Source organism: Leptodactylus fuscus, chromosome 3, assembly GCF_031893055.1.
Source record: "Leptodactylus fuscus isolate aLepFus1 chromosome 3, aLepFus1.hap2, whole genome shotgun sequence".
Lineage (NCBI taxonomy): Eukaryota > Metazoa > Chordata > Amphibia > Anura > Leptodactylidae > Leptodactylus > Leptodactylus fuscus.
The window spans coordinates 92,863,701-92,991,547 of NC_134267.1; the positions used below are offsets into that span (position 1 = coordinate 92,863,701).

General features: G+C 41.4%; 2 protein-coding genes across 3 annotated transcripts; both read left to right on the forward strand.

Annotated features, from left to right (window-relative positions):
* The first annotated feature begins 1,199 nt into the window (after nt 1-1,199).
* LOC142197585 (uncharacterized) lies at nt 1,200-27,301 on the forward strand. Its single transcript, XM_075267986.1, has 7 exons — nt 1,200-1,377; nt 3,361-3,515; nt 6,991-7,153; nt 12,610-12,768; nt 15,704-15,871; nt 27,004-27,231; nt 27,267-27,301. The coding sequence occupies exons 1-6, from the start codon at nt 1,273-1,275 to the stop codon at nt 27,199-27,201; spliced, it is 948 nt and encodes a 315-aa protein (XP_075124087.1). The 5' UTR covers nt 1,200-1,272; the 3' UTR covers nt 27,202-27,231; nt 27,267-27,301.
* Nucleotides 27,302-38,518: 11,217 nt separating this feature from the next.
* On the forward strand, nt 38,519-109,571 carry TPD52L1 (TPD52 like 1). Of its 2 annotated transcripts, XM_075267989.1 has the most exons (8): nt 38,519-38,666; nt 75,970-76,085; nt 78,157-78,305; nt 96,820-96,921; nt 99,262-99,276; nt 101,108-101,146; nt 105,930-105,990; nt 109,186-109,570. In XM_075267989.1, exons 1-8 carry the CDS (start codon nt 38,645-38,647, stop codon nt 109,312-109,314), a joined length of 633 nt encoding a protein of 210 aa, XP_075124090.1. In that variant the 5' UTR covers nt 38,519-38,644; the 3' UTR covers nt 109,315-109,570. The 2 variants fall into 2 exon arrangements, with proteins under 2 accessions (XP_075124090.1, XP_075124091.1); XM_075267990.1 differs by lacking the exons at nt 99,262-99,276; nt 101,108-101,146 and having other exon boundaries at nt 109,186-109,571.
* Nucleotides 109,572-127,847: the final 18,276 nt, after the last annotated feature.

Below are 127,847 nucleotides of genomic sequence, written 5' to 3' on the forward strand. Positions count from 1 at the left end.
TGACCATGAGGTGTTTCATATTACTCAGGATCTTCGCTCTGAATTTGAGGGTCTGATACTGGAAGTGAAGCGCAAGGATGCTCATATACTCATGTTACAGCGAGATCAAGAATCTCTCAGAGGACAGATCAGAGATGCTGAAGGTCTTATTCTGTACATAAAGAGGTTGTCCACTCACAAAAGAGAATAATAAAAGTGCATATGGGTAAGATAGAAATATCTCCAAAAACTCAAAGTGAAAGAAGCCCAGGCTTTCAAGAAAACAACCTAATCTAATGTAATCTCAGCAAGCTTTGCCTTGTTACTATCCCAAGAAATGGCGAATAAAGCAGGCCTTAGTACCAAAATGTGATGTAAATGGATATGAGATTTCCCCATAGGAGCATTTCCAATTCTTTTTTGTTCAGTGGACAACCCCTTTAAGTGTTCTGTTATAGACTTTATTTTTCCATATGACATATAACATTCTACAAATATGTGTGAAATGATAAAACTTACAGATTACATTGTGGAACTGGCCTAAAAATACATAAAAAATCTGCAATGAAATCTTCACGTGTTAGATTTACATTTTTTTGTTGGTTATGGTGCAATATGTAGCTGTGAGTAGCACCAGGAAGTGTATTGCAATGAGTAAAATCCACATTGAAAATCCATTTCATATTCACAGTGGATAGCACATGCTGTAAACCTGAAAATCTACAAAAAAAAAAAAAAAAAATGGGTATAAATACTCTGCTCAAAAAAATAAAGGGAACACTCAAATGACACATCCTAGATCTTAATGAATGAAATATTCTCATTGAATACTTCGTTCTGTACAAAGTTGAATGTGATGACAACAAAATCACACAAAAATCATCAATGGAAATCAAATTTATTAACCAATGGAGGTCTGGATTTGGAGTCCCCTCCCAAAATCAAAGTGGAAAAACACACTACAGGCTGATCCAACTTTGATGTAATGTCCTTAAAACATGTCAAAATGATGCTCAGTAGTGTGTGTGACCTCCACGAGCCTGTATGACCTCTATACAATGCCTGGGCATGCTCCTGATGAGGTTGTGGATGGTCTCCTGAAGGATCTCTTCCCAGACCTGGACTACAATAGTAAATCTAGCCCAATGTTTTCTTACTGTTCCAAATGAGAGAGATCATAAATAACCTAGTTTTTCCTATTTAATTATTTAATATTTCCATACTAAAGAAAAGCAGCATCTGATTGAGGACATAGTTCAATTGAAGAAAGGGAAGGAGCTCACTGACAGACGGATGTCTCAGAAGGAGATGGAGATACTTCTCAACAAGCAAGAGTTAGAACGTGAGCTGGTCAATGTAGTCAACATAGACGAGAGAATAAATGCACTTCAGACACAGGTATGTGTCTTACCTAGAAGTAGCTGCAAATATGGAGCACATGTAGATCATCCACATGTATAGAAGCCTAATACAGCAAAAGACTAACTCTGCCAACTGATAAGAGGTAAAAAATATGCAAATCTATTCTCCAGGATGTAATTAGGAAAACAGTGCCTCTGTATGCTGCCCTCTAGAGGGCAGCCCCCTTAACATCATGCATGACTCAGTTAATAAGCCTACTGACATGATGCGGGGTTTATTGCCAAATTAGTATTTCTATTCCAAAAGGAACAGATTCCCAGCTATGGACAGCGCTGTTTCGGTCTTTTGGACCTCCTCAGCATAGCGCAGGGATACTAATTTGGCAGAGTGAGAGACTATAGAGAGGGCAGCATACAAAGACACTGTTCTCCTAATTACATCCTGGAGAATAGATTTGCATATTTTTTACCCAGAATCCCTAGCGGAGCAGGAATGACTTGTAAGTCTCTGTATGCCTATGTAGGCACACACTCTCCCTAATGTGTATGATTATCCCCTGACCATGGTCTATAGTCTCTCACTCTGCATGATGTTAAGGGGGCTGCCCTCTAGAGGGCGGCATACAGAGGCACTGTTCTCCTAATTACATCCTGGAGAATAGATTTGCATTTTCTTTACCCAGAATCCCTAGCGGAGCAGGAATGACTTGTAAGTCTCCGTACGCCTATGTAGGCACACACTCTCCCTAATGTGTATGATTATCCCCTGAACTGATATAAATCCCTACAGTATATCTAGGTGGGGTAGCACTGAACTGCTGTGATTTTGCTGTCATTCTTGCTCTCCTTTACTATTGGATATGGTTCTGTTTTAAAACTCCTAAAAACAAAAGGCCACATGCTATTTGTGGAAAACACGTCCCAAATGTGTGTGGTATTAAGCAGTCAAAATAATTTCCCTAAATAAAAAAAACACCAGTAAATATAATTTTTTGGGTAGATATTCTGTCTATTTTTCAAACCTTTCCCAAGTTTATGGAAATGATTTGTATTAATGGAAGCAGATAGGTCTATTTGGGACATTAAACTACACACAGGTCCTTATGGACTGTTGGGCTAATTCTCCTAAATAGCCTACTCCTAACACTGTCAGTGGATGTTATGAAACCTCATCGGACTCAGCTCTGGCGCTTCTGGTGCCTATATAGTTGTTTGCTGAAGTAAAGAACATATACCTTAGCTTAGTTGTTTGATGTAGTCCTCTAGCTTCAGTAAAAACTGCACAGGCACCAGTACAGAAGCCAGATGAGTACAAAGGTGGGTTGTTGTTTTTTTAATTAATTTAAAAAATTGTGGGCACCAGCAGGGTTAGGAGTAGGCTATTTGCAACACTAAACCAGTGGCCCATAAGGACCTGTTTAGTTTAGTGTCCTAAATAGCCCTGAGAGGTTCCCTATAAGTGTCAATCTAGGTTGATGCTTATCAGTATTATGGACATGTAATGTTTGCTAAATTATATTGTAACCACTTGTGTCCTTTAAAGGATGTTCCCATTTTAGAAAACTATGGTATATATACAAAATGACTGCTGCATCTATAAATGAACTCTTCAGCTCTCCATTTATGTCTGTGGGAGTTAGCCGAGCAGGCATGGTTGGACATTTTCTTTATTTCTTCATTCCTTTTCTGCCTGGATCCAGTGGCCACCTCCTGAGGCAGAGCGTGGAATGGGGTAAATACTGAAGATGCAGTTCACTATGGATATGCCATTTATGTCTAAAATGCAGGGATAGCATTAATCCCATAATAATCCCATTGTTGGATGAACAACTAAATGTATCTTTGAAAACCATAATACCGGCAGTCTTCTGACCTGTACATGCACAGAGTAGAAGCTGAATCATGCACTGTATTCTGTATGCTCATGGCTTTGTATTTTATTCCACATGAAGCAATGCACAGCATTCGACAATAATCTGTATGCTTTTGTCATGCCTGTCATTTCTCCTATTTTGAACAGGTAAAGCAAAGAATGGAGCAAAAGAAAGATATGGAAAACCAGCTGTCACAGAAGAGAATGGAGCTGCTGAAAGTGAATGCAGACAGGCATGAAATGGAGGAAAAACTGATCAAACACACAGCAGTGACTCAGAACCAGCTCACACATGATTTAAGGTACCCACATCTGTTCTAAAACATTCAACAGCTACATTGTATCTTGGGATATGAGGATAGTCTGTAGCAGCGATGGCTAGATAACTGCTCTGTATAAGCCACATGGGAAGAATATGTAATGACTAGCTAGTATCAGGAGACTGACGCAGAATTATGTAGCACCTAACCCAGCTTCACCGCTCCAAAAACAGCAATTGTAATCTCAATATGGTGTTTCGTATCTACCTTCAGACCTAGGCCTATTACTTGAGTAGGAGCGCGACTGCATAGTCCACTTGTTCACTAGTAGCTTTTGGCACCCTGAGGCTTCTAGAACAAATGATCACATCACATCCTGTGAATAGGTTAACAGTATGAACATTCAATATGAGGATAGGAACCTCTTTAATAAGAAAAATATGAGGCCCCCTGGGTGAACAGACTACCAGTGGACCTATATAAATGATATGGAGAGGTGCTACTATTGTGAAAACTTGCTATGGTGCAGAGTCGTTTTGAAGAGGGAGAACTGCCAACACCTTTATGTGACTCAGACAGCTGCTTCTCTGTCCTGGGTCAGACCAATTTAAAGAACATGACACGTATGCCTTAAAAACTACACAAGGCCCCTATATGGCTACCAAAATACTTGTTTAAGAAGATACATGTCCTTTTTTGCAACTTTGTGTGGCAGTGAAAATCTTCCAGGATCAAGCTAGATAAACTGCAACTACATAAACATAGTGGGAGCTGGCACTTCCACACACCTGGGTCTCTTACCTGGCATTGCAATTCCACCACTTTCAGGGGTGTGAGGAGAAGTTCTCTTTAGGCTCTAGTGTCCACCTCATTCCTGGGGGAGGAGTAAGGTATGGTGAGGATGCAAGCAACTCCTTGCACAATCTGCATCTATGGGAACTTCTTCAAGTAGAAGGGTTCCAACCGTGGGGACAAAAAAAGCATCAGAAGTCACAAGAGAGGAAGATAAATCTGACCATGACAAATTCCTGGGGATATGAGAGACATTAAAATAAAAATGCTTACAGAACACTTTGGGAGCTTTTTGCGGCCTACCAAGTCCAAGTGGGTACCTATCATAGAAACTTTGGATGGATAAATATGGGAAGAAGCTTTGGGATTACTGAGGTGCTGTCTACTAGTGTGCCTCTGCAATGCTCACAGCTTTTATTTTTTCTTCATATAGTCTGAGACCCCAAGAGTCTTGAAAAGGTTGGGGTTGAGGACCGATGATAAATGCCCCAGATGCACACAGGATGCAGTGGATATATTGCACATGTTTTGGTCCTGTTGATAGTCACAGGGCCTTTGAGTAGAAGTAGCAGACCTCGTACATAAAGTTTTTGAAATTCAATCACCTATGGAAGATGGAATGTGTTAGGACAATACCTGGGGAGGAAATCGAAAAACTGGCAGTAGTGAAAACTTGTTTCTAGTCTGTACAGCTATAGCAAAGCATTGGCTCATGTCTTCCATCGCTGGAATTGAGGAAATTATTTGCTTGTTAAAGAGGACCTTTCATCACCTCCATCAGCTCCTCAGACAGGCAAGAGATGCGGCTCGGAGCACCTCTGATTGAAATCGTGAGTCAAGCTCAATTGCCTCCTCCAGCCTGACACCACCCACTTGACTTTAGAGAGATTAGTCAGCATATCAGACACAAAAACTAACAGCAATAATTACTCTGGAAAGGTGAGGGCTAAGGAAAAAATTACAACTGCTCTGGAATCGGCAGAGCGCCACCTATTAAATGATAAAAAGAGCTTTTGTTGTTGGAGGTGGTGAAAAGTTCTCTTCAATCCCTTCTGTACTGGTTCAGGACCAGGCACATTTTACTTTTTTTTTTCGAACAAGCGGGATGGAGAATTATTTTTTGTTTGAGTTTTTTTTTTGGTGTCTCACAGGGCTTTATTTTTATGTTATTTTTATTTTTGCATGTTGTTTCTTTTATATCTGGGAAAATGTGTCTGTTTTTCACATATTTGATGTTTTTTTGTTTTGTCATGTGCGAGGTCAGAATGGGTGATGTGGTCATGGTATTTTAATTTTGTTTTGTTTTTTTTAGTTTTACATTGTGCCAACATAAGATTATAATAGACCTTTGGGGGGCATTTTAATAGTACTATCACATGACCACCAGGTCAGAGGAGAGCAGCACTATGGCAGCTGCCATATAGCTGAATTCATAGCGTTCATTGAGTGCAGTGTTCACAGCAGTTGGGAGCCAGTTGATACTATAGGATCTCCAGCGATAGTAATAGCTGGCTTCCCAATTCTGCAGCTGCTTGATATCGTGCTGCTGCTTAAGGGGGCATTCACACTACCTTCATTGTCCGACAGGTAGTGTCCGCTCCTAGTGTCCGTTCAAAATCTCACAAGGACATTAGGATCGGACACTAGCTGTGTCCGTGACACTTGTCATTCATTTAAATGGCGATCGGGTGCGTTCTTTTGCACTCCATGCCTGTCCTTCACTGTCCGCTTGTAAAGATGTCCGACTTTTCAAGCGGACAGAAAAACCCGACATGTAGTTTTTTTCTGTCCGATTGAAAAGTCGGACATCTTTACAAGCAGACAGTGAAGGACAGGCACGGAGTGCAAAAGAACGCACCCGATCGCCATTTAAATGAATGACAAGTGTCACGGACACAGCTAGTGTCCGCTCCTAATGTCCGTGTGAGATTTTGAATGGACACTAGGAGCGGATACTACCTGTCGGACACTGACGGTAGTGTGAACGCCCCCTAACACTGCAAGGACATATAGGTAACGGTGGACCTCCCAGACGTATGTAGTCTACAGGTGGTCTGGATTGGTTAACGTCTACTAATAAAAATTCATATATATGCTTGGCCTTTTTGCCAAGCCTAAATTTTTATGCACAGTTATGGACGGGAGCCTGTCAATCACTGACAAATAAGGAAAGATTTTAATGGATAAATGACAATCTTTACTGAAATTTTGCCCACAAACCCATATATCAATTTGCTCAGCTAGTTCTGCTCTATAACATGCCGTCTACTGAATAAATAGCATTTTTCTTTAGACAAGTTTTCCTGAGCTATAATTTTCAGTTTCTCGCACAAATGATTGTAAATTTGGCATGGCATGGGGGCATCTGAATAGTAAAAAGTGCTAAAAAGGACTTGCACAAAATTTTGTATAGTAACCATAATGAATTCCCCTTGTTGACATATAAGCTCAGTGCTTTTAAAGGAGATCTACTAGGAGAGATGTTTAAAGGGATATGTGTATATGCTGTTGTGACAGCATTTCCTTTCCTGATAGGATCATTTTTATAGGGTCATTGTTTGATCTAATTACCATTCCTATAATCAGTAGATATTCAACAGCCCCATGTGTTTCAAAAGTGGCATTACAGTATGTCTGCATGTAAATGAAAATGTTTGTGTGAAATCAAATTAGATATACGTAGAATAGGAGTATATGTAATCACTTACAAAATGTGGTTTTGCAGGAATGAAATAAGTTTCCTCCATCAGCAAATTCGAGAGAAAGATCTGCTCTCTGAACAGGACCGAGTCTTGAGACAAAAAATGATGAGAGACTGCGCAGAGCTGACAAATGAGAGCAATGAATTGCAAACTCAACTACTGGAACTTACCAAACAGCTGGATATAGTAAGAATGATTTTTCTAGAAATGTAGTCATATCTTAAAGGGAGTCTGTCACTGGAAGCCTTAACCCCGCAAATAGATAGGTTAAGGTGACCTGAATTGTACGGTGATTTCCCCTTGTAAATCAGCGCCTCTGTTCCCAAGATACAACTGTTTTTGTTCATATGCAAATGAGTTTTTTTGAGCAATGACGATGTTGCATTGTTCCAAAGAAGTAAGCGGCATCCTCGTCATTACTCCAAACAGATAATTTGCATGTTGATAAAAATGTGATATATTAGTAGTAGAGGCACCAATTCACAACACTTGATTTGGGTGATCCTAACCTATCTGTATTTAGGACTGGATTGATCTGTTGGATTCTGTTGATAGACACCCTTTAAAGGGAGTCGTATCATTGCTGCCCATCTACTTTAAACTGCTCCCATAGTGCTATAGATGCTGTTAGCAGAGTAAAAAGGAAACCTTTCTTATGTTTCAGAGCCCCAGGGAAGCAGAGAAAAAGCAATTTTATTCTTTATTGAAATGAGAATCTTGGAGCACAGGGGGAGTTACCTCTGTTACTGAGCACTGCTGCATCATCACTAAACATGCTCTACATCATCACTAAACACGCTCATCCTGCACATTCAGCTTGTCCCCCTGGACAGTGTGAGGATCAACTGACACAGGATCAACCCCCACTACTCAGGTGGATGAGCTGAATGCAGGAGGGGCTATTGTAAGACAATATACTGTTTCGAGGTCGGTATTGAACTTTATAATGTGTGAAGGGGCCACTGTGGGACATTTATACCTAGTGAAGGGGCCCATAATGGCCTCCATACAATATATGTTGGTCCAGAGTGTCCTCAACTGTATTGTATGGAGGCCATTATGGGACATTATACTTGGTGAAGATGACACTGTGGGACATTATACTGTGTTTAAATGGGGCATTATACTATGTGGGGGCCAGCAAAGGGAGTATTTTGCGTGTGAAGGCCAAGAAGGGAGACAAACTCAAAAATTTGCAATGGGGCCCAATCTTTCCTAATTACACCCCCTGCCCCCACTGTTTCTGGGCAATCAATGCTGTTAGTTCTGTGGTCTGGTAAGCTATTTAGGCTGTACGATCAGGCTAGAGCAGGCAAGTCATGTGATTCTGTGTTCTGAGACTGGTTGCCTCTATTTGGAGCTTACAGAGCTTAAATAGCACATCCGTCACCAAAATTAACTGCAATTTTTGCTTAGGAACTGTGAGAGATAGAGAAAATATTCCAACTGCTCTGGACTACGTTAAACTGCTAAGTGATTACCCGCTTTAAGATATTTCTAGCCTTGTGGTTTTTACAGGTTACTATGTGGCCAGTAATACTAGTAGCAGGCAAAGCAGTTAAGGGCTCGTTCACATCTGTGCTCGGGAGTCCGTTCTGCAGGTTTCCGTCTGCTGCACAAAACAGGGCAGGAGACGGAAACCTGCTGGACTCTTTCATACCCAGTCATTTGAATGGGTTTGAAAAGTGTCCGGCCGTGAGCGCCGGTGAGCGTTTTATGCTCTCCGCGGTGAAACTGTTTTTATTAAACCGGACACAGAGTCGGACATGCAGTACTCTGTGTCCAGTTTAAAAAAAAAAACAGTTTTGCCGCGGAGAGCATAAAACGCTCACCGGCGCTCACAGCCAGACTCAGCATGACAGGTTTCAGTCTTCTGCATGAAGAAAACGGAAACCTGAGATTTGAGTCCGGGTGCTAGTGTGAATCCAGTGTAATCAGTTAGTACTTCCACTTACTTAAATGGGTTATTCAGGGACTGTTTCTTCCTCCAGGGTTCTATTTGGATCAAACCTTAGGGTTCTGGGCTGGTTTTAACCATGATTGGAACCAACAACCGAGTCAGTCTGCCTCCTTCCCTATGTTTGCATGTATTTACCTGATCTATGGGGGTTGGCTTTCTTATTACAATAACTTAGGGGCTGGTTAGTCATTGAGTACATGTGACCCAGGGTTGGAACCAGCCTGAAAACCCGGGGTTCAACCTAAAGAGAACCTAGGAGTAGGTAAGTCTCCCTGGATAACCCCTTTAAGTGAAAGCAACAGCAGCTGGTACCCTGGGTGGCACCAATTTTAATGTGTTACTTGCTCCTAAATAAAAAGAAAATATGAAAGGTTTTCTAAGACATAAAATGTTTAGCCAAATTGCTCTCTTAAAAAAAGTGACATCCAGATAAGAATATTGACTAAAACACAACTTTTATGAGCAACTTGGTAAAGAAACCTTGAGTATTTTCTACTCTACTTACTCCACCTAAGTAAAGTAAGGGTTTTATGTGGCAAACTTTACTATTTTGTCATTAGTTCTATTTACTGATGTTTAAATGTTTTCATAAACCAATTGCACAAGAGAATATAAAAAACTTTTTTGTAAAGTTTCAAAGGAAAAAAGCTTCTTTCTTGCATTATCAGACTATTCTCCTGTCTCCTAAACTTTTCAATTCACTGCTCAAATCTGTCAAAACAAGTAGCAATGACAGGTTTCATGCGGAAACTGGTAAAGCTACCAGCTACCACCTACACATACAAGCAAATATATTTGCCAATTTTCACGCAGCTCCTTATGGAGGTCAATATGAGCCACACTTAAGTCCTTACCTAAAATAGGAATATCTATTATGTCATCAGTATTTATTTCATGTAGCTCAGGGACATTCCAATGGCAAGCCGTCCTTCTCCTGCCCCCATTGCTCTGGCACATAATTATTTAGGAGGGGCAGAGGCACATAGGTGTTCCTGGTTTTCGCTCTTTCTTGACACCCACTCACACTGACCTCACAAGTTGCCAAGCAACAGATGCAGGTTTAGAATATGAAATATTTTGATGTAACATTGGCTGACTCATGGCTTGCTTATCGTTCTTCTGCTCTCTGTTAAATGTGGAATTACAAGATTTTAGGATTTCATATGGTTTAATACCTGTGGGTCTAAATCGTGTACATGAACTAAATTTTCACATAAATTTAATTGCACTTTTTTTTTTATTTAATTGATTTCTGGTTAATGCAACCCTTATATAATAGACTTTATGCTGATATGTACATATCTGGTTTTTTCCTAGTAATATGCACAATATATAGAAAGCATACATTTTGTAGTAGGCATTGAAGGAGATGGATTAATAAACTTACCAATTTATCATTAAACTGTTGCCAATTACCATCCTTTGGCTACATTACATTTACATCTGCTTTAAAAAGCATTCTGCCTTATTTTGGCCCTTAAAATGACACCCGGATAACAACAGACCCCATTATGATTGTGGATGTAACTTAAACTTGCTAAGATACACTGTTGACCATAGCTACATGTTACTCATCTATTATAAATGAGGTAATTATCTAATTTGTCCACTGACATAGTAATAGGGGGTCTCCAATGACATGGCATTACATATATTACATACAATATGGAGAATATTTCTCTCATTGTCTAGAAATGGACACATAAAGCTGCTTTATTTTGTAAGTAGGAGTAGGCAGACTTTTTAAAACCATGTGTGACATATATATATATATATATATATATATATATATATATATATATACATATATACATACACACTCACCGGCCACTTTATTAGGTACACCAAGCTAGTAACGGGTTGGACCCCCTTTTGCCTTCAGAACTGCCTCAATTCTTCGTGGCATAGATTCAACAAGGTGCTGGAAGCATTCCTCAGAGATTTTGGTCCATATTGACATGATGGCATCACACAGTTGCCGCAGATTTGTCGGCTGCACATCCATGATGCGAATCTCCCGTTCCACCACATCCCAAAGATGCTCTATTGGATTGAGATCTGGTGACTGTGGAGGCCGTTGGAGTACAGTGAACTCATTGTCATGTTCAAGAAACCAGTCTGAGATGATTCCAGCTTTATGACATGGCGCATTATCCTGCTGAAAGTAGCCATCAGATGTTGGGTACATTGTGGTCATAAAGGGATGGACATGGTCAGCAACAATACCAGGTAGGCTTTGGCGTTGCAACGATGCTCAATTGGTACCAAGGGGCCCAAAGAGTGCCAAGAAAATATTCCCCACACCATGACACCACCACCACCAGCCTGAACCGTTGATACAAGGCAGGATGGATCCATGCTTTCATGTTGTTGACGCCAAATTCTGACCCTACCATCCGAATGTCGCAGCAGAAATCGAGACTCATCAGACCAGGCAACGTTTTTCCAATCTTCAATTGTCCAATTTCGATGAGCTTGTGCAAATTGTAGCCTCAGTTTCCTGTTCTTAGCTGAAAGGAGTGGCACCCGGTGTGGTCTTCTGCTGCTGTAACCCATCTGCCTCAAAGTTCGACGTACTGTGCGTTCAGAGATGCTCTTCTGGCTACCTTGGTTGTAACGGGTGGCTATTTGAGTCACTGTTGCCTTTCTATCAGCTCGAACCAGTCTGGCCATTCTCCTCTGACCTCTGACATCAACAACGCATTTCCGCCCACAGAACTGCCGCTCACTGGATGTTTTTTCTTTTTCGGACCATTCTCTGTAAACCCTAGAGATGGTTGTGCGTGAAAATCCCAGTAGATCAGCCGTTTCTGAAATACTCAGACCAGCCCTTCTGGCACCAACAACCATGCCACGTTCAAAGGCACTCAAATCACCTTTCTTCCCCATACTGATGCTCGGTTTGAACTGCAGGAGATTGTCTTGACCATGTCTACATGCCTAAATGCACTGAGTTGCCGCCATGTGATTGGCTGATTAGAAATTAAGTGTTAACGAGCAGTTGGACAGGTGTACCTAATAAAGTGGCCGGTGAGTGTGTATATGTATATATATATATATATATATATATATATATATATATATATATATTTTTTTTTTTTTTTTTTTTTTAAATCGGGCTGGGGGAGGTGAAACAGAAAAAGAAATACTCACTTGTCCCCGGTGCTCTGGTGTCAATGAGGTCCAATCCCAGTGGAAGTCTCCACTGCCAGCAAAGGCCAGTTAGCGACCACAGCAAAGGATACGGGACATCTGTGTCTGTGTCTCCAGAGATGGAAATCCAGTACTGACTGTGAATTACTGGGGGAGATTTATTAATCTTGTGCAAAACTTTTGTGGCCTATAAAATTCACAAGTCTAGGGTTTGCAATGTTTTAAATGCCAGTCAAGACAAAAAATTTTGCAAGCGACATTTTTACACCTTCCTCAACACTTTCTCAAAATAGGGTATGGCAAGGATGTGATGGGAGAGAGCATCGCCTACTTCCACATTTACCAAACTGGCGTAAATGATGCCTGGAATCCAGGCTATGAGCTTGTATAGATTTCAGTGCAGGTTCACAGTCCAGCAGAGAAAATACCTGATTTATGAGGAGGTGGACGTCTTCTCATAAATCAGACGCATCCTCTATTGAGTATAATTTGTATTGGTAAATTAAAAGATTAATCTTGATTATTTCAGGAGAAAGCACTTAAGAAGGACAGCTATACCCATAGTTCCTCTAGTTTCGCTCAACTTCTAAGTGTTAAGGACAAAGAAGATCAACTTACCAAGCAGATACAACTGCAACAAGCATTTCTTGAGAAGGAGAAGGAGCATTTTAAAGATTTGATCAAACAGGTAAGAGTAACATAATAATGATATTGTATGTGTCTACTATTACAATAGTTCTTTTACAGACAGTGGGTCATCCTTCCAAATATTTGCCTGTTGGGAGATATGCAAAGCACTTTTAATGGCTAGATCTCTTAAAACCTGCAAGTTCATTTAACTGTAAGGAAAACACCCCATAAACCTTCCTAATCTATTTTGACTTTTACATATCTATATTTACATCCCCTAAGGTGGTTGATCACACATACAATATACTGCAATCCTATAATACACTGCCTCTGCCTGCAAAGAGCAGAACTATGCTAGTGATAGGCTTGGGAGCTCCTGGCTGTTACAGTATTGGATTGCCATTCCTGATGACACTGGAGAGCAACAATCTCATCCAATATTTCATACCTTGGTCACAAAGATATCTAAAAGGTTAAATGTCTGTAATCACATATTCTCTAATCTCAGGCATTGCCACTGGGTCTCTGATGTGTAAAATAGCAGAGATCTGGCTGCCGTGATGCCTTCTCAGGTCCTGAGCAGGCACCATGTTTATTGACCCAACATCCACTGTACTATCGCAGCAGATGTTAATAAGGGATAAAACTTCAGTATCTGATTTCTAGGAAAGATTTCTCGTTACTAAACACAATGCAGTGGGTCAAGAGGGGGTACTTTGTAACATTGAAAAAACCACTATATCAGCTTAGAGAGACTTGTTAGCCATGTATGCCCCTCTAGTATGCTAATAAGTTGTTTGATGGAAAATTGTACCTTTTGCTCCTTGTCACTGAAGGGCAGGGTACTGGTTCGCTAGATGAGAGGCTATTGATTTGGGGGGTGTACCTCTCCAAAAACTCTAAAACAGTGTTCTGTGGATGGGCATCTTTTCATTTTTGGAAGAGCGTTTCTGATATGCTTATATACCAAGTCATAACAGATGGCTTCATGAAATCCAGGCATTGACTTACAGGAAGCTACTTTCCAATGGGTGGCGGTAGAGAGCAGTTTTTTCTTTTTACATCAAGAAAAACATATTTGCATACATTTTCCTGAAATGCAATGCAGTGCTTTTTTTAGGTCTCCTGAGACAACACTGTTGCTATAGTTTCCTATATATTTGTGTCAGAAGTTGTATAGTTGCGCTAAGCATTATTATATACAACATCTTACAAAAGTGATTACACCCCTCACATTTTTGTAATTAATTAATTATATATTTTCATGGGACAACACTGAAGATATGACACTTTGATACAATGTAAAATAGTCAGTATGCAGTTTATAGAACAATATACATTTGTTGTGACCTGAAAATCACTCAACACGCATCCATTAATGTCTCCTGGCAACAAAAGTGAGTACATCCCTAAGTGAAGATGGAGAAATTGTGCCCAACTAGCCAATTTCCCCCCCTGGTGTCATGTGACTCAATAATGTTACAAGGTCTCAGGTTTAAATGGGGGGCAACTATCTTAAATTTGGTGTTATCGCTCTCACACTCTCTCTCATATTGGCCACTGGAAGTTCAACATGGCATCTCATAGCAAAGAAATCTCTGAGGATCTGAATTTTTTTTTTCCTCTACATAAAGATGACTTATGTTATAAGAAGATAACCGAAACCCTAAAACTGAGTTGTAGCACGGTGGCCAAGACATTATAGTGGTTTAATAAGACTGTTTCAACTCTGAAAAGGTTTTATCATGGTTGACAAAAGAAGTTGGGTGGCCATGCTCAGCATTATATCAGGAGGTTGTTTTTGCAAAATAGAAGTATGAGTGCTGCCAGTATTGCTGCAGAGGTTAAAGGGGTGGGGGGACAGCCTGTCAATGCTTAGACCATACAATGCTGCACACTGCATCAAATTGGTCTGCATGGCTGTCATACTAGATGGAATCTTTTTCTAAAAATGATGAAAGCAAGCAAACTAAGGGCATTGATTACTGAAACTGCATTGCTATCACAAATTAAAGCCTTTCACTTCGATATATTGTGTGTGCGGCAGAATTATTTTTGCTCTCCTGTTGGGGTTGGAGAACCCTCTTTTTTCCTGCTCCACCACCTACCATTTTTGTTTAGAGTATGCAGTACCATTGTCTATTCTAGATTGTGGTCTGACAGACCAAGATAAACTTATTTGGTTCAGATGGTGTCAATTGTGTATAGCAGGAAACCAGGTGAGGAGTGCAAAAACAAGTGTGCCTTGCCTACAGTCAAATATGGTGGTGGGTGTATCATGGTTTGGGGCTGTATGAGTGCTTCTGGCTGTGGGGAGCTGCAGTTCATTGAGGGAGCCATGAGTGCCAACATGTACTGTGACCTATTGAAGGAGAGCATGATCCCCTTCCCTCGGAAACTGTGCCACAGCACAGTATTCCAACATAACAACAACTACAAACACACCTTCAAGACTACCACTATCTTGATCATGACTTAAACCCTATTGAGCATCCTCAAAGAGAAGGAGGAACATAAGGACTCTAACATCCACCAGCTCTGTGAAGTCATCTTGGAGGAGTGGAAGAGGATTCCAGTGATGACCTGTGACGCCCTGGTGAACTCCATGGCCAAGAGGCAGTGCTTGAAAATAATGGTCCCGAGGATGAAGTTAAAAAGTACAAAAATGTCCACACTTGCCTGTAAACAGGTTCTTTTATTAGTGAACAAATAACACCACGGGTTTCCCTGCAAGTCCCCTTTTATCAAGTGTACAAGTGGTTTGAGAAAGGGGGGTCTTTCCGCAATACGCTCACTGAGCTTCCAGTGCTCGTTCAAAAATGGCTGAGAGGATTAACAAACAAAAGGTATGTGTGGAATAGCCTTTCTAAAGGCTATGCAAATATATGCTTAGTTAAAAATGAGTTTTCCCAATGATAGAATCCCTTTAAGGGTGGTATGTATGTAGTATACAGTGCAGGTTGCTATTAATGTGCAGTATTCTGTTTTGCTAGAGTGACTTGATGCTTAATAGGAATGATCTTCAAGATTTAAGATCCACTACGTTAAGAAGCCAGATTGCTGAGCTACAAGCCATGTTAGTCAAGGAAGAGCAAATCAACACAGAATTGAAGAGAGACAAGACATTGCTGGTTGACCATATATCTTCCTTGCAAACCCAGGTAATGAACTTCCCTTCATGCCACTGTATTAGTCACTTATAACATTGTATGGTATTATTACAGGGGATCTCTGTACATGGATCCAACAGGTGAGCTAGGGCTGGTCAGTAAATGTCTACATGCATATGAGTGATGGAACAGACAGAACTTCTCATACTCCTATTCATGGTGTGGTTCTATTTGGAATGAGCGTAGTATCTTGTTTCAGCTTTAGACCTCATTTAGAGTGTGCTTAATGAATATGATTCACTGTTAAATAAGAATGAATATAATACTGATAACCTCGGTAATGATTTTAGTCAGCTTTGGAAATAGTCTTGTTAAAAAAAAACAAAACAAAGTAATTTATAGGGGTGGGTTTGGCTATAAAGCAAACCACACAATTGTGTGTGGCCTGGAGATCAGCGGTGCCCTCAGCAGTGGGTTGTGTTACCTATTGGATTATTCTAAAAGTATTGGATTCTACTTTAATTGCCCATTCCAGCTCCTTTTCAGGCCTGCTCCGTTCAGCCTCCTTGGGCCACCATTCACTATGTCCATTGTTCATTATCCAGATGTAGTGCGTGGTGGTCCTGCAGAGGAACTGGGATGGTTTTATAAATATTGGTGTCACCTGTTAGATTAATCCACTAGTAATGGCCTAATGTAAGGACCATAAAAGGACAGACAATGTATTGTGTGGAAGCCATAAAAGGGGGCATTGTACCATGTGGGGGGCCAGAAAAGAGAGCATTATACTGTGTGGGGGACATAAAAATAAGCAATATTCCGTGTGGGGACCATAAATGAAGGTAATGTACTGTGTGAGGGCCAGTAATGCAGGAAATATGCTGTGGGCGCGAATGAAGTGGGACCTATATATACTGTGTCGGGACCAATAAACGGATTATTTAACCTGCAAAATGGTGGGCAGTTCTGGTGAAGTTTGAGGGGAGGGGGGCTACAGATTTTGATTAGGGGTGTTTTCAGATATTATTTTGCTTGGGGCCTCTGAAATAAGCCCACACGTGGTACTTTAGTGTCTACCGTTCTTGCAGACCTATGTGCTTCCGTGGTAGAACACTACAACTGCAGATTTACTGTGTTACGTCTCTTCCCTACTTCTTGCTAATCTACCAAATGTATTTTAGGATGAAGTAGGGCACAAATGGAAGGGATTATGAATGTTTCAGCAGGCTACGGAGGCATTTAAGGTAGTCTGTAACCATGGAGACACATAGATCTGCAAAAAAGCTGAAGGAAAAAAATGGCAGGAATTTAAGGCCATTTGAAAAGTTGCTTCATAATTTATTAGAGAGGCATTGCGATACAAAAAATGGTTATAAAAGTTTATATACATAGCTTCTCTGGTATCTATGCAAGATTTAAAAAAAAAAAAAAAATTAGTATCTGCTATTTTGCAATTAAATATATTTCCACTAGATGGCAAAATGACTTTATTTGTATAAAAAAAATAATAATTAAATCGCAATCCATGCGCTATTTGTTGTGAAGTGATTTGCTGGTAACTGTATAATGAAAGAGTCTTCATCTCTGTAATTTTATGTATCTCTGTGTAGCAAGTTGTCAACATTTCAGCAATCTAATTAAAGGAAAGCAGAACTTTTTGATTCTTTTTCATGAATGACATCTTTTAACTTTGCAGTCGGTTTAGCTGTGACGTCAATGTACTGAAGTCTGTGATTTTCTAATAATGTAGAGTAGATAGACGCTGCTAGATTACCCATCATTGATGAGTCACATTGTGCTATGAAATGTAAGCTGTATATATAGACATGGAGTACGCAAACTGGAGGAATTTATGTAACTAAGACTACCTTTCACCACCTCCATCAATTACAGCTTTTTGCATTCTGGCCCAATTGGATTTTTTTTCTCTTGCCCTCCCATTTCCCAAGCCGTCAGTGCTGTTATTTTTTGTGTCTGAAATGATGATTAATGGCAAGTGGGTGGAGCCAGTCAGGAGCAGGCATGGGGCGTTATTGCCTCTGTCCAATCAGAACCAGACAGTGTCAGAGCTTAGACTTGCGCCCCTCTCCGGCTTCTGTCAGACCACACACACTTGAGATATGATAGTCTAGTTACCATATCAGGCATCAAAATAACAGCACTGATTGCTTGGGGAATGGTGGGGGATAGAGAAGTGTTATAACTACGCTGGAATCAGCAGAGCCATGCCTACTAAAGAATGAAAGGAGCTGAAGATGGCGGTGGTGGCAAAAGGTTCCCTTTAATAAATTAGGAACATCTCCACTTAGGAGATCAAGACTGATATACCAAAAAATGTAAGGGGGCATTCACACTAGCGTCGGTGTCCGATGCTAATGTCCGCACAAAATCTTGCACGGACATTAGCAGCGGACACTAACTGTGTCCGTTACATTTTGCATTGATTTAATGGTACATCATAGGCGTTCTTTTACTGTCCGTGTCTGTCCTTAAGTGTCCATTCACAAAGATGTCCGATTTTTCAAGCAGACAGCTAAATCCTACATGTAGGTTTTTGCTGTACGCTTGAAAAATCGGACATTTTTGTGAACGGACACTTATGGAATGAATTATGGAATTTTGTGAACGGACAGACATGGAATGTAAAAGAACGCACGTGATGTCCCATTAAATCAATGCAAAATGTAATGGACACAGCTAGTGTCCGATGCTAATGTCCGCACAAGATTTTGCGCGGACATTAGCATTGGACACTAGGTGTCGGAGACCGACGCTGGTGTGAATGTTCTCTAAGTTGTATTACAGTTTTAACCAGTCTTTGGAACATAAACCCAGTTTATATTGTTTGGCCAATAAAAGCATTTGTACATTGGTTTATGATTTTACAAACCGCCATGGTTGGCCATTTCCAGTTAAACTGGTGTGGGTATCTTTTTTTTTTTTTAAATGTAGATTGTGAGCCCCCCATAGAGCTCACAATGTACATTTTTCCCTATCAGTATGTCTTTTTTTGGAATATAGGATGGAAATCCATGCGAACACGGGGAGAACATACAAACTCCTTGCAGATGTTTTTTTGCTCTTGGTGGGATTTGAACACTAGGACTCCAGCGCTGCAAGACTGCAGTGCTAACCACTGAGCCACCGTGTGGCCCCGTGTGAGTATGTTTTGCTAGTAGACTTAGTTGGAGGGAAATAACTAGCTGATTCTCTAAAGTAGTAGAATTATTTATTCTTGTATTATGTTCATTGGGAAGAAGGGAAAAGTAAATCTCAAGTGAGCCATCGTTTTCTGCACCCTGTACAAAGGTTGAAAAATCAGAGCTTTGTTGGCAAGAAGAGAAACATTTTGGGTGAATGCACTTATAGGGGTTATCAGGCTTCTAACATTGATGGCCTAGCCGCAATACTCACTTGCCTTATAAAATTTAGCAGCAAATATAAGTACTGCAGACCTATTCCATAGACTTCAGTGTTAGCGGTATGTAAACATTCTCAAGAACCATATTAATGAGAGCAGAACTGTTGGACCCCCACGGATGTAATATGGATAGCCTATCCTAAAAATAGGCCATCAATTTTAGAAACCAGATAACCCCCTTAACCCCCACCTTTCACCACCGCCAACAAGTCCAGTTCTTCACATCATTTAATAGCTGCTGCTCCACTGATTCAGATACAGAAAAGTAATTCTAAGTGTGCTGGAATCAGTGAAGCGGCACCTATTAACAGATGCTAAGAACTTGAATTGGAGGAGGTGGTGAAAGGCCCTCTTTAAATATCATCATTATCATTTGAACAAACATAAAAAATTGCAGGGCACTCCACACACAGCACAAGGGCATGTGAAAACCCTACAGGGCAATACTAGCGTAAAAACACCTAACATGCTATATAATATAATATAGAGGTACTTAGTTATACAAATTTGATCAAATAGTATGGAAGCCCACCTGCCACGACAAGGCAACCTCATTTAGATGGGAACCTACACTAAACAGACATACCTCTCTTGGACCTGGACAGGTCTACAGTGTGAACACAGGGCAAACTACCATCTTATATTCAAGGTGTTATCCATCAATATTAGATCAGTAAGGGCTCGTTCACATCTGCGTTGTAGGGTCCTTATTGCAGGTTTCCGTTTCCTGCATAAAACAGATGCAGGAGACGGAAGCCTGCAGGAGACTTTCTCACCCATTCATTTGAATGGGTGAGAAAGCTGTCCGGCCGTGCGCGGCAGTGAGCGTTTTGCGTTCTCCGCCGCGAAACCGGGTTTTATAATCCGGACACAGAGTCGGACATGCAGTACTCTGTGTCCGGATAAAAAAATCCGGTTTCGCGGCGGAGAGCCTAAAACGCTCACCGCCGCGCACGGCCGGACCCGGTCTATGGTTTCCGTCTTCTGCCATGCAGAAGACGGAAACCATAGTACGGACACATTGAATGCAGGTGTGAACCCAGCGTTAGGGTCTAACACCCAGGAAACCCACAGATCAGCTGATCTAGGTGAGTGGCTTCAGGTAATGATTGCTTGCCAGGAGACATGCTGCTCACTCCTTAGGTATGGTCTGCTATTTACTATGTTCTTGGCTTCCTTTCCCAGTCTCTGGTGACTTGTGTCCTTGTGGTCTGCTATATTTCTTATCCTTTTTTATCCTAACCTTGTGATTCAGTCAGTCAGTTTTGACATTTGTTCGTATTTATGCTTCTGCTTTCCATATGTTTACAGAACATTGAAGGACAATTGATAAAACTTTCTGTAGATTATTGTCTGCAGCTTCCGCTGACAGTCTGCAGTAATGTCCGTGGAGATACTACTGTATAGTCAGACATCATTGTATATTTATTTTTTGGGGAACTGATTCTATTGTTTCCTGATGGAACTAGTATGCCAGCACACCATCACAGCCCATCTGTTATATGATAGGGATATATCTTACATTTTTCAGTATTGGCTATGTATCATGAATAATGTACTCACTACAATAAAGTATGAAGATAAGTAATACAAGGACTGAAATATCAGCATAGCATCAGACTGAAGGCTAGGATATATATGATTATGAGGTTCTGAGACTATGGAAAGACGCTATCCAGCTGGTACAGAACTGCCTTTCCAAGAAGATTGGAATATTAAAATGTTAATTCAGCCAGAAATGAAAACCTTCCAGTGTTCCCGAATCCTCCATGTAATAAATATGTTAGGTCTTTAGTTCTAAACACAACTGTTTGCTTTTCTTACCTATTCAGAGCCAGAAAGTTTTTTTTCATATTGAGTATCTTGATTATTATTATTGTTTATTATTGTTTATTTATATAGCACCATTAATTCCATGGTGCTTTACATTTGGGGGTTTACATACAATACACAAAATATACAGGTAGATATCATACTAAGGGGGCGTTCACACTACCGTCGGTGTCCGACATGTAGTGTCCGCTCCTAGTGTCCGCTCAAAATCTGTCACGGACACTAGGAGCGGACACTAGATGTGTCCGTGACACCTGTAATTCACTTTAATGGGCATCGGGTGCGTTCTTTTGCACTCCGTGCCCGTCCTTTCCTGTCCGCAAGAGAAGATGTCTGACTTCTCAAGCGGACAGAAAAACCCTGCATGCAGGGTTCTTCTGTCCGCTTGAGAAGTCGGACATCTTTACAAGCGGACAGTGAAGGACGGGCACGGAGTGCAAAAGAACGCACCCGATGCCCATTAAAGTGAATGACAGGTGTCACGGACACATCTAGTGTCCGCTCCTAGTGTCCGTGACAGATTTTGAGCGGACACTAGGAGCGGACACTACATGTCGGACACCGACGGTAGTGTGAACGCTCCCTAACAGTGACCGACTGGCACAGTGGGGTAGAGGGCCCTGCCCGCGAGGGCTTACAATCTAGATAGTCGGCCATGTCCCCGGGATTGCATTATTCTAGCGCTCTCCTTTGCTATCTATTCCAGTCACAGTGGAGGATATTTATTAAGAAAAACGCGCCAGAATTCTGGTGTAATTTGCATCGAAACCTTGTTTATTGTCTCAGCACAGGCACAGCTTACAGGGCTTGGTCCAGTCTCAATAGTCTCAGGCAGTCAAACAGTGTAGAGAAGAGTAGCATTCACCAAGTCTTATCTATGACTAAGATGTACTTAGGAACCTTTTTATATAATGTTAGGACTTTTCAAGATTCTGCTTAGAGCATTCTTTCAAATGTGATCCAGACTTGACCGAAAGATCCAGTATACCGTAAATTAATGTGTTTTCTCACATCAGTATTCTTCAGAAGGCTACAGGACATTTGAACATTACAGTAGCATAACATACATAGCTTTGGGGGTACAACAAATATAACAGTGAACTCATAAGATTTAGACGTTAACATAGGTGGCGTATTCATATTGGCAGGCCCAACACTATAGAGTATTAACTATTCTCACCAGGCTTCAACCCTCCTTCTCACAGAACCAAATAACTGTATCTGAACCTGCAGTGTCCTGGAGCAGCTTCATTTAGATGCAGTTACAATGGCACGTTTGATGCAGAATTTCCATCAAATCAACATGTCATCCCTTATTATACACCATCAGGTACATATCTTTCAGTTTTCTAGTCATAGAAAGTGTTATTTAATGTGAGACTATCAATGTATGTCATCAAGGAGGTTCTGCAACAGCTTGCTTATGTAGTACAAGGCACTTTAGCATAGCAATAGGGAGCATCACTGAAGGAAGTGTCCTTGCCATAGTGTAGTCATAGTAGAGGTGGTGAAAAATTAAGTGGAAGGGGGTGGCTGAGTAAATTGATATCCATGGAAATTAGATGTGCCTTTTGTTGGAGCTCAGTTAAAAATTCCGGTAATGCATTTTCATGTTTAGTGGATTAGTTTTGTCGTTCATTTCAATCCACATATTAAATATAAGAGAAACATTTTGTTCTCAAGTCACTTTATGTGCGTAGGGTTTATCAGTTACAGCATTGTCACCTACACTGTATGCATTTGACAAAGTTATTGGAGAGAACAGATTCTCTGCCAAGTTATAAAATTGACACTAATTAGAGATTGTGTTATCCGCTGTTTTTCCTACCCTAGGTGTTTTTCATGGAGCATCGCTTGTGGAGGAGATTGTTTCAGGCCTTGGTTTTGAGTCTGATTTATGAATTTATTGAGCTATGTATTGGTGTCAGAGACTATTTGACCTAGTTGACAGCTATGACTTGTAACGCTTTATACACTCTAGTCTATAGGACACTAAGGATTCATAAAGCACTGGAGAATTTCCGTTCCTTATTTCATAAGAATGATCAAGAAGTGCATTCAATGTTTTGACCATTACAATTGTGAATATGAAAAAAATACCGTTTATACTCGAGTATAAGTTGACCCTAAGCCGAGGCCCCTAATTTTACCATAAAAAAACTGGGAAAAACTAATTGACTTGAGGGGGGGATCCACCATTGCAGATAAAAAGTCTGGTCATGTACTTTGCAGCTTAGCAACTCCATGTGCCTCATATTAATAGCAGTTAACCCCATCATGTTCCTCACATTAACCCCCTGTGTGCCTCACATAAGAGTTACTAATATGTGGGACATATGGAGGGTAATAACTAGGTATCTTCAGAATTAAGGTCCTTTATGAGTACCCCCATGTGTCTCACATATTAGTAACCCTTATATGGGGCACACAGGGGATATGAGAGACATGATGGGGTTAACTGCTATTAAAGGGGCTCTATCATTGGGAAAAGTCATTTTTAACTAATCATATACGTGCATAGCCTTTAGAAGTGCTATTCCACACCTACCTTTAGTACAGTCCTATGAAAAAGTTTGGGCACCCCTATTAATCTTAATCATTTTTAGTTCTAAATATTTTGGTATTTGCAACAGCCATTTCAGTTTGATATATCTAATAACTGATGGACACAGTAATATTTCAGGATTGAAATGAGGTTTATTGTACTAACAGAAAATGCGCAATATGCATTAAACCAAAATTTGACCGGTGCAAAAGTATGGGCACCTCAACAGAAAAGTGACATTAATATTTAGTACATCCTCCTTTTGCAAAGATAACAGCCTTTAGTCGCTTCCTGTAGCTTTTAATCAGTTCCTGGATCCTGGATAAAGGTATTTTGGACAAACAATTCAAGTTCAGTTAAGTTAGATGGTCGCCGAGCATGGACAGCCCGCTTCAAATCATTCCACAGATGTTCAATGATATTCAGGTCTGGGGACTGGGATGGCCATTCCAGAACATTGTAATTGTTCCTCTGCATGAATGCCTGAGGATTTGGAGCGGTGTTTTGGATCATTGTCTTGCTGAAATATCCATCCCCGGCGTAACTTCAACTTCGTCACTGATTCTTGAACATTATTCTCAAGAATCTGCTGATACTGAGTGGAATCCATGCGACCCTCAACTTTAACAAGATTCCCGATGCCGGCATTGGCCACACAGCCCCAAAGCATGATGGAACCTCCACCAAATTTTACAGTGGGTAGCATGTGTTTTTCTTGGAATGCTGTTTCTTTTTGGACGCCATGCATAACGCCTTTTTTATAACCAAACAACTCAATTTTTGTTTCCAAAATGAAGCTGCCTTGTCCAAATGTGCTTTTTCATACCTCAGGCAACTCTATTTGTGGCGTACGTGCAGAAACGGCTTCTTTCTCATCACTCTCCCATACAGCTTCTATTTGTGCAAAGTGCGCTGTATAGTTGACCGATGCACAGTGACACCATCTGCAGCAAGATGATACTGCAGCTCTTTGGAGGTGGTCTGTGGATTGTCCTTGACTGTTCTCACCATTCTTCTTCTCTGCCTTTCTGATATTTTTCTTGGCCTGCCACTTCTGGGCTTAACAAGAACTGTCCCTGTGGTCTTCCATTTCCTTACTATGTTCCTCACAGTGGAAACTGACAGGTTAAATCTCTGAGACAACTTTTTGTATCCTTCCCCTGAACAACTATGTTGAACAATCTTTGTTTTCAGATCATTTGAGAGTTGTTTTAAGTAGCCCATGATGCCACTCTTCAGAGGAGATTCAAATAGGAGAACAACTTGCAATTGGCCACCTTAAATACCTTTTCTTATGATTGGATACATCTGGCTATGAAGTTCAAAGCTCACTGAGGTTACAAAACCAATTTTGTGCTTCAGTAAGTCAGTAAAAAGTAGTTAGGAGTATTCAAATCAATAAAATGATAAGGGTGCCCATACTTTTGCACAGGTCAAATTTTGGTTTAATGCATGTTGCACATTTTCTGTTAGTACAATAAACCTCATTTCACTCCTGAAATATTACTGTGTCCATCAGTTATTAGATATATCAAACTGAAATGGCTGCTGCAAACACCAAAATATTTAGAACTAAAAATGATTAAGATTAATAGGGGTGCCCAAACTTTTTCATAGGACTGTATATAGATTGCCTGAGGCTTCTGAATAAGTCCATTTTTATTCATATGCTAATGAGCCAATCACAGAGCAGTAGCACTAAAGGACTTTCCCTTTTATTTAATTTATTTATTTATTATTTTTTTTATTTTTTGTAGATTGTGAGCCCCACATAGAGCTCACAATGTACATTTTTCCCTATCAGTATGTCTTTGGAATATGGGATGGAAATCCATGCAAACACGGGGAGAACATACGAACTCCTTGCAGATGTTTTTTTGCCCTTGGTGGGATTTGAACACCAGGACTCCAGCGCTGCAAGGCTGCAGTGCTAACCACTGAGCCACCGTGTGGCCCCTCCTTTATTTAATTTATGCAGATCCTTCCAGTTTTCTGTGCTCCGTGGACCTCGACTCAAGTGTAAGCCGAGGGAGCTTTCTCAGCATGAAAAATGTGCTGAAAAAGTCGGCTTATACTCGAGTGTGTACTGTAAATTAAATCTTAAAGGGATTTTCCCATTTTCCTCACTCACCAGTTTGCCTGCTGTCTCTTGTTCTCACTTCCTGTATTATTTAACAAGCTGGACAGAACACTTTGACGGACCTCGCTAGATATAGACATTGCCTTTACCATGAGAAATTATTTGTTATAATTACTATAAATCAAATATAAATGCAGATCAAATAATACGCACATATGTATTTCATTACACAGGAGTGGAGAACACTTAAATTAGAGAATGGACTTGCAGTAAACTCCGTATTATCTTTGTGTTTACATATAGAGATAACTGACACTATTCAAGCCTTTATAAGCAAACTGAAATTAGCTGACCTAGAGCAGTGACAGAACTCAGACCCCTACCCCCCCAGAGAGCAACGCCTCATCCTCCCACCCCTGTGTTATCAAATATAGGACTTGGACCAAGGAAATGCTGTGTGAACAATGGAGGAATAATCTCGCATAGCAGGCACACAAAGCAACATCCATCTAGCTAAAGCAATGTATTTAGGAAAACTCTTGAATTTACATTACATAAGCTAGCAGTATAGATAGAATCATTGAGGTAGGAATAACGCTTTAAACTTAATAAAGTTTACTCTTGCCTTATTCTCTCCACTGCATACATCCATGAATAATCATGGTCTCTGATCAGATCATGTGTACACTTACAAAAGCTGGAGACAATGTCCAGTTAACCAGTTCTTTTCTGCTCTGACGATAATGAACTCATTAGATTAGACTCCAAATGGATGAAACCCTAAAGGTTTGGGGGGGTTTGTGATTTTTAGAATGTAGGCAATAAAGAGAATGTTTACAAGGTTGTTTGTCACATATTAGGACATGTTGACAAGAGGATTTTGAAGCAGATTTTAGGGAAAGTTTCTACCTCAAAATCTGCTGTAAAGAACACTCCTGATCTGTCTCCCTCAGTGATGAGCTCCTTTTTTTTTTTTTTGTATAAATAAATAGCCTGCTGAAAAAATAGGTGTTATGCCCGTTCTCTCCGCAGCTACTATAACAGAATCTTTACTAAAGCTGCAGTGCATGGCCTCACTATGACTTGCTCTATTGTATAAGGCTAATATGCAATGACACTCACACCAGAAAACCTAAAAGTCAGCCTCAGATTTCTGCCATGGATTCCAAAGGGACGATATTGGAGCAGATTTTTGAGGCAGAAGACTGCCTCAAAATGTGATCCAAAATTATGTATGAACATACTCTTACAGAATCCAGTTTGATTTTATATATTCTAATGATTTTTTTTTTCCTTATTTTAAGATCACTAAAAAGGAGGATGAACTGCTGCACATTTCTTTTAAAATCGAAGAACTGGACAAAAGCCTGGCAACTGTTCAGTCTCATCATTCTATGCAGCAGTCTCTGAAGTCTGTCAAGTGGAATGAGATCTCTGACCTGGCAAGGTCCATGAAGAGACTTTCCCAATCATTTCCTGTTCCACAATTATACAAGTATTGATGCACCTCCAGTTATAATTTTATTTGCAGAGTCAATTAATACTTATAATTGTATTCACAATTCAGGTCAATTATTATTTCTTCTTATACAATAAACTACATAAAGGAAAGATGAAAATGAATAATCAGCTATTACTATACTTACCCACATTGTAAAGGCTTTGTGACCTCTGTATTCACTCTTCTAGTATGGTTCCTACATTGTAACAGTTAGCGGCTACCATGTTGGCATATATAAGACCTCTTTCTCTGCACATGACATGACGGGTAAGCAGTGGAAGGGGTAAAGGACATTTAGAAAATACCGTGTCCCTGAAAATAAGTCATCCCCCGAAAGTAAGACCTAGCAGAGGTTTTGTTGAATTGCCTAATATAAGGCACCCCCGAAAGTAAGACACCCCCCAATAATAATAATCTTTATGCGTAAAGATTGTATGAAGAAAAACATTGCAGCCAGCTGAACACTGTGCGCGATGTTCTGTGTGCACAGGTATGCCGGCTGCTGACGCCGCTGCGATACGTTGTATCCACTGTTCCTGCTGCTGTAGGATGAGCTGGGAGATGCCCGCTGTGCATACACTAAGCATTGTATGCTGCAGGGGGTTCCACTCTCCCAGCTCATCCCACAGCAGCAGGAACAGTGGATACAACGTACGGTATCACAGCAGAGGCAGCAGCCGGCTTTCCTGTGCACACGGAGAACCACACACCGCGTTCAACCAGCTGCAATGTTTTCCTCTATACAGCCTTTGCGCAGCAAGCACATCTCAGTGTAGCGCAGTGGTGGCAGCAGCCCTCAAAAATAAAATAAGACATCCCCTGAAAATAAGACATAGCATATCTTTAGGACCAACATTTAATATAAGACACTGTCTTATTTTCGGGGAAATATGGTAGCTAATGGAAATGTATTTAGTTTACAGATTTCTAATCTGATCATTGGTAAACTACATAAAACATTACAATAAGTGATGATTGTAATCTTAGGGAGCGTTCACACTACCGTCGGTGTCCGACATGTAGTGTCCGCTCCTAGTGTCCGCTCCAAATCTGTCACGGACACTAGGAGCGGACACTAGATGTGTCCATGACACCCAGGGTCGGACTGGCCCGCCGGAGCACCGGGGGATCCCCCGGTGGGCCCCCGGGCCCGGACTATACTGCTAATCATTTTAGCATAGGCAGGGGCCCGATCGGGCCCCTGCCTATGCTAAAATGATTTCAATCGGGCCCCTGCCCATGTCAGAGGAGGATTAGGGGAGGCGCTTAGGGCGCCTCCCCTAATCCTAAGAACCAGCGCAAGGAGAGCTACTGATCTCCTTGCGCTTGTTCAGCCATCTACGTATCAGCGTAGGCGGCGTCATCACGCCGCCTACGCTGATACACAGACGTCTGACAGAAGAGGATGCGGCAGCAGCGGGAGCAGCAGAGCGCGGTCGGACGGTAAGTATAATAACTTTTTTTTTTTGTTTTATAATAGGCCGCTGCCTGCTGGAGTATCTACCAGCCTATTTACCAACCCGGACCTGCTCACTGCCGCCCCCGCTTCCCCTTGTACTTTAGGCCGCGGCGGGCGGTAGTGAATAGGCCCGGGCCAGGCCGCGATCCCACTGCCGCTAATATTATACTCAGGGGTCTTTTCAGACCCCCGAGTATAATAATCGGGGCCCCAGGGGAGGTGAGGGAACATAATAAACAGTGTTACTCACCTCTCCGGGATCCGGTGTTACTCTTAGCTGGCTTCGGGGCTATATGTTAATGCCCAGACGTCACGTGGTCTGGAATATTACCATATAGGCCCGAAGCCTGTTCTAGCAGTAACATATAGGCCTGAAGCCTGTGGTAGTAGCAATAGCCTGTTACTGCGAGCACAGGCTTTGGGCCTGTATGGTAACAGGCTGTTACTGCTACCACAGACTTTGGGCCTATATGTTACTGCTAGCTCAGGCTTTGGGCCTATATGGTAATATCCCAGACCACGTGACGTCTGACACATTACCATATAGGCCCGAAGCCTGCTAGGAGTAACATCAGATCCCGGAGAGGTGAGTAACAGTGTTTATTATGTTCTCTCACCTCTCCTGGGGCTCCGATTATTATACTCAGGGTCTGAAAAGACCCCCGAGTATAATAATAGTTCATGGGTGTGCAACTGTGGGGCATAATAGAGCTTGAAAGGTCCACTGTGGCCCCTGTAAACTCTATTATGCCCTACAGTGGCCCCCCTGCAACCTCTATTATGCCCCACAGTCTATTGTGCCACCGTGGGGCATAATATAGGCTGCAGGGGCTGCTGTGATATATATATATATATATATATATATATATATATATATATATATATATATATTACTGTGTATATATATATATATATATATATATATATATATATATATGGTGTGGAGAAGTGAGGAGTCAAAGATGTCTGTGTTTCAAACTTTACAGAGTCAAGTCACAGCTGGAAGAAGTGGTCATGGCGGTCCAAAGGGAAGAGACGGGAAATGTGGGAAGACGTCTCCTGTGAGTATTACTGCACAAAATATCACATTGCATTGTATTTATTGTAATGTTGTGATTTATTGTAATGGTACTGCTAGCACCCCCAATCCCCCCGCTGTCTGAGGTGGACAATCGAAAGATGCCCCAAAATCTTTCAATTACTACAACTCCCAGCAGCTCCAGATGCCCTGGAACTGTTGAGAGTTGTAGTCCACCCACCCCATAGATGATGTCCCACTCTATTGTTATGCTGGTGCCCTTTTCTAGAGCTCCAGCATAACAATATCCAAGTTTCAGAAACGCTGAGGACTTAGGGTATGTTCACACATCAGTATGCCATCCGTCCGTTTGAATTCAGTTTGACACTTCAAAACGGACTGATACACATACTGATCTCTACTCTGGTTACAATAGCTACTTTTAATCCCCTTATCTGTCCTCTAGGGGTCGGAGAGCGTTTGCTATCAGTATACAATCAGTATGTGCCTCAGTCCGTTTTGAAGTGTCAAACTGAATTCAAACGGACGGATGGCATACTGATGTGTGAACATACCCTTATCTGCCTGAAAATGGCTGACACCTGGCGGACTTCATTATGTTAATGAGGTCTGCCACTGTCTGTGTGTAACCGCCATTTTGATAGTCCACCTCTCCGTCATTCTGGTCCGATTGTGGACCTGTATGACGGAGAGCTTGCCGCTGTTGTGAACCTAGCATAAGGCTATGGCTACACTATAACTTTTGTCATACAACCAAAGATGTCGCCCTGTGATTCTTTCACTCATGTTAGTGAATGGAGTCACATTGCAACCTGAGGGACCCAATGCGACTCCATTCACTAATGTGAAAGAGTCCCAAAGGGACACTGCGATCTTTGGTTGCATGAAGGAAGTAGTAGTGTAGCCATAGCTGTTTTGCACACTGTATTGTGCGTGAAAATGCACTTTAAATGTGTATAATGGCAAAAGCTGGACGGGCGATATTACATATGGCAGTAGGGTGGGCCCCTGGAAATAATCCCACTGGTGGGCCCTAGGCACCCCAGTCCGACCCTGGTGACACCTGTCATTCACTTGAATGGGCATCGGGTGCGTTCTTTTGCACTCCGTGCCCGTCCTTTCCTGTCCGCAAGAGAAGATGTCCGACTTCTCAAGCGGACAGAGGAACCCTGCATGCAGGGTTTTTCTGTCCGCTTGAGAAGTCGGACATCTTCTCTTGCGGACAGGAAAGGACGGGCACGGAGTGCAAAAGAACGCACCCGATGCCCATTCAAGTGAATGACAGGTGTCACGGACACATCTAGTGTCCGCTCCTAGTGTCCGTGACAGATTTGGAGCGGACACTACATGTCGGACACCGACGGTAGTGTGAACGCCCCCTTACTTTTCAGTATGCTAAAAGAGCCATTGACAAATCTACTTTAAAATCTTTTTGTGCTTTTTATGTAATTGCATTGAATCATATATATAAATATTATATTCGCATATTTCCATAGAACAATTAAACCAATCTCTTGACTCTTCAAGGTCTTTTTGTTTTAATAGAAATGAGATTTATTGCATATATTTCTTATTGTGTTATCTGTTAGTATGTGAATGATGGATTGTGAAAAAAATCAGTAACTAACAAACCATTTTCTATTATACTGTGCAGGTATGATTTACTATGGTCAAATATGGACTGCTGCCTTAAGGCTGGATTTACACGTGACGATTTTAGTGCACTTTTTTAGGCCGGGGCCTCACGGCTCGGAAACGCCGCAATTCATCCCATGCCTACTTTGCGTTAAAATCCGCAGCGTGAACATGCTACGATTTCCAAAACTGTCGTGGTTTTGGAAATCGCAGCATGTTAATTACCGTATTTTTCGGACTATAAGACGCACTTTTTTTCCCCAAAATTTTGGGGGAAAAGAAGTATGCGTCTTATAGTCTGAATGTAGCGCCTGGCACCCGCCGTAATAGAGAGGCGAATGCCGGCAAGGGATAGACGCCGGCACAGGTGCCGGGGCCTGAGACATCGCTGCGATCCTCTGCCCTGCATGAAGCCAGCAGCGGCAGGGGCGATGCTATTCCGCTCCTCCGTCCCCCCGCCGCTGGCTTCATGCAGGGCAGAGGAGCGCAGCGATGTCTCAGGCCCCGGCATCTATCCCGTGCCGGCATCTGCCTCTCTAGTACAGCGGATGCCGGGTCAGTACCGGTGGCCCCTTCTCCCCCGGGGCCGGTCCCCACCGGCCCCGTACCTGTAGAGTTGCAGGCCGGCTCCTGTTCGGGTGACAGCCGGGAGCCTAATGAGGCTCCCAGGCCTGTCACTGCTATATTAGTATTGCGGCTGGTCTCTATGACCAGCCGTAATACTAATAGACAGAATGTCCCATAGACGGCAATACAGTTGTATTGCCGTCTATGGGACTTGCAATCAAGCGACCGCAGGTTCAAGCCCCCGGGGGGGAATAAAATAGTAAAAAAAAAAAAAAGCTTTAAAAATATATAATAAAAATATAAAATAAATAAAAGTTCTAAATCACCTCCTGTCCCTAGAATATATATATAAAAGTAGAAAATCATATATCATAAACCACCGGGTTTTTTTTCAATACAAGGTGATCTAAGCAATAGATATTCCCCAAAATGGTATAACTAAAAAGTACTTCTGGCCCCGCAAAAAAAAACACTTTATGCGTCCCCGTACAGCTGCAGGGTCACCTGTCAATGTGGCCTTGCAGCTGTTGCAAAACTACAACTCCCATATATTAAATATTTTACCATTTTTTGCTTCAAAATTTTTTTTCCCTATTTTCCTCCTCTAAAACCTAGGTGCGTCTTATAGTCCGAAAAATACGGTATATCTACAGAAACGCCGTTAGCTTTCCCGTAGATATAATGGTAACAGAAAGTCTGCAGAGGAAAACTCAGTGAACTTTCTGTTCAAGGCACTGTGGGAAGAACCACGATGCGTCCAGCCACAGTTTTTCTCGCAGCACTTCATTGCTACGTATTGTCCCATGGGGCCTTAGCCTTACAGTCAAAGTCTTTCTTTATATGTTTTTTTTACTCTTGAATCCACTGATTTTGTCAGAAAAATCTGCCTCAAAAACTGCATGTGCAGTATTGTTTTTATGTCACATATGGATATCAATTGAAAGTAATTCAGTTATTGAGAGCTGTCAGTAACCGCATGGCGGGTAAGATCTAGAATGCGATTAAAACCTTCAGTGCAATTTTTAGTGGCTTTCACTGTGGTGGTTTGCATAGGAACAGGCTACAGAGTTTCCCTGATGGAACTGATGGAAATTCTGCAGCACATTCACAGTATATTATTTGACAGTCCAGTTGATGATGGGTTCATTGGTACTTAAAATCAACATTAAAGGGGTTGTCCTCTCCCCCCACCCTGCCAGCCTTCTAAATTACTTACAGCTCCTAAAATCTATGATTAACTAGATCCCAGGGCATCATGGTAGTTGTAGGAACAGGAAGATGCCAGAAACCCACAGAGAAAACCAGAAATCACTCAAAACATTACTAAAGGTATTTGGGTGCACTAATTAACCTATTAATAGCACTAAGACCTTTTTTTGAAAAATTATTTTTTTGCACGGAAAACCCCTTTATCCTTTAACAACTAACTTGTAGAATCGGAGCTGGGGGGTGGGGTAGTTTAGTACAGTGAGCCTGCACACATTGATAAATGACTGGCTTAAAGTGCCAACTATAATGTATGCAGCATGGCCAATATTCCTTTTGGCAGACTTAAGTCTGCCATCAGTTATCTCCGTATTTTCATGTCAATCAATAATTTTGGCTGAGGAACATCTAATCAGTATGGCAGACTTTAGAGCTTATATATACTGACTCAGAGTCTGTACAGGTCCTTTAGTACAGAGCTGCACCACTGCCATCAGATTGTGTGTGTGTGTGTGTGTGTGTGTGTGTACAGAGATATTCTCCCCGCAAGGTATATGACAATAAGCGACACAACCTCAGTGCTTATCTGATTCACTATCAGCCGACTTGTTAATTATATTGATATAAACTACATATCACGCAGCACCGCATTTCTTTAGAATTGTCACTTGTGCTCTTGAACCCTTCTGTAACTGAAAAGGTCATTATTTATTAATACATATTAATGATATTAGTGTATGTGTGTAGGCAGATAGAGTAGCAAATGATTATAACGGAGAGGACATGTTGCCATGGTTACCAAAATGCATATGCCTTTGCCTGGAAGTGCAGCAATCCTAATCCTCTGTACCTGTTTGTCACATTGCATGATTTTCATCTTCATCCAAAAAGAGATTTTTCCTGCATGAGATAAAAAAAAAGATACTTAGAATATAGAAAATGCTTTGTCTAATCCAGAACCTAAAGCTGTTCTAGTTTGGGTGATCTGAAGATATCTGGCGTAGTCTGTAACGCATTGCTGGTCGTTTAATAATTTCACTAAAAATAGATCCAACACCATCTTGTCTTATACGCTCTCATATAATTCTGGTTAGATTTCTTCACAGCCTGTATATCTTCATGTTACCCAACAGTCAAACATTGACTAATATCTTAAAACTGCTGGAAGGTCTACATGTCTCTTATTGGGCAAGGTTAGATGCCCAGTTTGTAAGTCTGATCTGTAGAATACAGTATATTCTTCCCTCATCTAACACCTATCTGTCTGTTGCAGAATTGAATATAATAGCAAGATGTTTTTGAGTGGTTTTTTTTTTGGGAGAAGCTCTTTGACTCCTCACTGCTACATGAATAAGGTAGCACTGGAATATCATCATGGCCCCGGTTCGGATGTTCACAGTTCACCATGGTAGTGTTATGCTTTTATATTCCGTACTACCCATCCTTGTTACCATGTGCAATATTACTGTGTTCTGTGCGACTCTAATGCGAATACTTGTTAAATGATTTTGATCTTATCTCCATTCCATTAGTTGATAAACCCAAAAGGCCCCCAACTACAAGAAGACCACTCCTTTATCTAGGCCACATTTCCTTGACAGATTTACGGCTTCATCATATGTTATATATACAGGTCATTTCTCTTAGGTTTTTTTTCGTACCCAATACCGAGTTGATGGCCAGCACTGATTAATAGTATTAATACTCTGTAGGTATGATATTCAGCTTCAATGATAGGCACCCACGCTAGTAACATATAGTCAGTAACTTTAATCCTAATATAAACTGGACGTAGTTAAAGGGCACTCTCTGTAGGTATGATATTCAGGAGCAATGATAGCTCCCACGTCTATAACACAGTCAGTAACGTTAATCCTAATATAAACCATATGTAGTTATAGGTGTGATATTCAGGAGCATGCTTCTACGTCAGTAACATATAGTCAGTAACGTTAATCCTAATATAACTTGGACATATTTAAAGGACACTATAGGTATGATATTCAGGAGCAGTGATAGCTCCCACGTCAGTAACCTATAGTCAGTAACGTTAATCCTAATATAGCTCGGATGTAGTTAAAGGGCGCTCTCTGTAGGTATCATGTTCTGGTTCAGTGATAGCGCCCACGTCTATTACACATAGTCTGTAGCGTTATTCCTAATATAAACCAGACGTAGTTATAGGGCACTCTCTGTAGGTATCATGTTCTGGTTCAGTGATAGCGCCCACGTCCAGGGCCGCCGATAGGGCAGTACTACCGCTACTGGCGTCAGGGGCCCGGCCAAATCGAAAAATTGGGGGGGCCCGGCCCCTGGCGCCAGCAGTCCAAGGGCTGGATTGGGGGACGGGGACCGATCAGGGCCCTGACATTTCGATCGGGCCCCCTGCAGTGCCCACTGCCCAGGCCCCAGGTCAGAGGAGGTTGTTTAAGCCAGTGTGCCGGGTGTGCCGCGGGGAAAGTTCCCCAAACGCATGCCAAGATTGGCACGGGAGACCTACTGTACATTGCAGGCACAGCAGCCAGTCCCTGCTTGTAAATGTAAACGGAGCGTCCTTAGGGCTAGTTCACACGGGGACATGGACGCTGATTTTGACAGCTGATTTCGCGGCCAAATCAGCCTCCATAAAATGGAGCCCTATGTGGATTGCTAGCTTTTTTTTTTCTGCTAGCTTTTTTTATTGCTAGCTTTTTTTGCTAGCAGAAAAAGAAGCGACATGACCTTTCTTCAGGCGTTTTCCGCCTGAAAAAATGAATTGGAATCTATTGGGCGCTGAAAAAACAGCTAGCGGTTTTTGGTCGCTTTTTTTTGCAGCTGTTTTGGCAAAAACAGCGACTGAAACAGCTAGCTGTTTTTTATCACACTTTTGGAAGTGACATCCCAGAGGAGTGGCCATGGGTGTTGGCTGCTTCCTGCAGCCATTTTGTGACAGTACTCATCACAGCACAGCACATCTGGATACAGCAGCATTCATTGGGCTCCCTTCTCTCCAGGAAATTTTATTTTTTGATATCAAAGATAGCAGCTTGCTATGAAGTAGCAGTGAGCTCTGCTCAGTTGGAGATGTGTGCTAAAATGGCGCCTACAGACAAAAAGGGGTTGGTTTTGGCCATGCCCAGTGGGCTGGCTAGTTAAAAAATGGGCTGGGGAAAAAAAAAGCTTCAAAAAAACAGCGACCGAAAAAGCGTCAAAAACAGCGTCCAATGCAAAAAACAGCGTCCAAAAAAGCGAGGCTTAAAAATCAGTGACAAAATCAGCTATCTTTTTTCACGTGTGGTGTAGGACACGCCCCCTTCTCTCCCTGCCCACCAATCAGAGATGAGCCTCTCACTGCACAGGATAAGGGCTCCCTGGACCTGCTGCTACACGTGAGGAGCTCCTGCCGTCTGCAGCCCAGAATAGGAGAGGAGGAGAGGAAGCTGAACAAAGTGAAAGTAAAAGAAAACACCAGGTTAGTAACTATTCTTATTAATGTCAGGCATTTGGGGTTATTAATTTAGTTTTAGTAACTCCATGTGCCTCACATTGATAGCAATTAACCCCATCATGTCCCTCATATTAACCCCTGTGGCTCACATAAGAGTTAATAACATGTGTGACATATGGGGGTACTATATAATGAAGATATTTACTTAATTATTACCTCCATATGTCTCACATATCAGTGTCCCTTATGTAAAGCACACAGGGGGTTAATGTGAGGGACATGATGGGGTTCACTGCTATTAATATGAGGCACATTGAGTTGTAACCTGTAATATACATGACCAAACTTTTTATACACAACTGTGGATATAAGTACAGACCTATACATTTCTAAGGACCCATATATACAGCCATTCTTTTTGTGGCTGTGTATCTGGGCCAAATTGAAGAGCTGAAAATTATAGAGCAGGTCCTATTATCTGTCCTATACATTCCCTATATCTGTCCTATACATCACCTATATCTGTCCTATACGTACCCTGTATCTGTCCTATATATACCCTATATCTGTCTGCATTTGTGGCCCTGTCAATTAATTTTTAATGTTTATATCAGTGAAAACCACATGCGTGCCACTTGTATGCAGGAGGCGTAAGGCTGAGGCCCCACGTTGCATAAACGCAGCGTTTTTGTTGCAGATTTTGCTGCAGTTTATTTCAACCAAAGATTCAACCATTTAGAATCTATATTATTAACTATATGTATAATATGTACTGTTTTAGTGTCATTTTGTGCCATTTTGGTTGGTGGTGTGCCCCGGGATTTTTGAAGTGTAAAAAGTGTGCCGCGGCTCAAAAAAGGTTGAAAATCACTGGTTTAATTGTCGCAAAATGAAGTAGTCTTAAAATGGTGGGGGGGGGGCAGACACTTAGGCTGTATGGGGCCCCAAAATTCCTGATGGCAGCCCTGCCCACGTCTATTACACATAGTCTGTAGCGTTATTCCTAATATAAACCAGAGGTAGTTATAGGGCACTCTCTGTAGGTATTATATTCAGCAGCAGTGATAGGCTTCCACGTCAGTAACCTATAGTCAGTAACGTTAATCCTAATATAGCTCGGATGTAGTTAAAGGGCGCTCTCTGTAGGTATCATGTTCTGGTTCAGTGATAGCTTCCACGTCTATTACACATAGTCTGTAGCGTTATTCCTAATATAAACCAGACGTAGTTATAGGGCACTCTCTGTAGGTATGATGTTCCGGTGTTCGCTCCCACGTCTATTACATATAGTCTGTAACGTTATTCCTAATATATACCAGACGTAGTTATAGGGCACTCTCTGTAGGTATTATATTCAGCAGCAGTGATAGGCTTCCACGTCAGTAACCTATAGTCAGTAACGTTAATCCTAATGTAACTCGGACATAGTTAAAGGACACTATAGGTATGATATTCAGGAGCAGTGATAGCTCCCACGTCAGTAACCTATAGTCAGTAACGTTAATCCTAATATAACTCGGATGTAGTTAAAGGGCACTCTCTGTAGGTATTATGTTCCGGTGCAGTGATCGCTCCCACGTCTATTACATATAGTCTGTAACGTTATTCCTAATATATACCAGACGTAGTTTTAGGGCAATCTCTGTAGGTATGATATTCAGCAGTAGTGATAGGCTTCCACGTCAGTAACGTTAATCCTAATGTAACTCGGACATAGTTAAAGGACACTATAGGTGTAATATTCTGGTGCAGTGATAGGTACACATATTCAGTAATGTTAATCCAACCTTTATTCATGCATGTTGGCCACAATTCTAACTTTTACAATGCTACGTTGTGTATGGCTATGCAAGTCATTTAAGTTCTTGCGTGTTGCCTTCAGAGGGTTAATCCCCCCAGTCCAGGGAGCACTCTTTTCAGGGGGTGTGTGTTATGAAGTGATGTCAGGGGAGAGGTGGAGTAGACCCAGTGAGGAGTGGGAGGGAGAGCGCTGACAGCTTACTGTTGATACTCAGAGATCACTGCCTAGTACTAAGATACAATAGCAAGTCTCAGCCCTGGTTTCTGTGTGTGCTTCCTCACATACAGCTTGAGGCACATACAAACCCAGCATGGAAAACAAGCGACAGCCAGGTCAGTCAGTGTCCTTTCTGTATGTATTTGCCATCCCTCATCGTCTGACACCTGGCATGTGTGCCAATAATATTGTGTGCTATCACTTCTCCCTACAGGTGTACACTGTGACTAATGCCGCTACACTGTCACACCTTCACTGCCACATTTCACAGTTTGCCACGTTTAATGTGCCAACTATGCCTAGCTGGGTTTTAATGGCTAAACATTTCTAGGCTGTAGGAAAATGTTCTCGCTTCCTCCTTCACACTGGAGTAAATGATATAAAGTGTGCTATTACTTAGTAGAGGTGACAGATGCCTGCAGGACTTTATAGCAAGCAATGCCGTATATTTACAACTACAATATAGATTTCTGTATAGACTAGAAAGCTGCAATTTGTCTAGTGGATCCGTGAATCTATCCAGTACCTACATATCTTATATCTCATTTCTATCTGCTACATCTATCTATTCATATCTCTGATATCTGCTACATCTATCTATTAACATCTGTGATATCTACCACATCTACATGTTAATTTCACTAACCATCCAGAGTTTGTGTCCATTATCTATCTATGTATTTGTTATACACTCTTTATATGTCTCATATATATATATATATATATATATATATATATATATATATATATATATATATATATATATATATCCATCCATCCATGTAATCTATCAAATCTATTTACCTATGCTATCTCCATGTATATTGAAATTCAATGGCATTTAAGTATATGTGCAACTGTTTTTGCCCTTGGTTGTTGCATGCCAAGAAACTGTGTATGATACCAGCTGTTGCTGTATGATATGCCTCTTGGTGCTGTTTACATGCATATGACATACTTGAGTTGTTACATACTGTATTTCAGTGTTTTTACAAGGTAGATTCTCAGGATAGTAGCAGACAGAGGTAATGATGTTCTTTCTTTTATTTTGCCGGTGGATAAGATATAAGTGTGAGTGGCGGTATTTATTATCAGATTACCTCTAGTCCCTGATTTTTTAGGTCACAGAACTGCATAAATATGCAAAATAAAACTGATGTGCAGCAATATTCAGCACACCATTAATTGCAGCTCACAAACCTGATTCCATGTTAGGGAACAACAGCACATTAGTTTTCCAGCAGGCATTCGAGTTTAGATCTTTACCAGGAAATTCACAGTCCTCTGTATATAGGTATTGTAGATTTTTAAGTGAGACATATACAGAAACCATGCCTTTTCATAAATGGTTAGTCGTGGATAGGACTTACACATCATCACGATCATACACGGCCACTAGTTGAAGGCCTTAGGCCATTTTTACATGAGCATATTTGGTCAGTGTTTTGTAGCAATTTTTGTAAGCCAAAACTAGGAGTGTGTCCAAAATGTGGAAGGGGTACAAATCTTTACATTACACTGTGTAAACTCTACTCTGGGTTTTGACTTCCAAATACTGAGGCAAGTTATTCACCACAATGCTGGTGTGTGAAAGAGGCCTTAGGCACATTCTGAGGTCTATCTTATTTGTAGCCAGGTCCTATATGGTGCAGGTTATAGCACTGAAGATTGCAGTAATCTCCTTGTGTGGCTGATGGCAATCCAGGATAAAGGCTATATGGGGTTTCATGATATTTTATTGTTACAATGTCATTGTGTCTCTGTGCTTTGAAAGCTTTTTTTAACGTCTGTCAAAAAAACTGACATGGTCTATATCCATTTTCATGGACGGCCCTGTTCTAAGCAAAGGCTCCACGTGGTGTTCCACAGCATAAAAGCAAAGCAGAAAAAGCTGCTACAACAACGCATTGTGGTTCTTCCCGCAGCATTTTGCACTGAAAGTTCGCAGGGGTTTTCTATAGGGCAATCGCCGGTGTTTCCGTAGATATAATTGACATGCTGCTATTTCCAACACCATGACGGTTTTGGAAATTTGCTGCTTGTATGCACTGCATATTTTCCCGTAAAATGGGGGTGGGATTCACTAGGGGGGTGGGATCCTCTTTGCTGTGACTGTAAAAACGCAGTTTTTTTTCCCCCCGCTATGTATCCGCGTGGGCGAACCGTGACGTTTACACAATGTGGGGCCCCAGGCCTCATGGAGGGGGCCACTCCTAGAGGACAGTAAATTATTTGGGGCTAGTTGATAATTTTATATTGTACACATTTTGAAAGAAATGTGGCCCATCAACTTCAAATTTTCCTTATGTGCGGACTATTTGCCCAGCCAAGTTTGAGCCCACTGGTCTATGGAGAAGCCTGTGTTATGCCAAAAGATGTTACAGATTAGCCAAGTGCAGTGCTCCCAGTACTATTAGACCCTTAAGGACAGGGCCCCACTGGCCGGAAACACTGCGATTTGACCATGGCAGAAATTGCAGCGTTTATACAGTGCAGGCAAAGTGGATGGGATTCTAGCGAATCCCATGCCAACTTTGAAGTAAAAATCATCACACGGACACGCCGCGATTTCCAAAACTGGCATGGTTTTGGAAATCACAGCATGTCAATTATACCTATGGAATCGTTGGCAGTTTCCCCATAGGTATAGTTGCAACAGAAAGTCCATGGAGGAAAACTCCACAAACTTTCTGTTTAAAGCGCTGCAGGAAGAACCGCGATGCGTTCTTGCAGCGTTTTTTCCCCCATTGCTTTATTGCTGTGGGACGTCCCATGGGGCCTTAACCTAAACACTGAAGAAGCGGGTTCGCATGGTTCCAGTGATCTTTTCTTATAGCAACACATTGTCCTACAGCAACCACCACACACACACCATATGTATATGCAATTAAATTGTGTTAATATCTCCTGTATCATACTGGCTGTATAAATTGTAGGTCGTCATTGGGCTTTTAACTCTTATTTTGGCAACTGAATTGCTTATTGATATAGGTTATGTAAAATAAATTAGTCATGTAGTCATCTTGTAGTCCTGTGGGTAAAGGGCATTTTTCCATATCAGATATAGGATGGTAATCGTTGGACAAGAGTAAGGACTGTAGGACCCAACTCAACATCACGATTGATTTTAAAGGTCATGCCACATTTTGCCAGCAGGGGAAAGTATATCTGGCGACAGCATATTTCTGTAATAATAGAGTTACCATTGCCAGGCACCAGGAAATCAGCTCATTTTTTGGGAACTTCAGTATGAGAAGAGGTTGTCTAGAAAAAGCCCCCCCCCCCCCCCCTTTTATTTTTAGAGCCAACAGATTCTCTTTCTTCATTGCAGCATTTTGTGCATATAGTGTGTGTGTGTGTGTATATATATATATATATATATATATATATATATATATATATATATATTTCACTGAACACTGCTCCACATTCAGAGTGAATTTGGCTTGTTGTGAGAAAAACTTATACTGATTATGGCAGCTAAGCAGACAGAAAAAGCATTGCAGATATACAAAGAGCAAGAATTCAATTAAGCAGACATAAAAGGAAATATTTTGTGAATTATTAAAGAAAGATATGAGATTCCCTGATGTTGTCCCTGAACATAAGAGACAGTTTACAACTAGGGTGGCTTGTTGTAATCTGCAGGCTCCATTCTTTTATATGCATGATTGTACTTTGTTATATGGTAGCAAACTGGCCTGTTACATTAGAACTGTTACTATTAGGTACATGGTTTCTTTTATATATGAAAATATATGTCAAAATGTCAAAATGCCTGAGGTTTTATTGGCCAGGCCTAGTTAGACCTATCCCGATAGCTGTGGATAACAGAAACTGCAGGCAAGTCCTCAGTTTATGCAATTTTGCTACTTTTTTACACCAATTTTCTGCCATATGGAGACAAGCTCCCCACATGTGGGTGTAAACTGCTGTATGGGCATATGGTACAGTACAAAAGGGAAAGAGGGCCATTGAGCTTTTGGAGGGCAGATTTTACTGGAATCATATTCAGGTGCTATGTCTTATTTACAGAGACTCTTAGGTACCAGTACAATGGAAATCCCCAAGAAATAACCCCACTGTGGAAAAAAAAAAATCGCTGTGTAAACAGCTGTGGTTTTAACATGCAAAGGGGTCTCCGTACCTAATATATCTTGTACAATTTTCTGTGTCTGTATGTTTTAAATATTGAATAATAAATAAGTAAATAAAATAATCCAGGTATACACTCACCGGCCACTTTATTAGGTACACCTGTCCAACTGCTCGTTAACACTTAATTTCTAATCAGCCAATCACATGGCGGCAACTCAGTGCATTTAGGCATGTAGACATGGTCAAGACAATCTCCTGCAGTTCAAACCGAGCATCAGTATGGGGAAGAAAGGTGATTTGAGTGCCTTTGAACGTGGCATGGTTGTTGGTGCCAGAAGGGCTGGTCTGAGTATTTCAGAAACTGCTGATCTACTGGGATTTTCACGCACAACCATCTCTAGGGTTTACAGAGAATGGTCCGAAAAAGAAAAAACATCCAGTGAGCGGCAGTTCTGTGGGCGGAAATGCGTTGTTGATGCCAGAGGTCAGAGGAGAATGGCCAGACTGGTTCGAGCTGATAGAAAGGCAACAGTGACTCAAATAGCCACCCGTTACAACCAAGGTAGCCAGAAGAGCATCTCTGAACGCACAGTATGTCGAACTTTGAGGCAGATGGGCTACAGCAGCAGAAGACCACACCGGGTGCCACTCCTTTCAGCTAAGAACAGGAAACTGAGGCTACAATTTGCACAAGCTCATCGAAATTGGACAATTGAAGATTGGAAAAACGTTGCCTGGTCTGATGAGTCTCGATTTCTGCTGCGACATTCGGATGGTAGGGTCAGAATTTGGCGTCAACAACATGAAAGCATGGATCCATCCTGCCTTGTATCAACGGTTCAGGCTGGTGGTGGTGGTGTCATGGTGTGGGGAATATTTTCTTGGCACTCTTTGGGCCCCTTGGTACCAATTGAGCATCGTTGCAACGCCAAAGCCTACCTGAGTATTGTTGCTGACCATGTCCATCCCTTTATGACCACAATGTACCCAACATCTGATGGCTACTTTCAGCAGGATAATGTGCCATGTCATAAAGCTGGAATCCTCTCAGACTGGTTTCTTGAACATGACAATGAGTTCACTGTACTCCAATGGCCTCCACGTCACCAGATCTCAATCCAATAGAGCATCTTTGGGATGTGGTGGAACGGGAGATTCGTATCATGGATGTGCAGCCGACAAATCTGCGGCAACTGTGCGATGCCATCATGTCAATATGGACCAAAATCTCTGAGGAATGTTTCCAGCACCTTGTTGAATCTATGCCACGAAGAATTGAGGCAGTTCTGAAGGCAAAAGTGGGTCCAACCCGTTACTAGCATGGTGTACCTAATAAAGTGGCCGGTGAGTGTATATCTGGGTATGTATGGTATTAAATTAAATTAAAAATATTTCATACATGGCCAGGCTGTTTGGGACATGTTTCATTGCGCACTATTCTTCTGGGTTATTCCCTTTTTTCCCAGTGTAAGGAATTTTACTTTCCGAATTGCTGGGAACCTTCCTTCCCTGGCTTTGAAAAAGTAGGGTTCTGGTGACCCCCCTCCTATCCCTTTTAATAGACTGCAGTTCTGTGGAGCACAAACACATTCCATAGTGTTAAATGCATTATGTGCATGGCCAGTTTCTTATACCTGGCCGGGATCTTTCACAAATCTTTATATGGCTGAAGGTCAGCTTTGCCCATGTATCAATAGTATAATTATGACATCTTTTTGGTCCTTGTATGTAAGACACAACAATTTATCCAACCATAAGTCCCTACTCTCACGCTTCTTCAGTGGTGACCTGAGCGGCACTTGTGGAAAGCCACACTGGTATTGTCTGACCATGCCCACACTTCTGTACTTTTGGATACAAGGGATTTAAATAGTGGTATACAGGTATAGAACTTGTCTCAGTAGAAATAAAATAGCTGGTCTAGAAAGGAATTAAGGCACAAACAGTTTTAATTTTAGTGACAATTTCCAGGGAGAAAAGGAATGGAGTCTTTAGATGGTTATCCTTCTCCTCGTAAATTCTAACTCAGAGGGTGTAGACCAAGTGTGTACAGTTTCAACCCATTCCTTGCTTGCTTATTGGCAGATACTGGTGAACTGTAGACTCCCCTTGAAATGAGTGAGGGATTCATCCACCAAAATAAATTTGTTAGGCATCTTCTGACACTAGATTCAGTGGGCAACTTAGTTCTCTGATCAGCAAAGCCCATCCGGCCTTGCGGCAGTCTCTGGGGAGAACCTCAGAGGGACCTTAGATATTACCCACCAGAACCATGTTGGATTATAAGAAGCTTGTTTAGCTTGCTGTCTGATGTGCCAGTTTCCTGCAGTGTATTTGGAAATGGCTTAATCAGCAATTCCCAATCATTTAAGGGTCACTTCAATTACAACATTTAGATTGGGTAAACAGTTGGGAAAATATAGATTTAAAATTGGATATAATGGGACTAATCTTATATAACCAATCATACTTGGGTATCTGGGGTGACACCGTGAATTATCAGTGCAATGGCCTCAAACCTTGGCCTAGTTATAGCTATATGGAACAGTTTTAAATTATTGACTTTTTTGCCCAGATAATTTTACTATGATAAGATCTGAAAATATAGTCTTCTCTAATTGATCACATGGGGGACCATTAATTTGGGTTTCAAAAAGGAGGACTCAGGGTTATTGATAATATATTGCTGGACATAAATATTGGTCTTAAGCACACTACTCATTAATAATAATAATAATAATAAAAATCCAGGTCCTGGAGTTCCCAGTGAATTTAAGGATTTTTGTGTGTATGGCTCAGGGGAATCCCACATGGGTTCAACAATTAGAGTAGCCGCCTACTGAAGTGCCTACTAAGTGGTGGCTCAGAGTCACTAAAGGATGAAAGCTGTGTAAGAAGGGATGATGGCATAATTCGACAGTGAATGTCCTCCAGGGCATCTTAACGTGTGAAGTAATAGAATTGGGAGAAGCTGGAACTTGTGGAAGAGCAAATAAATGCTATAACTTAACACAGCAATACAATGGTATAACTTATGTTCACCAAATGTGAATACAACTTTTGGGGTTGGGGTTGAATTGATTTTGCTTAAGTGAGAGGCTGAGAGACCAGATTATGGGGATAACGTCCATCTTTAGGGAGAGACCACCTTTTCAGGTGTGTGGAGATTTATACAGCCATAGTTGCTCCACTGCAAGGGAATATGGGAAGAATATGCAGGAGGAATATACAGTGCTATGTAATCTTTTTTTTTTTCCCGCTGGCAGGAAAAATCCACTAGTGGATTTTCCGCTAGTTGTTTTTTCGCTAGCGGAAAAAAGAAGCGACATGTCCATTCTTCAGGCGGATTCCACCTCAGGAAATCAATACAAGTCAATGGGAGATGGAAAAACCGCTAGCCAGGCAAAAAAACGCCTGAAATCAATTGACTTGCATTGATTTTTGTCAGGAGGAAACTCCTGAAAAACGCGTCAAAAAACACCTCATGAATTTTCCTGAGGGTCAGTTCACACGTGAACTGCCCGCGCGGGTTTTGACACAGAGAGAGACGCGGCGAGCCGCGTCTCTCTCTTGTCAAAACCCGCCCGCCGCGACCATCGCGTTCGCGGCTTTCACCTCCGCTGTCAGCTCAAATGAATGAGCCAACATGGAGGGTTCTGCAGCCGGGCGGAAGAAAGAAAGAGCATGTCGCTTCTTTTCTCCGCTAGCAGCAGCCCGCCGCTAGCGGAGAAAAGAAGCCCGGCGGTCTCCATAGACCACCATTGTAAGGGGAGGTTTTGGATGCGAAATCCGCTGTCAAAACCTCCCCTTATACTCACGTGTGAACTAGCCCTGAAGTGTTTTTTTCCTGACCAAATTCCTGACCAAAAAACTCTGTGTGAACTTGCCCTTACCATGAAAACTTCTCTGGGGTCACACAGAGTTGTTTGGCTCAGGAATTTGGTCAGGAAACTGACTCAAATTCCTCCTCAAAAAAACGCCTCACCATACAGTCCTATAGCGAGGCGTTTTTAGGAGGAGGAAATTGAATCAGTTTCCTGACCAAATTCCTGAGCCAAACAACTCCATGTGAACGCAGATGTGCCCACTAACCACCAAATGAGTAAAACGCATTGATCCAATGGTTACACATTCTCGACAGGAAACTAGGGTTACAGAGCCAGCCATTCAAATATAAGACAGTGCATCTATAGGTAAACTGTAGGGATAGTAACAAGGCGTGCTCAATCTTTTGCTAGTTCGGACTACAGAGAAATGCTGTTTATCTGAGTCTTTTATCCAGTCTTTTTTTCTTTTTTGTAAAATGCAAATACCATCCCAATAAAAGTTATTCTTTAATATCTAATTTATAGGCTGCAGTAAAATGATGGTGGATAGAGAAAGCAATTTGATAAGTACTTCGTAAAGCAGTTACAATAAGCTATTATTTCCTGTTTTCTGCAGTTTATTTGTCAGTTTTTCTATGCGGACTGGGAGAAGGGTCATCAGAGTACAGGGAACTTAATAACAACTCTATTGTGTAGCTGATGACCTAGAAAATGCAGGACAACAGAGCTATAGATACAGATAAGGCTTGGTGCACAGCTGCCATGACTGGTCAATGCATTCCTAGAGGAAAAAGTCAGCTCCTGCATTTTTAGTGGCGTAATACAGGGACTTGGGCATGTTAGATGCCCCCAGGCATGCTTCCCCTGCTGTCCCAGTTGCATTCCAGAGCTGTTGTCCTCATTTCCTGGGATGTCATAGTGGACTTGGTGACTCTCCTGAGTCGAAGAGTGGTTCCCCTGAAACGAACCTTTTTTCCCCATAGACTATAATGGGGTTCGATATTCATTCGAATAGTCGAATATTGAGGGGCTATTTGAAACGAATATTGAATATTTTACTGTTTGCTCATCTTTACTAATGTGTTATACTAATACTAACACTTTATACTAATGCTATACTAATACTTTATACTAAGGGCTCGTTCACACGGGGCAAGAGGGGGAGGATTTTGGCGCTGAATCCACGTCATAATCCGCCCCCTCACAATAGAGGTCTATGTAGATCGCTAGCTTAATTTTTTCTCTGAGTGGCATCTTGCCTTTCTTCAGGCGGATTCCACGGCTGATTCAGCCCTGGCGTCCACCTCGTGGCAGCACCCTCCGGACTAGGCCCATTCATTTGGGCCTACTCTGGAGTGGGAAGCCGCAACAGTCATGGCTGGCAGGCGGATTTTGGCCCTATTCTGATGTGGCTTCCCGCGTCACAATCGGAACCAAAATCCGCCATTCCGCGCCCCATGTGAACTAGCCCTAATACTACTGCTTTATAATAATACTAATACTTTATACTAATGCTACTGCTTTACTAATGCTGTCTGAGGCCTGGTTTACATCTGCTTTCAGTATTCCGTTTACGGAGGTCGATGGGGACCCCCCAAATGAAATACCGAACACATTAAAGAGTGGTGAGTAATGAAATCACGCGGACCCCATACACTATAATGGGGTCCGTGTGTTTTCCACATGGTGTTCGCATGAATCATGCAGACACAAAAGTACTTCAAGCAGCACTTTTCTCTCCGCATGACTCGTGCAGACACTGTACAGAAAACACACGGACCCCATTATAGTTTATGGGGTCTGTGTGGTTTCATTGCTCACTGCTTTTTATTGTGGACTCCCCGAAAAGAATACCAAACACAGATGTGAACCGGGCCTAAAATAATCTAAGTTCACACTAGTGTTGCTTCTCCATCGTTCAGGTCCATCGGGGAACCTCAACAATCGAGAAGCAGACTGCTAAAACAGCAGTTACTCATGGAGACCAGCAGACCCCACTGACTTTAGTGCGGTCCATTGGGTATTCATTTTCATTTTTAAACTATGCAGGATTGTACAGCCCATGAAGGAATTTTTGCTGATTTACGGTGGACACTCCAACAGATTTTCTAATAGAGGCTCCGGCCCGGAGGTGAATGTGGTTTTAGACCGGGTCCCCATGTCACATAAACGCTGCGGTTTGCAGAAAAAATCAGCAGGGGAAAAATGTGAGCAAACGCTCACATTTTTGAAAATCGCAGTATGTCAATTATACTTGTGGAAACGCTGAGGAAAAAAGGGGATGCATTTCTACCACTTTTTTTTCTGCGTTATGCTATGTGGGACCTAAAGGCCTTTCCCCATCATATAAAGTGATCGCTTTTTGATCATTGGGGATCCAATCTTGAGAATGGTTTAGTGCTACATCCCCTTTACTGTTTTTGAAGGTTCTCCAAAAGACGACCTTTTTGTGAAGATCATTCCGTTATCCAGATTAGATTTCCTATGACAGATTCTATTATTATACTATGCATACTACCCAAATTCTATGAGACATTCACCCCTCTAGAAGACCTTTTCGATTGACTCTTTGATGGTTTTCCCAGTGAGGTTTCACTGTATCTAGAAAGTTTTCGCTGCTTCTTTACTTTTTGATGCTGATAACATAGTGTTTGTGTAGTCTAGCTATTTACATTGCGTTTTTTCACTGCCAAACTAAATAGGACTCTATGAGGTTCACTTTGTATGACAATGGAAAAGCAAATTGTGCTGCAGCAAAAACCAGTTCAGAAACCTCAAGCTAAAGTGAAGTTCATAAAGCGAATCACCACTTGTAAAACAGCATTTCATAAATAAACAGTATATGTGAGAAAGTAGCTCCGTTTGATAGAGCTAGGGTCACATCTGCGACCGGCACCCCCCCCCCCCACACACACACACCCAGATGACTATAATAGGGTCAGCCAGGTGTCTCTCAGCTGTCCACTATCTTTATACTGAAACAGAGAGAGACAAAAGTCTTCATTGCACAACTTTTCTCTCCATTGATTCATGTCCGTTTCTGAGGCGGAGTTGGACTCTGGAGCAGGTGTGAACATAGCCTAAGTGGAGAAGAAAACCTATTTCTCTAATAGGATAAATTACAAAGTTTTTTTATACTCACCTGTAGATTAATTTCTTAAATATTCATTATTATTCTAGAATTGGAGGCACGCTGTAAGAGAACATGGACACTATAGCGATGAAGCAGAACTTGCTTAACTATTTAACTCTCCGGAGCTACAGCACAGTATATGTTGTAACCATATTAGTTTACAGTATGTACTGCGATATGTAAAAATATTGACATATAGAGCTTTGTTCATATCTGTGTTAGAGCTCTATCCAGTGGATGAGGTTACTGTGCAGCTCCTATTATTTGCACGCACCACCCATCCAATAGCCGCTTCCAGCACCCATAGGCTCCTAGAACAGATGATCTGTGCTGGGCCCGGGTGTCCTGTGTATAGGTCATCAGAATTAAAATTTGATCTAGGGGCCAGACAACCCTTTTAACTTAGCCTATGTAGAGTCAACAAAGATGTAACGACTCTTACACCTGACTGCATTCATATAAATGTGCACTGCCATATTATGGATCCATGATGTATGGATCTATAAAAAAGGTTCACACTATAATACAGGATCTGCAAGATTGCGATATACTCCAATGAATCCTCTAAGGAAATATGTTATCCTATGTAGGTGCCCATGGCGCACACAGTGATTGCCCAGTTTTCATAGGGGTTTGCACTCAACACCCATGGCAACCAGTTCTCAGGCACACAACAGACCTGCCACTATAGCCTTTGTAAACAGCAGGCTTGGCTCTGAAATTGCACAGTATGGACAAAATGTTGAAGTCCTAGCAGTGAAGGTCCAGACAGTAGACCCAACGGCACAGGAAACTCCTCCTTTATATGAGAATATGTCTCCCCTCCACCCCACAGCCCTGGTTTGACTACAAGGCTTCAGGGCGTAGCATGCGAAAAATGTATACCATGCAGTGCCAAAGGGAAACCACCTGCTGCACAGCCAAAGAATGCTACTTGGTTTTACCCATTTTGGAGAATTATTGTGCACAAATAAATATACAAAATTAAACAGCCCAGTCCTGAAAATGGTCCCTCACCTATGGCCAACTACCACCTAATATCTCAATGTCTTTCTGGGTGGTTTCCAGCCTCATATAGAGATATAGAAGTGCGCAAGCAAAAAAGATCGTTCTATGATGCCATTTAGCATATCTCAAGGACATCTACAGGCACAATCTTCTCTCCAGTAACAAGCCAGTGTACTGGGTGTGATTACGGATATGTTACAGTAGCTTGTTGTCCTTGTCAGGCACCTGACTGAGAAACAAGAAGGTCTGAAATACAGATCTGTAACCCTAATCTGTAACTCTGTCATACATTCCTTGAGTTCTCTCTTAAGACTGTCTACCTGCATAGTATTTTTACTATATACTTACAATCTTTGCTCCACACATTCATGTGTATAGTGTTTTCTGTGTGGATTTAGCCAATATAGTGTTACTACTAATTAACAATGACTAATCCCAATAAGTTCTCATATTTTTTTGTGATTGTAGCTCATTGTTCCCCAGCATTGTGTTCAGTGTATATGTGGTATGTCTACTGCAGTTCAAGTGTTTTCATCCTTGGTAAGTGACATTTTAGCAGAGCAATGCATGGCAGCCCTGATTCCAGGTGGTGAATTGCTAGAGATCAGCCGCCTACTCCGAGTCTTAGGGAAAAAAAACATAGCGTGTAGGTGTCAGTGTTCTCATTAATTTCTTTGCATGCTTGCAATATTATAACTACTTGTAAAGACAGAATGCACTGCAAGACTTCACATGGCTTTATAGAAACTAATAAATGAAAGGAACTGCCTATTAGACATTGGTTACTTGGATTGCTTTGCATGTAAATCTGATTATATACACAGACACCGGCTTAGAATGGCCTTATTTTTTCTTGGTACAATATGTGTCACTTTGCAGGTACTGGAATCAGTCAACACTAAATACATTTCAGACTGTACTTTGCAAGAGCAGTATGCAGTTACACCAGTAGGTGCAGTCACACCCCTGGTACATCACAAAGCTAATTTGCATATAACAAGAGAAAAAAATATTTTTTTTTCTGGAAGGTCACAGACAATAGGATAAACTCAGAGTATGTCTATAAACCTTATAGAATGCAGGATGTATTGGGAGCTGGTAAACTATAAAGCAAATGTATCAAATCAGTGGCATAACTACCGGGGTAGCAGCTGCCACAGGGCCCGGGACATCAGGGGCCCGGTGACAGACGCTACCACTGCGGGTTTTTTTTAAAATTTCTTAATAGGCTGTTACCGGCTGGAGTTACTCCAACCGGTAATGGGCCCTATTTACTTACCAATCCCAGCGTTTTTTATGTTTGTATCCTCCCTCGGTCTCCGATTATTATACTCTGGAGTCTCAAAAGAGATAGGTGGAGATAGGTGAGTAACAGAGTTTTTTAAATGTGTTTCTCTCCCTGGGTCTCTGATTATTATACTCTGGGGTCTGAAAAGATCCCAGAGTATAATAATTGTTTATGGGTGTCCACAGTGGGATATAATACTGTGTGCAGGGGCCACTATAGGGTGCAATACTGTTTGCAGGGGCCACTATGGGGTACAATACTGTATGCAGGGACCACTATGGGGGATAATACTGTGTGCAGGGGCCACTATGGGGCATAATACTGTGTGCAGGAGCCACTATGGGACATAATACTGTGTACTGGGGCCACTATTGGGCATAATACTGTGTACAGGAGCAACTATGGGGCATAATACTGTGTGCAGGGGCCACTATGGACTATGGGGCATAATACTGTGTGCAGGGGCAACTATGGGGCATAATAGAGCGCGCAGGAAAGTGTGTGGGGGGGGTCGGTCGGTTGAGGTCTTCAGCGTCAGTCGGGGGGCTGAGGGGGGCATGTCAAAATTTTGCCATGGGGCCCTGCCATTCCTAGTTACACCACTGTACACATACTCACATGAGTAATGCAGCAATGCAGTCTGACAGTTCCAGCATGCAGCACTGTTCTTCCCATCTATACACCGATCCCACCACGGTGCCGCCATTAATACATCTTTTGCTTTTAACTAGATATATGTCTGCAGCAGTGGCGTAACTAGGAATGGCGGGGCCCCGTGGCGAACTTTTGACATGGGGCCCCCCCGACACCGAAGATCTCGACCGAGTCCCTCCTACGCATTCCTGCGCGCTCTATTATGTCCCTTAGTGGCCCCTGCACACAGTATTATGCCCCATAGTGGCCCCTGCACACAGTATTATACCCAATAATGGCCCCTGCACACAGTATTATGTCCCTTAGTGGCCCCTGCACACAGTATTATACCCAATAATGGCCTCTGCACACAGTATTATGTCCCTTAGTGGCCCCTACACACAGTATTATCCCCCATAGTGGCTCCTGTACACAGTATTATCCCCCATAGTGGCCCCTGCACACAGTATTATGTCCCTTAGTGGCCCCTACAGGACTAAATACTGTCACCGCTGACCGCTATACCAGGACAAATTGTGGATAAAAAAAAATCTGGTCCTGTGCATTACAATTTAGTAACTCCATGTGCCTCATAGTAATAGCAGTTAACCCCATCATCTCCCTGACATTAACCCCTGTTTGCCTCACCATAAGAATTACTGATATGTGAGAGACATGGAGGTAATAATAAAGTATCTTCATTATTATTACCCCCATATGTCTCACATATCAGTAACTCTTATGGTGAGGCAAACAGGGGTTAATGTGAGGGAGATGATGGGGTTAACTGCTATTACTATGAGGCACATGGAGTTACTAAAACACAAGTAATCCCCCCAAATGCCTGATAGTAATAAGTAACCCCAGTACTTACCTGTGTAGCTTCAGTTTCATTTTCCTAGAGCAGCTTCTTCCTCTTCTCTTCTGTGCTGGACGGCAGGGATAAGCCCCGCCTCCTCCTCTCATTGGTGGGCAGAGGACAGCAGAGAAAGGGAGGGGGGAGAGAGGGGGAGCGTCCTGCAGCGCTGACAGGAGCCAGAGCTGCAGCTCCTGTGTCTCAGCCGTTGCTGCAGCTTCGGGGCCCCCTGTTGGTGGAAAGTATTCCACCAACAGGGGGCCCCGATCATTATACTCAGGGGTCCGAAAAGACCTCCGAGAATAATGGTAGCAGCTGTCACCGGGCCCCTAATGTCCCGGGCCCTGTGGCAGCTGCTACCGCTGCGATGGTGGTAGTTACGCCACTGGTCTGCAGACACCAATCTAGTTAAAATGCTTCCAGCAACTTGTAAACCTCAAGCCACGTGAGGCCTGCGGTTTACAAAACAGTGAGAACGCAGACAGACATATAATGATAGCAGCAATAGCGGCTGTCACCGGGCCCCTAATGTCTTGGGCCCTGTGGCAGCTGCCTTTGCTGCTATGGCGGTAGTTACGCCACTGCTGTAAAGTGAAGTGCCCATGGAGTTCCATATGCTGGAGCATCTGTGACAGCAGCAAAGGGCGGTGAATGTAGCAAACCACAAGGAAAAGCATGTCCCCTTCTAAAGCCCTCTGAGGAGGCCAATAAATTTTACAGCAGCAGGGGCAACTGCATCATCAGTTATGTCATCCCTTTAATATACACACGTGGACAAAGTTGTTGGTACCCCAGGTTTAACCCCTTCCCGCCGATGGCATTTTTTGATTTTCGTTTTTCGTTTTTGATTCCCCTCCTTCTAAACCCCATAACTTTTTTATTTCTCCGCTCCCAGAGTCATATGAGGTCTTAATTTTTGCGGGACAATTTTTTCTTCATGATGCCACCATTAATTATTCTATATAATGTACTGGGAAGCAGGAAAAAAAATCAGAATGGGGTGAATTTGAAGAAAAAATGCATTTCTGCGACTTTCTTACGGGCTTTGGTTTTACGGCGTTCACTGTGCAGCCAAAATGACATGTCCCCTGTATTCTGTGTTTTGGTACGGTTCCAGGGATACCAAATTTATATGGTTTTATTTACATTTTGACCCCTAAAAAAAATTCCAAAACGGTGTTAAAAAATTTTTTTTCTAAAAGTCGCCATATTCCGACGGCCGTAACTTTTTTATACATAGGTGTATGGGGATGCATAGGGCGTCTTTTTTTGCGGGGCCGGGTGTACTTTTTATTTCTACCATTTTCGGGAAATGTTATTGCTTTGATCACTTTTTATTCAAATTTTTATCAGAATTAAAACAGTGAAAAAACGGCGGTTTGGCACTTTTGACTATTTTTCCTGCTACGGCGTTTACCGAACAGGAAAAATATTTTTATAGATTTGTAGAGCGGGCGATTTCAGACGCGGGGATACCTAACATGTACATGTTTCACAGTTTTTAACTACTTTAATATGTGTTCTTGGGAAAGGGGGGTGATTTGAACTTTTAATACTTTTTATATTTTTTTATATTTTTTTTTACTTTTTTTTTTATTTTTTTTTTGCATTTATTAGACCCCCTAGGGGTGTTGAACCCCAGGGGGTCTGATCACTAATGCAATGCATTACAATGCTAATGCATTGCAATGCATTGCAAAAAATCATCATCTCTTTTGCAGGCTGTATACACCAGCCTGCAAAAGAGAGAATTTGCAAACTGGCTGGGAGCCCTTAACAAGGCTCCCGGCTGTCATGGCAATGGGGGGTCAGCCCTGGAGCATGCTCCAGGAGCCGGCGATCCCTGCCAAAATGGCGGCGCCCATGCGCCGCCGGGAAGATGGCGCCTCCGGCGCCTTTGACAGCAGTGCCGGAGGGGTTAATGCCTCCGATCGGTCCGGGGACCGATCGGAGGCATTAGAGCCGGTTGTCTACTGCTTAAAGCAGTAGACACCTGGCGGCTATGACGGCCGCCCGGCTTCCGGGCGGTCGCCATAGTTACAGACCCGACACGCGCCGTACTATTACGGCGCATGTCGGGAAGGGGTTAATGAAAGAAAAACCAACAATGGTCACAGAAATAACCTGACAAAAGTAATAATAAAAAATAATTCTATGAAAATTAACACATGAAAGTCAGACATTGCATTTCAATCATGCTTCAACAGAATTTAATTTAAAAATAAAACTCATGAAACAGTCCTGGACAGAAATGATGGTTCCCTTCACTTAATATTTTGTTGCACAAGCTTTTGAGCCAATCACTGCAAACAAACAATTCCTGTAACTGTCAATGAGACTTCTGCACCTCTCAACAGGTATTTTGGCTACTCCTCATGAGCAAACTGCTCCAGTTGTCTCGGGTTTGAAGGGGGCCTTTTCCAGACGGCATGTTTCAGCATCTTTTCAAAGATGCTCTATAAGGATTTAGGTCAGGGCTCATAGAAGGCCACTTCAGAATAGTCCAATGTTTTCCTCTTAGCCATTCTTGGGGGGTTTTAGCTGTGTTTTGGGTCATTACCCTGTTGCAAGACCCATGACCTGTGACTGAGACCAAGCTTTCTGACACTGGGCAGCACATTTCCCTCTAGAATCCCTTGATTGTCTTGAAATTTCATTGTACCCTGCACAGATTCAAGACACCCTGTGCCACATGCAGCAAAGCAGCCCCAGCACATAATGGAGCCTCCTCCATGTTTCACAGTAGGGACAGTGTTCTTTTCAAGGTGTGCTTCATTTTTCCGTCTGTGAACAAAAAGCTGATGTGCCTTGCCTAAAAGTTCAAATGTAGCCTCATATGTCCATAGTACATTCTTCCAGAAGCTTTGTGGCTTTTCAACATGTACTTTTGGCAAATTCCGGTTGGTAAGATGCAAGTTATTTCTGTGACCATTGTTGGTTTTTCTTAACGAGGGTTACCAACAATTTTCTCCATTTGTGTATATATATTACAGGAAACACACTCGAGGAATACAAGAAGTAAAAGAACTTTTATCCCTCGGTCCCTATTACCACCCTAGGGTGGGGCAAGAGAAACCTAAGGAGGATGAACTAGGTCTGGGTCATAGTGGTGGAGGACCTGAGACTCCTGGACTGGATAAAGAGAGAAGGAAGACATTCCTTTGGATCCTTTAGATTTCACAGCTGGGCAGCAGGCTGACCCTTATTTGCTGTTTTTGCAACTCTACTTGTCATTCCCCCATATTTATGTCCTGTGAAGGGATCGTTTTTATTGATTTATTTTAAAGCCACTTCCTCTTCATCAGTTTTTAACCAGACACCAGCGCCGCACCTTCCATGAGGCGACCTGAAGCGAGCGCTTCAGGCGGCGCTATGCCAGGGCCTCAGGGAGGGCGGCATTTTTGGTTACCTAAGCCAGTCCAGGACAAGCTGTCCTGGGCTGGCTTAGCACCGAGCGGTGACTTGGGGAGGCCACTGGAGCAGCGCTGCTCCAGCAGCCTCCTCTCACGCTCAGGCAGAGAGCAGGTCGTCTCCGTGCCTGCTCTCTGCCGGCGAACGGCGCCAAGCCCTGCCCCCTGCACTTCGCCCCGCCCCTCCGCTCCTGCCACGCCCCTCCTCCCGGCAGGGGGGGGGGGGCGGCTTTCTGTAATTCGCCTCGGGCGGCGAAAGGGGCAGGTTCACCCCTGCCAGACACACGATCACATTTTTTTTTCTTAATAATAACAATAATTACAATTGCAAGGCTCTAAAACAAGCAGAACAGTCCGGGTTCTCTTTTGGCTCCCAAGTGTAATTCTCATAAGATCCTTTCCATTTCAGAAGATATTCCACTTTGTCGCTTGTATCCAGACCACTGCCTACCACCAGGGGTGAACCTAACCCCTTCGCTGCCCGAGGCGAACTACAGAAAGCCCCCCCCCCACCCCCCCCGGAGGAGGGGGCGGAGCTAAGGGGGCGTGGTGTAGCAAGGGGGCGGGGATTAACGCCATTCACAGGCAGAGAGCAGACACGGAGAAGACCTGCTCTCTGCCTGAGCGTGAGGGGAGGCTGCTGGAGCAGCGTTGCTCCAGTGGCCGCCCCAAACCACAGCTTGTCCTGGACTGGCTTAGGTAAGCAAAAATGCCGCCCTCCCTGGGGCCCTGGCATAGCGCCGCCTGAAGCGGTCGCTTCAGGTCGCCTCATGGGAGGTGCGGCGCTGCCTACCACTATCTGTTTTTTGTTTTTTTTGGGGGGTGGGGGGGTTGAGTCAGTTCTTCACCTCTCTACTTTCTTCATTCATTCATTCTTCTAATGCAGGGGTCAGCAACCTCCGGCATCTGTGCCAAGGTTGGCGCTTCAGGCATATTTACTTGGCACAGTGCTCTCTCTAATGTTGAAAAAGCTGCTCCTCCATGTAGTCCTTCGTTCTCATGGACAACGCAAAGATAGTCAGAGAGGAGGAAGCACTAAGGGTGAATACATGAGGATTGGTGTCTTGGCTGTGACCTAGCCTAGTCAGAAGACAGCAGTTGCATCTGCAGTTCATTTTTGTACCTTGAAGTGCAAAAGTAAAGTATGATATGGCAGCTGAATATGCTAAAGTAGGTGATTGTTCATTTCAACAAGGCTGGATAGATTTGTATGGGTTTATGCAAGAAAAAAAGACCGGGCAATGTGGGGGACTTCCTCCTTCTTCTGCCTTCTCATAGTTGGTTTACTTCAGAAAGCTGTACTGTTCAGCCAAGAGTCCTAGCTACAGGAGAAAATTCATCTGTGAGCAAAAAAGTAATGGACAACAATCACATTGAAATGGAAGTTTAACCCCTTCCCGCCGATGGCATTTTTTGATTTTCATTTTTCGTTTTTGACTCCCCTCCTTCTAAACCCCATAACTTTTTTATTTCTCCGCTCCCAGAGTCATATGAGGTCTTAATTTTTGCGGGACAATTTTTTCTTCATGATGCCACCATTAATTATTCTATATAATGTACTGGGAAGCAGGAAAAAAATTCAGAATGGGGTGGATTTGAAGAAAAAATGCATTTCTGCGACTTTCTTACGGGCTTTGGTTTTACGGCGTTCACTGTGCAGCCAAAATGACATGTCCCCTATATTCTGTGTTTCGGTACGGTTCCAGGGATACCAAATTTATATGGTTTTATTTACATTTTGACCCCTAAAAAAAATTCCAAAACGGTGTTAAAAAAATTTTTTTCTAAAAGTTGCCATATTCCGACGACCGTAACTTTTTTATACATAGGTGTACGGGGATGCATAGGGCGTCTTTTTTTGCGGGGCTGGGTGTACTTTTTAGTTCTACCATTTTCGGGAAATGTTATTGCTTTGATCACTTTTTATTCAAATTTTTATCAGAATTAAAACAGTGAAAAAACGGCGGTTTGGCACTTATGACTATTTTTCCTGCTACGGCGTTTACCGAACAGGAAAAATATTTTTATAGATTTGTAGAGCGGGCGATTTCGGATGCGGGGATACCTAACATGTACATGTTTCACAGTTTTTAACTACTTTTATATTTGTTCTAGGGAAAGGGGGGTGATTTGAACTTTTAATACTTTTAATATTTTTTTATATTTTTTTTTTATTTATTTTTTTGCATTTATTAGACCCCCTAGGGGTGTTGAACCCCAGGGGGTCTGATCACTAATGCAATGCATTACAATGCTAATGCATTGCAATGCATTGCAAAAAATCATCATCTCTTTTGCAGGCTGTATACACCAGCCTGCAAAAGAGAGAATTTGCAGACCGGCTGGGAGCCTTTAACAAGGCTCCCGGCTGTCATGGCAACGGGGGGTCGGCCCTGGAGCATGCTCCAGGAGCCGGCGATCCCTGCCAAAATGGCGGCGCCCATGCGCCGCCGGGAAAATGGCGCCTCCGGCGCCTTTGACAGCAGCGCTGGAGGGGTTAATGCCTCCGATCGGTCCGGGGACCGATCGGAGGCATTAGAGCCGGTTGTCTACTGCTTAAAGCAGTAGACACCCGGCGGCTATGACGGCCGCCCGGCTTCCGGGCGGTCGCCATAGTTGCAGACCCGACACGCGCCGTACTATTACGGCGCATGTCGGGAAGGGGTTAATCAACCAATTATTTGGTTACTGTTATAGTTTGTTTTATATATGTTCTTGTAGGTGTCGCAACATGTTTACAATTATTGTATAGCACAATGACTACTTCATCTTTGCCTTAAAAAAAATTAAAAAAAATCATCACACAATACTAGATATGATATGATGATGCTGTGACACTTGTTCCTATAAAGGGATAACTTTTGATGTTTTCTTTACAAATTCTTCACTTTTCAACTGGTAGGCCAAGTATAATGACAGTTTGTCACTTTTCCACCTCCAACACTAAGTTGCTTTGGCATCTGATCCCATAAAAGAAAAAAAATTGGCACCATTTTTTTTTTTTAAAACAAGCCTGATGTACTTACAAGTCCCCAAAGTAGGCTAAGTTTTGTATAAACCTGTTGCCTTTTCCAATATAAGGGCCCGTGCACACGGAGTAAACGCGCGCTCATTTTTGCATAATACATGTGTAAAAATCAGATTCCCATTGACTTCAGTGACATCTTTTACACGTGTAAAAAATGTCATTGAAGTCAATGGGAGTCTCATTTTTATACATGTATTCTTTACACGTGTATTATGCAAAAATGAGCGCATTTACTCCGTGTGCACGGGCCCTAACTGCTTTGTGTGTATAAAAAAAAAAGACTAATTTTTGGGGCATTTTAAATGTTAAAAAGTGTAAAAAAAAAAAAAAAATGGCAGCGCAGGTGTATGGTTAAACTATCATTTTGTATCCCTTGCTTACCTTCCATTTTCTCATAGACATAGATGCCACTATCACTCAGACATGACTTTGGCTGAGTTTGGCTTAGAGAGATAGGAAGGACTAGATAGAGTGCTATTCTACCTCTCAAGGAATTGATCTAAGAATAGGACTTGGTTTTGAGCACTAAGTTTTAGGTTAATCTAAACTCTGATTTGTGATTAACTTATTCAACCCAAAACTAATTTTTGGACTGAACTACTCGAACCCAAAATCAAATTAATCTTCAGAGGTTTGCTCTGAAAATGGTTTGCTTTTTGGAAGTCATGACACTTTTGCAGAGCCCTGGAATGCCAGTAAAGTGAAATCCCCTGACACGTAACCCATTTTTGGAAACTACACTCTTGAAGGAATTTATCCAGGGGTACAGTGAGCATTTTTGACCTCCAAGTGTTGTATTAATCGACAAATGAATATGCAGCTGATGGTGAAAAGTAGAAATGGCAATGCCACATTTCAGTATGTAATAGGTTGTACCCAGCTTGTATCAAAGATAAACTCCCCAAAAACTGTTGTGCCAGGAATACCTGCTTAACAATTTTTGTGCTGACACAAGCTGGGCACAACATATTGAGCACTAAAATGGCTTATCTCTGGAAAAATTGAAATTTTCACTTTTCATTATCAGCTATGCATTCCTTTCTGGAAATTAAATTAATGCGACACTCAGGGTTTAAAAATTCTCGCTACACCACTTGATAAATCACTTCAGTGGTGTAGTTTCCAAAATGGGGTCACATGTCTGCAGATTCCACTTTACTGGCAACTCAGGGACTCTGCAAAAGTGGCATGACGTCCAAAAACCAAACCGCGCACCAAAAACCAAAATAGAGCTCCTTCCCTTCTGTGGCCCACGACAATTTTGGAAATCACAGCATTTCTGCTGTGCATACTTTTCTGCAATGTGTGGATGGAATTTTCTAGTCACTTTGCTGGGATTCAAACCACGATTGGTCCTGGCCTTACTATTTTTTGGTTGTTTTTTTTTAAATTAAAGATACCTGAGTAGTAAACACTCTGGGCATTAATCTTCCTGGGCTCCTCTCTGCTCCTATACAATGGATTGTATATAAGAACAATATGTGGGGTACTGTTCATGTAATTAATTTCATCAAGGATAAAAAGATCTCAATTTAATCTTTTAATAATCCAACCTAAATTCCCCTCTGCAATGACTTGTAAGTAATGTATGAGAAACAAGTAAAGCATAGCTATGTATTGTGTTGGCCCCTCCAGCAGGTGAGTTTTATTCCAGGCATCCAGCTGCTGAGCATTCACTAGAACTTGTGAAACATAAAGTATCAGAGCGGTAGGAAAGTGTGTGTAGGAGGCAGCATTTTACAATTTAGAGATTTATTGTAGGGCATCAAGAAAATTGACTATTTTAAGCTCCTATAGGGCAGAACACTTTCATTCTTTTATTCTGCTAGAAGCAAGGAATTTACATAAGATAGGCTGGCAGGAACAGTTTTCAAAGAAAGACAAAGAACATTAGGAGCGTACAGATTACTCTCAAAACAAAGTTTTTGAAGGATTGCTTACAATAAAAAAAAAAAAAAAAAAAAAAAAAGCCAAATAATTCTACAATTACTAATTTGTGCACACTTAAAGGGATACTATCATTCAAACACTATTTTTTCTAGGTGCCACGTCGGAATAGCCTTAAGAAAGGCTATTCTTCTCCTACCTTTCGTTGTCTTCTCCAAGCCGCCGTTCGCCTGTAATCACGTTTTTGTCGGTATGCAAATGAGTTCTCTCACAGCACTGGGGGTGTCCGCAATGCTGCGAGAGAACTCTCCAGCGACGCCTCCATCTTCTTCAGGAAACCGCCTCTCTGCGCGTCTTCTTCCGTCCTGGGTTTTCAATTTTCTAGGCCTCGGGTAGAGCCGACTGCGCATGCCCAGGCCACAAGAAAACGGCTGCTTACAGTGTAAGTTGCCATTTTCTTGTGGCTCGGGCATACACAGTCGGCTCTGCCAGAGGCCTACAAAATTGAAAATCCAGGAAGGAAGAAGACGCGCAGAGCGGTGGGTTCCTGAAGAAGATGGAGGTGTCGCTGGAGAGTTCTCTCACAGCATTGGGGATGCCCCCAGTGCTGTTTGAGCGCTGGGGCCCGCCCCCAGTGCTGCGAGAGCACTCATTTACATACCGACAAAAAACGGAATTACAGGCGACCAGCGGCGTGGACAAGACAACGAAAGGTAGGAGAAGAATAGCCTTTCTTAAGGCTATTCCCACGTGGTACCTAGAAAAAAATTGCGTTTGAATGATAGGATCCCTTTAAGGGGTTGTCAAGGATAAATAGAAAATCGATCACTAAACCCCCGCCTAACTTCTTAATGACTTTAGTTTAAAAAGAAATGTATATTTACCTATATACCTGGGGCGGTCATGTGACCACCCAGGCTCATTTTCTGGTGATGTTCCGTTTCCACATTTCCAGACACAAAGCATCACCAAAACTCCCCTTCCCCTGTCCCTTACATACTTACCCATTTTCATTCTTCTGGCACCAGAGGCACTTCCTCCGTTTCTGCTGGCACCTGCGAAATAGAGCTTTATTGTAGAGTCACTGGCAGAACCAAATGAGCACATACCACACATGCTCAGGAAGTCCACAGAAGAAGATGCCGACGGTACCGAAGACGCTGATCTCCAGGACACAGAAGACAGGTAAGTATGATTGTGGGCATTTGGGGGCTGAGTGAGGTAAGTAGATAGGTAGATAGATAGAGAGGGCTAGTAGTCCACGAGCTAGCTAGGGAAACAGGGAGAGTGTTGAGAGGTGGGAGAGTGGGATCATAGGAGTTGTACGCTAGGTCAGCAGGAAGCTAGAAAAACTGTGAACAAATGCAAAGCATGTAAGGAGGTCCCAGAAAAAGCCAGAAATCATTCAAAACACTGCTAAAGGTATTTGGGTGCAATTATTAACCCATTAATAGCACTAAAATACCTTTTTTTAAAAAAAAAAAAAAAAAAAGTGTTTTTGCCTGGAAAACCACATTAGTTTGGCTTCTTAGAAATCTTTGATTGTGCAATAATATGGCTGTGTTCCATTGTTATGTGTAGATCACATAGGAAGCTTTAAGTATAACAATCATTTATATAGAATTTGAAATTCTATACATGAGGATCGTTGAGGCTCCAAGTTGCGAAAATGCTGCTTTTTTTTGTTGCAGATTTTGCTACAGTGTCTTGAGCCAAAGCCACAAATGGCTACAAGAGGAATGGGAAATATATAGGCAGTACTTCTATTTCTACCTGCTGCTCAATCCACTTCTGACGTTGGCTCAAAAAATGCAGCAAAAAATCTATATTCCCGTAATGTGGGGCTTCAGCTTTGAGGCTAGGGCCCCATATTGCCAAAAATCCTTACTGGCAAAGTGGATGGAGTTTTAACTAATAACATCCACACATTGCAGAGAAATATCTGCAGCGGAAAAGCTGCGATTTCAAAAAACATTTTTCATTTAGGTATAATAGGAAAAAATCGCAATGCATTTCCGGTCACTTTTTGACTGTGGTTCACTACATGGGGCCTTAGCCTAAACCGGTTTTCTGATAACTAAACTTTGATGGCCTGTACTTAGGTTATACTTTTCGTCTTTGGTGTTCTTTAAAGAGGACCTGTCACCATACATAAAATGCTATACGCAATAGTTATTTTCGTAGAGAAACACAAAAGGTTAGTGACAACTTGGAGAATCAGAACTAGTTGATATGTAACCTTCCAGATGCCGTATCTTTTAACTGGGTGGATAGATTTCACTTTTTAAACCCATATTGTTCATGGGCACATGGAATGATGAACGGCATTTAGCATGTAGTACATGGTGACGGATCCTCTTTAAAGCTAAGGTCCCACATAGTGTCCCCCAGCAAAAAAAACTTCTTTTTTTTTTTAACAAAAAGTCCATAGAGGTTTCCTCTGCAGCCTTTCTGCTCCCATTATACGTATAGGGGAACCGCCAGGTGTAATTGATATGCTGCAATTATGAAAAACGGATTGTTTTTGGAATTCGCACTGCGCATATTTTTCCATAAAGTAGTGATGGGATTCGCCACGTGGGGCCCCAGCTTAAATCTGTGCGTCATACATTACTCCATCAGGTCCTGAACTAGTGACGCACGCTTTATATGCTTTTTCCTGCACTAGTTACACAAAGTATATATGTTTTTCCTAAGAGTTTCTTTAACCCCTTCCTTTTCATTTTTTCTTCCTGCCGTCCAAAAGCCTTAGGTAGGGTTCACACTACCGTCGGATTCCGTTATGAAGGTGCGCGTTTAAAAGAAAAAAAATGGACAGACATTAACTGATGCTAACTGATGTTAATGTGTCCATTTTTGTAACTGATCATTTAATGGATCAGTTAAAAAAACGGACAACATTAGTAACAGTTAGCATCAGTTAGTGTTGTTTTTTTTATTTTGTCCGTTTTTTTTTGTTTTTGTTTTTTTTTTGCAGTTTATGTTTTCTGAGCACGTGCAGAAAATAAAGGGACACAAAATGTCCGTTGCCCATAGACCTCAATGTAAAAAAAAAATAAGGGACACTTGCTGTTCGTTTTTTCAAACGGACAGAAAAGTCCTGCATGTAGGATTTTTTTGTCCGCCTGAAAAAACAGACGTGGTTGTTAACGGACACTAAAAGACACAAGATAAAATCCCATTGAAATGAATGGAAATTGCAAACGGACCAGCTAGTGTCCGTTGCTAAAATCTTGTATGGACAATAGCCACGGAAACTGCTGAGCGGACACCAACGGTAGTATTAATGCCCCCTTAGCTTTTTTTAAAAAATTTTTTACGTTTACTGATCCATATGAGGGAATGTATTCAGCAGAACAAGTTGTACATCCTAATGGCACCATTTAATATTCTATACGGGAAGCTTGAAAAAAATTCAGTATGACATGGAATTGGATAAAAATAACAGTTGTGACATTTTCTTATAGGTTTTGTTTTATGGCGCTTACTATGTGGTACAAATTATACATTTTCTTTATTCTATAGGTCGGTATGATTATAATGATACCAAAATTATAGTTTGTATCCTGTTATAATACCTTTAAATAATAATGTATTTACTCCATGTATGTAGCTATTTAAAAACTCTTTTGTTTCGTTTGTGGGTAAACCTGTAGTTTTTATTGACACCGATTTAGGGAAAGTGTGGCATTTTGATCACTTTTTATTAAAATGTTTTAAGGTGGTGCGAAAAAAAAAGCAATTTTTATTCAACTTTTTTTTAGCCCATACTAGAGGGCATGAACAAACTTTGACGGTGACCGGCCGCTTAACCCCCTGCGTGCCGGCTGCGTCCATTCATTCGTATGAGTGCGTGCTATTTGAAAAGGGAGTTTTGAATAGTACTCGCTCATCTCTACAAGGGGCCATTAGCTGTTCTTGCTCAGGGGCCCTCAGCTGTCTGTGTCTTCCTCTGAGGAGAGACATTTTATTGCAAAGAATAAAAAATGAAGGATGGCATGGTCTAAGTCAATGGTTCTCACCATTACTCATGGGGTGACCCAATACAGTTCTTCATAATGTAGTGACCCCCAACTATAAAAGTTTTTTTACCTCCAATAATGCTGCTGTCAACACAATAGCTGCTCTCTACATATGTGTGACTGGTCCGCATAAGTACATTATGGTGCTAACCCTGTCATTGTATGGGGTATTTGTATGGGGTGTATGTGATGGGTTGGCCCGATGATGTCATCACGCCGGGTACTCGAATGTGGGCATATCTGCATGGAGATGGCTAGAGGAACGATGTCTCAGTTCCTAAGACCATCGGAAATATGTGTTTAATACCCAGAGGGGTCGTGACCCACAGGTTGAGAACTGCTAGTCTAAGTGGTAAATGACCTAAGCACAGAGACTGCTTCCATGTTGGAGACATCTGTCACCAGATTTAGTGACACAAAGTGCATAAATGCTAAATCTCTTAGCTCTGATAAGGCTGCTTCACTTACCTTAAAATCTATGACAGAACAACGGCATTATCATTTTTGAAATTTTCCTAATTGAGATTAAAATGAATATCCAACTAGAGATTGCAGTATTGAAGTATTTTGCTGTTAAACTTTGCGATCTATCAGTTCTTATCTCATGGTAGGGTAAAGGTTAAATGGTAGATGCTAAATCCTAGTGGGCTAAAGTACCTTTGATGACGTCACGATCATGTGATTAGACTTGTGTGAGCTGAGCTATTCTAGATACTACAAGACAGTGTGGTGTTGCTCAGAAAAAGGTAAGGAGGAGAGAAGAGACAGCATATGTTAGCAAGAGGGGGGAAATGGGGGAAGTTAAAATGAAGGCAGATGAAGGGAGCAATTAAACCGGGGGCTGATAAAGGGGGACATTAAACTGATGGCAGATAAAGGGGGACATTAAGTTGATGGTATATATAGGGGGGGCAATTATACTGGGAACAGATGAAGGGGGGCATTAAGCTGGTCACAGATGAAGGGGACAATTAAACTGGTGGTAGATGTAAGGGGCAATTAAACTGGTAGAAGATGAAGGGGGACATTAAGCTGGTGGCAGATAAAGAGGGGGCACATTAAACTGGGGGCAGATGAAAGGGGACATTTAACTGGGGACAGATGGAGGGGGACATTAAAATGGGAATAAGTGGAAGGATGGACATTAAACTGGGGACAGATGAAGGAGTGGACATCAAATCATGGGGGGTAGCTGGAGGGAGACATATCTGCCTCTAGTTGCACCCAGTTTAATGTGCCCCTCCAACTAACCCCACTGTTTAGTGTCCCCCTCCAGCTGCCCCAGTGTAATGCCCCCGTCTAGTTTCTGCCAGTTTAAAATGGGGCACGAGGAGACGGACATGATACTGTAGGGCAATTGGAGGGAAACATTAAAATGTGGGGGCATATAATGTTAGGGTGACTGTAGGAACATTATACTTTCTAGGGACACATGGAAAAATGGATGAGAATGGGCAGAGTCAATGTCGAAGAGGGTGAAGCTAAATTTGCTGCAGCGCGCATAGCGTGCTGCACATTTTATCCTTCTTTCTGTCCTTTGAAAGTTAGGAGATATGGTTTAACCCCTTCATGATATCTGCTGTACTATTACCAGGTCTACCAGGTCTTTTAGATACCAGATACCAGGTCTTTAAAGATGACAGTTACTCTGCAGCAGAGACCTGAGCTAATGCCCACAAAAACAGTCCATATTTTTCTAATATACTGTAAAGTTACAATTGACAATGTTCTAACTAAGCAATGTCAAAGAGTCTGTCCGTACACATGTACTCAATGTAGTATATAGAGCTGAATGTTTAAAGGGGATGGTCACTTCAAATGGCTGAATCTTTTTTACTAGCTGTAAAAGAATTCGCGATATCACAGGTTAAAAGCACAGCAGGGAATGTCATTTATATGCTTCATGAACTGCTGCATATTAAAGAGAACCTGCCAGGTCGATTTAGGACACAAAACCACCCACAGGTCCTTATAGACCCGCATTTACATACATATACATACTTTCTTTGTATGCTTTATTTACTGTGTGGGCTAAATGTAGTTCTTTCATGAGGAGTTATTGTAGATTTTTCCTGCTCATTTGGTTTCTTACCCTTTTTATGACCCTGCCCTAGTTAGGTTTCCTATTCCTTGAACAAGGTGTGATTTTCTTTGTATTTTGGCCCATTCATTTTAAAGCTGGAAGTCCGCTGTCCAGACAGACAGATGAAAGCCCCTATTTTAGGTTAGCATGTAGTCCCGGGCATAAGAGCTCAGTTCAGCTTCTGCATCGGGCCATGAATATGCGTGCCATGCACATCTGAAAGTCATCGAACTATGGGTATATATCAGTGCATGATATATAACGGGGTTCTCCATCCAGTGAGCTATTACATCATTTGTAACCACAGCTAAGTATTATATCTTTTCATGTATTAATCATTTATTATTTTACTATATTTTTGTGTGATTATAGTCATTCTTTGACCATCTTTGAGTTAACCTGTTAGGGCTACTTCACACGTAGTTATTTGGTCTGGATTCTGATGCAGAAAGCCGCATCAGAATCCAGACCAAAATGTGCCTGCTGCGGCTGTCGTGGCCTCCGACAGTCGAGGCTTTCCGCTCCGGACTAGGTCCGAATGAATGCGCCTAGTCCGAAGGGATAGTCTTGACGCGGACCCTGCGGCGGTTTCCACCGTGGAATCCATGTTAAAATACGGCCGCTCGCTTCTTTTTCCTTTTCTTTTTTTCTTCTATTTTCCCGTTCGCAGAAAAAGGAAATGACCGGTTTCCATTGAATTCAATGGGAGGCGTTTTTTTGACGCGGATTAGACCAAATAACTATGTGTTAACTAGCCCTGACCTCCAGAGTGACCCCCCTCCCAACTCATAGGAGTTACTCAGGAAACTCAATGCACTCCACACAGCTTACATATTCACTATTTACCATTCGTTGTGCATTCACGTATAGGATAATAATGTTGACTAAACCCCTTGGTACCTTGAGGGGTGTTTTCAAAATTGGGTTGCTCCTTAGGGGATTCCACTTTTAAGGTACCTTAAAGGCTGTGCAAAGATGACATGGTGTCCAGATACCAAACATCTAAATCTGCCACATAGCGCTCCTTCATATCTACACCCTGCTGTGTGCCCACACTGCAGTTAACGCCCACATGTATAACAATGGTGTATCCATGATAACGTACTTAATGGCATATGTGGGTACAAACTGATATTTGGGCACATAGCCTGGCACAGAAGGGAAGGAGTGCTATTTGGTTTTTGGTGTACAGACTTAGACAGTTTGGTTTTTGGACACCATTACACTTTTGCAGAACCATGAAATGCCAGTAAAGTAGAATCCCCTAACATGTGACACCATTTTGGAAAGTAGATCCCTGAAGGTATTTATACAGGGATACAGTGAGCATTTTTAACCCTCAATTGTTGCTAGAATTTTTCCCCAGAAATGAATATGCAGATAATCGTAAAGGGTGGAAATGGCTATTTTTCCAGGAGTACTTAATTTCAGTGTGCGATATGTTGTGCCCAGCTTGTATCAGAGATGAATGCTCCAAAAGCTGTGGTGCCCAGGGGCCACACGGTGGCTCTGTGGTTAGCACTGCAGCCTTGCAGCGCTGGAGTCCTGGTGTTCAAATCCCGCCAAGGGCATATAACCATCTGCAAGGAGTTTGTATGTTCTCCCCGTGTTTGCATGGATTTCCATCCCATATTCAAGACCTACTGATAGGGAAAAATGTACATTGTGAGCTCTGTGTGGGGCTCACAATCTACATTTAAAAAAAAAAAAGCTGTGGTGCCCAGGATGCTGAGTGTGTGTCTCTGCTGAAACAAGCTGCACACAACATACAGTATTGGGCACTGAAATTCTGAAAAAAATAGCAATTTGCACTTTTCATTATCAGTTGCGCATTAATTTCTTGGAAATTAAATTAATGCAAAACCCAAGTGTAAAAATGTCCACTATGCCACTTGATAAATCCCTTGAGGGGTGTAGTTTCCAAAATGGGTTCACATGTCTATGGATTCCACTTTAATGGTAATTCAGGGGCTCTGCAAATCTATTTCAGCAAAATCTGCCCTTCAAAAGCCAAATAGCGCTCTTTGCATTCTGAGCCCCACCATGTACCCATAAAGTAGTTTACCACCACATATGGGGTATTCCCATGTCGAGGAGAAATTGTGTAACAAACTTTGGTGAGCTTTTTCTCCTTTATCTACTTCAGAAAATTAAAAATATGGCGCTAAATGGTCAGTTTATTGGAAAAAAAGTAATTTTTCATTTTCACATCCCAATGTTGATAAAATCTGTTAAACAGCCATGGGGTCAAAATGCTCATGATAACCCTTGACTTGTTCTGTGAGGGATGTAGTTTCCAAAATGGGGTCACTTTTTGGGGGGTTTCCATTGTACTAGCATTTTATTGCCTCCGCAAAATGTGACCTGGCACCCGAAAACGAATCTGCCCTCCAAAAGCCATATAGTGCTTTTTCCATCTTGAGCCCCGTCATGTACCCATACAGCAGATTATAACCCCATATGGGGTTCTGCCGTGTTCATGAGAATTTTTTTTACAAATTGTGGGGGCTTTTTCTCTTTTAACCTCTTGTGAAAACGAAAACTTTGGGGATTAAGTGACATTATAGTAATTTTTCAATAAAACATCCCAATGTTAATAAAATCTGTGAAATGGCAGCCTGGTCAAAATGCTCACTATGCTCCTTGATGAATTAAGTGAGGAGTATAGTTTCCAAAATAAGGTCACTTTTGGGGGTCTCCATTGTACTGGTAAACTTGGTGTTGTACAAATGAGACATAACACCTGAAAACTATTCCAGCAAAAACTCCTTTTATTGTATTTTCCATGAAATGTTTAAAAGGTTAACAAACTTCCTAAATGCTGTTTTTAATTATTTGAGGGGTGCAGTTTTAAAAATGGGGGTTTCTAATACATAGGCCTGTATTATCCCATTCAGATCTAAAGTGGTCCCTAAAAAATTAGTTTGGGAAATTTTCTTGTAAATCTGGAATATCACTGTTATACTTGTAAGTCTTCTAACGTCCAAAATAAATACAGTAATACTTAATTGTCTATTGATCACATGATCTTTTATGCTGGCTGAAAAATCACTGCTGTCACTAGCATCCCTCTCTATTTGTACATGGAAAGTGGTGCCAACAATAAGTAAACTGTATGGGACACAACAATTGCAATACTGATATATCATCCTATATAGCCATATACAATCCCATTAACCAAGAACCGATTAATATCGTCTATCAATCCACCATCCAGGCAGGCATCTCCAGTTTACATACAAATGTAACATATTGTTTGCTACATCCTTTTTGATCTTATTAATGTGACTAAGCAGTTATACAGTAGTTATATCTAGAAATGATATACTGTAATATAATTATATCATTTACATGTATTTCTTTGTTGCATAAATGTGGAATAGTTTTCTGTGAACTGTGGAGAATATTGAGTTGTGCCTTTGTTCTAAGTGAATATCCACTCTATGTTAATATAATAATCTTCACAATTTTCTACTTATCAGTTTATTAATGTTATCTTTATAAGGATCAGAGGTCCTTTTTCTATTAAAAGCTTCAAAAACAGCTTGAAATATAATTTGAGTTGAATAATAAAATTCTAGCTTCTTTCATTTGCTACAAGAATTAGGCAAATTCTCCATATGGCTTACAATATACAGCTCTTGAGGCCTCTACATATCCCCCTTGTACATGATATATTGCTAATAGAGATGGGCGAGTAGTATTCAATTGAATACCTCGTTCCCATAGGAATGCGTGTAAGCGGCCGAATACCAAGGGGTTAAGCGCAGTGAATATTTGTTGCGCTTAACCCCTTGGTGTTCAGCCGCTTACACGCATTCCTATGGGAGAGAGGTATTCGATCAAATACTACTCACTCATCTCTAATTGTTATGGGATTAGGCTGATAAATAAGTCAGTCTGCAATGAGCTCCTATACTTTCTATATGGCAGCTGCAGGGGGACAGAATTTTTTTTGGTCTTTACAAGGGGTTTGGAGCTCTGAGTCAAAATGAAAATGATGCTCCAGCCACAATAAGATGTGATAGTAGACTGATTATCAGAAGTGTAGCTAGGGGTTGAGAACAGGGGGGGCAAACATGTCCAAGTGGGGCCCCAACTTTGGTATACCAATATTATCACTATACATAGGGTTCTGCAGATGATTTAGGTGAATACAATGCAGTAACATTTACAGGTGATGTCTCGTCTAATCTTTCACATTTCCATTGCATTTCACTTCCACCGGGACCACCATGATTACTTCTTTCAATCTCTGTAAAGTTTGCAGCACAGACATCTTTGGCTTCTTACTTGTCCAGGCACCTGACCCGCATTGTCCTCACCTGCACACCCATTCTACTGCTACCCCCATTATAAAATATATAACGCCCCATAATGAATAATACCCCCAAGTGCACCTTTAAATTAATAACTTCCCTGTGTACTCCCATAAATAGTGCCCCTTATTAATAATGTCCCAGGTGTTCCCTAATTAAAAAGTAAAAAAATGATTGGGGTTCCTCCAGAGGACTTTCTGTGAAAAGCGCTGCAGGGAAAAATGTGATTTGTTACCGCTGCGGTTTTTGTGCTGCTGCCTGCTATATGGGGCCTTAGCCTTAATAAAGCCCAACTGCCACCTTAATTAAATTAATTGTCCCCTCATATTATGCCCCTGATTCCCCCTGACATAAATACTGCGCCCCAAATGACCCCTTATATAAATGATGCCCCTAATGACCCCTTATATAAACAACCTCCCCCTTGTAATGCTCCCTAATAGCCCTTATATAAATAAACCCCCTAACATCATAATGCCCCCTAATGAATCCTCCCTTATGTTACCTCCTCCTATCAACTCCTTATACTATTAAATTATCCACAACTGCGCTAAAAAACACATAAAAAAAGTTATACTCACCTACCTGCGATCCTTTGGTGAATGGAGCCGCCACCTCCTCCTCTTCTTGGTCCTACGCCCTATGTGCAGGGTCCACGAATAGGACATCTACAGTGCAATGCTATGATGTCATCACGCAGTCCTGTGCTGAGAGCAGACATGTTTTATCTGGTCTTAGTGTCTTGTAAACCGCAGGCCTGAAGTGGCTTGTAGTTTACAAGACAAGGATCGGTTTTAACTAGATCGGTGTCTGCAGACACTAGAATCAAGTCGCTATTCTCTCACTATTCTCTTATCTGGCGCATAGAAAGTACTACACTCCGGCAACACGCAGCTTCAAGTGGGAGATAAAGTTTTATTTTTTTTCTCAGAGACAATAAGAGGCTCTATGCCCATTTGGTGAACTAGAACTAGAGGGCAAAGGTTTACTTATGTCTCCACTTCAGATAACATTGATAAAGGTCTTTTATAGGACCCAAACTTTTGGTTGTGATTGGCCTTCCTCTGATATTAGCCTAACAATTATTGTATTACTTGCTGCCATTGCTGATTTAAACAGTTGAGACGTGTCATCTAATAGAAATCCATTTTTGCATTGACTTTGGAGTCCTGAGGAATCTCTGTACTGGTATCTAGGGGACATTTCCCTGCTACAAGCAACCATATCAACTCTATAGGAGTGCATAACATTTTTGATATACACTTATAGAAGCAGAGGGAATTTAGGCCCGGTTCACATCGGACTTCTGTTCAGGAAGTTCGCTTAGGGACCCCCTGTATGGAAACCTATCTGCATAATAAAAGTGGTTACCTAAGGAAATCCACAGTTTCTGCACGAAAAATGCAGAGAGAAAAGTGCAGCTTCTCTCCGCATATTTCATACGAATAGGCTAATGGAATGGCTCGCAGATGTGACGGCCAATTCAGAAAAAGAAACAAACGCCAAATTGATCAGAGGTGTAGTAAGAATCAAATGACCGATGGCATTTACCATTATGTACGTGGTGACTGATCCTCTTTGTATTCCATTTACAGGTGATGTTCATAAGATACACTGCACTTATTAAAGCTAAGAGAACAGTTTCATAATGTATGGCTGAACTTTAGTGGCTTAGTATACAAGAGATAGGCAGGGGGCTACCGAAATTTCTTATGGATTGAATCAATCTGAGAGAATATTTTCCTACTCTTCTGAAAATTAGATAGTAGGTGTAATATAAGCCCTTCAAGTACGTTTTAAGACTATTATTTGTAAAATTGCATGTAAAGTACAGTACACATAGCAATATCTCAACATGAAGAGTCCTAGTCATGACTTTATATTTTGTACTTTGCCTATGTTTTTGCACACTGGGAGACTCTATGTCTAATTACATTAGTTATTGAATGTAGTATTGTGGGCGGCTGCTATAAAATATCTAAACATTAAAATGGAGCAAAACACTTCAATATGTATTACTACAGGCTTGTCGTGGGTACGAAAATAAACAAAAAAATATGATTACCATTTGCTGTCAAAGCACTAAAAGCAATTGGAAGAAAAACTTATTACAGCCTGAGGAGCAACTGTCAATATTTTATTAATAATAGTCAACATAGGAGTAATAGATCTTATCAGAGAAAGTGCTACTAACTCTTATCAGCTGCAGTCATAAATCTATGGGAAGAGGGGCCACACCGTGACTCAGTGGTTAGCACTGCAGGGGAGACGTGACGTCTCCCCTACCAGTACCCGCCCACACTCTCCTAAGCCACCAGCCCCGCCTCCTTCTGTCAAGTCTGAGAACATGAATCAAGTTTCATATACTTTATATGTATGATGTGTTTTGGAAATACTAATTTTTCCTACAGTTCTGAGACAAAGCTTGACTCTTATTTGGCACACCCAGTAACAGAATTCCACAGACTGGAGCAAGGAGGTGTCTGGCTGGACATTGAAGTTTGGAGCCAATGGGAGATGGACAGCAACTCAGGAATGCCGAAGGGGGCAGTAATCCCTCCTTTCTTTGTCTCTTAAGTGTGTGTACTTTCAATAAAGAGCCAGTAATGTTGAGGTGGGCGAAGAGCATGGCTGGTTTGATACGGAACTCTGTGTCTGTCTCATTATTAGTGATGTCCCTAGCGGATTTGAAACTTCTTAGGTCTGTAACACTAACCTGGGAGGCGAAGAGGACCGAGAACAGCGGGGACCGGACCAGCGATCTGTGCAGGTAAGTAGCTACTAGAGATGTTAGCTAGTCTCCCATTAGAATGAATAGACACAGCCGGCGCGCAGGGGGTTAAGGCTGTGTGACAGCTGCATCCATTCATTCCTATGGGACCTAGATAACATTGTTAGCTTTTCCCACAATGCTTGGCCAGTTGCAAAGCATTGTGGGAAATAATCCTCGATCTCGATCCCACCTAAAAAGATCGTGTTCGGAAGTCCGATCGCGATCGTGAAATTTACTCGATCGCCGATCTGAATCCGATCTTTTCCGAACACGATCGCTCAACCCTATTGCCTACCCTTCTTCATAGACTTCTTTGTAACCTCATCTTCATTCAAGATGGGTCATTGTAGTGAACTGAGCAGTTTAGCAGGTAGGAACAGGTCAGTTATAACTGTCATGCCTCTGTTTGACATGATCAATTTGTGTCACATTTTGATGCTTATTTGGTTGCAGATTTTACACATTGTTTTAGAATAGGTTAATTTCTCTGCAAAAGTGTGCAGCACATAGGAAATGCTTCTGACCTGCAAATGCTAGGTTATATAGAACATTTACTTGCATTCAATTTTGAAAGCAAATTCTGCATATAAAAAAGTTAGGTAAGGGGGCATTCACACTACCGTCAGTGTCCGACAGGTAGTGTCCATTCCTAGTGTCCGTTTATAATCTTGCACGGACATTAGCAGCGGACACTAGCTGTGTCCGTGACAGTTTTCATTCATTTAAATGGCGATTGGGTGCGTTCTTTTGCACTCCGTGCCTGTCCTTACCTGTCCTTTTGTAAAGATGTCCGACTTTTCAAGCGGACAGAAAAAACCTACATGTTGGCCACTGAACGCAATTCTGTCATCTTACGCACACCCCAGTATTGGTAATTGAGGTCTACCTATACTAGTTTGTTTTAAAAGACTTTCGTTGTACACAGCTAAGACCTATCCTTTTTGTTGCACACTTTCTTGTCATTTTGTTTCCAATAAGATTGTCCTACCACCGTGTGAGTATGCCATCCATTTTGACTGATTTTCACTTTATCAGCATGCTTACTTCTTTGCAGATCTCTTGGATACTCAGCCACTGCAAGAAACTGATGAAGAACTTGCAGCCGACATTGACTATACAGAAATAATATCTGAGGAAGAGAAAGAAGAGCTAAAGAACGAATTGGCTAAGGTTGTCTTCACTTGTTTCATTTTACTTTCTTACTAAATATTTAGGAACAGGGCACATATTGTTTTCTTTGATCAGAAACTGTTCAAGTCACGATTCCTCAAAGATTTCTGGTTAATATTAATTTATACCCTCAACTGGGTAACAGCTAGTAAACATTTACATGACTGCTAAAGTCAGCAGACGTAACATCTAACAAATTTGTAATTTATTCTCATTACACGTTTCTTTAACTTTTTTCAATTCATTTCAAATAAAAAAAAATGTGTTGTAACCTGGAAACTGTCAACAAGCAGGCTAGATGCTGGGTGGTCACATGGTGGAAAGTAAAGAGAAATTTAAGGTGGATTTCTGACTCAAATTTCTCTCTGCTTTCCACCCCTCTGGTTTTCTTCCACTGGATTCTGTGACTGAATCAGCCATTGAATCCATGGCAAGATTGGGTAGGACACTTATTTTTTCAGTGGTCATCATTACACCACAATTTTGGTGTAGTTTTGTAATTTGCTTAGCAAATCTCCCCCATTGTGTGTGAACATCAGCTTGTTTCATTAGAGTATACCTAATTTCATCAAAATGAATATCATGGAATATGCAGATATTGTAGCCTCTAACTGTTTACCTTTTTATTAATCCTGCTGACAAATTTGGTGGCTTTTTCAAAGGGCTTGAGAAGCTGACACACTTCCCTCATGAGCCTCCAATAACAGATCTTAGAATAACACAATGTCCCTATAGTCTGCTGCATACAGTAATCATTCACTGCTGTCTGCTGCTGTTTAAGGTGGTGTTCCACTGAGTTGGAAAATTTCAGACAAGGTAGTGCAAAGACAAACAATTTTGTCGCTGCAAATCAAGCAGGGTGTTTTTTTTTTTGCTACATAAGAATGCTGAGACCTTTCTGGCCATGATTAGCACTTCTTACAAGTTAAAGGGATCCTATCATTTAGACATGATTTTTTCTAAGTACCACGTCAGAATAGCCTTAAGAAAGGCTATTCGTCTCCTACCTTTTCATCGTCTTCTCTGCACTGCCTACAATCCCGGTTCTTGTCGGTATGCTAATGAACTCTCTTGCAGCACTGGGGCGGGTCCCAGCGCTCAGACAACACTGGGGGCGTCCCCAATGCTGTGAGAGAACTTTCTCCAGCGCCGCCTCCTCTTCTTCAGCAGCATCATCTTCAGCGTCTTCTTCAGCGGTGGCTTGTAACTTCTAAGGCCTCAGGCCTTGGGCAGAGCAGACTGCACATGCCCACAGGCCCCAAGAGAATGGCCACTTGCACAGTATTGGGGGAATTTCCCTTTGCTCAAATAGCAGAGGGGGCATCCCCTGTGCTGTCTGAAGACTCTTCTCCCGACCGCCTCTTCACTGCATCATCGCCCGTGTCATCAGCCGGCAGAGCTAACTCCGCGTATCAGTTCGGCCACTTTCCTGTGGCCGACTGAATGCTTGTTTAAGAATATTTATCTTCACCACTAAATATACATTTTATTTCAAAGGGTTTTTCCGGGCAAGAAAATTATTTTTAAAAACGGTCTGTTAGTTCTATCAGTGGGTTAATAAGTGCACCAAAACACCTTTAGAAGTTTTTATAAGTGAGATGAATATGAGGTGCTGCTGCCCCCTCTTCTGCCTGCACCTGGGATCCAGAACTGGCGCCTGCTCAATAGAATGCTGGCAGAAGCCAGACATGTGCAATAGAATGCTGCTTGTTTTTGCTTCTGCCGGTGTTCTTTTGCACAGGTGCCGGTTCCCTTGTGAAGGAAGCAATGCCCATCAAAATAAGAGGAAGTGAGCGTTAGTGAGTATGAAGGGGACGGCAGGAGGGAGGGGGAGGAGTACTGGTGACCTCCTGTCTCTGGAAAAAGTGAAGCAGAACATCACTAACAAATCAGAAAATGTACCTGGGGCGGTCACATGACACATAAACATTTTTTTTAAAGGGAGAAAATTAGAAATTAGGCAGAGGGAGGGGTTTAGCTTAGTGGTAAAGTTTAAATTTATCCCAGGCAACACTTAAATGTCAATGTGATTTTGTTACTTTTGACATTGTTCTCTTCTATGTTTCAATAGCTGGAAGATGAAATTGTAACTCTACGTCAAGTACTAGCTGCCAAAGAGAAGCACCTGGCAGAGATAAAGCATAAGCTGGGAGTCAGCATGATGAATGAGCTGAAGCAGAATTTCAGTCGCAGCTGGCATGACGTTCAGACCCATTCTGCGTAAGTGTCTAGCTCTAACACTATTCACTTTATGACCTTAGTGCCAAGGCCCCATGTTACAGTAATAAATGCTGTATTTCACAGTACCAGCAAAGTGAATGACACATTTTGAAAAAAAAAACACTTTGGAAAAGCAGTGTTTTTCAAAAACACAGCATTTGAAATTTACTTGTGGAAACACTTGTGCTTTCCCTATAGATATAATAAAGTAAGAAAAACTGCAGAGAAAATGCAGTAAAAAAATAAATAAAACAAAGAAAAGTGCAATGTGTTTCCCAGGATTGTCATAGCAATATTACTATTGTGGCTGGTCTGTTACAAGCCTCAATAGTAACATTGGACTGTATTGCAGTTGTGACTGTATTGCCGTCTATGGGACTTGCAATCAAATGATGTCGGAGATGTAGCAAGCACACGGACCCCATTATAGTCTATGGGGAACCGTGTGCTTTCACTGCACACCTCTTGCAAATGCATGCGGTAGTCCGTTCTGAGGGTTCCCATGCGGACTCTCCAAACGGATTACTGGAAGGAGATGTGAACGAGGCCTTAATTTTCGGTTATTATATCTTTTTACCCCATTTTTCATGTCCAATAGGCATACTAATTTTGGCGGTGTATATGATACTTTGTTTTATACTTGCCTTGCTTTGCATTTTTACACTGATATTATTATTGTTAGGTCAATAAATACCGTATTTTTCGGACTATAAGACGCACCTAGGTTTTAGAGGAGGAAAATAGGGAAAAAAAATTTTGAAGCAAAAACTGGTAAAATATTTAATATATGGGAGTTGTAATTTTGCAACAGCTGCAAGGCCACATTGACAGGCAACCCTGCAGCTGTACGGGGATGCATAGAGCGTTTTTTTTGCGGGGCCAGCTGTACTTTTTAGTTATACCATTTTGGGGGATATCTATTGCTTAGATCACCTTGTATTGAAAAAAAAACAGGTGGGAGGTGATTTAGAACTTTTATTTATTTCATATTTTTAAAGCTTTTTTTTTTTTTTTTTTTTTTATACTATTTTATTCCCCCCGGGGGCTTGAACCTGCGGTCACTTGATCGCAAGTCCCATAGACGGCAATACAACAGTTACAGTTACTGTATTGCCGTCTATGGGACATTCTGTCTATTAGTATTACGGCTGGTCATACACCCAGCCGCAATACTAATATATAGCAGTGACAGACCGGGGAGCCTCATTAGGCTCTCGGCTGTCACCCGAACAGGTCGGCTCCTGCGATATCGCCGCGCAGGAGCCGGCCTGCAACTTTACAGGTACGGGGCCGGTGGGGACCGGCCCCGGGGGAGAAGGGGCCACGGATACTGACCCGGCATCCGCTGTACTAGAGAGGCGGACGCGGGGGCCTGAGACATCGCTACGATCCTCTGCCCTGCATGAAGCCAGCGGCGGGGGCACGGAGGAGCCCCTGCCGCTGCTGGCTTCATGCAGGGCAGAGGAGCGCAGCACCTGTAATGGCGTCTATCACTTGCCGGCTTCCGCCTCTCTATTACAGCGGATGCCAGGCGCCACCTTCAGACTATAAGACGCACCCTTCTTTTCCCCCAAAATTTTGGGGAAAAAAAAGTGCGTCTTATAGTCCGAAAAATACGGTACCTTTGAAGCTAAAGGGGTTTTCCCACGAACATAACCAACTTTAGATTGATAGACAGTTAAAAGATAAACAATTTTGCAAATTTAAATATTCCTTTTGCACAGTTAAAAATTTCCTCCAATAATGTATGTAAAAAAAAACAAAAAAGCGACATCACATGGAGAAAAATGGCGCTTTATTTGGTGCTGAATTTTCCACGCTGAAAAAAGCGCCTCCCCTTGTCTTCAATGGGTGCCTCTAGCTTTTGTTCTGCTAGTGGAAAAAAAGTTAGCAGAACCCATTGAAATCAATGGGAGGCATTTTTTTTCAGCGTGGAAAATTCCGCTAGTGGGAAAAAAATAGCAGAACACATTGAAATCAATGGGAGGCTTTTTTTCAGCGATGAAAATTCATTGCCAAATAAAGCGCCATTTTCCTCCTTGTGAATGGACCCTCAATGCAGACAAATATAGAAAATGTAAAATTTTTTAAAGGATGGATTTTTCTGTCCATCATAAAAATGGACATCTGAATATTTATTTTTGTTTTTAAAATATTTTTTAAAAAACAGACACATGGCCATTTTTTCGGGTGACTGTTCAAGCAATTTTTTTTCTCACTTTTTCATTGTCACGTTTCAAAAATTTTGAAATTATTTTTTGAGGGATGGGTTTTATTTTTCAATAGCCAATAGTGTAAGTTGTTTACAATAAACTGACAGGGGAAAGATCAATTTTAATGGGTGTGTAAAACATTTCACTGATATTATAGCTATTTTGGATAGGGGTGTCCTATTTTGCAAAAGTAGGTAAATAATTTTGCTATAAGCTAAAATATAAACAAATGTGTAATGGCATAAATATTGAACTCCAGCGAAATTGCCTTGAAAATCACCTTTAAAAGGTATTGAGGCCTGTAATTTGCTAATTGATTGAGAGAATGAGCATGAAGTATTGGGATGCCACAGCTGGCTCACCCTCCGTCTGTGCTGTACAACAACCTGTGTGCACTCAGCGCTGGAATTCAGGCGGAATCACATGTCTATAATTAAGTCAAAGAATGGATCACTGCGTTCTAACTAGTATGAAGTCGGTCCAGGCTTTAAATAATATAGACAGTTATAGAACTCAGTTGCAGTATTAGATAATGTTAGCATCATGTTTCATTTTCCTATAATCCATGGTAGCTAAAAACAAAGAGATAGCGCAGAAGTTGGTAGAAACCACTAAATGGCCACAGGTTGTCTGACTTTCTTAGGACATTATCCAGAATTGGCCTCTTTAACTTGAATTTATTGACTATGCTGATGTTATATTGCACTTTATGAAGTTACACTGTCATGTTAAATGTATTCTGCTGTTGTGTCATTCCATCTACCACAGTCTTCGACTGTCTGGAAAGAGTACAGCTCCATGATTCTCCAAAATGTGTGAAACCAGGTTATGCCCATTGGCTGGCCAGTGGGTAGTATCCTTTGGGCACTGTTCAACACACAATCTTCACATACTATGATCTGACACCTTATGTTCATGCCAGTCATGAAAACACTCTTTGCCTTTGTCTTCCATCTGGACCTCCTAATGTGTTGTGTATTTGAGAACCAGTTACCATGAGTGTTGTGAGCAAAACCCATAAGAACTGACCAATTGCTGTGTGCCAAAGAGCCTTTGTTCTCATGCTGATCCAAGTGTTCTGCTCCTGTCATATTGGATTGCTGATGTTGATCATGACTATTTCTTACTGCTGAGTAACTGACTTTTACCTTGTGAGGTGCTGAACATATTCTACCTCAGTAAATGCTGATGACAACGTACCTCTCCAAGTAGAGTGTATTTCTTGGCTGTGACACTAGTACACTCAAGAAACTAGGGCATCTGCCCTGGAGTGAAACTTAATGTACTGGAGTGTGCTGTAGATCTATATCCCCTACAACTGTACCGTGTAGTCCACCAGAACCAATGTCACCAGCAAGAAGTTCCCCAGTGTATGGTAGGATTTGTAGTGCAGCTTCAGAGCTAAGAACCAATCGAGTTGACAAATTCCTTGTCGGGGGAACCCATGGAGAAGGTCCATTCTATGCCTGGTGGCAAGGAAGTATGCAGCAAGCAGTAGAAGTATGGGATAAGCCTGTATCCTCCAGCTCAGATGACATGGAACATTTCTGGATAGTTTGGCCCTTACAGATCCTTGAAAGTTTGGATGACATGCTATGGTTTTGGGCCCATATGAAGTGAGATTCAGTGGACTCGTGTTGGTGAGATGCCCCTTGAGTATGGGGTGCAGACAGTGTTACAGTTTCAGTGAGTACAATATGAGCCTGGCATCACCTGACTGTAGAGTTGAGCCTGTATGACCATAGAACAGGACAAGTTGCCGGAAGTTGTTTAAAGGGGCTCTATAAGCAAAATTATGCTGATAGAGCCCCACATATGCGTCAATAACCTTTAAAAAGGCCATTCAGGCATTGCTAATGTTATATTAAACTACCCCCCATTTTAAAATAATACCCTAAAAAAGAATATGATAATCATACCGTATCATGCACGCTGGGAAGGCATGCACAGTCCGACGTCATCTTTAGCCACGCCTACATCTTCTTTCTTCTTACAGCGATGTCCTTGGGTCCTGTCTTCCTCGTCTTCTTCTTCCGGCGTCATTGCATGTAATCCCGTGCCGGCGCAGTAACAGGGGAACTCAACATACTGAGCATGCTCAGTTCCCCTGCTACTGACACCGAAAGAAGAAGACGAGGAAGACAGGACCCAAGGACATCACTGCAAGAAGAAAGAAGATATAGGCGTGGCTAAAGATGACGTCGGACTGTGCATGCCTTCCCAGCGTGCATGATACGGTATGATTATCATATTCTTTTTTAGGGTATTATTTTAACCCCTTAGCGACCTTTGACGTACTATTACGTCATGGACGCGAGGTACTTCGCGCACCATGAAGTAATAGTACGTCATGGTGATTCCACCCGCTCACTAGCTGAGCGGGCGGAATCGGAACTGGGTGATGGCTATTACTGACAGCTATCACCCTTTTCCATAACCTCCGGTCGGTACTTTTACCGATCGGAGGTTTTAACCCTTTGATTGCGATGGTCAAACATGACCACCGCAAACAAAGGGTGCCGTAATCTCTCCCCCCCCCCTCCCCCGCCGGCACCCCCCGCGGCGAGATTGGGGGGTTCTGGTATCTGTAATATGTAGTCTGGGGTCTGGTTAGTGACCCCAGGCAGCCCTGAGCCCCCGCTTACCTGGTGATGCTCCCGGCGTCTTCTGGAAGTGAGTCTGTGCCGTCCGCACAGCTCACTTCCTGTTTCTAGAGTGAGACATGTGCAGGCTGTCACTGCAGCCTGTGTCTCAGTCTATAGTAGAGGATTAGTGATGCAATCATCACTCATCCAAGTGTCCCATAGAGACACAAGAACAAGTAAAAAAAAAGTGTACAAAAAAAAAAAAGTATTTGAAAACAATTAATAAAGTTATAAAGTCCCAAAAATCCCTTTTTTCTATAAAAAATGAATTATGTAAAAAAAACACAAAAAATTAATAAAAACAATACATATTTGGTATTGTCGCATCCGTAACAACCTGTACAACAAAACTGAAACAATATTTAATGTACACAGTGAACGGCGGGAAAAAATAACGGAAAAAACCCGCCGGAAGTAGTGATTTTTCACCATCTCACCTTACAAAATGTGCTATAAAAAGTGATCAAAAAGTCATATGCACCCCAAAATAGTACCAATAAAATGCACAGGTTGTTCCGCAAAAAATAAGCCCTCAACCAACACTGTCAAGCGAAAAATAAAAATGTTACGCCTCTCAGAAGATGGTGATGCAAAAATCACTGATTTATGTCCCCAAATGTGTTTTTGTTCTGCAGACTTAGTATCGCATAAAAAAATAACATAAATGAGGTATCGCCGTAACCGTACCGACCCGCAGAATAAAGGTCACATGTTACTTATACTGTACGCTGCATGGCGAAAAATGTAAAAGGTAAAACTCAATACCAGAATTGATTTTTTCTCTTTTAAATCCAGCAAAAAAAAAGAGTTAATAAAATGTAATCAGTAAGTTGTAGGCACCCAAGATGGTGTCATTACAAAATACATCGCATCCCGCAAACAACAAGCCCTTATATGGCCACGTCAGCAGAAAAATAAAGAAAATATAGCATCTAGCAATGTGAAGACAAAAACCCGCAAAATCGCCAAATTATTAGAACACAACTGGCTGCCGCAGGAAGGGAATATATAAGCTGTGCGAGCGAATATCAGGGGACACCCCAGATTTAGAGCTTACGAGGGAAAATATACCAGAAGTGACCCCCAGTGTGACTCCCCCAATCATAGGAGCTACTGGGACATAGTAGGGAATCTGGAGTTTGCAATGTACTCCGCAAAGTTTACACATTCCCTCTTCGCCATCCACTGTGCAGTCACGTCTGAGATACTAATACTCACTACACCCCCTGATAAATTCTTTGAGGGGTGCAGTTTTCAAACTGCGGTCACTCCTTTGGGGAATCCACTTTTCTGGTACCTTACAGGCTCTACAAACATGACATGGCGTCTAGATACCAAACATCAGAATCTGTGCTCCAAAAGCCTCATCGCGCTCCTTCCCTTCTGCGCCCTGCTGTGTGCCCAAACTGCATTTTATGCCACATGTATGACACATGTATGACACTGGTGTAACCGGGGTAATGTCATATGTGGGTATAAACTGATATTAGGGCCCAGCCGGACACAGAAGGGAAGAAGGTTATTTGGTTTTTGGAGCACAGACTTAGACGGTTTGGTTTTTGGATGCCATGGCACTTTTGCAGAGACTCTAAAATTTCCCCTACAAAATGGGGTCACTTCTTGGGGAATTCCAGTTTACTGGCACCTCCAGGGCTCTGCAAAAACAACATGGCACCCAGAAAGTCCCTCTAAATCTGTACTCCAAAAGCTAAAAAGCGCAGTGCTCCTTCCCTTCTGAGCCCTGCTGTGTGCCCAAGCAGCAGTTTATACCCACATATATGATTTTTTGTCCCTCGGGATGGCCCACTTAATAGTTTTAGGAGTGCAGGTCTCTGACAACACAAAGTGGGTGCAATGTATTGGACACCAAAATGGCATATTTCTTTAAAAATTTCAATTTTTGGGAAGCATTTTTAGTCTCAAAATCATAATACCCCTTGATACATTCCTTGACAGGTGTAGTTTCTAAAATGGGGTCACTTTTGAGGGGTTTCTATTGTATTGATACTTTAGGGGCTCAGCAAATGCGACATGGCACCTGAAAACTATTCCAGCCACATCTGCCCTCCAAAATCCAAATAGCGCTCTTTCCATTCTGAGCCCCAACATGTACCCATACAGCAGAATATGATCACATATGGGGTATTGCCGTGTTCAGGGGAAATTGTGTAACAAACTGTGGGGGGCTCTTAATTCTCTAACTACTTGCAAAAATTAAAAATATGGCGCCAAATGGACAATTTATTGGAAAAAAAATAATTTTTCATTTTCACATCTCAATAGTAAAAAAATTTGTGAAACACCTGTAGGGTCCAAGTGCTCACTAAACCCCTTGATAAATTCCTTGAGGGGTCTAGTTTTCAAAATGGGGTCGTTTTGGGGGGGTTTCCACTGTTCTAGCACTTCAGGGGCTCTCCAAATGCAACATGGTGCCTGAAACAGATTTCAGCTAAATTTGCCCTCCAAAATCCCAATAGCGATCCTTCAGCTCTGGACATTACAGTGTGCCCATACATCACTTTACATCCACATAAGGGGCATTTCTGTAGTTGGGAGAAAATGCTTGACAATTTTTGGGGTGCATTTTCTCTTTTAACCCCTTGTGGAAATGCATAATTTGGGGTTAAAGCTACATTTTATAGCAAAAAATGTCACTTTTCCTTTTGTTGGGCCAATTCTGTTACACTCCTGTAGGGTCAAAGGGCTCACTAAACCCCTTGGTAAATTCCTTGAGGGGTATAGTTTCCAAAATGGGGTCACATTTTGGGGGTTTCCACTGTTTCGGCACATTGGGGGCTCTGCAAAAGGGACATGGTGCCTGAAAAGTATTCTAGTAAAATCTGGCCTACAAAATCCAATTAGCGCTCTATCCGTTCTGAGAGCGACCGTGTGCCCGTACATTAGGGTACCAGCACATATGGGGTATTGTCGTGTTCAGGAGAAATTGTGTAACAAAATGTGGGGTACAGTTTCTCCTTTAACCCTTTGTGAAGATGAAAAATTTGGGGCTACAGTGACATTTTATTATAAAAAAAAGTAATTTTTCATTTTCACATCTCAATGGTAAAAAAAATCTGTGAAACACCTGTAGGGTCCAAGTGCTCACTATACACATTGATAAATTCCTTGAGGGTTCTAGTTTCCAAAATGGGGTGACATTTTGGGGTTTTCCACTGTTTTGGCACCTTGGGGGCTTTGCAATCGGGGCATGGCGCCTGAAAAATATTCTAGCAAAATCTGGCCTACAAAATCCAATTAGCGCTCCATCTGTTCTGAGAGCGACCGTGTGCCCGTACATTAGGGTACCAGCACATATGGGGTATTGTCGTGTTCGGGAGAAATTGTGTAACAAAATGTGGGGTGCAGTTTCTCCTTTAACCCTTAGTAAATGTGTAAATTCTAGGGCTAAATGAATATATTAGTGACAAATTGAAAAATGTAAATTTGACCTCCATTTTGTTTTAATTGTTGTGAAATGCTGAAAGGGTTAAGAAACTTTCTAACAGCTGTTTTAGATTCTTTCAGGAGTTCAGTTTTTAGAATGGGGTGACTTTTGGGGGGTTTTATTAGAGAGGCCTTTCAAGTTCCCTTCAGAACTGAACTGGTCCCTTGAAAAATGTGTTTTGGAAATTTTCTTGAAAATTTGGAAAATTACTGCTTGACTTGTAAGCCTTATAATATCTGAAAAAAATGAAAGGGTGATTAAAATTTGATTGCTACATAAATCAGAGACATGGTTAATTATATTTATGAAAAAATTCGGGTAGAATGACTTTCTATTTGAAAGGCTTGCAATTTCAAAGTTTGAAAACTGCATTTTTTTCAAAATTTTCACCAAATTTCCTATTTTTTCATAATTAAATACAAAACATATCGATGAAAATTTACTACTGACATGAAGTACAATGTGTTACGAAAAACAATCTCAGAATCACTTGTGTAAGTTAAAGCATCTCAAAGTTATCACCATTTAAAGTGACACATGTCAGATTTGAAAAAAGAGGCCTGGTCCTTAAGTCACTTTTGGGCTGTGTCTCTAAGGGGTTAAAATGGGGGGTAGTTTAATATCACATTAGCAATGCCTGAATGGCCTTTTTAAAGGCTATTGACGCATATGTGGGGCTCTATCAGCATAATTTTGCTGATAGAGCCCCTTTAACTCTCCTTTAGTGTGAAGTGCTGATTGTCAGGAATGATAATCATTAATGGTTGGGGGTATATGAGATGGTAGGAACCACAAGCTTCTATAAAATAGCCTTAGCTGAGAGACTAACTTAGGTCCTTCCCCAGAATTGGTCTGTAACTGTTGTATATATTTTCTTGTGATTTATACTTTCTATTGGACATTTTTTGATGGCTATTGCACTGAATATGGCGATGACTTATTGCACTGTATAATGTAATGCTGTCACTTTAATTGCTGCCGAGTTTCTGAAAAGAAGGTGGAGCAATGATTCTCCAAAATGGGAGAACATTGTGCTCATTGGCTGTGTAGCGGGCAGTGTACCGTTGGTGCCATTCAGAGTATAATCTTTCTGTACTAAGACCTGAAGCTTTGCAGTCACGCCATGTGGGAAAACTGTCATATAACAGGGAGATTGTTATGTGCCTTTGGGTCTTCTGTCTGGACCTCTATCTGGACCAACTACTGATCCAACATTCTGTTGTCTGTGCTCTGCAATTCCATGCTGAGCCTGTTGTTTCCGAAGGCTAGCATAACAAATCCATTGTGTGACTGAAAACTGGTTACCATGAATGGTGAGAGCAAACGTCATAAAAACTGGGCAATTGCTGAGCTGATGTATAAAAATTCACATTTCTGAACATCACCCCAAGCCCTTTACAGAATACCTTAATACATCATGATACAGGGGTCTGCACTTCATTTATGTACATTTTATGAAATAAACAGAGGGTAACACCACCTAGCATTTCTTAGCAATGACAGATCAAGGTGGACATTATAGGTCCTGCTGTGACTAATGATGGTTATTTATATGGCGCTTAGTTATTTTCATGGATTAATCAATTAACTTTATACCTTACTGAGTGTTGGACAGTATGACATCCTTCTTCTCTTATTTGTAGGCAAGTCGTGCTAATACAGTGTTCATTATATGAGAATCTAACATTTTGCTTAGATATATAAGAGATATTCAGAGTAATTGATTATATTATGGCATTGTATTTAATTCAGTTGCATATGCAGAACTGATACTGCTATCTGAATGGAGACCAGGTAAGCTTCAGACAACACAAAAAAGTGTTTCAGCGCACATAAAAGTGTATAGGTCATAGTTATGCACACATAGTATGTTGTATACTGTTATTAGGCAATAATACCAATGTAAGAAGATGCTTATAACCCGCTAGGATGTGTCCATGAACTCATAGAGTCTGATATCTTTGTGTTTAGACTGCTTTTACTTACTGCTTGAGCAGTTTATCCAAACACTATATTATTATAATACATATTATTACTAGCTATAACCCGCGACTTCATCCGCGGCCCCCTCACACTTGCGCGAACCACCTGCAGCGCGGCCTAGGGGCCCCCACGCCAACGTACTTGCGGCCGGCGCGGGCCCCTCCCACAGCATCGGGGGCTGGGACCCCACGGCCCCGCTGCTGCACTTCCGGCCCTCCCCTTTTCCCCCACCCGCGCCCCCAGACCCCTTCTCCCCCTTTAGAAATTACAGTCTCCTCCTACATCTATCCCTTCCCCCCACCACTACCCACCCGTGACCCCCGTGGCGCAAACCTATGTGGCCGTTGTGCTGGCTCCCTATCCACGCCCACACACCGGCATGCACCAATAGCAGCTGCGTGTAACTCTCTGCGGTGACGTGATGGTCGGGCCGACACCAGAGCAGGAGACAACTTTTGAGGGTCGCGGTGGCATTTTGGGGTGAGTGAGACACATGTAAAGTAGCCTATTTATCCTTCCTGGCCAATATGTAGGTGTGTGAGAAATTTCAAACAAGTCCATTCAGCCGTTCGGGTGTGATTGAGGAACAAGCATCCAAACACACAAACCCACAAACATCCAAACACACATACTTTCACATTTATAATATTAATAATAATAGGATTGTGGCAGGACCAGGGGCAAAGTGGTAGAAGGAGTGTATATATCTTCCAGGTTCCTGTCATACACAATCTAGATGCAGCTGAGAAAAGCTGTGTTTCTGGCTCAAGAGCTTTACCAAAACCCTGGAAAAAGGTCTGGGTGCTGGAGATGGCAGAATTGGTGTCTCTATTCCATTCAGCCATTCCAGGTTTAAGATGTGTGGGGTTAATTATTTTGTTCCTGAACTGTGTATAAGAGGGCAGATAGCCCACAGGGATAGGGCTCTCTCTGCTTCTGAGAAACCAACTGCGAGTTGACCTGCTGTGTTTTGGGAGCTGTGCAGAAGACCCAGCTCTCATAGTTAGGATGCCTGAGTTAAAGGTAGAAGCCAGACAGCTAGGAGTTTATTTTTTGTATGCTGTTTTGTTTTGCCTGCACAAGTTCTAATAAAACTGGTTGCGGCCAGTTGCACCACATTCTGCTGGACTGGACTTGCTTTGCGGTGCCAAAAGTTCTCGTCTATCTGGGGAGACGACGATGCCTGAGCTAATCCTGTTACAATATATATATTGTGAAAAGGTGACAGGCAGAGTTCTTGAATCCCGGTATATCTCCCCCAGATTTCCAAGTTATGTGTAGTCCTGGGCGGGTCTTAAATAGGCTTCAGACCAGGTGTGGGTTATAGGCTCGTTCCTGGGCCATAAAAGGCTGCAGATCCTGCACTTCACGATAGATCCTGGAAGCGAGAGGAAGTGCCTGAGTCTGTCCTGACACTGTGAGAATGCTGAGACATACGTAGCAGTTAGCATTTACTATTAGCGCTCAGACGAGCAGCATTTTGTTTCATACTGTTTTTGCCTGAAGTTAAGGTGGTATTTTATTTTGCTCATTCTTGTGAAGGCTTATTTTGCTGTTTTGCTACAGTTTTGTGTCCCTTTCTCTGGTTGGGCCCGCACCACTGCTGCTACTGAGCTACCATCCCATATATATATATATATATATATATATATATATATATATATATATATATATATACTAGCCAGCAATGTATGAAACAATTCGTCATTTCACACATTGCCTAGCATTCTACACAATGCCGAATGAGAAGTCGGCAAAGTATGAAATGATAGGTGACCTTCGTTCTCACTTTGCTTCTTTGGCTCCTCAGCAAGGCACTAGCATTAGCAGCAGCATCTCCAATGATCGCGCGCTTCCCTTCTAGCATGAACTAATAGATGACCTTCATTTGGCTCCTCGGCAAGGCACTACTGGCAGCAGCAGCAACATCATCATTTCCGTTGATGATCGCGTGCTTCGCTTCCAGCTTGAAGCCGCTTCCGCGCACGCGAGATACGGTAGTCTTTCTCTGCCGTTGCCTCAGGCTTACACTTCAGCAGCATCTCCGGTGACCTCTCTCTCGCGCATGCGTGCATTTCGCTTCTGGCATGATACCCGATGGTCTTCACTGCTCTGCTGTTGCCTCAGGCTTTTAAAATTCCACTTAGTTCAGTTTAGCTTGTGAATGAATGTCCATGAAAATGTGGGACGGGGAGGAGGAGCAAGCTGGAGAGTTGGAGAAGGACATGAAACAATGATTCGACGAGGAACTTCGAGGGAAAATTCGAGGGAATGCTGCCAAAACCAGTATTTGCTTAGGCCAAACTACTTACCAGAAGTTAATCAATGCTGTCCAAAAAGCCAAAATGACTACTAAGAAGGAACTCAGGGACTATTGGTTGCTGAATGTATAGGAAGTGACTTATTGGCATTCCTGGCATTTGCAGACTTCTATTCCCCATTACATTATTTCATTGTTATAACATTATGGTAAAACTGTGATTATATTTCAACACTTCAGTATCAAAAATCACTGTGTAAAATACCTCTGGACCAGCCAGTTATTTTAGGGTATAACGAAGCTTCTGTTCTAGGATAAATACTGTTTTTTATTGTCAATCCAAGATATGTGCCTGAAGCTGTCAGACTAACTGCTTTGGAGCATATAGGATATGCCATTAACAGTAATCTACAGTAATGACACTGACAAAAACTGAAATGCCTTCCTGGCTCTAGATGTATTCAGGGACTGTCATGATGCATCAGTATTTTAATTTTACATAGCACCGGAGGTCTAAGGACAAAGAAATCCATTTTAAGATTTTTTTCTCTTAAATGATGACTCTAGGCCTTTGCTCATCCCTCATATAATACAGGGTTGGATATATTTCCGTCACCAAAATAACAAAACCGATGAAAAGCTTTGTTGTAAACTGTACCAATCTATTTTTACCTGAAAATGCAACAATAGTTCCATACATTTATAAAATGGTGACAATGGCAGAAATCGAGCCAGATCTACAGCACATGGTATGATCATTTTGATAATATGGTATGGTTCAGAGGCGTAACTACCAGGATAGCAGCGTTAGCAGCTGTCACAGGGCCCGGGGCATTAGGCGGCCCGGCAGCAGCCGTTATTGCTGCGTTTTATTTTAAATAGACAAATACCTGCTGGAGTAACGGACGTCATTGAAGATGCCTGACATTACCGAGAAATGTGACGGAGCCCAGGAAGAGGTAAATAACAGTGTTTTTTATGTTTGTATCCTCCCCTGGGTCCCCGATTATTATACTTTGGAATCTGAAAACACCCAAGAGTATAATAATTGTTCATGGGTGGTCCACAATGGGGCACATACTGTGTGCAAGGGCCACTGTGGGGAATAATACTGCATGCAGGGGCCACTATGCCATAGGCACACACTAATGTGCCCCATAGTGACTATAGGGAAGGGGGATGTTCGGTCAAGGTCTTTGGGGAAGGGGGGGGTCATGTCAAAAGTTCGCCATTTTTGACCTTCATACCACTGACATAGGAAATGGCACATAGTACATTCACTTTTGGGTTTTATGATCTGTAAATATAGGAATTCTACAGTAAAATACACAAGCACTTGTAGTAAATCTTCAAATAGAAAAAGATCCTCCCTTCTAAGCGCGCAGTGGCGGATCCAGGGTTTGCGGGGCCCTGGGCAATTGACTTTGGCGGGGCCCTACTTACTGGGGGTCTCGCACTTCTAACCTGTACTTCCCAACTGTTGAAGACTAGAAAGAGGGAACAAAACATGCGGCGCGCTGAGCGCGCCGCAGCAAATTAGTCCCCGCCCACTTTTATGTTGACTCCGCCCATTCTCATTCAATTGTCATGTGATTCCACACAGTATAATCCTCTTACAGTCACCCGTAAATTATATCTCCCCCCCATTTTCATATACACCCTTCATCTACCCCTAGTTTCATGTCCCCCCCTCTAGCTCTGTCCCCAGTTTCATGCCATTCTCCCCCTTTATTTGCCCACAGTTTCATTTCCCCCTCGTCTCTGCCCCAGTGTCATGCTGTCCCCCCCCCTCCATCTGCCCCAGTGTCATGCCGTTCTCCCCCCTTCATCTGCCCCAGTGTCATGCCGTTCTCCCCCTTCATCTGCCCCAATGTCATGCCATTCCCCCCCCTTCATCTGCCCTAGTGTCATGCCGTTCTCCCCCTCCATCTGCCCCAGTGTCATGCTGTTCTCCCCCCCTCCATCTGCCCCAGTGTCATGCCGTTCTCCCCCCTCCATCTGCCCCAGTGTCATGCCGTTCTCCCCCCCTCCATCTGCCCCAGTGTCATGCCGTTCTCCCCCCTCCATCTACCCCAGTGTCATGCCGTTCTCCCCCCTCCATCTGCCCCAGTGTCATGCTGTTCTCTCCCCCTCTATCTGCCCCAGTGTCATGCCATTCTCCCTCCTCCATCTGCCCCAGTGTCATGCTGTTCTCTCCCCCTCTATCTGCCCCAGTGTCATGCCATTCTCACCCCTCCATCTGCCCCAGTGTCATGCCGTTCTCACGTTCTCTCTCACACACACACTCACCATTCCTCGTTCCCTCGCAGCTCTCTCCCTCATACACATATTGTAGCCGCGATGTGATGACGTCATCACATCGCGGCTACAAATGCCGGAGGCCCGGAGCTCAGCGTTAAAGCAGGAGCTGAGCTGTGACAGCTCCAGCTTTAAACGCCGATGCATTCAGCTCATCGGCGTCCTACCACCGATGAGCTGAAATACATAGGCGTTTAAAGCAGGAGCTGTGAGCTCAGCTCCTGCTTTAACGCTGAGCTCAGTTGGAGTTGGGACATTTTGTTAGGTCCCGGCCGCACCGCGGGGCCCCGCTAAGCGTGGGGCCCCGGGCGGTTGCCCGGCTCGCCCGGCCCTGGATCCGCCCCTGTAAGCGCGTATATAAAATGACTGTCATGTCTGATGAAGGCCATGCACAAATGGCACAGACTACCTTGCAGTTACTGGATGCCTTCAGCAAACGGTGGAAATAAAAATCAATGTCATTTACAAAAAAATACATTTACAGTATACAATATGAAAATAGCTAATGCCAGGGGTGTTTGTTTATAGCTATTGTTTTGTGCCCGTCTAAATTTTGCAGCAGTATTTTGGCAGTGCTTAACTATTCTATCATGGTTTGCCTACAGGATTGACAAGTATTCATTTAGAAGAATTGCTCCAAGGAATGTGCCATGACCACATAGTTGAAACAATATGCACTTGAGCTGCTCTGCACCAGGGACTATTTGTCAAAGGGACACCATTTCAGAAAACATGTCATTTACACAAGTTGAAGAAGTGCTCTGCTGCAGGAATTCCATTTTAAAATGCTCTTTTGGCCTCATGCACATAACAAAGTGTGCAGGTCAAGAGAGACGGGGGAGAGTGCCTTCCATCCACCATTGATTTCAATGGAGGGGGTTTTGATTCAGTTCCAATGACACAGAGCTGCTCTAAAATTATTTAAACAGAACATCTGGGCCCCCATGTGCATGTGACTTAATAGGCAATTTTGGGTCATTAACTCCTTAGTGACTAGGAACGTAAGAACATAACAGAGTGGCTGCACTAGCTGCCGATTCTGCACTGTTTCATACAGCAGGGACCTGGCAGCACTGCCCGTGACCAGAGATGATTCTAATCACAAGTATTTAACTACTCAGATGCCGTGGTCAAATGCGACCACGGCATCTGAGTGGTTACTTTCACTTTCTATTTTATTGTCGGTAACTTTTTAAAAAAGTTTTTAAAAATATTTTAATTTTTTTTATAAATAAATAAATAAAAGTTTAAATCGGTCCCCTTTTCCCTAGATAATGAATACAAATAAATAAAAGTAAACATTAACACATTATGCATCCCCAAGTCCAAAAATGCTCAAACTATTGAAGTATAAAAAAAATTTGTCCCATACGGTAAACGCTGTAGCGGGAAAAGAGAACAAAATGACTGATTTGGCATTTTTTTGCCAAATTACCTTCCTAAAAAAATGAAATAAAAAGTGATCAAAACATCATACTTCATGGTATCAATATAAACTACATATTGTCCCACAAAAAAAGACACCTTACACAGCTCTGTATATTGAAATATAAAAAAATATAAAAAAGTTACAGGGGTCAGAATATGGGGATTTTTTTTATTGATAATACCTCCTAAGAAATTCCTTGAGCAGTGTCATTTCTAAAATGGGGTCACTTTTAAGGGGTTGTCATTGTATTATTACTCTAGGGCAGTGGTTCTTAATAGAGATGAGTAAACACTATTCGAAATAGCACGCTCCCATAGAATTGAATGGACGTAGCTGGCACACGGGGGGTTAAGCGGCCGGCCGCAGCCGCTTCCATTCATTTCTATGTGAGCGTGCTATTCGAAACTGCTCTTTCGAATAGTGTTCGCTCATCTCTAGTTCTTAACCTTGTTTGAGGTACCAAACCCACCAGTTTCATATCCACATTCAACGAACCCTTCTTTAGTGATAAATCAAATAGGATTTTTTTCCAAATTCAAGACATAGGAATATGGTTTTTTACTGGTACACAAAATGAACCGTGCATATGGCCTAGGGTTCGATCGAACCTCGGTGAAGAACCACTGCTCTAGGGGCTCTGCAAATGTGACATGGCACCTAAAAATTTTTCCAGCAAAATCTGCCATCCAAAAGCAAAATAGCGCTCCTTCCTTTCCAAGCCCCGCCATGTTCCCATACAGCAGATTATGAGCACATATCGGGTATTGCCGTTTTCAGGAGCAATTGTTTAAACACCTGTGGGGGATTTTTCTCCTTTAACCCCTTGTGAAAATGAAAACCTTGGGGTTAAAGTAACATTTTAATAGATTTTCATATTCACATCCCAATGTTAATAAAATCTGTCAAACTGCAGTGTGGTCAAATCACTCACTATACCATTTGATAAATTCTATGAGGGGTGTAGTTTCCAAAATGGGGTCCCTGTTGGTGGGTTTTCATTGTATGTGGTCAATGGGAGCCATTTTTGGCAGCGCATTTTGAGACGAATTCCGCGTCAAAATCACCGTAACAGTGACACAGAAAACATCCATTTTGCCATCTGAATTTTAATGTTTATTTCAAATTTATAATGTAAAATAAATAACATACTAGTCTCATTGTACAGGTTGTTAGAGATGTGGTAATACCAATTCTGTGCTGTTATTTCTTTTTTTTTTTTCTTTAAAACGGCACTGCATTGACCACAGCATATAGGGGGGTTAAAAGGAAAGTATGCTTCTGACTGATAATGTGGGGCTGATATCATGAACAGAAGTCCATGGTTCCCCCTCCCCAGGAGTCATCTGAGGGGACAGGGGATTAATCAAATAATTTTCTCCTCTCCCTGTATCAGTTTCTTGTGTTCTCCTGCCACTGATTAAAATAAAAGTGCGAGTATATGCCCCTCCACTTCAACCAGTGATATCTCTAACTCTATGCGGGCTATGGACATGATCTCTGTCTTATTTTAAAGCCAATATTTAGCCAAGATAACGCTGGAGTTAGAGCCAATAAAGTTACAGTGTCTCTGAATATACTTTAATCGGGGTAAAGAGTAATGCACTTAGCTCAAGCCCCAAGTCTAGCTCATCCAAAACTGTAGGGGGCATAAAGGGGTTTTCCTAGGAAAATTAACCATGTTTAAATTTCTAGAGGATTAAAACTTAAACATTTTTTTGCAAATATATGCAATAAATAATTACAAATTTTGCAGAGTTTCTTTTATCATCTTAGCGGTGAGAGTCTGTTGTCTTGATAAATTGCCAATGGATATGACCACGATTGCAGGAAGCTTTTATGATCTGGGACTTGCATGAAATTCAGTCATGAGTTCCTTATTCTGGATTTTTTCTCATACATGTAGTGTCCTTGTCTGATAACTTGGCCACGATGAGGAAATCATGGCCTGGTTTCTGACAAGTCCCAGACATTACAATGTTACTGCAACAGACAACAGACTGTCACCAATAAGATGGTTGGAGAAAATCTTTAAAACTCTACAAATTTACATATGGTTAAGTTCATGGGAAATCCTGGGTCTATTGATTACATGTGAAAATGAAATGAAATATCTGACTCCATGAAATAACACTGGAATATAAATGGGATCTCGTAGGTAACTAAACACGTGCTTTATGTTATACTGTAAGAACTTGATACAAATGATTTTTGAGTAGCTAAACAATGCGGTTGTGATTATAGGTACAAGAAGACACAAGAAACCTTAAGCCAAGCTGGAATGAAAGCTTCTGCTGCAATAACAAATGTGGGAAGTGCCATTGGCAAGAAGCTAGGAGATATGAGGTACTTGCATCAATACAGCATGAATTGTTTCATCTTCTAATAAATAGTCTAAGACTGGGTTAACACCATTTATATTTAGCTAATGTCTGCCGCACAACTTTATCTTCTGTTACAAAAGTAAACAATCATGATGGAAGCCAGCATCCGTCATGTTGTTTACATTAGTGTCAAAGGGAATGGACACAGAATCAGCCTGGGACCATTCTCTGCAACAGTTTAATGTCCGTTGCTGTCATCCTATGATGGAAGACAACAAGAGACATTAACAACGGTAGTGTGAACCGAGCCTAAGTATCTAAAATAATGTGTGCTTGTGGGACAGTTAAACTACAAGCAAGGTTCATGAAAGGATGTTTTGCAGAGCTGTGACTTTCTTTCAACAAATTAGCAGTCTATCATGTTCTAATATATTCAATTTCACTGGGCTATATCACTCTGTGAACTTTCTGTGCAAAGTGCTACAGGAAGAATCGCAATGCATTGCCACCGCAGTTTTTCCTGCATCGCCTTTTTTGCTGCGGGACGTCACATGGGACGTGGGACACCACCTTTAACTCTATGCATCCTTTAATAAAGTGCTGCTCCAATGCAGTTGGAATTTTTCTATAGTACCCACCGCTCCACAACCAATCTGTGCAGTTAGTCTCAGCATCTAATATGCCATTTAGGCTTTCTACTGTCAGGGGGTCAATACCCGTTTGTCTGCTCCAGCCCAGGGACACCCACCAGACAATACAGACCCTAATTAGCATGTTGTATGTGAAAACTAAAAGCACTGATTGCTTATGAATGAAAGCTACTAGAGCATATAATTTAATCTGTGCCGGAATCAGTGGAATTGTACATAACAATGGATACAAAGAGTTGGTGTTGCCAAAGGCCCTCTTAAATGTATAGCAAATACTGTTAGTTTAACTCCCTTTTATTTTTTTTTGCTATTGTGTCGGGGGAGTTTGGTGAACATTTTTGTGATTTACTTATGTAACCTATCTAACTTCCATTTTAATAGAAATCAGTCTGTAGTATTCTCCTTTGCAAACTACTAACTGGGCTGTTACTAAGGAAAAGTGCGTACACATTTGTATTGACAGGAAGTAGAGCTGAAGCGCTCACCAAAGGTGGAGATGGTCACTTCAAATGGCCGTATCTCTGGTTTTATACCACCTAGATAAATGCTTCTAGTATCACAAGATAATCATATGGTGCCATGTTTGTAGCTCAAGAATTTGAACTTTATAGGTGCCACACAGTGGCTCATTGGTTAGCACTGCAGCCTTCCAGCGCTGGAGTCCTGGTGTTCAAATCCCGCCAAGGGCAAAATACCATCTGCAAGGAGTTTGTATGTTCTCCCCGTGTTTGCATGGATTTCCATCCCATATTCCAAAGACATACTGATAGGGAAAAATGTACATTTGTGAGCCCTCACAATCTACATAAAAAAACAAAAAAAAAAGAACTTGAACTTTATATGCAGCAGTTCATACTGCATATAAAAATCATATTACCGACTGAGCTTTTAACTATTTCTTCTATAGCTAGCTTTTTTGTTATACGGTACTAGAACCAGTAGTATAAAATTGGAGATATAGTCATTTGAAGTAACTATCATCTCTTTGGTAAATGCTTCAGCTCGACACAATGAGTAGACATATATATAACATATATACATATATAACAAAAATGTTCCCAAACACCCCCTACACAATAAGGCTAGATTCACATCTGCATCAGAGTCCATCACAGAATCCACTAAAAATGATCAAAAAGAAAAGTCCTGCATGGAGGACGTTTTCAGTATGAAAATGGCAGAAACCCGATGGACCCCCTTAATAATCTATGGTGTCTGTGGGTAACCATTGTTTTAGCACACAGGCTACAATAAATGGGAGTTAAACTTTAAACCATATACATTCCTTAAGGACAATATTAATATTGATTAATATTTGTATCTTATGAGTTTTGCATGTCACCCATTTCAGAAATAACAAATGGCTGTGAATATGACCTAATACTTCATATTTAACCATGTAATTGTGAAGAATCCAATGTGAAATGTTCATAGTAAATGTATATGTTAAAAATATTCCAATAGAATAAACTGAAAACTAAGTGATTAACTATAAAGAGTAAAGTGTCTGCAGAATCCAGAGCTTAGAGTGCACTCTTCCATCAGCTCGCAGGGAACATATCGGAATACATAATATAACCATTGTGCTCCGGGAGAATAAAGCATGATTGTGCCAGAAGGCTATATGCTTACTACTCACATCAAGTGTATATCTTTTGTGTTGTAGCTCATAACTTGTATAACACTTAATGCTTTTCATTCCTTTGCTGCAGATCACACTCTATTAGGTAAGAAGTTACCACAAAAATGTCTGTGGTCAGATCTGTAAAATGTAGCACATAGTAATGGTGTAGTCCTGTCCTTTATCCATGTAAACACTTTATTCTCTGCAGATAGGCACTGCAAACACTATGCTACATTTCTGTTTTACACTGTATAGTGGCCAGGGAAGTTGCTGGGACTTGTAGTACTTTTCCTACAGCTTTGTTAGTTTGTTACGTTGCGGTCACTGGAAATAGCTATAAATGACCTATCCTAAGAATAGACAATGTTGCAGGATTCTTACTTTGAAAAGTGTCACAAGCCTTTACAGAGACTCTTATAGAGGACCTTTCATGTCCTCATCAATGTGCGGTTTTATATACCGCTAGAAAGCCGATAGTGAACTGAATTCAACTCACTTGTCAGCTTTCTCGGTATGTGGCCTGGTGCTGGAGATATTGATACCGTTAATTTCTGCACCAATATCTCCCCACTGCCAGGGGGACCTTACAGCCAAGCATCACCAGTGGGCTCTGAGGAACGCCACCCTGATTGTACTTTATCATCGTCTTGTACTGTCAGAGGGGGCGTTTTTCACAGCTCAGCATCATCGTTGCTCCACTTATTCTGACACCACTGGAACTTTATCTCTATCCCTCACCCATACCTCCTAACTGTTCCAGATTCAGCAAGACAATCACAGATTCCGGGTCCAGCTCCGCGGACCCGGCCGGCAGGAGGTTAGTCCCAGATTCATCTCCTCAGTGGAGGGGGAACAAACTGGGGGGCATATGAGGGGGACATTAAACTAGGGGGGTGGCATATGAAGAGGGACAATAAACTGGAGGGGCAAATGAAGTGGGACATTAAGCTGGGGGGGCAGATAGAGGAGGACATTAAACTTTGGGGGGAGTAAATTATAGAGGCAGATGAACAAGAACATTAAACTACTAGAGGGGGCATTGAACTGGGTGCAGCTGGAGGGGGATATTACTGTTTTACGCTCCCCTCTAGTTGCCCCCAGTTTACTGTCTCTCTCCAGTTGCCCCAGTTTAAAGTTCCCCCACCAGCTGATCCCACAGTTTAATGTTTCTCTCTCCAGCTTCCCCAGTTTAATGTTCCCCTCTAGTTGTTCCCAGGTTAAACTGGGGCAGCTGGAATGGGACATTAAACTTTGGGTGTACCAGGAGAGAGACTTTATACTGTGGGGTCAGTTTGAGAACATGTGGGGGCATGTAATATTAGGGTGACTACAGGAGCATTAAACTGTGTGGGGAGCACAAAGAGAAATGGATGGGAATGGGCAGAGTCAAATTAGAAGAGAGTGGAGCTAAATTTGCTGCAGCACACGTAGCACACCGCACATTTTGTTCCTCTTTCTCACCTTTGAAAGTTGAGCGGTATGTCTCACCATTCCCAAGTAATAAGTGTTGTCGACTTTGGTGTCTGATACGTTAGGCTACATTCACATCTATGCCTGCCTGATGGACCGCATTGACTATAAAGGGTATGTCTATTGTTTTTAAAACCGAAAACAGTTTCACGTGAATACTGCAACAGAGTCTTCTACAGATCATTTCCCATAGACCCACAGACCCATAAACTTCAGAATAGAAAACATACAGCTCCCCAGTTTTCCTTATATCCGAGCCAGCCACACAGAATCCATCTACACATTATTAGATTTTTCTAGTAATATAATATTTTGTAGATATAATACTTGTCAAATCATTTTCTGTACATCTACAATAAATAACTTATGTTTATCTGCATGCTGCATGTTTCAAGGAAACTATACAGAGTGTGAAATTTATGTATATTCTGTCTTTTTCTATCCGCTACGCCCTCACTTGGCAGCTATTCAATCCGCCACTCTATAAGTATGCCAGCTATGAGGTAATGACGTCATCATTCCATCTTTATTTGCCATATCTCCAGGTTTATCACATTAACATTTTAATTCCTCTTGAGCTCCAGTTGAACCTAAGATTGAAAAATACTCTTGTCTACTGAATCTGTCTGTTCATTGATCTGGAAAGTGAGACGCTAAAACGGAAACACAGCTAGATTCTAGAAAGTGATTGTGTCTGTAAATAAGAATATATAGCATTATTTAGTGTGTCCGTGTTTGGTACCTGCTTGTTGCTTGTGATATATTTTAAAGAAACTTGGCTCAGCTGTCCAGGTAAATCCACAGCTCAATGACATACAACTTTCTAAAAACAGCTCAATGCAAAACTACAACGTGACTCAATAAATAACCCTTTGCAGACAATTACTATGCAAGATTGCTTCAGCGATAACAGAAATACATGTTAATAATAGCATTCACCTCCGCAGCTTTAGACAACATAATTGTAATCTGGAAGTTTCATTTCCTGCGCTAACATAAATAACAAGAATACTACTTTAGCAATGAAAGGGAAGCCATGTAGACCAAACCATGCAGGATGTCTGTGCCAACATCACCTCTGAACATACCTGTCGGGGTATATTTTATATACATGACCATCTGAGATTAGACATACAGCTTGCTTTGTATTGTGTTGTTGTTAGAAACATTTATGACATATTCAGCACCTTAAACTTGAATTAAGATGAACATACATCTTTTGTAAACTTGTGTTTATCTCCTTTTACATAGAAGATATCACTATATACAGTCCTATGAAAAAGTTTGGGCACCCCTATTAATCTTAATCATTTTTAGTTCTAAATATTTTGATATTTGCAACAGCCATTTCAGTTTGATATATCTAATAACTGATGGACACAGTAATATTTCAGGATTGAAATGAGGTTTATTGTACTAACAGAAAATGTGCAATATGCATTAAACCAAAATTTGACCGGTGCAAAAGTATGGGCACCTCAACAGAAAAGTGACATTAATATTTAGTACATCCTCCTTTTGCAAAGATAACAGCCTCTAGTCGCTTCCTGTAGCTTTTAATCAGTTCCTGGATCCTGGATGAAGGTATTTTGGACAAACAATTCAAGTTCAGTTAAGTTAGATGGTCGCCGAGCATGGACAGCCCGCTTCAAATCATCCCACAGATGTTCAATGATATTCAGGTCTGGGGACTGGGATGGCCATTCCAGAACATTGTAATTGTTCCTCTGCATGAATGCCTGAGGATTTGGAGCGGTGTTTTGGATCATTGTCTTGCTGAAATATCCATCCCCAGCGTAACTTCAACTTCGTCACTGATTCTTGAACATTATTCTCAAGAATCTGCTGATACTGAGTGGAATCCATGCGACCCTCAACTTTACCAAGATTCCCGGTGCCGGCATTGGCCACACAGCCCCAAAGCATGATGGAACCTCCACCAAATTTTACAGTGGGTAGCAAGTGTTTTTCTTGGAATGCAGTTTCTTTTTGGACGCCATGCATAACGCCTTTTTTTATAACCAAACAACTCAATCTTTGTTTCCAAAATGAAGTTGGCTTCTCCAAATGTGCTTTTGCATACCTCAGGCAACTCTATTTGTGGCGTACGTGCAGAAACGGCTTCTTTCTCATCATCTCCCATACAGCTTCTATTTGTGCAAAGTGCGCTGTATTGCTGACTGATGCACAGTGACACCATCTGAGCAAGATGATGCTGCAGCTCTTTGGAGGTGGTCTGTGGATTGTCCTTGACTGTTCTCACCATTCTCCTTCTCTGCCTTTCTGATATTTTTCTTGGCCTGCCACTTCTGGGCTTAACAAGAACTGTCCCTGTGGTCTTCCATTTCCTTACTATGTTCCTCACAGTGGAAACTGACAGGTTAAATCTCTGAGACAACGTTTTGTATCCTTCCCCTGAACAACTATGTTGAACAATCTTTGTTTTCAGATCATTTGAGAGCGGGCTGTCCATGTTCGGCGACCATCAAACTTAACTGAACTTGAATTGTTTTGTAGAAAGAAATGGTCAAAAATACCTTCATCCAGGATCCAGGAACTGATTAAAAGCTACAGGAAGCAACTAGAGACTGTTATCTTTGCAAAAGGAGGATGTACTAAATATTAATGTCACTTTTCTGTTGAGGTGCTCATACTTTTGCACCGGTCAAATTTTGGTTTAATGTATATTGCGCATTTTCTGTTAGTACAATAAACCTCAATTCAATCCTGAAATATTACTGTGTCCATCAGTTATTAGATATATCAAACTGAAATGGCTGCTGCAAACACCAAAATATTTAGAACTAAAAATGATTAAGATTAATAGGGGTGCCCAAACTTTTTCATAGGACTGTACATATCAGTCATTTACACAAGGCATCTAGACAGCCACTAAAAAGGGAACTTGTCATATTAGATCACTGAATGGCTGACAGAAATAGCTGTCAATCACTAGTAGGACCGCCCCCTGGACTCCTAAACCCAGAACGAGCAGATACAGAAATTAATAAAATGGACGTTAGATTATATCCCTAAAAACTATATATCAATCTGCTCAGCTCCTCCCGCTCTATAACATGTTGTCTGCAGATTAGTCCATACGTTCTACATGACAGGTTTTCTTGATCAGTTACAATGTCAAAGCCTAGGACCAGCGTTGCATCCTTAGGTACTTAAGTGGAGCAGTATTGCACTGATAAAGAAAATTTACAATACAAATGGTTTGTTGGCATATTGTTTTATAACATAGCATATTAACAAAAAGTGTCATCGTTTAAAGGGATATTCCCATCTCAAGGATCCTAGCTATACTGCTAGCTTATGTAAATTAAAGAGTTTTCCTAAATACATTGCTGTAGAAATGGTGCTTTGTTCTCCTGCTATGTGAAATTGTTTCCATAGTGCAAGACCTGTGTGATAAGCAGGACAAGTGATGTCACTCACTGCTCTCACTGTTATCTACTGCTCTGCTGATCAGCTAATTGCAGTTTGCTGATAAAGCCAAGTCTGTTATTTTTCTATGTAAACACACAGATAACACTGATTCCTTTCTATGCAATCATGAGCATATTATCTGATCTGCATTTACTAGATTTGTAGTAATCATAATAAGTGTTGTGATACTTCATAGTGTTCTGTTCATCAAGCTGAAGGGGAGGTGGTCTTGACTGTTTGATAAGGAATATAGGAAGCAGGAAGAAGAGACAGCAGGCAAAGCTGCTAAAACAGGGAGATGGAAAAACCCCTTTAATGATTGGTGGGGTCCACCTTTTGATGGTGAAAATGAAGGGACCATATATTTTAGTACTGCAGCACCTTTGCTGTTCTTCCCTGGAATTATATGCCATCACTTTATGAGATGGGAATACCAATGTCTAGTTTACACTGTAAATTTACCCTGAAACATGTCCTTGGAACATACATACAGGACATACCAAAAGCCCTTCTCTCCCATTTTTGAGGTCTGAATATACTGTATATGGAAATAGTGATCACAGGAAAATAAACTAAAGAGTGGTTTTCCATCAAAGTGTACCCGAGTAAAATATTTCATGAGAACCACCCCAGCAAAAGTATAGAAATATTCTTGTTCATAATATGGCAGTGAGCATCAAAAACCTCTCACTGTGTTAGATATAGCGAGAATTTATATAAGACATTGCTGCACTGGTATCTCACCCAACATTGCTCCACTCCATTAATGCTGCAATACCAGATACTTGCTGGAGGTGTGGTGCCTGTCTAGTTAACATACTCTAGTCTTGCCACAAGCATATAGGACCTTTAAATGTCATGCCAACACTTTCCCCCGATGAAGCCAGAATAGGTGAAACGCGTGTCGGGGTGCGTCTTTTTGCACGATAAGGACATTTTTTTCAGCATGTTGACATGACATTTAAAGGTCCTATATGCTTGTGTACAACAAATGGCAGTTATTTGTGTATTTTTCGGACATTGTTGACCACACATGTATAACTATGATCATAGCCACTGTGCTTTATATTATACTCTTTACTATATATGTCTCACTTGGTATGTCTAAATTAGGAATGGTTTCCCAATAGGCCACCGCTAATATAAACATTGGACCCATTTCTTTATATGTACAATATTACTAGTCCTATGTACTTTTCCATTTGGATGTATTCTTTTCCCCCTATCTTTTCATTTTTGTTTAATGCATTTTTATGTTTTTAATGTTGTTTGACTTAATAAAAATATATTTTTATACCATCATATATTTTTTGTGGTAATGTTGCCTCTTATGGCATACAGTAAGTGTATTCATAGCTTATTCCCTACCCGTTTTTTGCCCTATATATGTGTGTTGTCTAAATGAAAGTGGATGGTGGTAACTGTTCCACCCACTATATATAGTCACACTTTGTAGCTCCTATGGGAAAGAAGATAACAGTAGGTCTCTCTGAGGGTCCAGTTACACGGAGTAATGTGCTGCGTGATGTGGCACGTATATGGTGTGTGAGACTTTGCACGCCGTAAAAGCTCCCATTGATTTCAATGGGAGCCTGGATTGTATACGCCGCGTTATTTTGCATCCGTGATTTTGCGGCCGCAAAATAACGTGGCGTATACGATCCAGGCTCCCATTGAAATCAATGGGAGCTTTTACGGCGCGCAAAGTCTCACACGCCGTATACGTGCCACATCACGCAGCACGTTACTCCGTGTGAATGCACCCTAAGTGACCCAAAATTAAAAGCAAAAATATTGTAGAAAAACTTTGGTAGGAAAATAATTTTGTTTCATTTTATTTTTCCCATTCAGGAATTCTCCTACATTTAAATCCTTTGAAGAGCGTGTTGAGAATACAGTCACGACACTGAAGGTAACAGATTATCATGGTTGTTTTATAGGAGTGCTGTAGAAAGGCCATTACATCTCTGAATACTTGTGTTAAACATGATATAAACCATGATAAACATATTTTAGGAGAACCACATAGTTTGGCAGTCTACTCTATGACTCCGGTACCATACAGAAATGACATCTAGTCAGTCCTATTGACAATGGAAGGGATGTACCACACCATACCATACACAACCTCTCTAAAATACCTGCCACTGGGTATCTCCCTTCTAGCACATTTACGGTACATTCCCTGATTCTAGGAAACTTCTATACATAGATGCAAGATGAGTTCACAGTGTGTGAAGGTCGGGGAGGTTCAGTTCTGTCTTCAAAAAGTGAATGCAGATGGGAGGGGGCTCCACATACCTCTGTAAACTGCTTTGTGTGCATTTTATGTTTTTGCCATGTATTTTCCCTATATTTGCAGTTCATTTTCCCAGATCTCTTATATGATGGTTACTTGGGATTTACTCAGCTATTTGTTTGCTATTGAACAGTTACTACTGGCAGAATGACATGTAAACAAATTAGACTAGTTATAATGTATAGGGCATGGATATTGTATATGCCTCCTGTCTCGGAGAAATGTAAAATATGCTGCAGCTATTAACAGCAGAAAAACTGATAGGATACCACATATGAATACAGTCATAGAACAGATCGCCTAGCAAGACCCTGCATATATTTCAACTTTTCATGAAAACTCAGGTACTCTTTAAAGAGGCTAAAGAAACATTGGGGGTGACTCATCACAACAAAAAGTGCAAAAACTGTTATTCACTGTGACCAAATAGATATAACATCAAATTCTGTGCAGGCGCTTGGGAAAAATTAAAACAGCTTGGGAAACGTATGTAATTCTTCTATGCAGCCCCCAATCTTCCACAGCCGCAGGCCCCCTCGCAGTGTTAGACATCAAATATAGCAAATTACAGACTTTATGGACTTGATCACTTCCTGATCTACGGGTTGCAGTCTAAGCTGCAGTACCACATAGAAGGTTGGACAAGTGTGGTGCTGTTTTTGAAAGAAATCAGCCATGCCTACCTGATGCTTTATGAGAGCTATCACGGATGCTTTCTCTTTGACATGGTATGTTGCCGAATGTCAAGCTAACACCTCTAGATGTCACTCTATTACATCAGCTAGACTTGACTTGTCTTTAATCCTACTTTGCAGTATTTCAAAGAACACATGGAAATAAATTATGTAAACCCTATTAGCTCAAAGGTACAGACTGTAAAATACTTCAGCTTCTGACAGATGGTGTATGGAAATGTTCATGGATTTAGAGGAAATGTAATACAAAAAGTAGCACCCAATGTGAAGGCAGGAGCTATTTCCATGTTGCCTAGGAAACATTTTTCAGTGCTCTCCAGAATTTGGTTTATACAATGCCTCTTAGCACAATATATTGTTATATCTACCATGAAACGTGGGGGAAAGATTCACTTTTGTCACCCGGCAGCTCAAGCTATACCGTGCACCTCCATGGCACAAACAATGTTTTCCTCTATGAACAATACTGCCGTATCCACGATTAGTTTTCACATTTCCAAGCATAACTAAATATGGGAAACAAATGATATTTTTCTAATATGTTGTATTAACATCCTTTTTATTTTATGCTGATGGTATTTGTAAGCTAAACAAAAGTAGCATCCATTTTTATTGATCAATAATTTACCCGTAAGTATCAGTTCACACGGAGGAATTTGCCGAATCTGGAGAAGTGTACTCCCGAATCCGCCTAGCATTGTTTTCAATGGGAGAGACCACTGCAGGATGCGGAAAAAGGAAGAGTCCTGCTCAATCTTGCTGCGAATACCGCCCGCGAGGTCCGGATCAATGGGTCTAGTCAGGAAAGACTCGAGTCGCCGACCTCGCTGGCAGAATCTGCAGCAAGATTCAGCAGGTCTCAAGTCCAAGTCCAATTTTTAAAAATCTTGGAAAAACCCTTTAGGTTAACACCACACAAAGAGTTGACTGGAGATTGGCCACAGCTAAATCGCCAGCAGTTAACCAGATGCGAAGTACAGTATAGGTATAGTGGATTGGGTTAAACAAAAACCATCCACACAGTACAGAAAAAACCTGCAGCGTAGAACTTTTTTGAACAAATATGTAAAATGTTAATGCGTATTTGGCCACAGATTTCAAACTTTCCCACACAAAGGTTGAAAACCAGACTTGCCGCATGGAAAACTGTCCATGTAACCTGCAGTGTGATTTTCACTATAGACTGAGAACTTTCCCAAATGTAAAGCACCATGGAATTAATGGTGCTATATAAATAAACAATAATAATAATAAAAAATAAATAACATGCAGCATGTGGCCTTACAAGGGTTGTCCCATTCACGGATCCTATCTATACTGGTAGCTTATGTAAATTGAAGACTTTTCCTAAATATATTGTTTTAGAAATTCTGCTCTGTTTGCCTGCAATGTGACCTCATTCCTCCCATTGTTTACACTTTGTTGCTATAACCATGGACCTGGGAGTAAGGACAAGTGACGTCACTTACTCAGTATCGGCAGGACAATCTGTTCAGCTAATTACAGTTTGCTGATAAAGCCCAGTCTGTTATCTCTGTAAGTAAACACACAGATAACATGGAGTCCTTCTGTACAAGATTGTGTATATTATCTGCTCTGCTTAAAGGGATCCTATCATTCAGATGACATTTTTTCTAAGTACCACGTTGGAATAGCCTTAAGAAAGGCTATTCTTCTCCTACCTTTCATTGTCTTCTCCGTCCCGCTGTTCGCCTACAATCCGATTCTTCTCGGTATGTAAATTAGCTCTCTCGCAGCACTGGGGGCCGGCCCCAGAACTCAGACAGCACTGGGAGCATCCTCAATGTTGCGAGAGAATGCTCTCCAGTGCCGCCTCTTCTTCTTCAGCAGCGTCATCTTCAGCCTCTTCTTCTGGCGGTGGCTTGTAACTTTTAAGGTCTCCAGCCTTGGCAGAGTAGACTGCGCATGCCCATAGGCCACGAGAAAATGGCCGCAGCGACGTGTAAGACAGACTATATGGCAGGGATACACCAGGGAGCCATATTTATAGAGCCAAGGATAGGATTCTGCTGCAAGATTTCTAACCTATCTACAAATAATAATAAATAGCTAATAAATATCCTTATTCTCTCGTTTTCTAACTTGCGTACAGGCTAAAGTAGGAGGTACAAATCAGACTCAAGGAAGCTTTGAAGAGGTCCTGAGTTCTACTGCTCATGCCAGTGCCCAGAGTTCGCTGGCTGGAAGTCTTCTGCCCGAAGCGGAGGAAGAGTTACAGTGACAGAACCTCAGGAAGCGTCATAGCTGCTCTGTCATAACACGTCGCCTCATGCAGAGTAACATGTCATGAAATTGTTTATGTCACACAGCAAGTTTTTGTTTTATGACTATTAAGGTATTGGTGTATGCTTTGATTTGTTTTGGACCAAATGAACTTGTCAAACCTGAGAGCTTCTATTTCATTCCAAAACCCTTAGAGTGATGTGAAAGAGTGATTGCCCCCTTCCAGATGTCACCTATTATTGCATTTTATCACGTTACGTAACCCAGTTCTTGAGTAATTACAGCAATTGTGTAGGGATCAGATTTAAAGTCCAGAAAATCCATGTGCATTAGTGGCACACTCAACTGACACACCTAATGTATTAATTCAAGATTCCTTCTAGAATGGCGAGACAACCAGATCCAGAGGTTTCACAGCAAAAAATAGCACGTGTGAAAAGTCTATTTCTTGGCTATTGGCAATATAGTGCCAATGTGGAATGATTTATTTTATCTCAGATATAAAGGGATCTACAATAATGTGCAAAGGTTTTAGGCAGGTATGCAAACAATATGTATACATAATAAAGTAAGAATTCTTAAAGTGTTATTTTTTGTAAAATAACAAAAAGCAAAGTGAATGAACAAAAGAAAAATCTAAAGCACATCAGTATTTGGTGCGACCACCCTCTGCCATCAAAACAGTACCAATTCTTCTAGGCATACAGTTAATAATAATACATTTTATTTATATAGCGCCAACATATTCCGCAGCACTTTACAATTTGTAGGGTTCAAGTACAGACAAAAAGATACATTACAAAGAAATAGTCACTTCACACAATGGGACTGAGGGCCCTGCTCGCAAGAGCTTACAATCTATGAGGTAGAGGTGACACAAGAGGTAGCAGGGGCAGCATTGCTTATACAGTGGTCAGACAATTTTGTACTGTCATTACACAAAAATAAAACTTTACCACCAAACTTTTTCACCAGTCGTGTCCTTTAACATGTGGCTGGTGCTTGGACATATAAAGTTAGCCTGAAATGTGGGGTAATGTGGGAGCTGGAACAGAGAAGGGCTCATTTTAGGGATTCTAATTACAGTAGGGTTTACATTAGGAGCTGTGATAGGCCTGTCTGAAAAGATGTGTCTTTAGTTTGCGCTTGAAGCTGTAGAAATTGGGAATTAATCTGATTGTTCGGGATAGAGCATTCCAGAGAAGTGGTGCAACTCGGGAGAAGTCTTATATACGAACATGGAAAGTTCTGATAATAGAGGATGTAAGTCTTAGGTCATTGATTGAATGGAGAGCATGGGTTGGGCGGTAGACAGAGATGAGGGAGGAAATGTATGGAGTGCAGCATTATGGAGAGCCTTGTGGATGAGGGTGATAACTTTATATTTAATTCTATAATGAATAGGCAGCCAATGTAGTGACTGGCACAGACCCGAGGCATCACTGTAGCGTCTAGCCTAATAGATGAACCTGGCCGCTGCATTCAGAATAGATTGTAGAGGGGAGAGTTTAGTAAGGGGAAGACCGATTAGTAAGGAGTTACAGTAGTCAAGGCGAGAGTGAATCAGAGAGACAATAAGTGTCTTTAGTGTATCTCTGGTGAGGAGAGGGCGTATTCTGGAGATGTTTTTGAGGTGGAGATTACATTATGTGAGAGTGATTGGATATGGGGGGGTTGAAGTAAAAGTCTGAGTCAAACACAACCCTGAAGCAATGGGCCTACTGCCTAGGAATTATACTAATGCCAGAGACTGCAATGGATATATCAGGGATAGATCTATTAGATGGTTTAAACTGCAGTAATTCAGCCTTTGAGAGATTCAGTTTCAGATAGAGTGAGGACATGATATTTGAGACAATCACTGGTGTTCTATATTAGTGCAGGGGCAAAATCACGGGAAGGTGTGTATTTGGGTGTCATCAGCATAAAGATGGTACCGGAAGCCAAATCTGGTGATGGTTTGTCAAATGGGGGCCATGTAGAGAGAGAAGAACAGGAGGCCTAGGACCGAGCCCTGAGGAACCTCAACGGCAAGGGAAAGAGAGGAAGAAACAGAGCCTGCAAATGATACACTGAAAGTGTAGTCTGAGAGATAAGAGGAGAACCTGAAGGAACTCAGTATGGAGGTTGTTTCAAACATGCTGGAGAATTAACCACAGATCTTCTATGTATGAAGGCTTCTTCATATCCTTCTCTCTCTTCATTTAACCCCAGACTAGATGTTTAGAACATTCTCTGTAGATGTGTGTGTCCACTGCGTCCCTAGGAGAACTGATGCTGTCTTTAAGTCATAGGGCGGTCACACCAAATATTGATCTGATTTATATTCCTCCTTAGTTCATTTACTTCATTTTGCTAATTGGCAAATATAAACTATTAACATTTTTATTTTTGAAAGTATATTTACTTTTCAGTATTTTTTGCCACTCTGGCTTAAAACTTTTGCACAGTACTGTAAATTGTCCATCTTTTACTCATTTGTCAATTGTACATTGACCTAGATGTGAAATCAGCATATAGCACAGTTATGAACCTTATATTTACCAGTTCTTTTTTAACTGGGGAGAATTTACTCTATTTGTACTCTGGCCTAGAACTGGTGCATCTTTGACGTAGTCCTGCATTGCACCAAAGATGAGCCACTTGGTTGGTTTTCTACCCTGCTCAATAATTTAAGACAGTTGGCAGAGCAAGGCAAGGATCAAAGGAAGCTCAGACCGAGAGTGTCATATTTATTATAACTGATTTATGGTGCACCAAACTTCCCAAGATGCACCAGAATTAAGACCAGAGCCTCTAAATAATACTATTACATCTAGCAGGGAATTTATTTAAGACTGGAGTAGGAAATACCAGTCCTTTATAAATATCTCCAATTGTGTTCCAAGAATACTGACCCTCACAAAATTTAGAGACCAGACCATTTTGGAAGATTCAAAGTTTCATTTGGAGTTGGAGAAAGTTAGTTCTGAAATCTTAAAAACGTCTACCTTAGGCTATGTTCATATCATCACGTGGGATCCATTTTTTTACAGACCTATTGATATCAATGGGAAAGTCTGATCAGTGGAAAAGTAATGCATACGATACTTTTTCACAGATCATGGACAGCACATGGCTGGGCAAATGGTTTGTGTGAATAAAGCCTAATTCTTTCTCAGAGTTAAAGGGGTTTTCCAGCCCCTTAAAACTTTTTACCAAAAGTTTACAATAGTGTAAATAATCTGAATAAATAATAATAATAATAATAATAATAATAAAGTCATAGATGATGGTTGCCACAAAGTGAATACAAACCAGCCAACAATGATGAATATAAACAGCAGATGATAGTAATATAATACCACATGTGGCAAATATAAAATTATTGTGGATATTTGAAAGGGGGCAATGCTTTTTTCCATTTCTTGTAGATTGAGGTTCCACATCTCATATGTAGACATTGCGGTGATACATGAGAGCACTGGTGATAGTCAATGAGATCCAATTACCTGCAGACGTGAAGCCACTTTAAATAAGATATTGATTGCATTCACCTCAGTATGTTCTGGAAACTAACAACATGGGCACAGAATGAGACAGATTCGCCCCAATCCTAACATCGAAAACCAAATAGCTTTCTAAAGACGTGTCAAGGTGTGCAAATCTTTTTTTTTTTTTTTTTTTTTTTTTATAAAGCACTTTCAGGGATTTCTCACAAATACAATTTAATACTTATGCACAAGTTTAGCCAACATTTTGAAAGGGGATACAGCAAGATCAGCCCCCACCAATCTAACATTCATCGTCTGTGATAAATGTTAATCATATGGACACCCCTTTACAAAAGCTTATTCTCACTCTATATGTGAAACATGCAAATCCTTTATAATCAATGTTAGTTCTGAAAGTATTGGCAACCAATTTTTGGTACCAAAGCTGCGATACCTAGCATAGTTGCCATACAAATGTACAGTCCAGAAGAGGCTGCAGTGGGGACGTGAACAGCTGGTTGGCTGGGGGCCTGGGTGTTGGATCCAGATCAATGACCTAACTTATGTATAGGTCATCAATTTATAAAGCCCAGAAATCCCCTTTAATTGACTGAAACAAATTCTTCCTAGCAAAATATTCACACACTTGTTGGGTTTTACTAAGGGAAACCTACAACGTAATAAAGTACCAGCAAAGTATATATATATATATATATATATATATATATATATATATATATCCCTGCAAATTTTGCTGCAAATCGGTCTCAAATCCCATGTTGTATAATTTGATAGTATTTGCATAATATTTGTACAAATAATTCTTGAGAAAAATTAAGTATTGTAACCTAGACATGTACAACCTTCAGATTTGTGAGATCTCTTGCATACAAGTTATATAACCTATTGCATTGTGAAGTCATTTGAGAGTAAAGGTTTAGACAGAGGTGGAAAAAAATGCTGCAAACTTAAGCTGGGTTCACACTAGCCCTTGGTTTCTGTCCTTCAGGTCCACCTGGGTACACAAAAGACAGAAACCCTGTTAGCTTAAAAAAGTGGTTACTTGCAGACACCATAGACTTTAATGGGGTCCACTGGGCTTCTGCCCAGTTTTTGACAATTTTACACTAAAATCGGAATCGGAATTGAGCAAAAGAGAACTCTAAATAACATCAATATATAGGTTGATCACCCTTTGGAGGAGGAGCCCTGGAAGTGAAGATATGGTTCCCACAGAGCCCTAATATCAACATTATCAAGTTTCCCTGGGATTCCATGAAGAGACAGAGGGATCCGAGCAAGCCTACATACCCAGAAAATTTATGCTTAGTTCTCCAAGATGTTTGGAACAACCTCTCTGTTGAGTTTCTTCAAAAACTGTGTGCATGTGTACCTAAAAGAAATGTTGCTGTTTAGAAGGCAAAGTGTGAGTATGGTCTCACCAAATATCAATGTGCTTTAGATTTCTCTTTTGTTCATTCACTTTGCATTTTGTTAATTGATAAAAAATAAACTAAGAAACACTGGTTTCTAAGGCTAAGGCCACACGTTGCGGAAACGCAGCTTTTTTTGTTGCAGATTTTGTTGCGTTGTTTTGAGCCAAAGCCAAGAATGACTACAAGAGGAGTGGGAAATATATAGGAAGCTCTTATACTTCTTCCTTCTGCTCAATCCACTCCTGGCTTTGGCTAAAAAAAAAAAAAAATGAGCTGCATTTCTGCAACGTAGGGCCTCAGTCTTAAGCATTCTTACATTTGCGACATTTTTCGACACTTGTCTTTTGCACAGTTTTGTATACAATATATATATACCATAGAAGCACCTGTCTACTTCAGAAAGTTTCCAAGTATTGGACAGAGCCACATCCTCTCTCAGCTTAGTGTTGGTTGGAGACCGAGTGACTGACTGTGGTTGTTTAGGAAAGTTCTTACTGATATTGTGAGTTTTCTTTGGTGAATATGTAAATCATTTGTAAGTGGCATTGCCTTGTAAGAGGCACCTTTTACACTGTGAGTAGTGATTCTTCAACTTATATTGTATGCAATGTTTAAACTTACAAGTCAAGGTTTTAATGATTCTGTTCCCAAAAAACCCCAAACAAATAAAAAAAAAAATACACGAGGAATCTAATGATCTATATCAGTGGTTCTTAACCTTGTTTGAGGTACTGAACCCACCAGTTTCATATGCACATTCACCGAACCCTTCTTTAGTGAAAAACCAAATATCATGTCAAAGGGAAACAAGGGGGGGAGGGAAAATTTGGGTTCAACTTGCAAAATAATGGAGAAAAATGATGTAACTCACGTTCTTGAAAGAGTAATGCACGGAGAGTTCTTGCGGCCCAAGAAACTTGTAATCAGAAACTTCTCAAAAAATTGTAAAACTCCAGCATAAACGTCCTTTTTCATAAAAAATAATTTTTAATTGGAAATTTAAAGTTAAAAAATTCACAAGTGTCTCTTAAGCAACCTCTGAGAAATAGAATATGCTATACAGTGAGCTACATTGAATAACTAACAGATGTTAGTAGACACTGACTGACGCGTTTCGACACATGATGTGTCTTAGTCGTAGCCTAATGTGAATTGAAAGGTTGCTCAATATATGGGCATGCAAGGACATTCCTTGCATGCCCATATATTGAGCAACCTTTCAATTCACATTAGGCTACGACTAAGACACATCATGTGTCGAAACGCGTCAGTCAGTGTCTACTAACATCTGTTAGTTATTCAATGTAGCTCACTGTATAGCATATTCTATTTCTCAGAGGTTGCTTAAGAGACACTTGTGAATTTTTTAACTTTAAATTTCCAATTAAAAGTTATTTTTTATGAAAAAGGACGTTTATGCTGGAGTTTTACAATTTTTTGAGAAGTTTCTGATAAACCAAATATGATTTTTTTCCAATTTAAAGACATAGGTATATGTTTATTTACTGCTAAACAAAATGAACCGTGCATAGGGCCTAGGGTTCGATCGAACCCCGATTAAGAACCACTGATCTATATAAAAGCCCCAGGAGCATAGTCACTCTAAAGAAAGAATACTTTCTATCACTGTAATTGCAATTTATCAACACAACTGAACATCAAATTCCTCTAATATTGTACCAGCTCGGATAAGTAATGTGTAGGTCCAAAAATTACCAACGATCATAATCTTGATAAAGGAGATCTGTCAGCTTCCATAGCATGTCTGTCTTGGCAAATACTTGCATTCCTATGAACGAACAGTTCTGGAGTATGTTTTCTCATAGTTAGGCATTGTGTCGTTCCTCTGTTATATAAATTGACAACTGGGTGTTACTGTAGCCCCAACAGTAATTGGACAGTGGCAGTGTGTAGGGACAACCCCCAACTGGTAACACCCAGTTGTATTTTTTTTTTTCAAGCATTTGTAGAAGGAATAACAGAGGAACAGAACATAAAGCTCAAAGAAAGGAAATCCAATTATTTACTAAAAACAAACATGGATATAGAACTAACAGATCAAATCATCTTTAAGTAATCCTCTTTACCAATATGGTATTCCTCATTTTTCAATTAAGATGGCATAACTTTGAATTAAGGTTTGTGGTTGTACAGACCATAGCTGTGAGTCGGAGTTAGCTAGAAGCGCAATGTCTCCAGGGCGTAAATCCACTAGGATAAAATGCACTAAAATTCATGTCTCGTTGGTTCACTCTTACAATGACACAGGTATAAGTGCTTGTTATACAATGTTGTCTACCTGTGGGATTCTTTAAGTCTTCCTTCCAAAGTTAGGTCCACCATCTATAAAATGATTTAGAAAGCGAATCAGTGCAGCGTCATGTAAACCAATATTCATATCCAATTGTGGTTAGAGAACCCTGCTCATAGAATTCTATCAGAATGTCACAACCTCAACATGTAAATATAAAAAACACAAAAAATAGGATAGAGTCATGATGAAAGAAAGAAATGTCTAAAAAAAATTTTTCCACTGTCCTATGATGGTATCGGTTGACATTTTTAGTAAAAAATATGCATGTTTAAAGTGGTATTGCAGCAAATAAATGTGACGCAAGTAACACTAAATATCATTTCTGTGAGGCTCTCTGCACTCATTCTCATCTGTCTTCTAAATGTTCACTGATAGTTACTAACAGCCATGGCCAGTTTGGTACCTTATTTTGCTGACCCTGAGAGCCATGAGAATTTCATTGCAGAATGGTTGCTTGCCACCTATACAGTAGAGCTAAAAGAAAAGGGGCACACATTCATATGAAATGGTTTTTGCAATTGCAGTGCACTAGAGGTAGTCTTAAATGTTTGCATTGCCTTTGGAAACATCTGTAAAAGGAGTCTGTCACTAGTTCTGACTTCTTAGTAGTACAAGCATACCAAAGTGAAGAAAAGGAGGTTCTAATCTATCTTCAGCCTCAGACCTACATATCCCAGAGTCTTCTCTTATAGTAAAGTGCCCTGGGATCTCTGGACAGAACACTCCCCACCACTTCCCCTCTGCTCTTAAGTTAGAGCTCTACCACGCATCCAAGAGAATACTTCAGCTGTCACTTAAAGGGGTTTTCCTGCTTCTTAACTGATGACCTACATACGGGAAACCACTTGGTACTGTTTGAAGCAGCAGTAGCACTCCCTAAATGCAGCTTACGTTTCACAGACTATGTGACGTCACATTTATCTGTCACATGACTTGATCACAAGTCAGTCCAATCCAAGTGAATGGGATAAGTTACGATGCCAAGCACAGCCGCTGCACAAATGTTTTTCTTGGTTGTACAGCTAATATGACCAATCACCTAGGTATGCTTGAACTGCTTTATACCTCACCTATCTAGCACTGTCAGCAGTGTTTGAGGTCAAAATTGCAGACAGACCTCCTTTTCCATGGTTATAGAGTCAGATAAATGTGCCCTTATAATGTAAACGTGTATCTTGCATTTCTCTACCCACAGTGATAGTCTAATATGCAATGTCTAAATCCAAATACACTAATCCAGCTTTTACCAAGTGGACATGTCTTAAAGATTTCCCATACAGTAAATACATAGGGGTGGATTTTACCAGGTCTGACTTTTAGCACCACCAGAGGATGCATCTTGTGATAAATCAGATGCAACCTCCGATGAGACTATGTGCCTGCAATGAGAGCGAGTCAGGCATCATTTACACTGGTAAACGGTAATAATAAATTATTAGAAATCTGATGTGATTCATGGTCCCGCCCACAACAGCTTCCAAAGTATCATACATTTCCTCGACAATTAATTTAGGGACATTAATTTAATCACCTGTATAGTAAGAAAATCCTAAATATGTTGTCTGTTGTGGTTCCTTAAAAACGTTGTGACCCCAAAACAAGTTATGACCTACCCACAGTATATAATTGCTAGCTGGTGGGAATACATGACCACTGAGACCTGTGTCAATCCTGATAACACACGTCTGTCTCTTCGTGTGAATGGAGCTGCAAGTCTCATCCCTGCTTGAATGGAAATGGGAACAAGTCACCATTGCAGCCAAAAGGTAGATTGACCTGTTCACAATGGGTTGTAATCGGCTCTGCATTCACGAGCGTAACCAATAAGGTCACTGATACTCTGACCCCAGGCTAACAAACCTCCAGCACTTCCGGTAAGGATCAGAAATATCAGGGACCAACTGTTAGCACAGCAAGAGTGAGTTAGCTTTATTTTATATGCGGCATCTTCTGCGCCACAGTGATTTTTAGCCAAAGTCTGACATCCCCTTAAAGCCGGCCATATTATACATTCTAGAATCATATCTCCAAGCTTTTCCAGACATCTAGAAATATTTGCAATTTCATCTTCTATGAAAAATACAATATTAAATCCTAGCGAGTTTACATTTTTATATTGTCAATGTACTGTATTGAATTTAATAGCAAATTCCTTATTTTCAAGAATAAGTCTCTCTAGCAAGCTACCAAACAACATAAGCAGTTTTATTCTATAAGTTTTGAAGTTTTACCACACTAAATATTGACTTTTTTATTTTGTTCACCTCGCCCTTAATAGGATAGTGATGTGCCAAAAAGCAAAAATGTGACAAAATAATGTAAAGTATTGAAAACATAACTAGCTTAGCATTTTAGTAAGGTGCATTTACATGGAAATTGTGTTACTGATCTTTCTGAATTGTGTATACAAGTTACTTGAGACTGATCCGAGTTATTTTTGCTTGATCAAACCCTGTGACATTTGGTATGCTTATGTTGTGTCAGCGCGGATACAAAAAGCATTTTATAAAAACAGACAAGCAAATTACTAGATCAATAGTTTTATGTATACAGAATGAATATTCTTATTAAAGATTTCCTGGTTTCATTGTGTGTCATGTTTGAGTTTCTTATGTTAGGTCTGTATTATGGTGAAGCCTAGGTTCAACTTTTGTTGTGACGATGAATAACAAGTAAAACTGCACACTGTTGGCTTTTCTGGTATATGCCCCGATGGTGGAGATATCAGTGCCGCTAGTTTCAGCACCCATATCTCCACACTGTCAGAAAGGCGGATCATACAGCCTAGCGTCATTACTGGGCGGTAAGGAACATCCCCCCCCCCCTCCCAGTACAAGTCTATGCAAGAGTACTGTCAGTGGGGGAATTCCTTAATGTCCAGAGGTGACACTAGTCTATAAGGCCTGTCTTTCCAGCAGTGGGGAGATATCAGCGCCGAAACTAACGTCAGGAAAGCTGACAGTGTGCTAAAGTCAGTGCACAGTTGACTTTCTAGTGGTATATAATACCGCACATGAGGACATGAAAGGTCCTCTTTGAAGTAAAATCCCCATTTATGGTTATAACCATAGGATATGCCATAAATGTCTGATGGTCCCACGTCTGCTCTATTTACTTGTACATGGTATCTGAAGGTAGCCAAGCCTGCTGATCATCTAACCTTTCCCTAAATGAGAAACAGGTATAACTGAACAACATTTTGAATATACGAACACAAGATGGAATTTCAAAGAAAATTTTGAGTTATTTTTTGTGTTGATTTTACAGGGAATACTTTTTGCAGAATTAGGATCCCGCTAGTTTTTACTAGTTTATTATTCTGCATATTACAATGTTTAGATAAATGCATTTACAGTCGTAATTCAAATACTCTGCCTCTAGGGGCTTGGAGAAATAGGATTTGAGTGGCTTTGTACAAAGAGGATTACTGTAATTCCCCATGATCCTTCAGTACTATCACTAAGCTATGTTTTGTTGAAACACAGATGCCTGAAGACATTCATTACAAAATGTATCTTTAGTGAATGAGAGCTACTTCCTCGTCTGACTTTAAAACCACTGTCGAAAATAAGATTGAGGAAGATCTAGAGATATAATGGTTCACGCATGGCTAAACATTTCGGTTCCAATTTTTGTAATAACTGTACTATGTGGTTCTAGTAATCAACATGGAGCTTAAAGGGTTATTTCTGTAACAAGCTATCACTAAATAAATGAATAGGCCAAGAATCACCAACCTGTGGCACTCCATGTGTTGTAAAACCATAACTCCAATCATGCATCTGTTCCCAAAACTCCCACTCAGGTGATTGTATATAAGCCTCTTGGGAGTTGTAGTTTGTTTGACTCCTAGTACCCCCATCAATCACCATAATGCATGGCCAGTGTCCCCCAGTTGAAACGCCTGGAGGAGTTGAATGGAGTGGTGGTTGAGCATGTGCACTGCTGCTCCATTTACTCTTTATTGGACTGATTGAGATAGAGTGCAGAATTTGAAAGGAGTGCCAGGGCACATGTCCAGCCACCACTCATAACTCCTCCTGGCAGCAGCCTTGCACCTGGGAAGTGAGTGTGTGGGGAGAGGAGGAAGTTATAGGTGCAAAAACGGCTTTCTTCGAAAAACAGTGCTAGACCTATCCACAGACTGCATCAAATATTATAGCCCGGCCTCATTCACTTCAGTGGAGCTCATTTGCAATACCAGACACAACCCATGGACATGTGTGGTGCTGTTTGGAAGAAAGCAGCTAAGTTTTTCTAATACACTATCAATAAGTGTTTGGACACCCACGCAAATGAAGATACCTGCGATCATGATGTACGTCACACCTTCCACTGTTAAATAGGAAACAGCATTGGCATTACTGCACTGGCATTAGTCGCATGCAAGACACCACGAAGTGCAGAGATGTCCGATTTCGAGAAAGGGGTAATTGTGGGCGTACCACAGAAATGGTCGATTCCTAAGGAACATAGAAAGCAAACTGAATTACCCAAAATCAACAGTGGCCTATGTGATTATGAAGTGGAAGGTGAACGGTTATTGTTGGAATGTGCTCCGAGTCGGCAGACCCCGAAACTGGGAGAAAGAGACCTACAAGTGCTGGCCAGAGAAACTGCACCCAACTGATGGCTCACATACAGGCATCCAGGAGTATTGTGATGATCAATACCATCCGTAAGGAAGCATCTGCTGGGTTCTACCAACTACTGAATATGAATAAAAAAATTTTTTCTATTCTACCGCAGGTGTCCAAATACTTATTGGTAGACAGTGTATTGGATAATGCCTTTAATTCATCTACAGAAATACCAGTGCATGACAGAGATGTAAAGCAGCACCTTCATAACATGACAAATGTATGAGGCTCAATGCCTTTTTTAAGTAAACTGCTATTCAGTATTAGATTATATTATACCAGGTTTACTTTAGTGTTTGGGTCAACATGGGGAATCCTATGGAGACTCCAATGCAGATGTAAATACAGCCTTCCTGTCCTCTATATGTTATAAAAAGGAAACGGACAAATAAAATGTCCTGCTCTAGCCCAGCTCGAATAGCTGTCAGGGTTGCTCCAATATATCAATCTAGACTAATAAGTATAAACTAATATCACAGATGGTGATCATGGTCCAAAAAATACAAAAGGAAGTCACAGAACAAAATGTTCCCCCCAAAAAAACAAATGATAAAACCTAACTTTTATCTCCTTCAAGGGATTCTACCATTAAAATCACGTATTTTCTAGATAACACGTAGGAATAGCCTTAAGAAAGGTTATTCTTCTCCTACCTTTAGATGTCTTCTCCGCGCTGCCATTCGGCAGAAATCCCAGTTTTCGTCAGTATGCAAATGAGTTCTCTCACAGCACTGGGGGCGTCCCCAATACTGCGAGAGAACTCTCCAGTGATGCCTCCATCTTCTTAAGGAACGGCCACAGTATGTTACACAATTTTTCCTAAACACAGACATGCCCCATATGTTGTTATAAATTGCTGTATGGGACCATGGTGGGGCTCAAAATGAAAAGAGCGCTATTTGGCTATTGGAGAGGAGATTTTGCTGGAGCAGTTTTCAGGTGCCATGTTGCATTTGCAGAACTCCTAAAGTTTAGAAACTACACCACTCAAGAAATTTCTCAAGGAATATGATCATTTTGAGCTTAAGAGTGCTTCCCAAAAATTAACATACAAATCAAAAAAACTGACATTTTTAAAGAATATGCCATTTCAGTGTCCAAATCTCCCACTATGTGTCATCAGAGACCTGCATGCCTAAAACTATTAAAGGGGTATACCCATTTCAAGGATCCTATCTATACTGGTAGCTTAAGCGAATTGAAGAGTTTTCCTAAATATATCGTTTCAGCAATTGCTGTTTTGGTTTGTATGTGAAATTATTATTGTTATTTGGGGTGTGGCTAGCCGGACACCTAAAAGCACATAACGTTGCTTCAAATCTGCGCCCTGCTGTGTGCCCAAATGCCAGTTTATGACCACATGCATGAAACTGTTCTAACCAGGATAATCTGCTTAGTGTTAAACGCAGGTATATACTGCTGTTTAGGCACAGAAGGAAAGGAGCGCTATTTTGGTTTTTGGAACCCAGTTTTTAGCAGAGCCCCGGAATTGCCAGTTGAATTCGCAGCCATGTGACCCATTTGAAAATTACACAACTAAAGGGATTTATAAAGTGGGGTACTGAGCACTTTTACGCCTTGAGTGTTGCATTAATTTAATTTCCAGAAATTAAATGCACAACTGATAAAGAAAAGTGAAAATTGGAATTTTTCCATTGATACGTCATTTCAGTGCTCGATATGTTGCACCTAGCTTGGGTCAGCAGAGACACACACTTCAAACTGTTAAGTGGGTATCCTGGATACAACAACATTTGGAGTGTTCATCTCTGATACAAGCTGGGCACAACATATTACATAGTGAACGTATTCCTAGGAAAATTGTTTTTTTTTCTCCTATCAACATCATGTGTGTATTCATTTCTGGAAAATAAATTATTGCAATACTTGGGGGTTAAAATGCTCACTGTACCCCTGGATAAATTCCTTCAGGGGTTTAGTTTCTAAAATGGGGTCACATGTTAGTGGATTCCACTTTACTTTCAGGGCTCTTCAAAAGTGGCATGAGATCCAAAAACCAAAAAATTTGTGCTCTAAAAACCAAAAATAGAACTCCTTCCAACTGTGCCCAAACAGCAGTTTATACCCAGATATGACTATGACATTACGTATGTTATCCTGGGTACACCAGTGTCATACATGTGTGTCATACGTGTCAGACATAAACTGCAGTTAGGGCACACAGCAGGGTGCAGATGTGAAGAAGTGCTGTGTGGTTTTTGGAGCAAAGATTTAGATGTTTGGTATTTTGACGCCATGTTTGCAGAGCCTCTAAGGTACCAGAAACAGTGACTCCACTTTGAAAACTGCATCCCTAAAAATTTCTCAAGGGGCGTACTGAGCATTCACTTCCCAGACGTGAATGCAAAGCAGATTATGAAGAGTGAATACGTTAGCTGTGTGGAGTACATTGGAACACCAAATGCTCTACAATTTCCCCAGAAGCTACTATGATATGGGGAAGGGGTCACTTCTGGTTTATTTTCCCTCGTAAGCTCTAAATCTGGGATGTCTCCTGATATACGCTCGCACAGCTTATACATTCCCTTACTACCACAGCCTGTTGTGTTCTAATGATGTCTCGATTTTTCAGGCTTTTGTCTTCACATTGTACAAGCTATATTTTTTTTTTATTGGTGATGTAGCCATGAGGGATGTTTTTGCGGGACGAGATGCATTTTGTAATGACACCATTTTTGGGTGCCTATAACTTTTTTTTTTTTTGTGGATTGTGAGCCCCATATAGGGGCTCTTTGGTGGATTAAAATAAACCTATCAATTCGGACATAGCCTTTTACCTTTTACATTTTTTTGTTATGAAGCATAAGAAACATGTTACCTTTATTCTGTCGGTGGGTATGATATAAATGGGAATATAAATCAATAATTTTTCATCACCATCTTCTGAGATATGTAACATTTTTATTTTTTGGTGGACTGAGCTGGTTGAGGGCTTATATTTTGTGGGACGACCTGTGCTTTTTTATTGTTATTGTTTTGGGGTACATATGACTTTTTGCTCAGTTTTTATAGCATTTTTTTTAAGGTTAAGATGGCCAAAAATCATTGTTTCTAATCTTTCTTTTCAGTCCCCCCCCCCCCCCACACACATTCACTGTGAACGAAAGAAAGTGAAATAATGTTTTAGTTTTACGGATTGTTATGGAAGTAGCGACAGCAGATAACAGCACCCCCAGATCTCACTTTTGTGTGGTAAGCCAATTCAGATAAAACCTTAGCTGTGAGAAGGCTTCTTTTTTTTAACCTCTTCTTGTCCTACTAGGGAGGAGCCTTCAAGCACAGGTGGGAGCTGGGCCTCATTAAAGGCCTATAAAAGGTTGGCAAATTCTCACTCCTGAGCAGTTCCTGGGGAGAAAGGAGGAGACGGGTTCTGTCCCAACACTGTGAAAACTGATAAGAGACCAGTGTAAACTGCAGCCACTGTTTTTGCCTTGTGCGTTGACAATGTGCCTGAAGCAAACCACACGTACAATTAGGGTATTGTCTGTTTAGTAAGTAGCTCAGGTGAGCAGTATTTTTGTTACTAGCTAGTACCCGCGACTTCGTCTGCGGTGATTGTAGAAGTGGGTAAATACAGGCACGGGTAAGGTTTTAGTACTGTGTATAAAGGTATGGGATATGAAATGTAACTTTGTATCTTGTTTTTGCTGTAATCCAGAGAACACATGAGACGTTTGTGTTGAATGTAATTTTTATTTCAGCTGCTATACGGTGTTCTGAGAAACTGTACAGTGTCTTGGGGACAGAGGTATTTCAAGTTAATATACTTCGATATACGACATTGTATGATTTGTTATTTTCCGCCAATACATGTAAGTTTTGGGTACAGGATGCTCTAGAGCAAGCAACATAAAGTTGTCCATGTGAGAAGCATGGTGTGGCCAAATGTATTCCTGCTACTTTCAGCGTTTGTCCTTGGGATTTATTAATGGTCATTGGAAAAGCCAACTTAAGGGGAAATTGTAGTCATTTGAATTGAAATGGGAAATTATTTGGTATAATTGGAATGCGTGGGGTTAATACACTGTCACTTTTAGCTGCTCCTGTAAGAATCGTGGCTTCAATGATATTTGTTCCTAGTAGTGTGACACGTAGCCTCGTGCCATTACACAATCGTGGTGCATCAAGTTTACGCATGAGTAGAAGAGGGACGCCAATCTTCAGTTCTAGTTTATGTGAAGGGACGCAGGGTAATTCTAAGTCGGGCAGTAAGGCAGATTGGTGACATTATTATCGACCGTTATGTGTTTGTGGTGTGTGGACAGGGTACATCGGAGTATACAGGCCAGAAGTAGTCCCAATGCTAACATGCTATGGGAACTTACCAGTGTCGTTGGCGTGGAGACCTAGGGAAGGTGGATGGATCGTGAAGACGAAACAGCAGTGAGGTGAGAGTGCCATCGGGGAGTGTGGCGGGCTAGAGAGAGTAGTTCGGGTGCTGCAGGCTATGGTGGAGGCGCAAAATGGTGGCATGCTGGAAACACGTTCTGGAGGAGGCTAACATGCGCATACTCCTGCCAACACAGTGGAGTGGCTGGGTGGGCGGTGTCGCGGATCTTCAGAGCAGTGGGGTCGGCAAACATGGCTGCTCCGGAGGGTTAAAGAGGTAGCCTCCTGGAGTATCTTTAAGGTGAGGGTGAAAGTGGTAAAATATGTGTAAATGTGATTGTGTGGGGTTAGGGGCTAGGCTGTAGAGGGTATTATGAATTTTGTGGCTTGCTATGGTCCAAAGTGTGTGAGATTGAAGAGATGGTGATGTGAGTTTGGCTTTTGTGGGGGTCCTGGGAAAAACGTATGTGCGCTATTGTGACAAAAAGTAGCCTATTGCGCAATGCAGTGTAGTAACTATGTTTGTGGAAAATTTCATCCAAATCGGTGAAGCGGGTTTTGCGTGATTGAGGAACAAACATCCAAACTCACAAACTTTCACATTTAATAAGATTGTTTTCCCTGACTACTAAGGCTTATTTTGTTTTGCCAATTTTTTAGAAAATAAACGTATAGGGTAAAACCTGTTTTCTCCTGACTTTTTGTGTCTGTCTCTGACTGTCTGGGTCCGCTGCTGATACCACTGAGCCTTTCCTCCCACAATACGTTTTAGGGTGCATTCACACGGAGTAAATGCGGCGCGCAATGCGCCGCGTTTACAGGACGTTTGCACCGCATTTTTGACGGTGCATGTTTGCGGTCGCGTTAACGCGGCGCAAACGTCCCGTAAACGCATTGCGCGCTGCGTTTACTCCGTGTGAATGAACCCTTATACTGCTTCACTGGCAAACAGGGAAGACTGTTATTTGTTACTGCTGCATTCTTTCACTATGGACACTGCAGATAACTTGTTCCTGTGCCATGTGCACTGTCCTAATGAGGATTAATTAGTGACACATCAGGGTCAGGCTCTCTGGTTGCACATGGATACTTTATATTATAGTGCCCTGTATATATCATAAATTCCTGTAGTGTTTTATGTTCATTGACATGAAATCGGGTCTTCATTTACAGGACATATAATCCCTAATAGTAGCAGGGTTACTGCAGATTCACACCTATTTTAAATACACATACGAGGGGGGACCCAAAAATTTCCAGAAGGAGGCTGCTGCGCGTGCAGTTTTTGTAGTACGCGATTCTGCAGCTAGTTATTTGGTCAACCACGCCTTCTCAGTCAGTGTGCCAAGCGGTATTGATGCGGAAGGTTTAGTCTACCTGCAGTGAATTTTCTTGCAAGAGCTGTATTGTCCAGCCATCGTTTTTCTTCATGGAGAAGTTTTATGAGCCGCGCGCGGCTGAAGTTTTGCTTTCTGCTTGGGAAAAAAAGCATCGGAAAACGATCAAATGTTAAAGACCGCTTACAAGGATGACGCTATGTGTCAAGCTCAAGTTTACTCGTGGTTCACCCGCTTTAAAAATGGTGAAATGTCAATTGATGATCAACCGCGTTCTGGGCGTCTGTCAACTTCCCGAACAGAGAAAGTGTCCAAAAAAATCAAACTCGTGCGTGAAGATCGACAACTAACCATTGTGGAACTCGAAGAATTGTCTGGAGTGTGTTGGAGCTTGATTCAGCGCATTTTATCGGAGGATTTGGGCATGTCACGGGTCGCTGCAAAGTTTGTGCCGCGGCTCTTGGCTGATCAACAGAAAGAGTGTCACATCGAAACATGCTGTGCCATGAAAGAACATGCCAAAACCAACCCAGAATTTTTTTCTAAAATTATTACGGGAGATGAGTCTTGGTGCTATGCTTATGACCCGGAAACCAAACAACAATCAAGCCACTGGAAGACGCCATCCTCGCCCTGTGCCAAAAAGGCTCATCAAGTGAAGTCAAATGGTCATTTGTTTCTTAGATGCAAAAAGGATTGTGCACTCGGAATTCACTCCAACAGGTCAGACCGTCAAGCAGGTTTTCTACTTGGGGGTTCTCCAGAGGTTGTGCAACACTGTGCGGCGAAAAAGGCCCGAAATGTGGCAGTCTGGTGATTGGTTTTTCTTTTTCAATGTAGATTGTGAGCCCCACATAGAGCTCACAATGTACATTTTTCCCTATCAGTATGTCTTTTTTTTTTGAATATGGGATGGAAATCCATGCAAACACGGGGAGAACATACAAACTCCTTGCAGATGGTTATTTGTCCTTGGCGGGA

Bases quoted from the DNA above. Each gene is read 5' to 3' on its own strand.
- LOC142197585 (XM_075267986.1), top strand. From the start codon at position 1,273: ATGTCTCAGAAGGAGATGGAGATACTTCTCAACAAGCAAGAGTTAGAA. The intron at 1,378-3,360 runs GTATGTGTCTTA...TATTTTGAACAG, and splicing joins TAAATGCACTTCAGACACAG to GTAAAGCAAAGAATGGAGCA. The intron at 12,769-15,703 runs GTAAGAGTAACA...CTGTTTTGCTAG, and splicing joins TTAAAGATTTGATCAAACAG to AGTGACTTGATGCTTAATAG.
- TPD52L1 (XM_075267989.1), top strand. From the start codon at position 38,645: ATGGAAAACAAGCGACAGCCAG. The intron at 78,306-96,819 runs GTAAGTGTCTAG...TTGTGATTATAG, and splicing joins GACGTTCAGACCCATTCTGC to GTACAAGAAGACACAAGAAA. The intron at 105,991-109,185 runs GTAACAGATTAT...ACTTGCGTACAG, and splicing joins ATACAGTCACGACACTGAAG to GCTAAAGTAGGAGGTACAAA.